The sequence below is a fragment of the Durio zibethinus genome, chromosome 1, assembly GCF_047325235.1.
Source record: "Durio zibethinus cultivar Kanyao isolate XHJ-2024 chromosome 1, ASM4732523v1, whole genome shotgun sequence".
Lineage (NCBI taxonomy): Eukaryota > Viridiplantae > Streptophyta > Magnoliopsida > Malvales > Malvaceae > Durio > Durio zibethinus.
This window is the reverse complement of record NC_143162.1, coordinates 3272952-3408971: the sequence shown is the minus strand read 5'-3', so window position 1 is coordinate 3408971 and position 136020 is coordinate 3272952. Positions and strand designations below refer to the sequence as shown.

At 32.5% G+C, this 136020-nt stretch overlaps 20 protein-coding genes and 4 pseudogenes across 34 annotated transcripts; 12 read left to right on the top strand and 12 right to left on the bottom strand.

The window, feature by feature from the left end:
* The first annotated feature begins 8262 nt into the window (after positions 1 to 8262).
* Positions 8263 to 9668, top strand: LOC111311690 (NAC domain-containing protein 90-like). The gene is made up of 3 exons (XM_022911297.2): positions 8263 to 8617; positions 8742 to 9031; positions 9176 to 9668. Exons 1-3 carry the CDS (start codon positions 8452 to 8454, stop codon positions 9503 to 9505), a joined length of 786 nt encoding a protein of 261 aa, XP_022767032.2. The 5' UTR covers positions 8263 to 8451; the 3' UTR covers positions 9506 to 9668.
* Positions 9669 to 13253: 3585 nt separating this feature from the next.
* Positions 13254 to 16488, bottom strand: LOC111311691 (vacuolar protein sorting-associated protein 55 homolog). 3 transcript variants are annotated; one of them, XM_022911303.2, is made up of 5 exons: positions 16201 to 16488; positions 16055 to 16106; positions 14151 to 14190; positions 13977 to 14061; positions 13254 to 13689 (listed from the first exon to the last, which is right to left on the bottom strand). In XM_022911303.2, exons 2-5 carry the CDS (start codon positions 16085 to 16087, stop codon positions 13506 to 13508), a joined length of 342 nt encoding a protein of 113 aa, XP_022767038.1. In that variant the 5' UTR covers positions 16088 to 16106; positions 16201 to 16488; the 3' UTR covers positions 13254 to 13505. The 3 variants fall into 3 exon arrangements, with proteins under 3 accessions (XP_022767038.1, XP_022767037.1, XP_022767036.1); XM_022911302.2 differs by lacking the exons at positions 16055 to 16106; positions 16201 to 16488 and adding an exon at positions 15459 to 16018; XM_022911301.2 differs by lacking the exons at positions 16055 to 16106; positions 16201 to 16488 and adding an exon at positions 14501 to 14571.
* Positions 16489 to 17602: 1114 nt separating this feature from the next.
* Positions 17603 to 19079, bottom strand: LOC111310968 (WD repeat-containing protein LWD1 pseudogene; annotated as a pseudogene). 2 transcript variants are annotated; one of them, XR_016341336.1, is made up of 2 exons: positions 18883 to 19079; positions 17603 to 18806 (listed from the first exon to the last, which is right to left on the bottom strand). The product of XR_016341336.1 is annotated as a WD repeat-containing protein LWD1 pseudogene, transcript variant X2 (transcript). The 2 variants fall into 2 exon arrangements; XR_016341335.1 differs by having other exon boundaries at positions 17603 to 18766; positions 18883 to 19074.
* Positions 19080 to 31728: 12649 nt separating this feature from the next.
* On the top strand, positions 31729 to 41778 carry LOC111311687 (putative UDP-N-acetylglucosamine--peptide N-acetylglucosaminyltransferase SPINDLY). 2 transcript variants are annotated; one of them, XM_022911286.2, is made up of 18 exons: positions 31729 to 32066; positions 32861 to 33294; positions 33398 to 33559; positions 33726 to 33901; positions 34020 to 34095; positions 35095 to 35223; positions 35392 to 35511; positions 35597 to 35665; positions 35748 to 35829; positions 36012 to 36106; positions 36479 to 36543; positions 37400 to 37598; positions 37893 to 38087; positions 38322 to 38416; positions 38526 to 38661; positions 38754 to 38971; positions 40408 to 40535; positions 40788 to 41778. In XM_022911286.2, the coding sequence occupies exons 2-18, from the start codon at positions 32887 to 32889 to the stop codon at positions 41213 to 41215; spliced, it is 2781 nt and encodes a 926-aa protein (XP_022767021.1). In that variant the 5' UTR covers positions 31729 to 32066; positions 32861 to 32886; the 3' UTR covers positions 41216 to 41778. The 2 variants fall into 2 exon arrangements, with proteins under 2 accessions (XP_022767021.1, XP_022767024.1); XM_022911289.2 differs by lacking the exons at positions 33726 to 33901; positions 34020 to 34095.
* LOC111311688 (mitochondrial fission protein ELM1-like) lies at positions 38850 to 49040 on the top strand. 2 transcript variants are annotated; one of them, XR_002692659.2, is made up of 12 exons: positions 38850 to 38971; positions 45213 to 45488; positions 45678 to 45840; positions 45988 to 46054; positions 46209 to 46305; positions 46737 to 46886; positions 47001 to 47127; positions 47778 to 47890; positions 47993 to 48056; positions 48149 to 48210; positions 48341 to 48449; positions 48651 to 48888. XR_002692659.2 is itself a non-coding variant. In XM_022911293.2 (12 exons), the coding sequence occupies exons 2-12, from the start codon at positions 45306 to 45308 to the stop codon at positions 48750 to 48752; spliced, it is 1269 nt and encodes a 422-aa protein (XP_022767028.2). In that variant the 5' UTR covers positions 38850 to 38971; positions 45213 to 45305; the 3' UTR covers positions 48753 to 49040. The 2 variants fall into 2 exon arrangements, 1 of the variants encoding a protein (XP_022767028.2); XM_022911293.2 differs by having other exon boundaries at positions 48149 to 48242; positions 48651 to 49040.
* Positions 42306 to 45214, bottom strand: LOC111311689 (Cyclophilin-like peptidyl-prolyl cis-trans isomerase family protein). Its single transcript, XM_022911296.2, has 6 exons — positions 44913 to 45214; positions 44704 to 44799; positions 44551 to 44612; positions 44093 to 44226; positions 43044 to 43128; positions 42306 to 42519 (listed from the first exon to the last, which is right to left on the bottom strand). Exons 1-6 carry the CDS (start codon positions 44982 to 44984, stop codon positions 42474 to 42476), a joined length of 495 nt encoding a protein of 164 aa, XP_022767031.1. The 5' UTR covers positions 44985 to 45214; the 3' UTR covers positions 42306 to 42473.
* Positions 49041 to 50172: 1132 nt separating the features above from the next.
* LOC111310967 (casparian strip membrane protein 1-like) lies at positions 50173 to 51339 on the top strand. The gene is made up of 3 exons (XM_022910347.2): positions 50173 to 50537; positions 50658 to 50781; positions 50919 to 51339. Exons 1-3 carry the CDS (start codon positions 50275 to 50277, stop codon positions 51132 to 51134), a joined length of 603 nt encoding a protein of 200 aa, XP_022766082.1. The 5' UTR covers positions 50173 to 50274; the 3' UTR covers positions 51135 to 51339.
* Positions 51340 to 51983: 644 nt separating this feature from the next.
* Positions 51984 to 56546, top strand: LOC111311686 (mRNA-decapping enzyme-like protein). Its single transcript, XM_022911284.2, has 8 exons — positions 51984 to 52296; positions 52464 to 52504; positions 52627 to 52676; positions 52757 to 52901; positions 53490 to 53546; positions 54316 to 54439; positions 54535 to 54996; positions 55371 to 56546. The coding sequence occupies exons 1-8, from the start codon at positions 52138 to 52140 to the stop codon at positions 55425 to 55427; spliced, it is 1095 nt and encodes a 364-aa protein (XP_022767019.1). The 5' UTR covers positions 51984 to 52137; the 3' UTR covers positions 55428 to 56546.
* A 498-nt stretch (positions 56547 to 57044) lies between these two features.
* On the top strand, positions 57045 to 58471 carry LOC111310966 (RNA binding (RRM/RBD/RNP motifs) family protein). 2 transcript variants are annotated; one of them, XM_022910345.2, is made up of 5 exons: positions 57045 to 57299; positions 57572 to 57640; positions 57715 to 57821; positions 57899 to 58057; positions 58140 to 58471. In XM_022910345.2, the coding sequence occupies exons 1-4, from the start codon at positions 57191 to 57193 to the stop codon at positions 58004 to 58006; spliced, it is 393 nt and encodes a 130-aa protein (XP_022766080.1). In that variant the 5' UTR covers positions 57045 to 57190; the 3' UTR covers positions 58007 to 58057; positions 58140 to 58471. The 2 variants fall into 2 exon arrangements, with proteins under 2 accessions (XP_022766080.1, XP_022766081.1); XM_022910346.2 differs by having other exon boundaries at positions 57054 to 57299; positions 58131 to 58471.
* Positions 58472 to 59309: 838 nt separating this feature from the next.
* On the bottom strand, positions 59310 to 60623 carry LOC111310584 (putative F-box protein At2g36090). Its single transcript, XM_022910062.2, has one exon. The coding sequence runs from the start codon at positions 60483 to 60485 to the stop codon at positions 59430 to 59432; it is 1056 nt and encodes a 351-aa protein (XP_022765797.2). The 5' UTR covers positions 60486 to 60623; the 3' UTR covers positions 59310 to 59429.
* A 4372-nt stretch (positions 60624 to 64995) lies between these two features.
* LOC111311683 (uncharacterized) lies at positions 64996 to 75406 on the top strand. Of its 2 annotated transcripts, none has more exons than XM_022911282.2 (18): positions 64996 to 65218; positions 66027 to 66501; positions 66840 to 66931; positions 67524 to 67688; positions 67791 to 68184; positions 68502 to 68620; positions 68713 to 68785; positions 68874 to 69094; positions 69189 to 69233; positions 70471 to 70546; positions 71302 to 71493; positions 72050 to 72153; positions 72277 to 72364; positions 72938 to 73087; positions 73252 to 73347; positions 74086 to 74256; positions 74794 to 74853; positions 74929 to 75406. In XM_022911282.2, the coding sequence occupies exons 1-18, from the start codon at positions 65178 to 65180 to the stop codon at positions 75040 to 75042; spliced, it is 2676 nt and encodes an 891-aa protein (XP_022767017.2). In that variant the 5' UTR covers positions 64996 to 65177; the 3' UTR covers positions 75043 to 75406. The 2 variants fall into 2 exon arrangements, with proteins under 2 accessions (XP_022767017.2, XP_022767016.2); XM_022911281.2 differs by having other exon boundaries at positions 66024 to 66501.
* On the bottom strand, positions 74599 to 77117 carry TBL9 (TRICHOME BIREFRINGENCE-LIKE 9). Its single transcript, XM_022911283.2, has 4 exons — positions 76626 to 77117; positions 76036 to 76425; positions 75758 to 75916; positions 74599 to 75481 (listed from the first exon to the last, which is right to left on the bottom strand). The coding sequence occupies exons 1-4, from the start codon at positions 77003 to 77005 to the stop codon at positions 75154 to 75156; spliced, it is 1257 nt and encodes a 418-aa protein (XP_022767018.2). The 5' UTR covers positions 77006 to 77117; the 3' UTR covers positions 74599 to 75153.
* Positions 77118 to 79393: 2276 nt separating this feature from the next.
* On the top strand, positions 79394 to 82656 carry EMB2735 (embryo defective 2735). The gene is made up of 3 exons (XM_022911280.2): positions 79394 to 79746; positions 80534 to 80696; positions 82042 to 82656. The coding sequence occupies exons 1-3, from the start codon at positions 79609 to 79611 to the stop codon at positions 82233 to 82235; spliced, it is 495 nt and encodes a 164-aa protein (XP_022767015.1). The 5' UTR covers positions 79394 to 79608; the 3' UTR covers positions 82236 to 82656.
* A 2426-nt stretch (positions 82657 to 85082) lies between these two features.
* On the bottom strand, positions 85083 to 89538 carry LOC111311680 (B3 domain-containing protein At2g36080-like). 3 transcript variants are annotated; one of them, XM_089758906.1, is made up of 3 exons: positions 88301 to 89535; positions 87577 to 87764; positions 85083 to 85425 (listed from the first exon to the last, which is right to left on the bottom strand). In XM_089758906.1, the coding sequence occupies exons 1-3, from the start codon at positions 89097 to 89099 to the stop codon at positions 85366 to 85368; spliced, it is 1047 nt and encodes a 348-aa protein (XP_089615032.1). In that variant the 5' UTR covers positions 89100 to 89535; the 3' UTR covers positions 85083 to 85365. The 3 variants fall into 3 exon arrangements, with proteins under 3 accessions (XP_089615032.1, XP_089615039.1, XP_089615036.1); XM_089758913.1 differs by lacking the exon at positions 85083 to 85425 and adding an exon at positions 85454 to 86012 and having other exon boundaries at positions 88301 to 89537; XM_089758910.1 differs by lacking the exon at positions 85083 to 85425 and adding an exon at positions 86035 to 86223 and having other exon boundaries at positions 88301 to 89538.
* Positions 89539 to 95649: 6111 nt separating this feature from the next.
* LOC111310583 (uncharacterized) lies at positions 95650 to 99686 on the bottom strand (annotated as a pseudogene).
* Positions 99687 to 103883: 4197 nt separating this feature from the next.
* Positions 103884 to 108695, top strand: LOC111311677 (uncharacterized protein At5g41620). Of its 2 annotated transcripts, none has more exons than XM_022911275.2 (4): positions 103884 to 104127; positions 104493 to 105054; positions 106403 to 106525; positions 106899 to 108695. In XM_022911275.2, exons 2-4 carry the CDS (start codon positions 104569 to 104571, stop codon positions 108294 to 108296), a joined length of 2007 nt encoding a protein of 668 aa, XP_022767010.2. In that variant the 5' UTR covers positions 103884 to 104127; positions 104493 to 104568; the 3' UTR covers positions 108297 to 108695. The 2 variants fall into 2 exon arrangements, with proteins under 2 accessions (XP_022767010.2, XP_089615011.1); XM_089758885.1 differs by lacking the exon at positions 103884 to 104127 and adding an exon at positions 105338 to 105462 and having other exon boundaries at positions 104940 to 105054.
* A 43-nt stretch (positions 108696 to 108738) lies between these two features.
* LOC111311678 (Pentatricopeptide repeat (PPR-like) superfamily protein) lies at positions 108739 to 111012 on the top strand. The gene has a single exon (XM_022911276.2). It carries the CDS (start codon positions 108895 to 108897, stop codon positions 110530 to 110532), a length of 1638 nt encoding a protein of 545 aa, XP_022767011.2. The 5' UTR covers positions 108739 to 108894; the 3' UTR covers positions 110533 to 111012.
* A 345-nt stretch (positions 111013 to 111357) lies between these two features.
* On the bottom strand, positions 111358 to 114269 carry LOC111311679 (bifunctional nitrilase/nitrile hydratase NIT4B-like). Of its 2 annotated transcripts, XM_022911278.2 has the most exons (6): positions 113522 to 114269; positions 113130 to 113312; positions 112748 to 112780; positions 112487 to 112606; positions 111863 to 112144; positions 111358 to 111726 (listed from the first exon to the last, which is right to left on the bottom strand). In XM_022911278.2, the coding sequence occupies exons 1-6, from the start codon at positions 113937 to 113939 to the stop codon at positions 111563 to 111565; spliced, it is 1200 nt and encodes a 399-aa protein (XP_022767013.2). In that variant the 5' UTR covers positions 113940 to 114269; the 3' UTR covers positions 111358 to 111562. The 2 variants fall into 2 exon arrangements, with proteins under 2 accessions (XP_022767013.2, XP_022767012.2); XM_022911277.2 differs by having other exon boundaries at positions 112487 to 112780; positions 113522 to 114267.
* A 205-nt stretch (positions 114270 to 114474) lies between these two features.
* On the bottom strand, positions 114475 to 115930 carry LOC111310965 (bric-a-brac protein). The gene is made up of 2 exons (XM_022910344.2): positions 115541 to 115930; positions 114475 to 115055 (listed from the first exon to the last, which is right to left on the bottom strand). The coding sequence occupies exon 1, from the start codon at positions 115758 to 115760 to the stop codon at positions 115572 to 115574; it is 189 nt and encodes a 62-aa protein (XP_022766079.1). The 5' UTR covers positions 115761 to 115930; the 3' UTR covers positions 114475 to 115055; positions 115541 to 115571.
* Positions 115931 to 115982: 52 nt separating this feature from the next.
* On the bottom strand, positions 115983 to 118368 carry LOC111310964 (IAA-amino acid hydrolase ILR1-like). The gene is made up of 5 exons (XM_022910342.2): positions 117909 to 118368; positions 117538 to 117663; positions 117128 to 117442; positions 116622 to 116750; positions 115983 to 116517 (listed from the first exon to the last, which is right to left on the bottom strand). The coding sequence occupies exons 1-5, from the start codon at positions 118260 to 118262 to the stop codon at positions 116143 to 116145; spliced, it is 1299 nt and encodes a 432-aa protein (XP_022766077.2). The 5' UTR covers positions 118263 to 118368; the 3' UTR covers positions 115983 to 116142.
* Positions 118369 to 118973: 605 nt separating this feature from the next.
* Positions 118974 to 121434, bottom strand: LOC111311676 (IAA-amino acid hydrolase ILR1-like). Its single transcript, XM_022911273.2, has 5 exons — positions 120889 to 121434; positions 120523 to 120648; positions 120101 to 120415; positions 119616 to 119744; positions 118974 to 119502 (listed from the first exon to the last, which is right to left on the bottom strand). Exons 1-5 carry the CDS (start codon positions 121231 to 121233, stop codon positions 119128 to 119130), a joined length of 1290 nt encoding a protein of 429 aa, XP_022767008.1. The 5' UTR covers positions 121234 to 121434; the 3' UTR covers positions 118974 to 119127.
* Positions 121435 to 123934: 2500 nt separating this feature from the next.
* On the top strand, positions 123935 to 125395 carry LOC111310963 (secoisolariciresinol dehydrogenase pseudogene; annotated as a pseudogene). 2 transcript variants are annotated; one of them, XR_016341308.1, is made up of 2 exons: positions 123935 to 124085; positions 124444 to 125395. The product of XR_016341308.1 is annotated as a secoisolariciresinol dehydrogenase pseudogene, transcript variant X1 (transcript). The 2 variants fall into 2 exon arrangements; XR_016341310.1 differs by having other exon boundaries at positions 123950 to 124085; positions 124171 to 125395.
* Positions 125396 to 129651: 4256 nt separating this feature from the next.
* Positions 129652 to 130503, top strand: LOC111310582 (secoisolariciresinol dehydrogenase pseudogene; annotated as a pseudogene).
* A 554-nt stretch (positions 130504 to 131057) lies between these two features.
* On the bottom strand, positions 131058 to 132647 carry LOC111310962 ((21S)-21-acetoxyl-apo-melianone synthase SDR-like). The gene is made up of 2 exons (XM_022910337.2): positions 132503 to 132647; positions 131058 to 132045 (listed from the first exon to the last, which is right to left on the bottom strand). The coding sequence occupies exons 1-2, from the start codon at positions 132640 to 132642 to the stop codon at positions 131262 to 131264; spliced, it is 924 nt and encodes a 307-aa protein (XP_022766072.2). The 5' UTR covers positions 132643 to 132647; the 3' UTR covers positions 131058 to 131261.
* Positions 132648 to 136020: the final 3373 nt, after the last annotated feature.

The window sequence follows — 136020 nt, the reverse complement described above, 5'->3', positions numbered from 1 at the left end:
GAAATATTTGTTAATTATCTAAGGATGAGAATCTTAGAAATTTCAAATGGTAAATTTCCTAAGAAATCTCTAAGTGATAAATTTCTTTGAATTTGTCCTAATTGGTAAAAATATTTTAATGAAACTTCAAAGAAAGAAAAAAATTTGTCATATTATTTTCTTTCCAAAGATAAAAAAAAAAAAAAACAGAAGAATTTCTAAATAAACCCAAATGGTGAAAAATTTAGAAATCAAATAGAAATTTTCTAAATTGGCCCAAATAATGAAAAATTTAGAAAGAAAAATAAAAATAAAAATAAATTCCAATGATGAAATTCTTAGTAATCACAAATGGTTAATTATCTAAGAAATTTTTAGGTGAGAAGATATTTTTAATTTTGGCCCAAATGGTGGATGAATTAGAAATATTTTCAATAAAAAAATAATTAAATATTTTTTTGATGACGAAGCCTCCTTAAAAAAATAGATAAGATTCTTGAATACTCTTAAAGTGAGAAAGTATTTTTAAAAATTTTACCAGATTGATGAAGAATCTTAAGAATTATTTTCAATATTTAAACATTAAAATTTAAGACCATTAGAATCAAGACTTTAGAATAATTTAAAATTAAATTGTACCATATTAGGATTGAAGTTATGGGGGGTGCTATAATCTTCCCCACACATAATCAAACTCTCAAACCTTGTTCTGTTCAAAAGGTCAGAATCTACTCTTTAGGGACCCTTAGTCAAGCTTAAGAGCTTCTCAAAAGAATAAATTCATTAAATGACTAATCACACCTCGTTAAAAAAGATTGGTGGTGACTCTATTTGTTAAGTCTAATAATAGATTTTTGGATCTATATGTTATGACAACTGTTATCTTGATGTAGCTTAAGGTTTTCAAGAATATCACCATGATATACAATGCTAAAGCAAACACAATCATGCCTTGATCATCATCTAAATGCTCTTGAATAAAATTTTAGAGAAAGGCCTAGCGAATACCGAGATGTTTACCTTTAGGCTTTGCGAAAAAATCTATGGTTTCTACTTTAACCCCCATAACCTTGGCTAACTTTTTACGATAACCTAATTTTGACTTTTTGGTAAACACTTTATCTAGACACTGTAGTTCTATCTCAAGCAAAACTGAGTACTTCTTAATGGTTGACACCAAATTTTTTTTATTAAAAGTGAAGCATTTGTAGGAGGAATCCCAAAACTGTATAGTTGCCTTAATTGACTGTTCCTCGATCACTAGCAGAATGAAGGATACAATCTATCCATACTTCTTGCAAAAGCTTTCTTTTTTTTCTTCACTTAACTAACCTCATATGATGGCTAAATCTTCTAAATTATTTTGTGTGAGATCCAAATATACCTTTTCGAGTAACTCAGACACATAAGCAGTGGCCAAACAATCTCCATTATGTTATTGGGCTTCATTTGACCAGACATATACTTCATTGTATGATTCGCGTGGGAAATTGATAGAGGATGAGCAAATCTGTAGTTATACGAGATCCATGAAGAACTTTTTAGGAGAAAGATGTCATAGAACAAATACCTTAATGCAAAACTATATGATATGATTTATGTAAAAGAAAAAAAAAAGAAAATAAATTTAAGTTAGTGTAAGGGTGTGGTTTGAGATTGAAAAAATGTTTTCTTTTGTTTTTTTTTTCTTTTGGTGAAATTTTTCATTTTTGTTTTGTTGTTTCATTTTTTTTTATTATACACAACTTTCATTCATGCACGTTTTGGTAAGGTATTTTTTACAATCATGTAGGCAAAGCTCTACCAAAGGTTAGCTTCCTACGGCTTATTACATACTTGGTTTGGATTACTACTCATTTAGAGGTTTCCAAATTGTTTCTCACTGTCATCCATGCTAGACTAGTAAGAAATGCCGATCCTTACCCATTACAAGTTACGAACAAAAAAGATTTAATTTAAGTGAAAGTATTTCGCTTGCCATTGTAGAGATTATCACTTCATGAAAGCATAAATACTTACTTCCTCCTAGAAGGGATAGATCGAGTATAGAGCTCATGTATAAAGTGCAATGTATCATCATATATGCAAATGTATCATCATATGTGTAAATGTTTCCTAATTTATTGAAAATAATATATACAGATAAATAAAAGGCATAATAAATCCATGTTAATTTTTTATTTTCAATTTATTTTTTATTTTTATTTTTGATTGGTTTTTGTTTCTTCATTGAAAGGAATCAAAATCTAATAACTTAAAATTAAATATCAATTAAGACTATTTAAAACAAAATTAAAGATAACACTTAGTTAATTTTGGTCTGAATCTAAAAAAAAAAAATGACATCCTCAATGGTGTCACCAAACTGTCATATTGATTTTGGGTTACCCAACGAATTTGGAAATGAAAAAAAAAAAAGAAAAACAAAGTCACCACCAATCTTTTTTTAGATATATGCAATTGACCTCCTATTAAAATTTATTGTTTTAATAAAATCTTAAATTTTATTAAAAATATGATTTTTGGGTCTGTGAAATAGTTTGGTTTGAGAACCAATTATGCGTGAAGAAGGATTAGTACCTTCATAGTGCCCATTTAAAACAATACTAATTAATTATGTGTTATTCATTAATTCTGACAAAAACAGTCTTAGTTTTGGCATTTAAAAAGTAATTTTCTTCATTTTTTTATTTATTGAAATTTGATTTTTTTTCTTTTTTATCTTTATTGTTCCATTTTATTCAAGAAAAATAAATTGAAACCTTTTTATTGAAATGATTCTTAAAATATTTCAATACATTGGTAACATTAGAATAACTCTTTCTTAACTAGAGATTTTTTAGGCATTACTTCTTGAATACCTTAGAATCTTATCCTCGAGGGTTTATATTTACTTTTAATAAAAAAAATCACATGCATGCAATGCAAATGATAACATGTTGATGTATACATTTTGTTTTACTTTTAAAACTTTTATTGGTTTTTTTATTAGAATTTTTGAAAAAAAAAATTTTTTTCATATTGAAGATTTTCTATAAATACTCCAATACGTTAGTAATATTTTAAAAAAAAATTTCTTACATAGGGATTTCATAAAATATCATTTCTTGAAATATTTTTATAATTCTGTCATTGGTTAAAATTTCTTTTTCTCCCACTTTTTGTCATTTTATTTTAACAAATTAGTTCATTTTTATTTTATTTAACAACAAAAAGGAAAATTTTTATTGTATAGAAAACCTTTTATAAATACTCCAATATGATGACAGTATTTAAAAAAAAATCTTCTCACTTATAATTTAGTATGTATCATTATTCAGAGTACCTTTGAATCTCTTTATTGGATAAAAATTTTCTTTTCTTATATTTTTACTAATTTTTTATTATTTTTATTAATAATTTTTTCTATTTTTTATTTTTAATTTTAAAATTTTATCAAAAGTTAGAAACCATTTTTTTTATTTGTATCATAGTTATTAATTATTAATTACTATTTTTTATCATTATTTTATAAGGTTTATTTCAAATGTTAACAAAATTATCAAAATTTGTAAGTATTTATATTATTGTTTATTTATTTTTGTTTTCATTTTTTACTAATTATTATCATAAAACCAATAAAAATTTATTCTTGCAAACCTAAATATTTTAACATTCACAAATATTAATGATAAAAATTCAAAATAACAAAAATAATATTCAAAAAATTCAAAAAAAAATTCAAAAAAAAATTTTACCTAAACTTGACCAATAAACGGTTCGATCAAAGCCAACCTGAGTTGGTCTGGATTAGTTAAAAGTTAGAAGGGAGTCAGGTTTTGGGTCAATTGCACAGACACCAGTTTTAGTCATCGGGTCACGCGCAAATCTTAGATCCAGTAACGGCATCGTTTTATTTTTTTTTAACTATAAAAGCTAAAAAAAAATTTGTTTCATTTTCTTTCTTCCCATTCACTTTCTACCTTTCTCTCTCTTCTAAACTCCCTCTTTGTAGCCCTAATCAATCACCTTATTCCCAGAATCTTGCATCAATGTACTATGCCATCCACCAATTGTTGTCACCATCATCATCCGTTGACCAACAGTTGCTAAAAAACCCAAAAACTTTAAAAAAAAAATTTTCCTCAACCCTTTAAACATGGATCAGAGCTTAGTTTTAAAAAATAAGGCTTCAAATGACGTAAATCTAACCTAGAAGATTCGGCCAAAATGATTTTTTTGTCTTTTTAAACTTTATGGCTTTTGATTGGCGCTGTTGGTTCTCGTTCCAGAGATTGTGATTTTTTTTTTGTGTTTTTTTTTTTGTTTTCTAGTATGCTAGAAAAACCTTTTTTTTTCAAAGTTTTTCTTTTTCTAGGTATGTTGGATTCTTTTTGTAAACACTTATTTTTTTTCTTTTTTTGAACCAAGTTTTTCGGTGAATTGATAAAGGCAAAGTTTCAATCTTATTAGAACTTTAGGATAAAGGAATTTCAATTTTGAAATTAAGAAAAAGAATTTTTTAAAAAGGGATATCAGATGAAAAGATAAGAGGATTCTGATTTGAACCCTCAAAGAGCCCTATAAGAGCCAACAATCACATAGCGAAGACATAAAGGGGGAGAAAATGAGAATAATTAGAATCAAGTTTTTTTCAGTAAAAGGTTCTCGAGAAATTGATGGTTTTTGGTGATTTTTTCTAAGTTTTTTGGAAATTTTTTAAAAATTTCTAAAATTCAGTGAATTTTTCGGTGACCTTCCAATGAAAAACTCAGTTTTCGATGATAAAACTCAAAAATCGATGATTTTTTTTGTTACATTCAATGATAAATGGCAATTGAAAATTGCCTAGAAAGAGGGACAGAAGAGAAGATAGAGAGAATGAGAGAGACATCTGAAGAAAAGAGAGAATTCTTATCTTTTATACTTACATGAAATGATGCCATTTTGAAAAGTTAAAAAAACAGGTGGGATCTACATGTCGCTCGAAATCTGACCCAACCTATATTACATAGACCCGTCAACCCATCTTCTTTAGCCGCTACTAAATCGTTGAGCCGAGTCGCATACCAAGCCGTTCCAGCCAATTTTGTCTCTAGAGCAGCACTCTGTCTAAGCTCAGCCGAGCCACGCCAAAGATTTTTTTTTCCTTTCTTTTTCCATTTAGATTTATTATTTATCTATTGATTATTATTTTTTCCTTATATATTTATTGACTAAATTAAATTAAGTTATTTATTTAATTAAACATCCTTAAATTTTCAATGATTTTTTTAAAAAAAATAAAAATTTTAAAAATATATTTTTTGAGAAAAAGTTGATAGTATTAATTTTTCTTAAAAATAAAAACTTCAAAAATATTTTTTGATAAAAAATTGAAAGTATCAATTTTCTTTGAAAATAAAATTTTCAAAAAAAAGTATTTTTGGGAAAAAATTGAAAGTATCAATTTTTCTTGAAAAAATGATGAATTTAAAAAAACCAAAAAATAAGAAAACCGATTTTCTAAATAAGTTGAAGTATTTTTTCCTTTTTTTTAAAATTATTTTTAATATTAAATAATTCGACGACAGAGTCTTTGCTAGAGAAATAGTAGTTCTTTGTATGCTCTTGAGGTGAAAATTTTTTTTTAATTTTTTACCAAAAATATTGAAGTCAATTAAGAATAATTTTTAATAATTAATTACTTAATAAAATTTTTAAGGCTTAATGGATAACACGAAATCAAGTCGGTACCATCTTTCAAAAGGTAATGTGAGGATGCTATAACATTTTTCACACGTAATTATACTCCCAAATCTAATTTTAATTTCGCAAACATTGAATTCACTCTTTAAAGATACCTAAGTTAAACTTATGGTGCACTTTAAAAAGGGACAAATTCGATTAGATGGCTAATCGTACCTAAATAAAAAAATATTTATAGCGATTCCTCAAGTCGATGTCTAGCGATAGGTTTTCGGATCTAAAAGTTATGACATTTTTTTTATTTTTTTACAATTTTTTTTGATGGAATCTAGTTTTTTTTTTTTTTTTGGTTTTTCCTTTCTATTTCTATCTTTCGTGGCTTTATTTATAGAGCCAAAATAAATATCAAAATTAAAAAAAAATAAAAATTTTGTTGAACTTTGGTCGCCTAAGATTAGGGCTGCCTTCAAAGCGATGGTCAATGGCTATCAGAGTTGTGGCAGTTGGTACAAAAAATGCCCGAAAAGAAAGAAAGAAAAAATAAAGGAAAAGAAAAGAACAAAATAAAAAAATAAAAAGATAATAATAATAATAATAATAATAATAATAAAATGGTGTTTACATATTTTGTAATTTTATATAAAATAACATTTAATTAATTTATAAATTATTGATTCAATAAGGATGAAATATTTTATTTTTATGAAGATTATTTTAAATATTTTATATTATATGATTTTTTATATAATATCAAATACAATAATTTAAAATTACTAATTATTTATAATATTGTATCAAATATAATAATTTAAAATCACTAATAATTAAATTAATTTAATAATTTTATTATTATAATAATTAAATTACTACAATAATCTTAAAAATATTTCTAACGTTACCTATACGAACTATCATTTAATGGGTGAACAATCAAAATCTAAAGAAAGCAAAGTTTTTAGCCTTAAAAACATACAAGTGCATGCAAGTTGCAATAAGCGCGTCTTTGACAGTCTCGGCCCTTTCCCTCGAATTAAAAAATACGTTTTGAAACGACATATTCCAATTTCAAAATTGAAAAAGACAGGAGTTTTATTCTCTTATACCAAGTCACATAGACATTTTACTTCGCCACTACGCAACTTAACCATCCTATTTGGTTTTAATCTTGAGTTGAGTTAAAATTTAATATATTTTTCGCGTAAAATTTTAATCATATAAATAAGATTAAAAAAGTGATATATATTTTATTTTTAAAATATATTTTAAAATATATATATTATTTTTTAAATTTTATCTGTATAATTAAAATTATATACCGATAATATATTAAATATTAATTTTTTAATTTTTAAGATTCATTTGGGGGTTATTAATTTGAAAATTTTTTTTTTATTGAATAAAATATGTTAGATTTTTTTTAGTAAGAAATACATATCGTTGGAAAAAAAATGTTTATGTGCTTGATTATTTCAAATTTGATTTTAAATTCTCAATAAAATTTCTATAAATACCTTTATATATTTGGTTTGAGAGGAATTTTTAAATGGATTGATATAATACCAAATGATAATAGTTTATCTTTTATGCCCTTTTACTTGATTTTGAGATTATTGCCATGTATAAAAAATTTTAATGCCCATGAATCCAATAGTTTTTTACTACTATTGATTTTTACTAATCGTCACATAACTTTTTCATTTTTTAGTAATCATCACCCACTTTTTGTATTATTATTATTATTATTATTATTATTATTATTATTATTATTATTATTATTATTGCACACTCTCATAAAAATGCATAAATGGATGAAGGAAAATTAAGAAAATATTAGGAAAAACAGAAAGATGGAGAAAGTTGAAGATGAAAAAAAAAGATGGGGATTATGTTTATATACAAAATTACTAATATAATCCCAAATTTTTTTATATAATTAATTTTTTTCAATATTATAGTTATAAATATCAAAAGTGAAAATCAATTCATGTATGTTAACTGAATTTATTATATTTATAATTGATTGTATTTTTACTTGAAAAAAGAGACGTCAAAATTAATCTTTTAATATATGATTAATTGTGAGATAAAATTGAATTTTTTATAGAATAATATTATTTGAATTTGTTAATAATTACTTGGATTATTGATAAAATATTAAAATTTTAATTTTAATGATTAAAACTTAAATTTTTACAACCGCAAATAAGAAAAAAAAAACTATTATTTTGTTTCATTTATGGGTTTCGACTGTCTGAGAATTAAATAATTATACTCATTTATGTGATAATGAATAACAATCATTATAACGATCTATTGACTGTGAATTGCTGATCGAATAATTGATCTATAAATACTTTTATTAGCATTTTTTAATTTTCTTTAACGACTTCATTGATGAGATCGAGCATGGCAAAACCTAGGCAGACTGGGCTTTAAGAAAAGCAAGCTCAGAAGCGTAGGCTTTGTACGAAAACCTTGACCAATTTATGTTCCAACTCTTTCCCACTTTCACCACAGGCGTGTGGAAATTTCCAGGCAAAGCCCCATTTGCCCCTCGCTTTCTCATTCCACTCGTTTCTCTCACCATTGCCTCTCTCTTCTTGCCTATTGACTTCCATGATCAATCCTCAAGAACCTCTCCCTTCCCTACCCTCTCTCTCTTCTCATATTTATAAATAGAGACAAATCCCATGTGTTAAAAGCGTTGCCACCGTTACTTTGAGCAACTCATTTCTTTAAGGTAGGTATATTTGATATAGAATATTTAGACAGGATCAGAGATTAAAGAAACAGAAAGAGTGAAAAATGAAGGATATGCCACCTGGTTTTCGGTTCTATCCAACAGAAGAAGAGTTGGTTTCATTTTATCTTCATCACAAGCTGGAAAGGAAGAGGGAGGATTTGAACCGACTTATGGATCGGGTTATACCAATTGTCGACATTTATGACTTCAATCCTTGGGATCTTCCACGTAATTTATAACAATCTAGATACCATTAATTTAAAGCTCAAATAGCTATTACTGATCCTATAGCTACTATATATTTCTTTTAATTGTGTATTTTTCCCTCATTTGATGAGTTTTCTTGATGCAGAATTTTCACTGCAACTATGCCATAAGGACCCTGAACAATGGTTCTTTTTCATTCCAAGACAAGAGAATGAAGTTCGGGGAGGAAGACCAAGGCGGCTAACATCAACTGGGTACTGGAAAGCTACTGGTTCTCCTGGTTGTGTTTATTCTTCCGGAAATCGCCCTATCGGCATAAAAAGAACCATGGTTTTTTATAATGGGAGAGCTCCTAATGGAAGAAAAACTGAGTGGAAGATGAATGAATACAAAGCCATTGAAGAAGCAGATTCATCTAATGGTGCAACTCCATCTGTAAGAAAACATATTTTATCGTACTTTTTTTTCTTTAATCAAATTAATGATGAATATGGTGTATTTGACTTGACAAACTTGGAAAGCCAAAACTCATCAACAAATACTAAATTACATGTATTTTCTCCATTTTTTTATTTACAGTTAAGGCATGAATTCAGCTTGTGCCGGGTGTACAAGAAATCGAAATGTTTGCGGTCATTTGACAGGCGACCACCAGCAGTAGGAGCGCAGATATGTGAGCCAACTGCAGTTCATCAAAGTCAAGCTACGGTTGGAGCAGCAGCATCTCAACATCAGAGCCCTCGATTAAAGGCGCCTGAGAGAACCATAAGCTCACCAGAGAGTTCATCCTCAGGAGATCATCGGAATCCATCACAAACTGGAGAAAGCAGCAACTCATCAGCCATGGTAGTTGACTATGATGAATTTTTCTGGAACCTTGATGGCTTCTGGGAATCTGGGATTCCATGAAGTACAAAGAGAGAGGATTTAATTTCGAGCTCAAGCTGACTTTGGATGGAATCTTCCAGGCTAGGAATTCAATTAACCTTTAAATCAAAAATAAGCTTCTGATGTTATTGGTTAAAAATCCAAATTAACTTCGAAAGCATATATAGTGCTTTTCTTTCTTTCATATTTTTAGTTTGTCTTCATCCTTTTCCTCCCATCGATCAAAGAGAAAAAGAAAAAAAATTTGAACTTTCAGAAATAGTTTAAACTATTGAATTCATGCAGGCGAAAGTAGCAGAGATACATAGGTGAAGAAAACTGTAATTCAAGTATGAATGCTATAAATAATGTGAATGCTTCATACATATATAATTTGTTTAAATTAAACTTTTCGAGACATCATAAAAAATTTGGATTGAAACTTTTGGGACCGAATTAAGAGACAAAATAAATTTAATGTTTGAATTATTTTCTAAACCTGCTTTCTTAATTAGCATAAAGTCGAGAATTCATGGTGTTGCATTAAGATTTCATTTGATAGATTTTTTTTTTTTTGTAAAAAAACAAATATATAACAAAAAATAAAAACATTTATCAAATAGAACTTAAGAAAATCAAATCCGTGTATTAATAATTATATATATAACTTTCACAATCACTATTAATTCCAATTAATTAAGTTTAAGTAAATTTCATTGCTACTTTTTAATAAGGTCGTACATAAACTCTCAAGTAAAACTTAAAGTCGCTGCTTGATTTCAAAAGGGTATATCCATTAATTCTTCAAACCTCATTTGCATGGCATATTTGTGGATACCACATTTATGCCAATAGCTATCTTGGATAATTGATTGGATTAATCAGACTAATTTAATGCCAAATTCAAAAGGGAAAAGTAATGACAATGTGTCACAATCATTTCGTTTTCTAACCCTTTTTCTTTTTCTTTTTTTCTCTTTAATTTTAATAGCTAATTTGAAAAGGATTCTGGAAAATTAAATTTTACTATATTATATGTGTGAGAGTTTATTATTTTGTTGCCAAGCCCGCTTGAGATCAAGCTAACTTTACAAAACTCATGCTTGAATGTGTTTGAAATAAAAATGATATTCAAATAAATCTTTGAATTTTATTAAAAAATATAAGTTTTAAATTTTTATTACATAAAATTAAGATTATAAATTTTTATTTCATTGTAATTATATTTATTAAATCTTATGGATAAATAAAATCCAATTGTAAGAATTTTTAAAGTAATATTTTCTCAAATATTTGTTACCCAACTTATTCAAACAAATGCAAGTAAAAACTTCCAACCAATAAAATTTTAGCAAAAAATTGATTAGTTTATAAAATCAAATATTTAATTATAATAAAATGAAAATTTATAGTCTTAATTTATACAATAAAAATTGATAATTTCTTTGTATTTTTAGTAAATTTCGATAAGTTTTTTGAATATTATCCTGTTTGAAATATTTAAAGTTTTTATTATATCATAATTATCCTTGATTAACTAAACATACCTTAACTTCATCTCTTTTTTTTATTATTATTTTTTTATGAGAAACAAATTTAAGCTGAATTTGAGCCAAAAGTTTAGGGGTTTCATCCATTTGAAATACCATACACATTAATCCCTTTGGCACGTCGAAATAAGTAATTCACATATTTAAACACAAAGCATTGACCAAAAGCTCAAAATCATCTTTACAAAATACAAATAGAGTATTACTATAAGCTAGTAATTAGTTTCCGTATTGACCAAATTGCAAGTTTAAGTTTTATTTGGTTGGATGGATGTGAAAAAGTGAAGATAAAAAATTTATTAATTTAATGATTAATATTCATAACATTTTTATTTTATAACTTAATTATTAAATTAACAAAATTTTCATTCTCATCTCTTTCTATTTTTCCAACCAAGCAAAGCTTTGATGTTGGTGAAAAAAAAGAATGCATCTATCCTTCAAACACATGCAGTGATGAATTCATGATATTTTTGGGTCTTCACTTTATGCGGTGGGTATCTGTTGGGTATTGGTCGGCTGTCAGCAGTGATTAGGTACTGTACAGTCGTAGTGAGTGAAGTATTAAGGAAATTAAAATATATATATATATATGTTCAAAGAAAATTTTTGGGATATTTAGAAAATAATATTTAAAAGTAAGAAAATTTTTTCTTTTTTTAATTTTAAGATGTTCATGACACCTTACTATAGCATTTACATTCGCCATTGAACACATGTAGAAGAAAATTGCCAATAAAGACGAAGAGAATCTCTTGGCTCACGTCCCCACCACCCTTCAATTTCTCTCAATCGATCATGGATGGAAAATATTCAAAGAAAGTGGTCCATTCTCAGTTCTTTCGAGAACGTTTTTTCTTCTAAAGATGATAACCGAATTTTTAAGGATCAATATGTATTTGATTTTCTATGCGCACATGTCAAATCTTTTAAATATTAACTTATATTTCCCTCATAACAAAGACTAAAATTTAAAAATTAATTTCTAAGACGTCAATATATGTATATTACGATACCTATGTTTAAGCTTGTGCATGCATTTTTCCGGGTTTGATTGAAGTCTTCTAAGTAATTTGTGGTTTTCTGGGAATATTTCCGCTGGCCCTCTCCCATTAAACAGTGGATTTTTTTTTTTTTTAAATGAAGAAAGACTTAATTTTTGGAATTTGACAATACACCCAATTTTCATGACAATGGTGTTTCTGAATTCTAAAGTCAGTGCACGTTTAGGTACATATACAACCAAAAACAGGCAAGAAAATAAAAAGCATGGAGCCCCATGTTTTCCAGTCCCAATACAAATTTAGGAAACATCTTCATTTGGAAATTGACAATGCCCCCATTTTCATGACAATGGTGTTTCTGAATTCTAAAGTCAGGGAATGTTTAGGTACATATACTACCAAAAACAGGCAAGAAAATAAAAGCATAGAGTCCCATGTTTTCCAGTCCCACTACAAATTGAAGAAACGTCTTAAAGTATTTGGTCAAAAGCTATGAACATCATGAAATGGCCGTTAACTGTCTTCCCTTCTGCCATTATTCCCGGTTTTCCACCACATTTTTTTACTTTGTATCCTTTTCTCTCTCTTTTCTTTTTTTGGTTTCTTTTCTTCTCTCCCAAGATTTTTCCTTGTATATTCATATCCCCAAGCAAAACATGAAACTATAATGCTGAAGAAAAGAAAAAGAAAAACCTGCCGCAGTTAATCAGAAAGTTCTTAAAAGTACAGGAAATTTTCCATTGCTTTTCCGCAATGAATATTCATCAATCATATATGATAATATTGTTAAAGAGTTCCATTGATTTTAATAATAATACTATTTATATCAGATAAACAGATAAATAAAAAAATGACAATTTTCAACGGATGCTTATGATTATTTGTAAGATACTATAGATTAACACTGTTTATAAGTAGATATAATAAAATTTGAGGCAATAAACACTTTTTCTTTCTCTGGAGGGGATGACACCCATTTAACGATAGTGTCTGAATCCAGTTACGGGGCAAAAGCTTCAGCAACTCAATCGCTTGTCTTTGTAACATAGACCACAATGGCTGCCAAAGACTGGTGACCCCTCCCCAGTCCCTGCACCTTCCATCTATTCTCTCTGCTTTCCCTCCCACATCAAAAATCCATTGACCTGGACAGGATAGTTTGGGTATCTAATCATATTTTAACAATGTTTCCTCTGAGTGAAGTTTGCTGAAAGTAATAATCATTTGTTTCGCAAAATAAGTAAATAAGTGAGCTTCAATTGTTCAGTTGTTCAAATGAAAAAGGTATAATATGATACAAGTATTCCTACGTACATCAAACACTTGAAGCAAACAAAGTCAGCAGAAGGTATACAATAAGATTTACAAATTGAAAATTTTCTGTTTCTTTTCCCTAGCAAATGGATCATACATTTCACAACTAATCAGACATCATAGATCCCCGGGAACAACATGTTAAGTTACATGAAAACTTGCAGCCAGCATTTATTACCAGTCATCTTCAAGGCTAGCACGGTGAAAACACAAGACAGTGCAGACAAATATGATGAATGATGTAAATTCAATGAACATGGCACCAGTCGAAATCATATGAGCATGCCTAAGAATAATGGGAATTGCAAAGCTTCCCACAGCAGATGCCCCTGTAAGAAATTTGGCAGCATCTATCCAACTGCAACAAATCAACAAAAATTAAAATATTGACACAAGAACCAAAGTAAGAGATATACATAGGGATTTCACACACACACACAGACAACTTCCTGCTAATTTCTGCAAGAAAGCTCAACAGAAAAGGTGATCAAGAAAACAAGGTGACAAATTCAGGAATATCAAGAGTCCATACATCACATTCCCAACGCAACCAGTGACTTCTATCAAGAAATTCTTATGCTAATCAAACACATCAGGCAAAATATAAGAAAGAGTTTTTAAAAGCTTAGATCTGTAAGTGCTCACCCCCCACCATCTCGGCTAGTTAAAAACTGAGTCGACCCACCTCCGAAGAATAAACAAGGCATTGGGACTAGGACATACATGAGAGCTGTGAATAGAAGTAGATTTACATTATCAATCATTTAAATGCAAATCAATGTATAAATAGCATGACCAACTTGTAATCGCCCGTCTCACCTGAAAGCATTGGCCACCAGTTGTTGTATAGTGCACAAGCCTAACACAAGAATTAACAAAAAATTACTATGATATCAGTCAATATATTATTGGGAACTGATGTATTTCTTTCTTTTTTCTTTTTTTTTTAATAGGAGCTGCCGTATTCAAAATTTGAGTGAATTTGCTAGTTTGCATTGAGAAACAAGCCTAAGAAGAAACCAAAAGTACTTAAGCTCTTAAAACAGTTGCATCAGTCAATGGATGGATGAATACAACCAACAATTTCTGGATCCTAGATTCATTTTATGCAGAAAATCAGAATTTCAGATTAATATAACAGATTCTTCAAACAGGGAAGAAAAACCTGCCTCCCCCAACTAAATCCCCTCCATGAAAATATTTGTTTTCCATTTTTCCAGCCTAAGGCCCAATTCGTAGAGGTGCTAGAAAGCAAATCGACCCTATAACAGCAATTAAGAGGAGGATCGGAGTGTCACTTAAATAAAGTATTAGTCACTTCAATGCAGTCAAAGGCATCAAGTCCAAGGAACAAAATCACCTTAAATATAAACAAGCTCATCCTGAAGAACTTAGGCTTTTAGCAAGCATATTAACAACTTATATTGTTACACTAACCAAACACAAAGTAGAGATATACTCCAAGTCCTTCCAAAATAAGGTAAAACAGAAAAATATACTGTATGTTTTACAGAAAAATGCCAAACATTATGTCAATGGTTAAAAGACTTCCTTTTGCAATTGTAAACCCGATATCTACCCCAATATGTCAGCTGGATTTTTTTCTTTTAAAAGCAGGGATACATTCAATAAGAAAAATAAGAACGGGCAGCTAGAATTAAAAAAACATGAATCTTGTAATCATCCCAAAAGCATATTAGCCATTATGACTCTAACGTCCTAGGTGAACATGCCATCTCTTTTCGGTCAATGTACTTTTAACTATTAGAAAGTTCAGTTATAGTCTAAGCATGTGCAGTAGTATTTTGATATATATCAGACAGTTCTGGGGATTAAATTGCTACATGCAGGCTAAAGATAGTAGCATGGTTTCAACAGTAAACCCCATTCTTCATCAGGTGAAAACAAGCAATTTCTATTGGATGTACACCAAAAGGTCCATAAAATCCATCTAGGCACAAAAGAAGACATCATGACATTACATGTCTACAAAAAAATCTGGAGTTTGGTTTCACCTAAATAGTCCATAGCATCACTAAAGACAATCAGAATCAAATCACCTAAGCCTTCCCTTCAAGACAGGATGGTGTAAGTAAATACGTTTACTAGATAACGAAATGATCATACCAAAGCAAGTGTAAGACCATCAAACTTCAATTTTCTTGACAATTACAAGAGGATCCAACAAAGTTGCATTCTTTTCCCCACATTTTCTGCTGATTCACTCTGTTTCAAACTAAAAAAATTTTATTTTCAAAAAAAAAAAAAACCAGTGCTCCTTTCAAGAACAAGAGATTGCCACTCCTAAATACTAGCATATGAAGTCTCTTGGAATAGATGACAATTCACATTCCCTCTTCCCAAGATACCATGCACAGTAGCAAGCTAACAGGATATACGTGAACATCATCTTAGATAAATCTGAATGACATAACACCATGACTTGAAGCAATTTTAAGTTGTTTGAATCAGAACTGCTTAGACTTAAAGACCATGACCAACAAAAGTACAAAAGCATATGACCAACTACATATCTGAACACCAGCACTGTTTCTATCACAAGGAAAAAGTAAAACAAGAACCCAATAGATTATTAATGCCAATGCATTATAAATACCAAACGGTAAAATACACATAAAAATCATTATCTGGATAATATTTACAAGAATACAGTGCCACTGCCGACTATAGGCTTACAGCTGAATCAGATTAGAAAAACATACCAGAATTTGTAACAGTATACTAGCTGAAAACATAAAAGCAAGCCCAGCAAGCCTGCATATTACCAAAAAATAAATAAATAAATAAATTTCCACTTTGCTTATAACTTCATAAAATCCAATAATTACTGACAAAGATTACAACTTACACTGCAGTTAACAAGATTCATCGAACAAACCCCAAAACAGCAAATGCACCAGAAAACAAGAGAAAAAAATCAAATTAGTCTCAAAATAATGTCAAATAAAAAAATTAAATTCGCAAACAATTGATCACAAAAAACCCAAGACCCCTCCTTAATTAGAAGATCATAGTGAAAGAAATTAAGTTCATTTCATAACCCCTTTTAATTAGAAAATCATACTCAAACTTAAAGCATCCTTCGTTTGAAAATTGTTCCAATATTTAACATTAACTTTACAGTTAGTTGAAAAGAATTAGAAGGGCAAGCGACGAAGATGAATCGAAGGGAAAAAACAAAGAAAGAAATAAGAGATTATAATTACCTTCAATAGTCATCGCCATTTTCTTCAGAAGGGAAAGTTGGCGTCGCTGTCGATCGAAATTTCGCTCAGAGAAATTGAGAAAGTTTGATTAAAGAGAAATATTAAAAAGGGTTCGGTTTTATTAGGGGATTTTACCGCCATAGTAAACCCCGTGAATCTGAATGCCACCGTGGCGATGTCGCTTTTTTTTTTTTCATTTTTGCCCTTCATATAAATGCATTCTGAAAAATAAGTCCTCCGTCAAGTAGTCGATTATCCTGTTGAAAAGCACATTCATCCTCATAATTCCAGTCTTGTATTTTACCTGGACTCGCTCACATTTGTAAATAATACATCCCAAACCCTTTAAGATAGCTTTTAAAAAAAAATGTTATTTTTACAATTTAATTTTTTGTTTTTTTTTTTTGTTTTAAAACATAATAACTTAGCATGTTTTTAAATATTTACACTAATATTTTTTATTTTTTATTTATATAATATAAATTAATTCACAAATATATAAATAATATATTATATAATTGACAAAACGACAAAGACAAAATCAAACGTGTTATTTAAATGATTTTTTTTTTTTGGTGAAGTCCATTTAATAAGCTTAAGATTTTTGTTTAAATCTTTTTAAATATTGAATTGATTTTTAGAATTGAAAATAAAAATAAAAAAAAAGAAAAAAACCTGATCTTTAAGTAAGTCGACACAACAAATCTACCCGTCACCAAATTGTTTTCAAATCCTCTCAATTATCAAATTAATTATTGAACTTGAATAGATAATCGGATGTTTCAACAAGTCAACCCAACATATCTACCCTTCACACCCCAAATTTCCCTTTTTGTTCCCACAAATATAAGATTGAGTATGAAGTTCAACAAATTGAATTTTCTTTCTTTAATAAGAGAATCTCAACTCCATGGATCTACTAGATTTCATTGGCTTTTTTCGTTTTTTTTCCCTTTTGTTTGCCTTTCTTGTGGTAGAAAAATCATGATTAATAAAAACTTAGTAGCTGGGACTAGGAAGCTTAAGTTAAACAAAAAGGGGAAATTCGAAAATAGCATCCTTTAGTTCCTTATCTAACAGATACTAATCCAATCTCCGATTTTTTCATAATAATTCAAGTTACATATATATGACTCCTAATCACCTGACTAGCTACTTTCCTTAATATATGCTAAGTAAGAAATTTCCCTAAACCTTCAAGAGCTGCAATTTATTCAGGAAAGTAATAGCAATCCAGTCTAATTCAACAGGAGACCACCGAGCATGATTGATCTCAGCTGCTGCTCCATACCACATCTCTGGTTCCATGTCTCCTCCATTTTCAGATCGAAAGTTTGAGCCCACCACCTCCCATATTAGAGCCTTTGAATCGTCCCCAGCAGAACACAGCTGCTTTCCAATGAATGGAGCCCATGAAATGGCATTCACACTCCCCTTATGCTTACATAATTCCGTCAAAGGTGTAGTTGGAAACCGAATGTCAACTATTACAATTTTACTGCTGTCCATTCCTACAGTGGCCATGAACCTGGGGTCAGCCTTGTTCCATTCTAGCCTCAACAAGGGAGTTTCCGGAACAGGATTTTCATAAATTATTGTTGATCTCTCTTTGTCCCTTAAGTCAAAAACTCTTATGGAACCATCTCCGGACACTGAAGCAAACACATTGAATCCACCCCAAGAAATATCAAACACTTCCTTATCGTGCGCGACTAGTTGGGTGTCTACAGCTTCCCTCTCTATATCCCAAATGGTACAAGTAGTGTCCACACTAGAGGTAGCCACGCGACGAGTGTCAAAATCAGCCCAATCGAAAGAAGTTATGGCAGAATTGAATTCACTAGTCTTGTTGCCATTAAACAAGGCCTTAAGCTTGATGTGGTCATCATGGATTTCCCAAAGACGAAGGTAATCCCCGGACGTGGCAATCATGTCAGGATATGAGGTATCCTCGGAAGGGAAGAACATTAGATTTGTGGGAGCGTAAGGGTGGTCAAAAATCAGGCGACTGTCCGTGGTGAAATCGGATGTGTCAAGGTTGAACTGAACGAGTTCGACCTTGTTGCTATAGTCTTCAAGAAAACTGCCAATGGCAAGGCGTGATCTTTTGTCATTGCGAACAGACCAAGCTACGGAGTAAATTTGCCATTGACCTATGTAAGTGTAGACGCCGGCTTTCTTCTCTGAGGGGCTTTGCATGGTTTGTTACTGAATAATAAAAATTAATAAGAAATTAGTCTTTGAATCACTGCAAAACAGCAACAAAATATTCACAAGTTAAATTGTATTGATAGCTCTTTGATTTAATTTCTAAACATACTTACATTGCTAAAATAAAGGCGGGAATAGGGATATGATCTTCCTTGATTTAATCTCTTCCTCTTCAATAGTACTAGAAAAAATGCGAATGCAGAGACAAAAAGAGAGCGGAATGTAAAGTTAAAACTTCAGAGATGAAGAGATTCTTTTTCAGGTGTAGCTAAATGGGAGCGAAATTCAAATGAAAGAATGGAAGGTAAAGCTAATGGTCAACCTTTCACGAGCGAACCACTTGGATAATGGTGGGTTTCCCGTTTGAGTCAAGAAGGTTGCACGTGTTTATTCAGCCATCCTAAGGGTTTCCAATTCATTTACTTTTTATTTGGTAGAAATATAACTGCCCATTGACTCTGGATGAAGAAATAAAATTCCAAGGCCTTACCATTAATGGGTTGTGTTCTACCTAGTTTTTCAATTGATGAATTCACACGGCAAATAATGGGGGGCTTCTCTTCTTTATTTCATTGTCCATAAATAACCAAACTAGGTGGATACATCAACACTTTGGTTTCCTCTGATAGGAATTAGGTTCAATGAATGTGGTTAGGGTTGAGGTCAAATTCTAAAGTAGTCTTGTTTGAATTAATTGTTTATATCTGAACTATGTAAGAGTCATGCTACTTGTCCCAAAATTTTCAAAATATTTAAAGCCAATTATATATATATCTATATATATATATATATATATATATATACATACAAACACATATATATGAGTTCAATTAATCTTTTTAGAGGGTTCTTTGAGTACAGAGGATATGTTGCAAACTAGTAAAATGGAATGATATGGGAGATAACAAAAGGGAAAATTGGAGCAAACCTTGAAAAACGAGTGAATTGACATATGACGGAAATAAGGTGAAGATTATGACAAAGAAAAAATTAAAAGAGAGAATTTGTCACCTTGCCCAAAGGTTCCAAATGAATTGTAGGAATATTTATTTATAAATCTCAAAAATATGGATTACATATTATGGGTATTTAATAATATAATTTAAACGTATGACTTGATATAATTTTTTTTTAGTCTTTAGTATAATCTATCCCAAAATTATGAAATAAAAAATTTAATTTGTTATTATTGTTATACCATGAATATTTAATAAGAATAATAATAGAAATTGTCAGATACTAAAGTATTAACGTTTTCTCTTAAAAGTTTATATTATTAATAATAGTAAATAGTGGACACAAGAATGTACCATATGTATTGAGAGAAAAGGAAAAACACACGTACACTTATCTACACAAACCAAGCTGTTCAAAACATCTAAATAGTGGAGTAAACCCAAGTACCTTGTCAACCATTCCGAGGTTAGCTTCACTGCTCTTCATGTAGTGACACATCTTACCTAAGAGCGTTGTTATTAGGAAGCGCTATAAGGAGCGCTATCGTCGGGGAGCATTGTTGCCAAGTTCGAGCACTGTCGCGAAAGAATAACATTGACACCAAGAAGCATTGTCGTCGGAGAGCAATGTCGCTAGAGAGCACTGCTCCCAGGCAAACTACTCCAGAACGTGCTATTCCGGAGCAGGTTATTCGGTGGCGGATCCAAGATTTCAAGTCAAGGGACTAAACTAAATAATAATTGTAATTTAAAAAATTTTCACTTGGTATATAACATGTTATTATTTTATCAAAAATCATAAAAAAAATTTAAGTAATATATGATATTCCATAATTTAACCATAAATAATATATAAAAAAATTAAATATTGAAATAAAAAATATAACAATTTAAAATGATAGAAACTCAAATAATTTCATTTAAAATTATGCATTATGATCTTTCATAAAAAAAATTATTAGATTGAAAATTTTTAACAAATTTTCTCTTAATGTAGATAATAAGATTAAGTTTTTCTCTTAATAAATATTTATAACTTTCTAAGAGTTAAAATTAAAAATAACTTATAATTTACTACTAATGATTTCAAAATTAGAGATAAAAGATATAGTGATTTTATCATTGAAAAGGTTATAATCGCACTTTATACTGTTATTATGTAGACATCGATTTTATTCAGATCTATTATCTTTAGTTTTAGTTTAATATTAATAGTAATAACATTAATAATGATATTAATAATAATATCAATTTAATTAAAAATTAAAAATCAAAATCTTTAAAATAATCATTAAAAAATAAGAAGATAGAAAACAAAGGGTCAGTATGAAGTCGCTGCCACCCCTGTCCAACCCTCTGCTTGACTTTATCTGATCCAGCCACTTAATCTAGTCCTATCAGACCATTGACCAGACAGTCACCTCTACGATCGTTCCTACAACCACCCCTTACAGTCCTTAAGACACCCATATCGACACAGATCAGACTCTATAAAGAACCCAACTTCAACCCCTTCTACTCTTTCTCGAACACCCCCCAAAATTTTCAAAAACACGAAAACTCCCACACCCAAAAAAAACAAACACTGCTCCTTGCCACCCCCAAAAACCCCAAACTATTCCACAACCAAAATAATAACAAAAAAAAAAAAACAACAAACAAAAGATAAAAAGAAAACAAAGCTTTCTTGCAACAAAGAAAAATAGTGTCAGTTTGAGTCTTCAACAAAAAAAAAGAAAAAAACACAAGAAACTTCGAATCCAGATCTACGATGATCAGAGCTACTTCTCGGGAAAAATGCCACGAATCTGAGCTCATGAGGTCGAAAGAAACCTCTTGGTGAATTTTGAGATTTTTCAGTCATTGGTGATCATCGACGACCATCGCCGGCGATGACTCACACGATGGCTAGCGCAGCGACACGGTGCTAAATTTTGGTGGAAACTAGAGAGAATCCTTAAAGCTCTAAAATTTTTTTCTGAGAAAAGGGTGAAATGAACTGAAAAAAAAAAAATTGACTTTTATAGGAAACATATGAGCAAAACAACGTTTTGAGCATAGGACCAAAACGACGTCATTTCAAGCATAAGAGGATTCGTGCGTGGAACGAACCCGACTAGAGATCCGTACAAATCGACCCGCCAACCCGCCTCTACCACCCTCCAGCCAGTTCGGACGAACCGCAGTAAACCAATCCAACTAAATCGGACAAATCGCTCCTCAGCCGACTTAACTGAACCGCACGCCAAACCCAACCCTTTTCGGTCCAATTGAACTATCGTTGATAGGACCATTAACCGGTCCGGTTCAAGTAAAAAAAAAATTTTTTGAAATTTTGAATTTTTTTATATATTATTATTTTTGTTATTTTGAGTTTTTTTATATATTCATGCATGATAAATTTTTAAATTTATTAGAATAATTATTTTATTGTTTTTAGTAATAATAAAATGAAATAAAATAGGATAATGACTAAAAAAAACTAAAAATGCTAAAAATAATAATAAAAATTTTAAAAAATAATAAAAATTGAATAATTTTTTTTTAATTTAATTTTCTCTGCCTAGATGTTGGAGAGAATAAAAACATAATTTTAAAAAAATAATTTCGCCTAGATGTTGAAAAATTATTACATACAAATTAATTTTTTAAAAATGGCATAAAAAGAATACAAATTAATAAAAAACGGATATTAATAATAATAATAATACTAATAATAAAATTAATGTTATTGTTAAAAATAAATTTTCATAAAAAGGAAAATATATGAAGATTTTTAATAAATTCTCAAAAATTATAAAAATCGAACTTGCTTCGAAAATTCGCCTAGATATTAAGGATTTTTAGAGATATTCGCGTTTTCTTTAAATCTTAAATTAAACCCTGAATCCTTTAAATCTTAAAACCAAAACTTCAAACCTCAAACCCTAAAACTAAAATCCTAAAATCCTAAATCCTAAATCCTAAAATTCAAAACTTTAAAATTCAAAATTCTGAAAACCTCAAATTTTGTACGAAATCCCGGATCATTATCCGAAACTCACCAAATCTTAAAACCTCGACCTAAACCTATACTCAAAACTTTTTTGAAAATTTGAAGATACATGCGAAGATCTTAAGTGAAGTAATTTATTCTCAAATATCGCCTAGATGATAGGATATTTAAAGAAATCTTATTCCATTAAGTTTTTCTCATGAGTGTTTAATTATCTTTAATAATGGGATTAATAATTGTTTAATAATAAAAAGGGAATAATAATAAAATAGTTGCAGCAAAGCTTCGCCTAGATAATGAGGAGTCAAGGTGGTCTCATTATATTTAAAAATCTCATTTCAAATTTGTACTTCATTATCATACATAGCATTTATTGGCTTACGACACCTATATCGACACAAATCAAACTCTATAAAGAACCCAGCTTCATCCCCTTCTACTCTCTCTCGAACACCCCTTAAAATTTCTAAAAACGTGAAAACTATCACACCTAAAAAAAACAAACATTGCTCCCTGCCAACCCCAGAAAATCTCAAACTATTCCATAACCAAAATAATAACAAAAAAAAAACAACAAACAAAAGACAAAAAGAAACAAATAGTCCTCTCCGTAGGGAGGAACTTCAATGCCAAAGCTTTCATGCAACAAAGAAAAATAGTGTCAATTTGAATCTTCAACAAAAAAAAAGAGAAAAAAACACAGGAAACTTTCAATCCAGATTTACGACGATTAGAGCTACTTTTCACTGAAAAGGCCACGAATCTAAGCTCAAGAGGTCGAAAGGAACTTCTTGGTGAATTTTGAGACTTTTCAGTCATCGGTGATCAACGACGACCACCGCCGGCGATGACCCACATGACGGCCAGTGTAGCGATACGACGTCAGATTCCGACGAAAGCCAGAAAGAATCCCTAAAGCTCTAATTTTTTTTTTTTTTTTGAGAAAAGGGTGAAATGAACTAAAAAAAATTTGACTTTTATAGGAAACATAAGAGCAAAACGACGTCGTTTTGAGCATAGGACCAAAACGACGTCGTTTCAAGCATAAGAGGATCTACGCGTGAATTGAACCCGACCAAAAATTCGCACAAACCGACCCTTCAACCCGTCTCTGCCACCCTCCAGCTAGTTCGAATGAACCGCAGTGAACCAGTCTAACTAAACCGGATCGAATCACTCCTCAGCAGGCTCAACCGAACTGCACGCCAAACCCAACCCTTTTTTATCCAACCGAACTGCCATTGATAGGACCATTGACCGGTCTGGTTCAGCTAAAGAATTTTTTTTTGAAATTTTTTAATTTTTTATATATTATTATTTTTTATTTTGAGTATTTTTTTATATTTATGCATGATAATTTTTTAAATTTATTAGAATAATTATTTGATTGTTTTTAGTAATAATAAAATGAAATAAAATAGGATAATGACTAAAAAAATAATAATAAAAATTGAATAATTTTTTTTAATTTAATTTTTCCTGCCTAGATGTTGGAGAGAATAAAAACATACTTTTAAAAAAATAATTTTGCCTAGATGTCGAGAAATTATTACATGTAAATTAATTTTAAAAAAAGGTATAAAAAGAATACAAATTAATAAAAAAAGATATTAATAATAATAATACTAATAATAAAATTAATGTTATTGTTAAAAATAAGTTTTCATAAAAAAGGAAAATATGAAGATTTTTAATAAATTTTTAAAAATCATAAAAATCGAACTTGCTTTGAAAATTCGCCTAAATGTTAGGAACTTTTAGAGATGTTCGCGTTTTCTTTAAATCTTAAATTAAACCCTAAATCCTTTAAATCCTAAAACTAAAACTTCAAACCTCAAACCCTAAAACTGAAACCCTTAAATCCTAAATCCTAAATCTTAAAATTCAAAATTTTGAAAACCCTAATTTTGGTACGAAATCCCGGATCATTGCCCGAAACTCACCAAATCTTAAAACCTCAACCTAAACCTATACTCAAAATCTTTTTGAAAATTTGAGGATACATGCAAAGCTCTTAAGTGAAGTAATTTATTCTCAAATGCCGCCTAGATGATAGAATATTTAAGGAAATCTTATTCCTTAATTCTCTTTAACAATGGGGTTAATAATTGTTTAATAATAAAAAGGGAATAATAATAAATAGTTGCACTAAAGCTCTGCCTAAATAATGAGGAGTCAAGATGGCCTCATTATATTTAAGAATCCCATTTCAAATTTGTACTTCGTTATCATACATAGCATTTATTGGCTTACGACACCCATACCGACACAGATCAAACTCTATAAAGAACTCAGCTTCATCCCCTTCTACTCTTTCTCGGATACCCCCTAAATTTTTTAAAAACGCGAAAACTCTTACACCCAAAAAAAACAAACACTACGCCTTGCCACCACCTCTAGAAACCCCAAACTATTCCACAACCAAAATAATAGCAAAAAAAACAACAAACAAAAGATAAAAAGAAACAAATAATCCTCCCCGTAGGGAGGAACCTCAGCGCCAAAGCTTTCATGCAACAAAGAAAAATAGTGTCAATTTGAATCTTCAACAAAAAAAAAAAAAAACACAGGAAACTTCGAACCCATATCTACAACGATCAGAGCTATTTCTAGCGAAAAAGGCCACGAATCTGAGCTCAGAAGGTCGAAAAAAACCTCTTGGTGAATTTTAAGATTTTTCAGTCATCGATGATCATCGACGACCACCGTCGGTGACAACCCACATGGCGGCCAGCACAACGACAAGGCGTCAAATTCAAACGAAAGCCAAAGAGAATCCCTAAAGCTCTAAAATTTTTTTTTGAGAATATGGTGAAATAAACTGAAAAAAAAAAACTGACTTTTATAAGAAACATAAAAGCAAAACAACGTCGTTTTGAGCATAGGACCAAAATGACATCGTTTCAACCATAAAAGGATCCGCGTGTGGATCGAACCTGACCAGAGATCCACACAAACTGACCCGTCAACCCGCCTCTGCCACCTTCTAGCCAGTTCGGACGAACCGCAGTGAACTAGTCCAACTAAACAGGATCGAACAGCTCAATCGAATCGCACGCCAAACCCAACCATTTTCGGTCCAACTGTCATTGACTGGATCGTTGATCGGTTCGGTTCAGGTAAACAAAATTTTTTTTGAAATTTTTTAATTTTTTTATATATTATTATTTTTTTTATTTTGAATTTTTTTTATATTCATGCATGATAAATTTTTAAATTTATTAGAATAATTATTTGATTGTTTTTAGTAATAATAAAATAAAATAAAATAGGATAATGACTAAAAAAATAATAATAAAAATTGAATAATTTTTTTTAATTTAATTTTTCCTGCCTAAATGTTGGAGAGAATAAAAACATACTTTTAAAAAAATAATTTCGCCTAGATGTTGAGAAATTATTACATACAAATTAATTTTTAAAAAAAGGTATAAAAAGAATACAAATTAATAAAAAAAGGATATTAATAATAATAATGCTAATAATAAAATTATTGTCATTGTTAAAAATAAGTTTTCATAAAAAGGGAAATATATGAAGATTTTTAATAAATTTTTAAAAATCATAAAAATCGAACTTGTTTTAAAAATTCACTTAGATATTAGGAATTTTTAGAGATGTTCGCGTTTTCTTTAAATCCTAAATTAAATCCTAAATCCTTTAAATCCTAAAACCAAAACTTCAAACCTTAAACCCTAAAACTGAAACCCTAAAATCCTAAATTCTAAACCCTAAAATACAAAACTTTAAAATTCAAAATTTTGAAAACCTTAAATTTGGTACGAAATCCCGGATCATTGCTCGAAACTCACCAAATCTTAAAATCTCGACCTAAACCTATACTCAAAATCTTTTTGAAAATTTGAGGATACATGCAAAGCTCTTAAGTGAAGTAATTTATTCTCAAATGTCGCGTAGATGATAGGATATTTAAAGAAATCTTATTCCATTAAGTTTTTCTCATAAGTCCTTAATTCTCTTTAACAATGGGGTTAATAATTGTTTAATAATAAAAAGGGAATAATAATAAATAGTTGCACTAAAGCTCCGCCTAGATGATGGGGAGTCAAGATGATCTCATTATATTTAAGAATCTCATTTCAAATTTGCACTTCATTATCATACACAGCATTTATTGGCTTACATATATTTATTTGTTACTGTTTGCACTTGTTTGCATTTCTTTTTCTTTAGTTGTTACTTGCTATTTGATAATACTATCATTTACTTTTTTGCATAAAAATAATTTTTTTAATTTACTTACTTTTAAAATTATGATATTATAAAATAAAACAAAAATAACATTATAAAGAAAATAATTTTCGGTACTCTACCTAGATATTAGAGAGTTACCAACAATTATTTCTTGCAATGAGTGTTATTTTCATTTTAAGGGATATTATATTACATCTTAAGTGAAAAGAGTTGTTTTAAATTTTGTGTAGATATTGAAAAATTTTAAGATAAGTCTTTAACTTAAAGATTTTTTCAATATTTTTAAATAAAAAATTTTAGCAAAAATATTTTTTAAACAAAGAGAATTAGTATTAAATTTCAAGTCAATATCATTTTATTCAACACCGAAAATAATGCATTATTAAATGGTACCAATTTATAGGCATTGTGGGGATGCTAATTCATCCTCACACGTAACCGACTCCTGAACTCAATTTAGTTTTTGTAGACTGAAATTTATTTTTTTGATAAACTTTAAACTCGCTTTTATAGTTTTATTAAAACGATAAACTTTTGAATGGTTAATCATACCCTAAAAAAGATTGATGATGACTCTCATTTTATTTTTTTCGATTGTAAAATACTTTACATCTGATGATCCCAAAATCGTTACGACACATTATAATTGGCTCTCTAAGAATACAAGAATGCCCTTTCTTTTGTAATAACTATAGCAACTTGATGTTGAGTTCAAGTTTTAAGAAATAAGACTTAGTGTTGGATTCAAACTTTTAAATGATAAGATTTGTGTCTCTTTCTATTCTATTAATCTCACATTTTTTTATTAAATTTTTAAAAATAGTTTTGACTTTTTAATGTGATCATATTTAATAAATACACTTATTTTTTAATTTTTTATGAGAACTAACCTATAAATATTAATACTTTTTATAAATTAATTAAAATTTGAGAATTGAATTTATTTTTGTCTTAGAAGTTTTTTTTTTTCAAATTACAAGTACAAATTATAATTATAATTAAGTATTACATAATTGAATAATCAAACAAATAAACTAATCAACAAATTAAAATATAATTAGATAAATCCAACATAAAATTGAAAAAATTCACATATAATAAAGTTTAAACCTAAAATCTCAAATTTCTAAACATTTATAATCACTAAAAACAACTTTTTATTTTTTGGGATACCATTTTTAGTTTTAAAAAAAAAACTCTTATGAATTATATACATTATATCGATACATAGTAAAGAGTTTTAAAAATCTTTGGAGGGCGACGGTCCCCTCTAGTTTAAACGTGACTCCGCCCTGACACTACTTCATCAAGCTTAGTTTATATGATGAGCATAGTACGTTATTAGCCAAAAATAAGTATTAAAATATAAAAGATAAAATAGTACAAATAATAATAATTAAAGATATTATCATGAATAAATTTTAAATTATAATAAAATATTTAATATGATTTTAAAATTTTAAAATTTTATAATATGATATTTAAATTATAAATTAATTAATTAATATAATATTTATAATTTATTTATTTATCAGATATTATTATTTAAAATTAATTATAGTGAAAATAAATATTATATTAATTAATAAATTTTTAAATATTAAATTAAAAAAATTTTAAATTCAAATATTATATTAAATATTTAATTATAGTTTAAGTTATTTACAATATTAACTTATAATTATTGAATTACAAACATTGGAATAATAATTCTTATTTGCTCTAATTTAAAAGTGATTGCACATGAAAGAAAATAAAGTCAAAACACGGTTTGCGGGTTTTAATTTCATTTTCCTCAACCCAATAACAAAGTTGCAGCTAATATCCCGGTTTGCTGTCATCGTTTGACCAAACATGCGACCTTCACTTTCTCCTTCTATTTGATTCTGTAGATTGTTCTTTGGAATAAGTGAATTTTTGCTTCCATTTCTCGGCAAGATAGTCATTAATCATTTTCATGTGCCTTGAAACCTCTCCAAGGACCTACCTTTTTATATTTTATATTTTTCTTCTAAATTATTTAGTATTAATCTTGCAGAAGGGCTGCCATTTGGCAGATAAGCTGGCCTTCCAGCTATGTAAAAACCTGTAATCATAATGATAGATACAGATCTTCTATCAATGCAGAGCTACTAGTTTTTAACCATTCATCTGTCCAACCATATGACTCAATCTTATAGATGATGATATAATAATTAGGGGTAAACAATTAATAGATTTAATGGATTTGATTTGAAAAAAAAAAAAAGATTTTTATTCAATAAATAATTAAATTGATTAAAAATTTTTAAATAATTAATCTTAATCGAAAAGATCAAATTGATTTTTTTAATCGATTCGGTTAAATAATTATTTTTTTATTAATTTTTTATATTATAAATAATTATTTAATTATAAATTTTATTTAATAAAATTTAAATTAAAATACTAAAAAATTTAATAATTTTAATAATATTTTATAAAAAAATAAAAATATTTATCTTAATTTTTTTTATTTATTAAAATTTTGATTAAATTTTATTATTTCAATTATTAATTTTAAAAATAAAAACTCAATCAAGTTAATTAATTTAACTAATTTAAAAAATATATTATAATCAAAATAAATTAAATTAAATCAAATCAATTAAATTCTCTTGATTTTGATCAATTTAATCTGTTCAAATCAATTTTTATTCATTTTTAAACTCATAAAAGTGTTACCTGTTGAGATTACTGTCGAAATGGTTACTGTTGTGACCGTTAAAGCATAAAAAATATGATCTGGGACGCTTAAGTGGTAACCCAAGCTCTAGAAAACGTCCAGAGTTAAGCATCGAATTTGTTTGTTTTTTTTTTTCTTTTCTTTTCTTTTCTGAAGTTCATAAGAAAAATAGATATACGTAGCTGCCGACATGGTTGGTTACTTAGTTTCGTAATCTTAGAGGCCCCCCACTTGAAGGGCCGGTGGACTGTTCTGGTCGTTGAATTAAAGGTTTTGCCAGGTCATGATTTAATGACTATCGGATTCCTCTTCAACTCCAATATTTATTGTTCCTCCTTCCCTCCTGGTGGCAAGTACCGGTCTTCCACTTTTCCATTTTCTATGCTACTATTTTGCAAGTATGGACCGAGCCTGTTCTTAGTTGCTTAAAGGGCCAGAACCCAATTTTAAAATCCACCTTAATTTCCACGATTTCTTATCCAATTTGAAGCTGATTTGCTGTGGGCTGCGCCTGAATTTCCTCTGAACTATATACCCCAGCCCCAAGCGGTTGATTTGATCAAAAACCTTTTCAGTCATTAACATAATTTATAATTAAAATTAAAATTGATTTGAATAAGGATGAGAGCTCAATTTTGTTAAATTGAAGTCCACGAATGTGATATCATCCTCTTGTGCTTTTCGATATCACCTTTCGGATTTGAAACGATGATTTATTCAAAAAAAAAAAAATTTATCTCTCAAACTGAAGTTATAAAATTTAATAAATCAATCTCATATATATATATATGTATTAAGATAAGAGTATAAACATTCTTTAATAAATTAGTCAAAATTAATTTATCCCATTATAATAAGTGTAAATACAAAATTATATTATAATTACATTTAACAAAAATTATTTTGCATGTTTGGATGTATCACAATATGATAATTACTCGTAATTTAACAATAATTCATTTGAATATGAATTAATTAGCTGTTTTATTTTACAGAACGAGATAATTACATCAATTTATAAATTTGTTAATTGAATCACTCTTTTATTAATCTAAAAAGAGAATATATATTTTTTAACTATTATCTTGTTAATATCGGCTTTAATTCAATGCTAAGAAATCAAATCAGTTACTAAATTGATTACAAATCACATATTATGAAAAGTGATGGATCTTCACAAAGTAATGCAAAGCATGTTAAAAAGTTGGATATTACTACGTATAGAGTAGCCTTCCTTTGCCAAAAGCTTAAAAGCATTAGGAGGCTTGGCATTACACCAAAAAACTAGACAGCTTGAAATTGAATCTCTTGCCATGCAATTAAAGACTCAAAGTAGATAATAAAACAGTGAAAATGAGCTCTCCCTACTTCTAATCATGTGATATAGTTAATAAATATAAAAAAAAAATTCTAACTTTTTTTTTATCCTTATCTAAGAGAAGATAAATGAAAAAAAAATATTTTCACGTATTTTGTGTCTTTTTTTTCCCTTTTTTTGGCTTTTATTCTTAATTTTTTTTAACAAAAATGCTATTTTTATGAAAAATTATTATCAAGTATAGATATTAGTTCTATAAATTTATATTTAAAAGAGAGTGAAAGTTTTGGATCTTTTAATTAAAGAAAAAAAAAGATAAATCACCTAAAAAAGAAAAAGAGAATTATAAGAAGAAAGAAAATTTTAAAATAGATATTATTTTTGCAAATATTTATGATTTAGAATAATTATTTTTAAAATTAGTCAAATATAAATATTTATTTAAAAATATATATATATTGGTACTTCCCCAGTTATATAGTTAAAAAGGTGACAAGCTTATAATTATGCCGTGTTTACGTTTTACATTAATCCTTGTTGTTTTTTGTCCTTAAAAAAAAAAAAAGGAAAAACCAAAATACAACAAAGAAATTTTCTTGACATCCCAAACCGACATTGATGCATAAAACTTGGAAAGCCCCAGACTGAATCGAGCTGCAGCCATGAGCCATTGAAGAAGTATAGTGGTAAAAGATGCAAATATAAAGGAAAAGCAGGGCTAAGAAACAAAGTCCTCTGTCCTTATTATGCCCCAAAAATGTTGTAATTAACGAGCAGAGACAGCAGCATGGGCTCTTCTCTCTCTCTCTCTCTCTCTCTCTCTCTCAGTTTGGGAGACATCGAACCCCAACGCCACCTCCCCACTTGTCTGTTTGAGAAACGAGAGGGTGCCCTCCTTCAAAGCTACCATTTTTCTTATTTTCTTGGTTCTTAATCTACAACTGACCCTTTTTTTCTTTGTTTCTTAAACTTGGACTAACTCAGTCTTATTCTTAAATCACACACACTTTTTTTCTTATCCTACACCCATCTTTACCTATTTCTTTTTGGGTGGTTTTTGAAATTAGCTATGCTTGGATGGTTTGGGGCAAAATTTGGTTGCTTCAGAAGTAAGTATTAAATCCTTATTCTTTTTGTTTCGTTTGGTTTTTATTTTGGTTTTGCTTGTTGGGTCTGTGAAGTTGCATTTTTTTAATCAGAAAAACCCTAAATATTTTATTTTTGGTTGATTTAAGTTTCAAGCTTTTCTGGGTTTTAAAGTGGAATTATTAGTTTGTTTATTTATTAGGGTTTTAAGGTTTTTGGGGCTATGATCAGTTTGCTAAAAATGGAGTGGCTACTTGGATCATTTTGGTTTACCTAGGTTTCAATTTGTTTTTTTTGAAGTGATTAAAATGATGCAAAGCCATTTTTTCTTTAATGGTATTATTTTGTTGAGTTGCAGGAGCCCTTGGTTGAGATTTAGTTTGGTTAGGGTCCTTGATAAGTAAATTTCACCTTACTTTCATTTCCCATTTTTGTCAATTATTATAATTTCTGGTTGAACCGGAAAAAGGATTAGATTTTCAGTGAAATCGGTCAAATTACTTGTCTTGCTGGTGTATGGATCACATGCAATCAATTGCTGGATTAAAATCTTAAAACTTTATTTGTGGTTCATTACTGAATTAACTTTTAAGATATCAATATATCATGTGGTGAGAAAAGCATTCAAATTGTGTTCGAAACCATAAAAATAGATTTTGGGTTAAAATAATCAATTTAGGAGACTCTCACTTATCACTTGTAATTTTCGGAAATTTATATTATAATTAATTTTTTAATCATGTTTGAAATTATATTATAAAAGAAGTCACCTTTTCAAGATTAATAATTTTTGCTATCTTTGATTATATTTGTAAAGAAACGTGAGATTATAGTACTACCTAGATGGCCTGGAACGAGAGAGATGTAAATGGGAGAGAGAGGGGCCTGATTGCAGAAAATGGTTTCTTAAAAGAACCATGGTCTTCTCCCGGTCCAAATATTTCAACAGCTGGTGTTACTTCAACGCAAAAGGCATTTGAAGGGAAAGGTGCTCTTTCTTATGCTAACATTCTTCGGTCCAGGAACAAGTTTGTCGACGCCCTTGCCATATATGATAGTGTATTGGAGAAAAATAGTGGGTGTGTTGAAGCCCACATTGGAAAAGGGATATGCCTGCAGATGCAGAACATGGGAAGGCCTGCTTTTGAGAGCTTTGCAGAAGCCATCAGGTTGGAACCTCAGAATGTTTGTGCTCTCACTCACTGTGGTATACTATACAAAGATGAAGGTCGTCTGGTAGATGCTGCTGAGGTATGCACTTGAGATTTTTAACCGTTAATTGTGTTTGGCTTATTGATTAGTGGTTCATTTGTGGGTTTCTGCAATTTGAGTCTACACCTTTTTACTTGTGCAGTCTTATCAAAAAGCTCTGAGAGCAGACCCTTCATATAAACCCGCTGCAGAATGCCTAGCCATTGTTCTAACTGATTTGGGAACCAGCTTAAAGCTTGCTGGCAATACACAGGAGGGAATTCAGAAGTATTATGAAGCTCTTAAAATAGATCCGCACTATGCTGTAATCTCATTCTCTCTCATTCATCCATTAGGAATCGTAGTTGTAGTTAAAATTTTGTACATGCAGTCATGGTCTTTCCAATTTCTATTTTCTCAATTTGTGCTGTTATATTGTCTTCCTTTTTACATTGAGTATATATTTAAATCCTTATACCTAATTTATACAGCCTGCATACTATAACCTTGGCGTTGTCTATTCTGAGATGATGCAATATGACATGGCCCTTAGTTGCTATGAGAAGGCTGCAATGGAGAGACCTATATATGCTGAAGCATATTGCAACATGGGTGTCATTTATAAAAACCGCAGTGACTTGGAATCTGCCATTGCCTGTTATGAGAGGTTGTATGCAGTTAGTTGCTTAACCTTGTTGTCTGCTGGGCCTCACATGTAGTTGGCTTATTTGAGTGGTGTCTCCATCTTTACTGATGCTCTCTTTGCTTGACTATTTTATTACCAGGTGTCTAGCTGTGTCCCCTAACTTTGAAATTGCAAAAAATAATATGGCAATTGCCTTGACAGATTTGGGAACAAAGGTGCTTTCTCCCCCTCGTTATATTAAATAGCATCATCGATTGATCATTTCCTAGTTTTATTTTTGAATTTTTTCATGACCTTTAGCCTAAAGCTTACAGGACGCTTATTTTTCTGAAAATTGGCCGGTTAAACACTTGAGGACTATATGGCTCTGTCAACCTGTGTCCTACTCTTGTACAGACATCTCTACAAAGAATTTGGCTCTTTTCTCCGAAAAGACTAAATAAATTCTGGAGGAGGCTATTGCATTTCTGAAAGAAAGTTATACTCCTATAATATTATTATCTTTGCTCATTTATCATCATCTATGGTTTGGACTATAACAAATTGGGCATTTGTTGGTTGCAGAATATTTGTGTTTGACGTTATGAGATATAGTTTGACAACATATTGTCTCTGTAGTCTAGATTTTTGTAGGTTTCTGTCTTCAAGATGTGGTATAAGTGCCTAGCCAGAAGCTTGTAAAACCATGTTTTTAGGTTTCCGACCGGCAAAGCATCAAATACATGTATATGTCAATCAAACTGCTTAGAGCTTAGAATTCAGATTACATGTTTGCATTTCTGTTGTTTCAAACAAATTAGATTATCTTCAGTCGCTTCTATCCTGTTTGACATCCTGAGAACCAGAAGCATTTAAACTGTGATCGATGTAGACAACTTATAACAGAAAAATATAGGGGCTGTAGGTCAGATATTTGAATAGTGCCCTTCTAATCATGGTATCTGGAACTATGATCGACAAACACAAGTATCTTAAGATACTATTTGCTCTCCACACAATAGATTTGGTTTTGGCACCTGTAATTGTTTGCGGAATCTTTTATCATATTCTGTTCATTCTTTAACTAACATTCACATTAGATCAAAATGCTTTCTGGCATCATTGGCAACTCTTATTGACTTGTTTGTGGAAGTCAGTCACTTTGTGCTTTATTTATGATAAGTAACTTCTCAGTTTTTCTTTCCCTGATTTTGCATTCAGTGATGTCTGTTCAGGTTAAGTTGGAGGGAGACATTAACCAAGGTGTGGCATTTTACAAGAAGGCTTTGTATTATAATTGGCACTATGCAGATGCTATGTATAATCTTGGGGTTGCTTATGGTGAAATGCTGAAGTTTGATATGGTAAGTAATTACTTAAGATTTATTTTCTTGGAAGTGCACAATTCTCTTTGGGGAACTGGATTTCTATTTGTCATTAATGGTAAAAGTTTTTTGTATACACTCTTAGTAATTAGTTCCTGCAATGTTTGCATCAGATAATAATCTAACTTCCAATTTTTGTTTGAGCAGGCAATTGTGTTCTATGAACTTGCTTTCTACTTCAACCCCCATTGTGCAGAGGCATGCAACAATTTAGGAGTAATATACAAAGATAGAGACAACCTTGATAAAGCTGTAGAGTGTTATCAGGCAATGTTTGACACTCTGTAACATTTTAAGCTTTCGTTCTCTACTGCCTTCCATGATCTTCATCATTAATCGTATCTTCTTGCAGTTGGCTTTGTCAATCAAACCAAACTTCTCTCAGTCGTTGAACAACCTTGGTGTTGTCTACACAGTTCAGGTTTGAAGTGGAATTTTAGATCTAACTGTTATACATGACTATGTCTCAAACAGTGATTGACTACGTGCTTACTAATTGGCAGGGTAAAATGGATGCTGCTGCTAGCATGATCGAGAAAGCTATCATTGCCAATCCCACATACGCAGAAGCATATAATAATTTAGGTTTTGCTTTTGCTTCTTAGTTCTTATGATGTTTCGAAATCTATGATTGTTTCTGGGACACCTTGTACATGCCATCGCTCTTTACCTTCACAGATACATAATCTTGCGTCAAATGTTTTGGGAAATAATTTCTTTTTTTTTTATATATTTTTTAATTTATTCTCCATGTCTTATTTGTTCAGGGGTTCTTTACAGAGATGCTGGCAATATATCCATGGCTATTACAGCTTATGAGCAATGCCTTAAGATAGATCCAGATTCTCGTAATGCAGGACAGGTACCATTCCATGAATCTTATATAGTTTAAATAGTAATTGCTTGCTAAGAGACAATTCATGCAATCAAAAACAAAAAGAACAAGAGAAAAAATTAAGTGCAGGATAAGTTCTGTCACTTGAAATGTCTATTCACCTTAAATTCCCTTTTTCCACCCCATAATGTTATTTGATATGACACTTTGGAGTTTTAGTTACCTTGGAGCTTCTTTGGTTCTTTCATGACTAATTGACTATATTTATGTCCCCTATAAAATAAATAGACAAAAAACTGGAAAAAGAAAGTTCTAGTATGCATGCTTTGAAAATGCTTCAGCTCTTCCTATTTTTTGATTGATCCCTTTTGTTTGTATCATATTTCACATTGTTTGCAGAACCGGCTCTTGGCAATGAACTACATAAATGAAGGAGATGATGATAAACTTTTTGAGGCTCACAGGTTTAATTGAACTCCTATCACCATAACTTGTATTTAATGTCAATTTCTTGTTAATATCATTCTAATATTTAGTTGTCATTACTAATAATTTGTGGCCTTCCTGGGAGCATTCAAGAAAATCATATGAACTAATTGCATGTCTTTCTATTAGCTGCATCACTACAAATATTCTTCTCGCTATTTTTGGGTTATGATCTTTAGTTAGTTTATTTCTTATCTACTTGTTCATTTTGTATAGGTATGAGCTAATTCATAGTGAAAAACTGTTAAATATTGAACCATATTCTATTTGCCGTGCCAGAATCCTGCTTTGAGCAATGGCTTCTTTGTCATAATTGTTTGCTTTAGAAATGCACTTTTGCTTACTGTTTAAGCCTTTTATCTGATGCAGTTCTTTCCCATGCAACATGTAAATGCATACTTTTAGGCCATAATGCCAACTTTCTTTCTAATTCCCTTGTTGTATTTTTGTCGTGAAAAGTAGAATGTATCTTGAAAGGCCTAAACAGATCCATAAATTGAAACTTTGGGGGATCCAGAGTTTTAGAAAGAAATGGATAATGAAGGCAGTAGCTTCATATTAAGTGTAGTTATGATATCTCCAGTATCCTGCTATGTATGACCTAAACAGATGCCAAAAGAAAGATTTGAATTACCTTTTTTACTTTCCCTCTTAGACCTTTTTTTTGATTTTATGACCTGTTTGATCATTTATTCATTTGTTGGCTTCATGTTTGACAATTTATATATACATACAAGTTACCTTCTTCCTAAAACTGGTTGAAATTTATATTATCTTTGACAATCTTAAACTTGGCTTTCTTGGGGCTTTCTAAATTGGATTTCTCAAAAACAGGGACTGGGGAAGGCGATTTTTGAGGTTATATCCACTATACAATTCATGGGACAACCCAAAAGATCCAGAACGACCTCTTGTGATTGGATATATTTCTCCAGATTATTTTACTCATTCTGTGTCTTATTTCATTGAAGCCCCTCTTATTTATCATGACTATGGGAATTACCAGGTGGTTGTGTATTCAGCGGTAGTGAAGGTACTAATGCTTCGGATATATTTATCACAATTTCTTAATGCTTTTTTCAGCAACCATCATCTATAATCCTACAGATATTAGAGTATTTCTTTGCATGTTTAGTTGATATCTTCCCTTTTCAAGACCAAAGACAAATTTCAATACCATTATAGATGTGTATAAGTTACTAAAAATTCTGGAACTATGACTTTGGATATTGTATTATTACAAACAATTTAATAAATGTGGTATCTTCTTTGTTTCTATGATGGACTATGTCTTTCTTTCTGAACTCACATTCTTATAATTTTGCAGGCGGATGCAAAAACTAATAGATTTAGGGAAAAAGTCATGAAAAAGGGTGGGGTATGGAGAGATATATATGGTATTGATGAAAAGAAGGTTGCAAGCATGGTTAGAGATGATAAAATTGACATCTTGGTAGAGCTTACTGGTCATACAGCCAACAATAAATTGGGAACCATGGCATGTCGACCGGCACCTGTTCAGGTATGCTTAAGGTACCATTTTTTCGTTTTCTTTTAACTATTTCCTGTTTATGTTATTCTGTCATCAATGGAACTAAAAGAATTCTCATAACAGAAGAAATCTTTTAGAGTGTAATTTGAGTTGATTTTTGGGTGTTTGGTTTATGCATGGTGATTTTGCTTTTGTGGTAAGCTTGATATGGTAGACTAGGCGTTTTCTAGATCTCTCTGATTTCTGTCATAATTTTTACTGTAGGTGACTTGGATTGGCTACCCCAATACTACTGGTTTGCCAACTATTGATTACCGAATAACTGATTCACTTGCAGATCCTCCTGGTACAAAACAGAAGTAGGTCCTGTTTTTACTTTATCCGACCTCATTTTTCAGTTAGAATTATTGTGTTAGAGATGATATGCAAATTTATTTCTACTTAGAAAATAATCCTACCCAATGGCAGGCATGTTGAGGAGTTAGTTCGACTACCAGAATGCTTCCTTTGTTATACTCCTTCCCCGGAGGCTGGACCTGTTTCACCAACTCCTGCTCTTTCCAATGGCTTCATTACGTTTGGTAGCTTCAATAATCTGGCAAAGGTACTGTTTGGTAACTGTAACCTAAAGTTAAACCATATATTTCTAATTTTTTATAGCATTCATCATTAACCTCTTATTTGAACCTTTATCAGATAACACCCAAGGTATTGCAAGTTTGGGCAAGGATATTATGTGCTGTCCCAAACTCCCGTCTTGTGGTAAAATGCAAGCCATTTTGTTGTGACAGTGTTAGGCTGAAATTTCTTACAACACTAGAGCAGCTGGGTTTAGAATCTCTCCGTGTTGATCTTCTCCCTCTAATTCTTCTTAATCATGGCCACATGCAAGCTTATTCTCTTATGGACATCAGGTAAAATTTAATTGCATTCGTTGTGTTATTGGCAACTAAGTTTTCTTTTTCCTTTTTTTCTCCTTATCTATCTTCCCATTTTTTCTGCATCATTGTTCCTGGTGTTATCTCTTATTTTCTCTACTTTTTTATTCGGCTGTTCTCTTTAGATTTTACTCATCTCCATCTCATCTTGATTTGTCGCTTCCCTAGTTTAAAACCATGAAAGCCACTTGTTGTAAAGCTTTTTGCTTCATTATTAGACTTTAGAAAGGTGAATAACAGAGATAATTGGTAGGCTGGGCTTTTTGCTATAGCCAGTTAGGATTTTCCTAATTTGTTGGGAAACATGATTGTTAGCACACCTGAAATAGCCCTGTGCAATCAATATTGGGTGATGCTTATCAGCACATGGGGCATAAGGGAACTCAAGGTACCAGGTTTGTTGAAATCTGAAATTTGCGGTTCAGTACAATCAGTACTGTTAAGATATTAACAAGCATTGATCCTGAGGAAAAATGGTTTAAATCTTGGCCTTTGAGTGATAGAAAGACTTGGATACTTCTTGCTATTTTCTTAAAAGTTTGAGTTTTCTATGGACTCTGGTGTGTGACCCATCAATTGTTATGTCAATAGCCAGTGTTTGTGTGACCCATCAATTGTTATGTCAATAGCCAGTGTTTACCAAGTGTTATGTGTGATCTGTCCTTTTGTTTGAGTTTACCTAGTGTATATGTTACGGGTCAAGACTTAAGCTCCGAACCCACGCGGCTCCGAGACCCGAGCATCCACTCATCCGACGTCCCAGATCAGCCTGACCATCACGGTTCACACCCTTGTGAGGTATTGTCCGCTTTGGCCTCTTGTCCTCACGGTTTTGTCGTACAAAAGGCGCCTCACAAGGCGGAGGTAGTGTAAACCCTTTTATACTCCTGGGACCCTCCTATTATGTTCAATGTGGGATTCAGGACTTTTCCTTAGGTCTTTGACATTCTCTCCTACCCAACCTCGTGACGCCCTCGTCACGGAGGCTGGCCACTCTGCAGACCTCCCTCGAGGCGCTTGGCGTGGATCGAATGGTTTAGGCCTGGCTCTGATACCACTTGTCATGGGTCGAGATTTAAGCTCCGAACCCGTGCAGTTCCGAGACCCGGGCATCCACTCATCCGGCGTCCCAGATCAGTCTGACCGTCACGGTTTACACCCTTGTGAGGTATTGTCCGCTTTGGTCTCCTGGCCTCACGGTTTTGTCCTACAAAAAGCGCCTCACAAGGAGGAGGTAGTTTAAATCCTTTTATATCCCAATAACCTTCCTATCATGTTTTATGTGGGATTCAAGACTCTTCTTTAGGTCCGTGACATATATATTAGGCAGTAATTCATTTTTCTGTTGGTCAAAGTGGTTTCTAATTACATCCTTTTTAGACGTCCTAAATTCTGTTACATATCTTATGTAGTTTGGACACTTTTCCATATGCTGGAACAACGACTACGTGTGAATCACTATACATGGGAGTGCCATGTGTTACCATGGCTGGTTCAGTACATGCTCACAATGTTGGTGTCAGTCTTCTCAGCAAAGTTGGTAATGAGCTTCACCTTTTCACGTTAATATCTATTAAGTATCTTTTTTTGTCTGGCTTCTGATTATATGTCCTTTGGCCTTTTTATTATTTTTCCTTCGGGTTTTTCACTCCGACATACCTATCATTCAAATTATTTAAACATTTCAGTCAGGACTTCTCTTAATGTTGGTTGAGGATGTTTTTATTTTAATCTTTTGTGATTTACATGCCACTGGATAAATGATGTTGCACTCTTGGTACTTACAATGTAGGGTTAGGACATCTGATAGCCAAAAATGAAGATGAATATGTCCAGTTGGCACTACAACTGGCCTCAGACGTCACTGCTCTCCATAACCTGAGAATGAGTCTTCGGGACCTTATGTCTAAGTCTCCTGTATGTGATGGACAGAACTTTATCAGTGGTTTGGAGGCAAAATATCGTACCATGTGGCACAGTTACTGCAAGGGTGATGTCCCATCTTTACAGTCTATGGAAATGTTACAAAGACAGGGTGTTCCTGAAGATCTAACTATCAAAACAGTGGAACCAGAAAGGGTCACAACCTCAAAAGATACCTCCCCTGGGTCAGTCAAGTCTAATGGATTTAATCAGGTTCCATTGCCAATGCTGAATCTCACTAGTGAAGAGAACGGGAGTCAGTTGAACCAGACTACAAATTTAGGCAAGCAGAGCTGACATCATAATTTTTGGTGCATATGTAGCATTTTGGTGGTTCCTTAAACTTTGAAACGAAGTCATTACCTTCGTGGGGACAATCCTCCTGTAAGGTACAACTATTATGACAATATCCACATGAATTGAGGCTGGTGGATAACTATGGTCGCAACTCCATATTACCTTCAATAATATTCCATTTTTTTTTGGGAGAAAGAAAGGCGGCGGAAATGAGTAAAAATATGATTTTGCTGTGTTCCTTTGAGAAGAATAGCGGATTGGGAAGAGATTATGAGCTACTGATATAGATACCTGAATTGCTGTCGCATTTTTCTCCCCTGTACTAGAATTGTAGAAATTTAGCCCTGGTTAGTATATTTCGAGGACAGTTTTTGTGTTTGCTTTAGCGCGGCTCGTGTTTTAGTGGTTTTGATAGTGGCATTGCTGGTTGGCTTGCTGGAAGGAGGTGTTATAATATAATTTCATGTTTTAATGTCATCCCATAAACTCAAATTTTGATGGAACAGAACAGCCTAATCATCAGGCCTTTTTATTATTCAACAGCCTCAACTTGTACCTTTCAATTCCCTTGTGGCTAAAGTCAGAAATCGGTTTGTTTGTTTGCTTGGAATGTTTAATGAGCACTGCAAATTCTAGCTGACAACCTGAAAATGGGGTAGCCATCAATGCAAATTTCCCTTTGTAGTTAATGCTGACGTTTTTGGGTCTTGGGAGTTGATTATGCTGCGAGCCATAAAATTTCTCTTGCCTTGTTACGAGAAAGGTATAGCCATGAACGTAGAGTTACCTCAAATAAGGTGAACTGATCGAGACATTATGCAATGCAAATGGGGAGTTGCAGTTAGCATGATAAAGCTAATGATAATCGAATTCTTTTCATTTAGGTGAGCCTCGTAACGACCTCAAGTATATATATCTAGCATTTATAATACAAATGGGAGACAGGAATGCATGGAGAATAGCCAAGCTTGGTAATCCCTGCATCCACAGACAACCCTGCTGCAAGAGATGACAATAGGCTGCTGGGCAAAAGTCCAAAGTCAGAAATGCCATTCAAATACAAAGAAAGCAGATAAGACGAACGTAATGATAAACTCCAAAGAAATGCCGGTAGTTATTTCTTCATTGTTTTACTCCTTTCAGTTAAAAACAACTCTAATTCAATGTACAACACATTTATGAATGATCTGGTTCCAAAACAGTCATGGAAAACAAGGCATTTCTTAGCACTAAAATTTGCATTTTGCCAGCTCCGGTGCTAATCTTTGACAGAAGTCCGTAATATCTTCACATCATGAATGGGTCTGCATTAACAGGGAAAAACAGCAAAACATGAATTCATCTAAATGTTGAAGTCCTTAGGAGCAACTTCCAATAGAATAAAGTTTAGTAGTTAGTTGAGTGTTTGAACCGTAGAGCATTAGAAAATCAAATGAGATTGGGGGCATGCCTTGGCTAGGGGTCGCAATCCCTGTTGCAATATACGTGCAATAACTAATAAGATTTAGGTCAACCTAAGATGACCGTTTAGTTAATCCTCTTGAATCGCTCAACCCAAAGACAACTTGTTTATTAAATAGGTAACCTAGTAACAAATTTTTAAGTAAGTCATTTAAGGTTGACTTGAAATGGATCTGATTCTTTTAACTCATGAATTTACAAAATCATGCTTTCAAGTGGTTGACAAAACCAAGTTATAAATTCCCTTTTCCAATAATTTGGAAAGAAAATTCCAATTAAGTTCAAAAAGTAACACATTCCATTTGTTCTAAATTGAGGCAAAAATAAAGTTAAAAAATTTTAAAAAGCATAAGAGTAAAGAACTTACCGGTCATTGCTGTCAGTTTGGACACTGCCAAGCCTCTTGATAATTTCCATTCCCCTACATACTCTTCCAAATATTGTGTGTTTACCTGTAGACAAAATCGTCAGTCAAAGCATTACACATGAGGAAACTCCATGAGATCATTAGCTAAAGAACGGCAACTACATGGTATTAAATTGTGCAAATACAAGAAACACAGCATAAGGGAGAGAATGAGCTCAAAGTTCTCATACCAAAACTCAATGATTTATGTTTCTTACATGAAACAACCTAAAAATTACCACAAGGAAGAAGGATGCATAAAGGAAATACCATTCAGCAGAAGAAAATTGTTTTCATCGTCTCAATTTATGTATTTGGTTTGGCCCTCAAGGTCAAAGGTATAGTTAAACAACTTATTGATCCAAAGCAAATCAAAGAAAATGGAAAACCCCTAAAAACATCAACTAACCTCAACTGCCTTTGCCTTTTTTTCCGCAAGCTCTAAAAATTTTACTGTTATCAATGATAAGCAGTACAATAGCCTCAGAATTAGTTCAGGATGAGAGTCTACCCCAAATAGGTTGGACTAATTGGCCTCGACACCAGTCCAACCCAGTTCATGGACAATTTTTCACAGAAGTCTAACAACCTCAATAATTTCTAAAATGGTTTGAGGCTCTGCTCCCAATAAGTTGGGCAGCCAATTGACCTTGTTACAATTCCAATTTGATTCACAGATAAATTATCTAATAATAGTGACCATCATCTTAGAACTTTAATAGCTTTTAGCTTTCAAATTAATAAAACTTATATTTTCAAACAATATGTGATTTCTAAAACAAAGGTATCATGGAATCTACAAGTACAAGCATAAAATTACAGTTGGCAATGACATTTCACATAAGAAATCATAACATTATGCAGCTAATAACAGAAAAAAAATCTTGATATTAAAAAAGAAAGATTAATATTGCCACTAGCTAGGTTTTGTGAAATCCACAGATTTCAACAATTCCTTCCAGAGATTGACCAAATAATTCTTATTGTAACTATGAAGAAAACATCATTACCATCTAAAGACGGTGCTGGTGACAAAGTAATGAAAAACTGACTTCCATTTGTATTCGGACCAGCATTAGCCATAGATAAAATACCAGCTCCAGTATGCTTTAATTCAGACCTTATCTCATCATCAAATACAGGACTAAAAGAAAAAACAAAAACAAAAATCAGTAATTAAAATCTAAAGTAGAAATTTCACTTCTCTATATAATAAAACACCACCAAAACTGCCATCGATTGAAGCAAAAAAATGCCAAAACAATATTAAAACATGTTAATAAAACTTTTACAATGTAACTTCCAGGGTTGAAATCCATAAGAAAAGCATCAGATTTTATCACATTAAATAAATAAGAAAAAGAATCATGGGTAGTCTCCAATATCAATTATGAAAAGTCCACAAACCAAAAAAAAAAAAAAAAGATTCAGCTCTCAGTAACTAATGTTAAAAGAAAAAAAAACATACCCATAAATAGATTCTCCACCTTTTCCAGTCCCAGTTGGATCCCCACCCTGAACTATAAAATCCTACATCATAACAACCAAAGACAGGTTATAAAAACTAGTTACACAAAAAACCAATGAGAAAAATTAAAAAGAACAAAGAAAAAAAAGAAACCTTGATAATTCTATGGAATTTGACATTGTCATAATAACCTCTCCTGGAAAGTTCAATAAAGTTCCTACAGGTTCTTGGTGCATGCTTGTAATATAGCTGAAAAACCCAGTAACAAACACAAGAAATAATAAAAAAACAGGTTGAGCTAATGATTATAAACCCAATATATACTGAAGCATACTCAGTTAAAAAAAAAAGCTGCGTTTTACCTCAACAGTGAAAGACCCCATGGAGGTTTCTAGAGTAACCTCTGGTGGACCTCCCTCTGAACTTGCCCACATCTTTCAAATAGAAAAAGAAGGGTTTTGTACAGACAACGATTTCAGTTTCAGAGGACAGGAACTTCGAAAGAAGCAGAAAGTAATTTTAAAGGAGAATACATAAGATTACTTGGGCTGGGTCCTGATAGTTTTAAAATGGGCTTTCATTCTACAACTCGGGCCGTAAAGCTTCCAACTTTTCATTTATCTTTCATGTTCCAAACAAAAAAATAAATGTTTTTCTTTCAGGTGCCAAAATACTAGACTTCTTTTGGCTGTTTCTTGAAAAGAACAAAGATTTTGTTCAAGTACGAAGTAACTGGATTATTTCAGAGGCGGCTCATGAGACCCATCAGGCTTCCTAAACCGCCCATAGGACGGAGGAGCACGGCTGAGGTGTTCGAAGGTGGGATTTATGAGTCAATAAAACGGGTTGTTGTGATTGGAAATGGCTTCTCGGGAGCTGAGAATCAATGCATCGGTTTGGTTCGGGCTTTAGGCCTCTCGGGTCGTCATTCTTTATATGTAAGCTTCTCTTTGCATCTCTTCTTTTACTAGTTCATTTCAAAGTTCATTTTTTTTTTCTTTTTTGGTTTCTTGAACGTGTCCCAAGATTCAAATTTATGTAAAAGTACAGCTAAACAAAGCTATATGTGAGAAATGGGAAATTTGGATTATAATTATTTGTAGTATTTGTTTAATACTGTTATGCAGCGTGTTACAAGGCCAAGGGGAGGGATTAATGAATGGCTTCATTGGCTTCCAGTTTCTCTTCATAAAAAAGTGGATTATATTATAAGGCAAGTTTGCAGCTATTCGCGATTTCAAACGGAAGCTAGAGGGAATAAAGTGGTTCCTTTTTTAGTTCAAAATACTGGTAACCATGCTTTGAGCTCTCAATTAGTATATTTTTTTCATGTTATGGCACCAGAGATGGCACCCTTTTATGCTGAAAGGTTTTTGATTTGGCTAATTTGTTTTAGCCCCAAAAAATAAAGTTCATATGAGAATGGCTGTACTGCAGGCTTGTCCGATGTTCTAGAAGCTGATGCAAAACAAATTGCAATGATGGCCCGTGATACATTTGAGAAGTATATTCTTGTAACTTGAATTTCTTTGTTACTACTACTTTTTGTTGCACAAGGTGACAGTTGAAGTTGAAGCTATATGGTTTTGCATTCTAGTGGCAGTTCTTCCTCTTCTGATTAAATTATGTTATGTTTTTATTTTATTTTAACCTTTCAGGGATGGTCCTCTGTTGGTGGTTGCATCTGGTCGGGATACAATTTCTGTTGCAAGCTCCATTAAACGGTTAGCTACAGAAAATGTTTTTGTTGTTCAGGTTAAACTTTCTTTTCTCTGTTTTTTTAATCATATATTTGACTGTGATATTTCATTGGAGTTTCCATTATGTTGATACAAGGCAGTTGTATGTTTCCTGTGAAGTTATTCAACTGTTTATACTTTATTGACCTAGGTGATTTCATAGTTGGTTAAAACTTAAAAGGTGGTCAGAAGATTCGACCTTGTTATGCTCCTTTTCTGGATACATATTGACTTTCTTTTTTCTCATTAGAAAAATTCCAAGAAAAATGGCTTAAAATTACCAGCTATTGTTTATTCATTATGGTGGTAACAGTATGGTTTGTTTACATATTCCAGCTTTTCTCTATTTGTCCACATCTGTTATATTATCCTTGTGTTAGTTTTTTGCTTTTCAGATGCAAATACTGCAATATATGTTTCTAATTTTTTTTTTATTACATTTTTCAGATACAGCATCCACGGTCAAGGCTGAATAGATTTGATTTAGTGATCACTCCTCAGCATGATTATTATCCACTGACTCCTCAAGCGCAGAAACAAGTCCCTTGGTTTCTCCGGAGGTGGATAACTCCCTGTGAACCTCCTGATAGACGTGTGGTATGTATTTCAGTTGTAAAATACTCACCCAGAAGGGATCTGAGCATAGGAAAACCTTTTGGTGGCTATTAAATTTTAGCTGCCCTTGTTGTTGATTGTGGGTTGGAATATCAGGTTCTCACTGTAGGAGCTCTTCATCTGGCTGATTCTGCTACACTCAAAAGTGCTGCTTCTGTCTGGCATGATGAACTGGCACTGCTTGCAAAGCCCTTACTTGTTGTCAACATTGGAGGACCAACAAGTAATGTTTAGTGCATCATTGAATTTGTTATCATTTTGATTTATCATCTTTCCAAGGAGCTAATTTTTGTTGGATTTTGCAGTCATTTTATGTTAATTGGTACTTAATGATTTTTATTTTGATTGTAGTTAATTATACTTATAGTTCAAAACATATTAACATACCTTTGGATATGTAGGAATGTTGTTAGTTTGTAACATACTACTAAAGTATCCAATGACAGTTATTAAATAGAAAAGGATTTAAGCTCAATCACGTATCTACTAGCATCATGTTCTATTGTCATTGTTGAACTGAGTTTAAATCCTTTTTTTATTTATTGTCATATTTTTTCAGTTTTGATAGTGATCTGGGCAGAAGAATCTGATCAGTGAACTTGGTCAAATGGTCCAGTTGTCAAAAGCTGAATTTCTTTTAGTTATAATTTGATAGTGTCATAGGGCTATTTTTATTAAGCAAGCAGCTTTTTAATTGCTATTAGTATTAAAAAAAAATGTCATAGGGCTGTTTTTAATACGCATGCAGCATTTTAATTGCTATTAGTATATAAAAAGAAATGAATGATATCTTGTGCAAAATATCTACCATTCCACCTTTTAAACCTTATCTAGTAGTCTTACTATCATATGCTAAATCAAGACTTCACGCAGGCAGCTGCCAATATGGTGTGGATCTTGCAAAGCAGCTAACAGCTATGCTGCCGAATGTTCTTTGGAGTTGTGGCAGCGTCAGAATATCTTTCTCAAGAAGGACTCCTGAGAAGGTAAAAACACTTGAAAGTTTCTATTGTCAAATTTCTCAATGAGAACTTGTGTTTTGGTTTTCTAATGAGTACTCCGATTCTTCTTGGGAACTGAACTAATAGGTATCAAAAATCTTATTTAAGGAGTTTAGTACCAGTCCAAAGGTTTACATTTGGGATGGTGAAGGTAAACAGTTTCCAGTATTTCGAGAGATTTCCTTTCCCAAGTTTTCATGTGAACTAAATTTATTCACGCACGGATTGATGCTTGTTTTTTAGGTCCTAATCCACATATGGGACATCTAGCTTGGGCTGATGCTTTTGTTATAACAGCTGATTCGGTAAGCATGTTGAGTGAGGCTTGCACTACTGGGTAGGTCTGGAGTAGCATAACCAACCTCTTTTGATTAATTGTTTAATATTGTCCTTTTGAATCTAAGCATCCCTTGTTATAAATCTGCTGTGCTTCAGAAAACCGGTCTATGTTATAGGTGCTGAGAGATGTACATGGAAGTTTGCTGACTTCCAAAAGTCTCTGAGGGAACGAGGAATGGTTCGCCCTTTCACTGGCAAAGAGGATGTAAGTTATCTGATGCCTATAATGTTTCTTCCTGCTGATTTATTAAAGAAAGCGACCATAAGTTTTCTCTTGCAAGTGTAATTATCCTTGCCTTCTTTGCAGAATACCTCTAGAATAAAAGTTTGAATGCAATGAGCGTTCTGTGTAATAACAATGAGAAACTTGTAATTTTGCACGCCTGTTGATGTGTTTGTTTTACAGATTTCCAAGAGCTGGAGCTATCCACCATTAAATGACAGCGCAGAGGCTGCTAGCCAGGTGATGAAGGCACTTGCTGAGCGTGGATGGATGATACATACATAATCCAGCTTGTAACATTCGATTATTATCCAATGTTTTGCAATTGCTTTCATCCAGTTTTTACTGACAGTGATCTTATTGTGCACACATGTCCAAGGGCATACACATCATAAAAGTTTTTCTTTTTGTTTTTTCACAATTGATTTTGTCACGCCTTGTTTGTTGTTCAACAACTACAACTTTGAGCACAAAAACCTGTTATGAAAGGTAAAAGCAGACATGAATTCTACTGTAATCACCATATTTCTATCTAAATTCTAATCAATAGAATGATCACATTTTTTTTTTTTCTCCATCTCTGTTGAAATATAAAAGTTTGAACTGTACCATAGATGCATCATTAATTAATATTGGCTTCCCCTCTCTCCCCTGAATACTGATGTCTGGGAATGAAACAAGATCCTCCTCATGAAACACTTCAGAATGCAATGCTCATCCACTAACAGGGTCATTCGGATTTGACAATAATTTTGGCTTTGGCGGAAATTCAAGTTAAATTTGCAACATTCGAACTACTGAAAAAAACCTCTCTATTTGAAGCAATTTGTACCACCAGCAAATATTTTGTTTGGCATGAATCAACGTATGCTTGAAAGCTTCAACCTTCAAGTAACAAAGTTTTGAACATAATTGATCTTAAAACCTCACATTTCTCCCTCTTGTTATTTATGAGTAAATTATCTCGCGCGAATTAACAAAATCAGAACTCGACAGAAATGCATAAACAAGATTGCAGACAACCTTAAAGAATGCATTAATGGTGTATTTTCTGTGACAAAAAACCATACCTAAAGTCGCCAATCTTTGTTTTAGGCAACGACCCATTTTAGTGTTGTTGGATAAGGGAGGTCAGGTGGGTTTTAGTTGACTGATTAAGAGTAGAACACGCTTTTGTGAGTCGGTATTTTGTCATAGTTTTGTTTGGCTCAATTACAAATTCCTACTCCATATTCGTTATGTCGTATCAAGTCAAAGATATAGCTGTGAATGACCAAAACTTTGGTCTTGGAGCCTCTCAAACATTGAAATTGACTTTCAATTTCGTCTAATTCTGACTGAATAACTTCAGACATACTGATCCAAATCTATTAATCGACTGAGATTTCTCTACCAACTTCGATGCTATATTATAAATATTTCTGATAATATGAAGAAAGCAGGCAAAGATTTCCCCAACTCCAATAACAAAAAGATGCACTTAAGGCTCTGTCAGCAATAATTTTTTTATACAAAGATGTTGTAGTTTAAAAATAGGGGAACGGATTATAAACGTTAAAATTTAAATTTCAATATCACATTTTAAAAATTGTTGTATGAACTATTGAATTAAATTTCCGATTATTAGTAAGCGATAATTTACAATACATGCTTTCCTAGCCAACTATTCTCAATCTTTTGAAAGGCCTCTATAAAAACTTCATCCATTAAGCCATTTTCTGTCATTACAAAGCGTCAAATTCTCTTCTATTCTTTCGTAGTTCAGCGAGCAAATCTCTCTACTCTTGATTAAAAAGAGAGGAGAACAATGAAGAGCGGTGATCACTCAACCATTGATGTTCCAGAGTCAGGCGCTGTTGCAAAAGGCAAAGCACCTCTGATTGCTACTCCCAGGGAGCAAAAGAGTGGATTGAAGAAAGGAATGGGCATTTTCGACTTCCTTCTGAGACTAGGAGCCATAATTGCAGCTCTAGCTGCTGCTGCTACCATGGGAACGAGTGATCAAACTCTTCCTTTCTTCACTCAATTCTTCCAGTTCCAAGCTAGTTATGATGATCTCCCCACATTTACGTATGTGATTATATTATTCAACGTAACAATTTTCCTTCTGTCTAGATTATTATAACCTGGAAATTAAGAGAACTATTGTTTAAGAAAGTACTGAGAAATGTATGCATATTTGTTTTGAAGGTTTTTTGTGATCGCAATGGCACTAACTGGAGGCTACCTCGTCCTTTCCCTCCCTTTCTCCATAGTTACCATCGTCCGTCCTCATGCAGTTGCACCAAGACTCCTCCTTTTCATTTTGGACATTGTAATTCCACTGCAACAATTAAACTTAATTACATTACGAACATTTTTTACATGGCATGCATGTCAGAAAATTCACATCAATCGAGACAATATTTATTAACGTTAAGTTTTGTGTATATATAATTATATATATGGCAGGTGGCATTGACTCTGACCACGGCTGCCGGTGCGGCGGCAGCAGCCATAGTCTACTTGGCTCACAACGGGAATCCTAACACAAACTGGCTAGCCATCTGCCAACAATTTGGAGATTTTTGCCAGAAAGTGAGCGGAGCTGTGGTGGCATCTTTCGTGACTGTTGTGGTCCTCATGTTGTTGATTCTACTTTCTGGTTTTGCTCTCAAAAAGCCCTGAAAAAAAGATTGCTGAAGATCAGAGCTTGACAATTATGCTTCTTAATTTCTTTTTTTTTTTTTAAGTTTGTTTATAATTGTTGAAAAATTATCTTTGTTTCGCTGTCTGATAGAACAAATATTTAAGATTACGTTGTAATTCTGTTGAACTTTGATGAGGAAATTACAATTAATGAAAAAATGTTTAACGTGTTTCATATGTTCAACAAATCCACCCCTTCTTCTCTTTTAATTTGTTGTTTATAAAACTTTATTTACTTAATATTATTTTTATATTTGGATATAATGCATTTAATTAATTAGAAACCTATACTGTAAGGAACCTTCAGTTTGGTGAATATAATCATCATCAACTAATTAATTAATTATTAAGCAAAAAGGACATAATTAAATGATAATGATCAATTAAAGCATATGAATTTGTCTAATTAGATAGGAAACATTCATACAATTTTACAAATATTATTTTCAACTCATGATAATTAATTTCTGCAATTAATTTTTAGATGACAATTATCTCATGGAAGATATCATGGTTTTTAAATTTTAACAATGAAATTAAAAAGTTATTAAATATTTTTTTAACATAATTAAGAATATTAATTTTTAATAAAATAATAAATTTATTTGTATAAATTTAATATAAGCGAGTAAGAAAAAAAAAACTAATAAAAATAGCAGTAGTTTCTTTTCAGTGTGAATTTTTCTGATTGAATTAAAAAATTTCTTTAACCTTTTTTTTCTTTTTTTGGATAATTCTTTAACCTTTTTTGTGTAACATTGTAGAGAATAGAAGGCTATTTTGGTAATTTAGTACTCATTAAAGTATACTTCCAACTGCCGAATATCTAGAGAATTGATAGACGAGTGTTCAGCTCTCAACATCGTTTACGTTGAAACAAAGAAAAAACCCCTTTTTGCTAAAAAAAAGAAAAAATTTCCCGGGAAAATCATCAAGAGAATCGAATTTAGGGTACAGTGTTTCGAATTAATCAAATCGGAAAATGTCTCAGACTGGAAAATTGATGCCGAATCTCGATCAGCAGAGCACGAAGATGCTTAATCTCACTGTTCTCCAACGAATTGATCCTTTCATAGAAGAGATTTTGATCACTGCTGCTCACGTCACCTTCTACGAATTCAACATCGATACTAATCAATGGGTTCGCTTTCTCACGCTTCTCTTTTTAAGACTTTGGAATCTTAAATTTTTATTTTTGATTTGGTTTAAAATTTGGATGTTTGAAATTTTCAAGTTTTTCACTTTCCAGTGTTAGATCCTTTCTCTTTTGTGTTTTTAGCAATTTTTGTTTTTTTTTTTTTTATTTAGAGTCGAAAAGATGTTGAAGGATCTCTCTTTGTTGTTAAGAGGTAAAATATGTTAATGTTTTTGAGCTTTTTTTAGCATTGACTTTGTTATAAGCAAGTAATTAACTTGGGAAAGTTGATTGAGCTTATTGTAATGATTTCTGATTGTGTCCTTGGTTTTTAAGGAATACGCAACCTCGGTTCCAGTTCATTGTAATGAATCGGCGTAACACAGGTGGAGTTCTTGTTCTTAATGAAAGAGCTTGGGCTTTTGCTTTAGCCTGATTTGATATTATAGCTGCTTTTAACAAACAGATAATTTAGTGGAGAATCTACTGGGAGATTTTGAGTACGAAGTTCAAGTTCCGTATTTGTTGTATAGAAATGCTGCACAAGAAGTTAATGGCATTTGGTTCTATAGTCCACGTGAATGTGAGGATGTCGCAAACCTCTTTAGTAGGTATAGCATCTTTCTTGTTTTTATGTCAAGTTAGCTGACTTTTAATAATTGATGTTGAGCATGGTTATCCCAAGTGAATTAAAACGTGGAGGTTTAGTTTTTTTTATTTCGTATATCCTTTGTGTTATACATTACTTATGATTATTTTTTCCCAAAAAGAAGGGTTTAGTAGTTGAAGGCATTCCTTTGATAAGTGGTTTTGATTTGGCAACACTCTTTTGGTTGATTGAATTTTTCAGTATTTACAAATTTGGTGACAAGATTCTAGATAAGTGGGGTCAGTGCGCTCTAATATGTCGAACTTATAATGCATGTGTTTTTTACTTCAAAACTATCAAGTGGGAGACTTGTTAATGATATGCATTATGATATGTTGCATATAATTTTTAAATTGGTCACAATATCTAAAACAATTCCCTTCCATCACAGCAATCTTTAAACTTTCGTGATTTAAGAAAATACCATGAAAGCACTCAGATAAAATTATATCAGTGCGTTTTGTGAGATATGATTTCAATAAGAGAAGTTCTATGGCTGTTTCTTTGGGTGGTTTGAATTCTAAAATTGTATTTGTTGTCTTCTTCGCAGAATACTTAATGCATATTCAAAAGTTCCTACAAAGCCAACAGTATCTTCAAGCAAAAGGTAATGACTTTCAGGAACCATCTATAAAGAATTTACTGCTTTTGTTACATATTTAACTGTTAAATTTGCCCCTGCAGCTTTCTGGATATCTATTTAAGTCTTACCTTTCATGCTTAGTGCTTTTGGTACCATATGCCATTTTGAACAAAACAATTTCTTGCCAATTGTCCGTGTTGCGTGTGTAGAGTATCCTTTGGGTATGAGGTGAGGTAGCATTGTGAACAAGTGAAGGATTGAGGTAAAGGTAGTAGAGAGTTGGTCTAGAGTGGAGTCTAGGGTACCAAATGTTGTGACAGGATAAGAAAATTGAAGGTAGGGAGTGGAGGGAATATGAAGTAGGAACTGGAGAATAGAGAACATGTGGGACATGGAGTTAAGAATTGGAATTGGTAGTATATGTTGGAAGTAGGTGAGTGAGATGAGCTTTATGTGAAAAGCTTATTGTTATGACTTATGACAATGAGCCTAAACTGCCATATAGGTTATATAAGTCGCTCCCATAATGTAATTTAATAGATAATACCTGCAAGACATGCTAAGTCACATGGGTAATTTGTAATGTTACGATCAGCCAAAAAAAAGCATCTACTTGGTATGATATAAATGATTATCACAGAATTTAATGATTTTGTTGTTAATCCTTGGAAGGCAACAATACTTGTAGTATATTATCTTGCTCCTGGTGGTGTATGCCAGTAGTCACATCCTTAATTTCTTTGTCTTCCTATGGTGTCGTAGTTTTCTAACCTTATGTGTTATAATAAGGCAGTGAATTTGAGGAACTAGAAGCTGTTCCTAGCATGTCTGTAATAGAAGGCCCCTTGGAACCACCACCAACTGCCTCTCGTGCTACCAATACTCCTGAAGATTCATCATTTGTCAACTTCTTTAGTGTATGTCCACAGCTGTAACTCACCTTTTGGCTTTTCAAGACCTAATATTTATCAAATGTCTCTGATCTCAAACTTATTTGGTTCACTAATTTCAGGCTGCAATGAATCTTGGAACTAATGCTCCAAATGGCACAAAATCCGTACAGCCTTACCATTCTATCTCAACCAACCCTCTGTCTTCTCATGCACCACCTGCAGTCTCCACTCCTGCACCTGCTCCACCGGTGTCATCCCTTCCTCCTTCTGCTTCACCTTCGCTTGATTCAGTAAGTAGCAGCAACCGAGTAACCAATCTTGTTAAGCCGTCTTCATTTTTCACACCCCCTTCCTCATCATCATCCTCATTGATGATGCCACCTCTCTCTTCGTCAACTCCAACTGCTTCTGCTTTTCATCCAGCCCTCAATCTGCAACGTCCTTATGGCACTCCAATGCTTCAACCCTTTCCACCACCTAGTCCACCTGCATCTCTCGCTCCTGGTGCACCACCTTCTTTGCACGATGGACCTCTTATTAGCAGGGATAAGGTTCGCGATGCACTACTAATGCTTGTTCAGGTATTTATATTATTTGCTCTCTCTTGGTTCATGTTTTTTACTTGTAATGTTAATTAATAGCAGCTTATATGGCTTGAGCATGATGACTAAATAGCATTTAGCCAATATATATATATATATATATATATATAAATTATTATTCTTCACACTATAAGTAGAAAATGCAAATACCCCTGAAATATGAGACATTCAATAAGTGGTATTGTCCAGATGTGAATATCCTTGCACATGTGGAATAGTATTGATGAGAATTCTTAGGATTTTGATGTCTGAACTAGGTGTGGTATGTTTGGGAGGCCACTAATAAATTTGAAGCATCCTCATCGTGAAAGCTCTAGTTATTGACTGACTCTTTTCCTTTGTTCTTATCCCAGGACGATCAATTCATTGATATGTTCTACCAAGCATTGCAAAAGGTGCATTGTTCCTAAGCACTCTAAAGTTGATCCTCAAAGCCTCATTTCAATGTCCCATGTGCCTGTTATACTTTTAGTTCCTACAGTCAGGTATCTCAACTTTGACACTTGATTTGATCTACGCTAATCGTTAATGGAGGACAAGTTGTGAAAACATACTCTGTTGGCATTCAAGCTTGTATAGCTGGAGTTGATGCATAAAATTAAAATGTGACTCAAGTTTGATGAAGTGTCAAAAAGGCTGTAGCCTATATAAAAATAAACAAACTTCAGCATGCAACAACAAAACTGAATTCTTGGGGCTGAGAGAAGAGAGAGAAAATAAAAATCACCTTTATTTGCTCCACCAAACAAGGCCACCTTTGTTCCATCCATGTCAACCGTTATCCTTGCTTTCTCCACATACACCATTTTCTCTCTACAACCTCGATCTCGCTTTCAGGGGAGAGATATCCCTTGTTGTTGATATTCTGGTGAGTGTTTCTTTCTGAACCGTCTGAGATGTGCATATTATGTGGGTGGTGGGCTGCGGCAGCTTTGTGAGTGGAGGATGAGGTGAATAATTACAACATCAGTTTCGGTTTGGGAATTTCTGGCAACCTTATGGCATGTGTTTTCTTGGACTCCAATCTGCTATGATATTTAGTTGATCTAATCAGTTAGAGAAGATGGAATGCCTAATTCAGCAAAGTAAAAGTTTGAGGTGTGCAACGGACATTGAAACAGAGTTTGAGGGTTAATTTAGTGTCTAGTCTTAAAGCAGTAATAGATTTCCCCTTGCCAGATTTCTTTGATTGATCAATGATTGTAAGATTGATTCTGTTTATAGTATGACCTTTCTGTCCTGTCAACTTATGTGCGAAGCTGATGCTGTCAGCTCTTTCTGTCTCTTGGAAGCATTGGAAGTTTGGTTGAACATCTTTGTAACTTTCTTTGGTGGAATGCAATAGTAGGAACAGAACTTTTCTTTTCTTTTCCTTTTCAAATGTTTAATATGTAAGATGTAAGCTCGTTGATTGTTTAGGATTCTGCTAGCATTTGTCGAAAACTCTGTTAATGTGACTTTACTGCCAAAAAAAAAAGTTACTGTTTAGCCACTTGAGAAATATAGCAAAAGCACCATTTTTGTCTAAATTATGTCCTTGTAATATTTTCGCGGGGAAAGTGACCGAACCGGACACACCATGTGGGGGAGAAATTTTAAGTGTCATGTCATGGCAATTGGTGAGGCTTGCTAATACATTGATCTGAAACTATAAATATGTCATTTTGATCGGAGGCGTTAATGGGGTTTATTTTGGAAATTGTTTAACTTTATATCATTGACTTTGTTCATGTGTTGTTGCATGTGGAATCCAGCAAAAATCAAAATATATAAAATTATAAATTAATCATTTATGAACATTTTGGAAATTGAAAAGGAAATAAGGAATTTGAAACTTGGAATAACAGTTAATTATACGGTTTATTTAAAAGATGATATTAACAAATTTAAGGTTCAAATTTTAGCACTAAAATTGTTTTATCTTCGTACCGTGAATTTGTTTATAAAAAAAAAAAATCCATACCCTGAAGTAGAACCTTATTGCAACAACGGACTTTAAAATGGCATTTTTGCAATGGACTTTGAGTAGGCTCATGTAGGCAGCAGCTTCATTTAGGTTGAGCCCGCCCAATCACATAGTATTGTCAGTAGGTGTAGCAAAAAACAGGGGAGCTGTCACTAAGCTTGTTCCTTGCTTGCTTCGCCGTCGTCTCTTTCTGTCTTTGCAGTGGGCATGGCGGCACTCAGGAGACTTATTACCGGAAACCCAAAACACTCTTCCCTTATTCCTCCCACCCTTCTTATTTGCCGCAGAGGTATCGCCTCTAAGCTCTTTGTTGGAGGTACCCTTTTTCTCTCACTTCCACTTTTATTTTCCCTGAATATATACTATTCATTCTTTTCATATACTGATTTCAATCTTTTATTAGTATCTGTGACCTTAATATTTTCTTTAGGAGAATCCTCAGTTTATCCTGTAAATTGATATACTTTATCAATATGACCTATTTCTTTGAAAAAAATTCCCTCCTGCTCCAGCTCATTTCATTCATAAGTTAGAATTCAAGAAACCCAAATGCAAAATTATTTGAATATTTTCGTTTTTAAAAAACAGGTCTATCATTTTACACCACGGAGAAAGGATTATTAGAAGCATTTTCTCAGTATGGTCAAGTTATGGAAGGTCGGTAGGTGATCGAATCTTTTTAAGTCGTGATGTTGTGAGCAACATTATACTAACGTTGTTGCTTGTGCCAGCCAAAATTATAACGGATAGAGTTTCGGATAAATCAAAAGGCTTCGGATTTGTTACTTATGCATCTCAAGATGAAGCTGAGAAAGCAATAGCTGAGATGAATGGAAAGGTACAGCATTCGTATCCTTTGTCTTTTATATTGGGATCTTATGGTAGTTTCAGAAATAACAAAGAGATTATTGACAGGAGTTGAGTGGACGTGTTATTTTTGTGGACTATGCTAAACCCAAACATAATGTGGGTGGTGGAATGCCTATAGCGAGGGGACCTCCTGATCCCATAGACAAAAACTGATTGCTTTTACAAAGAAACATACATTTCAAAGACACTGGCAGTGACAATTAGGTACAATCTTATGTTACATACAAAACATCTAAACTTAGTAATTCATTTGCACAATGATAAAAGTGGCTTTTAGTCATTTCAGATCCATCTAGCAGCCCAGAGGACCGGTAGTCACTAGAAGCAAGAGCTGATAGAAGTTTGCATACAAGTCTCAAGGCCAAAGAATCCAGTGAAGAACATTGGCTATTAAAGTTCATAGGCTGTTTTAGCCTTGTAGTATTTGTTATAGTTACATGGATAGTTGGATACGATGCAGGTGGACAGTCTTGGGCATCATTTATAAGTGTGGATTTTATATAGAACTTTGATCGATCCCAAACAATTTTGAATTGTGATTGATTAATTGCAACGTAATGATTGTAGGTGATATGCTTTTGATTGATATAACTTGATGAAATCTTCTTCTTTTTGGAAGATTAGTTCAGATTTCTGAATGGATGATCAAACTGGTGATAGTGAAATAGGTAGAGTGGGAGGATATCTCGCTTTGATTGGTGCTGCCGCTGAATTATACTAGTTTCTAAGAGATTGGTTAAGCTGCATTTTGTCATAATGATAATCTTATGCTGATAAGAAGCTTAGGAAGTATTCTATTTAACCTCGAATGCAGTCGGGAACTAAGGCATCAGCAATAGCCATGGCTTTCTATAGGCCTAGCACATGATGCCATTAGAAAATGACCGTATGTAAAAAGCAACTCCTAACTTGGGAGGGTTGAACCTGTGGGATCAGGTGAGATTAGATCAATCATATGTAAACGTGAGTTTCATATAAAACTAACTTTGATAGATATAATATAATTTTGAATTATGATTGAATAATTATAAGAGATATATTTTCTAAGTCAGACTCAAATCCTGACTCATGTTCTAACTTGGAGGGTGTCCTATATTACCATAGAACAAAAATTATGCCATTCATCACCCAAAAAACAAAAATCATTCAAAATTAAACAAAAAAAAAAAATCTTAGAATCAGGAAGCTTGATGATTGGTAATTGTACCGTCTTAAATAAATATAAGAAAAATGTGAAATTTATATTTACATTATTACATAATCCTGCTTTTATATTTCCTTTACAAATAAATTTTATGAGTAAGAATTTTGTTAACAAGTATTCAAATGACACTTTTTAAGAGTACAATGTTAAATAATATTTTATTTTAATGAATACATATATAATATTGTAATTCGAATACAAGACAATTAAAAATTGAAACCCGGTCATGATTATAGATCAATTGCCGTTGGCAAGAAACTCCATTCTTTAGCTAATCTTTTGTTTTTGTTTTTGTTTTTTTTTTTTTTTTTTTTTTTTGTCTCTATTGGCTAATTTTAATTAATTAAATTTTTGGAAAATATTTTTATATTCTTATCTTAAGAAAAGAAATAATCCGGAGGAAGCAACCGCCAAAACGCCAAACGCAACGCAAAGCATTTCTAGAGCCCCTTCCCTTCTCATTTTCCTTTCTTTTCTATCTCTTTTCCTCTCCAAAAACTCCGCAACTTCATTCTTCCTTCTCTCCTCCCTTAGTTTTCCTTTTCCTCTTTTACCCTCCAATCCCCTCTTCAAAATTACCAAGCTATCCCTACCATTCATGAACATCCCATCCATGTCTTCCACCTGCAAACTCACCTCCCTCACGTGCATTTCCCCTCTCACCGACTCCCCGCACGTGACCACCACCCCGCACTGCACCAACTCCGTCGCAGCCCCACTCTTCCCGCCGGCCACTACCAATGCGAACTTCACCTGCACCTCCCCGCTCAGCCAGTGCCGATGTACGTTTACCGGTCTTTGACTCGAGAGATTCATCGCCCGTTTTCCTATAGGGTCGATCACGATCCAGCTCAGCTCCATGTCCTCCTCCAGATCCCTACATGTGTCCGCCGTGTCAGGGTGTGCTATCCGGGTCGAAACCGCTTCTTTCGGATCCAATAAATCCACCCGAAAAGGTGAGCATTTGAACCAAGCGCTTAGCGTTTCCGTTTCGATGACTTTGCTGAAAATGAGCTCCTTTTTGTAATAAATATCAACGGCTGAGATTAATTCCGATGGAAGGTCAGGATTTTCTGACGAGTTCTCAAAGCTTGCGGGATCCGTGGTTAATGCGAATGCGTCAGAGAAGAACGAGCGGGAACCGTTGCTGGAGTTAGAGATGACGTGTTGAACACGTGGAGAGCTGGTGGAAGGCCATGTCGAGTGACAAATGTTAGTCCACAGGTTTTCCTGTGACGCGAGTGCACGAAAGTGAGTAGAGGCGCAGGAGGCGGATGCGAGAGTTGGGCCATCAAGTCGGGTCAATATATGGGTCTCTATGATGTCTGGATGGACGGTAGAGATTGCTGCTGCGATGTTCTGATCAACGTTGGTGATGTCGGGAGTGCAGAGTGCAGGTTGCAGTGGTGAAGTGGAGGAACCGGCCATGATATTAGCGTTTATGTGTTTTGAAAACAGCGGGTTTTTTCGGTGCTTGGGGCGGATGATTTTGTAGTTTGAGGTTTATATAGGAGTGCAGGAAATTGGTAAGTTTCCTTTAACTTTCAATTAATTTTTTATTTCTATTTGTACCAAAAAAATTTTATATTTTTATATTTTGGGTTTTGAGAACTGCTACGGTGAAGGTCAAGATGATTGCCATCAAGAGGCGGTCCAGAAAGCCGATGAAAATGAAATTACGTACTCCATAGGGACATGCTGTCTCTAACTTTAAAATTTTTTTTTTAGATTTTTTTTTTTTAATATTGAAATGATAATACACTGAGTTTGAATGTTTTGATAGGATCTTTGTCATCATATGTCAATTTTTTAATTTAATTTTCAAATAAATTGTTTTAATAACTAGTAGTATATAGTTTCCCATTGATGTAACATTATTAGTATAAAATAAAATATATTTTTAATAATGGCAGAAGTAAAATCACATCATTGTGCATACTTTTTAATTAAAAATCTATAATTCAAACAATATACAAAATTATAAATATTAAAATTAAATTAATTAAATTTTTATTTTTATTTTATTTTATATTTTTACAATTGTTTTTCTCTTTGAACCCATTCTAGCATCTATTTCCATTAGTCAAATAAATTAATTATACATTATTGGATTAAATAAAGCAAAATAAAATAAAAAAAGATGAGTCATAAACAAAGAATAAATTAAGAAAAACATCATTTTCATTTGTCTTCTAAATTGAATCCTTCTGTTTGAAGTTATTATCTTTATCTTTTTTTTATCTTATTTTGGTTTGCCAGCTGACGTATTAGGATGATAATTATCTTTCTTTAGTGAATTATAAATTATAGGGTATCTTAACGAGCAATTGTTTAAGTCAGGAGTCAAGAGAAGATTATAAATAACAAGAATTAACTTTGAAAGAACAGATATACTACAAGCCAAGTTGCCAAGTCACAAAAGTTTAGAGGTAAATTATATATGAGGAAATAATTTCTTTAATAAATTAATGAAGAACCCTCATTATTTTTAGTTAATTATTGAATTTTAATTGGGGATTGACAAAAAAAAATAAGTTTGCATTTAACTATTTCTAGATCTTTAATTTAATCTGCAGAGTTTTGATATTGCTGGTTTTAATAAGTAGGAAGAAGAGGAAACCAGTCTCTTGAAGCGGCCGTTTAACGGCTCTAGATGCATCATCACAATGAAAATATATATGACTGAATGGACAGAGATGAAAAAACAGGAATGGGAATAGAAATTAAGGGTGTGAACCGGATTTGGTGATTAAAGAAATGAGTAAGGCCAATGGAGATACTTAGAACATACTCTCATCCGCTAATAATTAACTAATTTGTGGCGACGGTCGTCAACTCTAGTGGCGTTTTAGAGATTGGATTAGGTATTTGAATCCAATATCTCTCCACGGTCCGAATTGTATCACACTGTCCGTTCTTGTGACGTCCAATAATTAGCCTTTTTGCTTTAACAGTTGAAAGTGACAATTATTTTCATTACTTTGTTAGATGGATTAGGAGATTGATGCCGACATCCCCCGTTTTATAGAATTGAAAAAAAAAAATTGATATTGGAATTCAATCGGCCAAATGAAATTTGCTTGATGGGTAGCTACATTTTATAGTTTAGTTGAATTTAGGGTTAATAACAAATTAAATCAAATTGAATTTGATTTGATTTTTTAAAATAATATATAATATTATAAATTTTTAAAATTTGATTTGAATTTAAATTTTATTTTTTAAAATCGGTTTTAATATAATTAAAATTTTTAAAAATTTTAATTTATTTTTATATATTATTTTAATATAATTTTTAATATATTTAAATAAATTTATATATATAATAATAATTTTTATAAATTTTAAAATTTAAAAATATATAAAAATTAATAAATATATATAATTTGATTTAATTCAATCTTTTATTTTTTTTATTTTGATATAAAATTTGATCTAAATTTAATATATTCATTTAATTTTTAATTTTGATCCAAATAAATTTAAAAATAAATTTGAATAAAATAATATAATATAATTTTAAATTAATTTTTATTTTCTCAAAAATTTTCTTCTACGCCTAGTTGAAATTTGCATGAGCAGTAGCGAACCAAGTTGGGAATGGCGATGATCTGATCAACGAGTGAAGAGAAGCAAGCTGTTCAACTTGCGTTGATGGCGTCATAACAATTTAAAATATCGGTTTAATATAGTAACTAGCTAGAATCAGCTGTGGTTGTTGACATTTAACTCTTAAATTTAAGGAAATAATAATAAACTAATATATCTAAATCCTCAACTTTATGATTTTATGATTTTGATAATAACACTTAGATTTGTCATTGTATTCAGTATTCAAGTCAAATTTGCAGTCTAGATGGTTTGCATGAAAATTTTTATTTTAAAAAAATGAAATAAAAGTCAAATTTGTCACTGGATTCATATTGAATTTTGTTATCATATTTCAATTTCTTTAAATTTACTATTCACATTAATAAATATCTCGGTAAATATTTTGATTTCATTAATTTTGTTATTAAAAAATTAACGAAATTAAAAAATTACGTTCAATAAAATTAAAAATATAATGATAAAATTTTATGAAATTGAAATTTATCAAATATTTTCAAATATTCATTAATAGTACAATAGTAAAATTCATTTTCATCCCAAAAAATTTTGTTATGAAATTATAAATTTTTTTATTGTATGTGCAATTACTATTAATTAATTTTCTCAAATCGCTGGCTAGGGAGTGGTCGGCCTTCAAAAAGTATTAATTAATATTTGAAATTTAAAGTTTAAACCATTATTAAAACCAACATGACATGATATCATATATATATATATATATATACATATATATTTTTTACCTTAAAGCTTAAATGATGTTTGATCACTTAACAAAATAATTTTTAAACCCAAAAAGGCATGCATGATGTAATAAGACATGAAAAGGGGTGAAATTAAGTCACATGACGCAAGTACGGCAAACGAAAATGCTTTTTTTTTTTTTTTTCAAATTTTCATCGCTAACATTATACCAGCCTTTTTACGTTTGATTAATTTATATATGGTTATCATATTTTTAAGAATTTTATTTAGGTGGGTATTAAAGATACTTTTAAAGGTTATATATATATATATATGTATATGTGTGTGTTATTGGGTATTATTTAAGATTTCATTTATAATAAATATTACATGCTTTAAATATAGTAATTAATAGTTAATGTGATAATTATTTTAATTTGAATGAGGAAATTATTATTTAATAAAGAAACCTTAAAGTATTCTTAATAAAATTTTAATTTTGGATTAAAAAATGTTAATAGGTGCCAAATGATATCGATTAAGTTGGTATTTAAAAAAAACAATTCATAGTTAATATATATATTTTTTTTTATGAAAATAACAGAAGTATATCGCATATAATAATTGTAATACAATTAATTAATTACAATTTATAATTGTGTAAGGACTATCAAAATTTTATTTAAAATTTACACTTATAAATGATGTCTCATTATATAAAATTTTTTATTATGATTGGATAATTGTAATATTATGATAAAAAATTTATAAATAAAATTATCCATAAAATAACTATTAAATGTAAAAATATTTTTTAAAATAATATTTTAATTATCTTTATTCATGTCCATAGACACTTGCTTTTTTTTTTTTTTTTAACATATGTTCATAGACACTTATTAATTAGTAATCATTAAGTGATTATTTCTATTTTCTTTAAAAATTAAGGTATTTTTTCATAAAATATCTATAAGTAATTTAAATTGTTATCCATTATAATTATGGAACTTTTAATGTTTAGCCCTTAATTTAAATAGTAGGTTAATATATATAGGAATATGCTAATTAGTGTCTAGTGGCACCATGATATCTAAAGAAAGAAAAACGGGATTAATACATTATTCTTTTCAAATTTGATAAAAATAGTATAATAAAAGCTAAAAATTTATTAAAATAATAATTAAATAATCATTAATAGATGCTTATATACATTCGTTTATTGGGCCCACATATATATATCTTTTGGATCAAAAGTTAAATTCGAATACTTTAGGAATAATTGTATAATTTGTCGATAAAATGATGGACTCGTAATTGTAATAATTAAGATTTAAATCTAACAATTTTAAATATTAAAAAAATTAAATAAAAGCCTATGTATTTCGGAGGGTAAATCAAAAGAGTTTGTTTCTCAAAACACTTAACGAAGAAAAAAAGCCCAAAAGTGATAATGGGTTTGGTGGGTTGTTAAAAATAGGAGAAGCCCAAACCAAATCGAATGCTCAAAAATGAACCACAAGTTTGTCCTAAGGTTTGATATCGTTACACGTAGCACCATAGAAACATCCAATTTCCAAGCCTCGCCCAAATCATATCCTTTCTGGATTTTTCAGTTTTTAAAAGGACGGGTGACGATCTGTTTTGAGATTATACATTTATCCACGTCTACGGATAAAAACAGTCCTCCCTCTCTGCCACGTCAGCCTTCTTTTGATTCCATTGCACTTTAACATTCCCTTTGGCCTTTTTTCCCACCATTTTCCTCGCTATTTTTCCTGCGATCCAAACGATAAAAGTTTTACCGATTGATTACGTTGCAATTTTTACATGTCGATTAAATTTCATCATCACAACTTCGTATCTTCAAGGTACTTAATGTTCTTCCCTTTTCCCATAAATTTCTTGCTTTCACTTGAGGATTGTTTAATTCTGGTTTTGGCCGAGTAATTTAGGTTTTTATTTATGAAAATTCCGTATAAAATTATTCAAAGAAGCTTTTTAAGTTATTTTTCTCTTGAAAATTTGGACGCTGAAAAAAGATTAGGGAAAGAATAATTGAAACAGTTTTTGTCTTTTAGACAATTTCTGGTTACTTAATTGATTAACCGATTTTTCTAGTTCTCATGTCTGGTGAATTGTTTCGTTTTCTTTGCAAGCTAAACAGCTTGATAAGCTTTTTATTTTATATTATTTTATTTCTTTTAAGAAAGAAGAAAAACCGGTCAAAGCTCATGGCGGTTTTTGAAAGCAATTTTTGTTACTTAAATTGTGTTTGTTCAGTGTTCATGGATAAGTTTAAAATTAAGTGAATTACTTCTGAATTTTAGTGGCTCGCGTAAATTAAGGAGTTGTTTTATGAGATTTTAAGTTTAAACCTTTTAAACAGATAATGTGGTATTTAGGATTGCTACCAAGTTGAAGTTCAAAACATAAGTTGCTAATGATCTTATATTTGCTAATTCAGTTGAATAAAAGAAAGAACCAGGAGCAGCCTGGCTAGTTGTCTATAGATTAAACTAGAAACCCTCTAGAAGGAGGATGAAAAGAAATAACTAAATGCCTGTTATAATATCAGGAGTTGACATCCCTAAGAAATAAGTTATCTGCTGCACATAGAATTCTTTTATCAATTCTCTGTGGAAACGCTTGTGACTTGCTGGTTCTGGGTTTTAGCAGGTATTCAAATCCATGTCTTTCACGTAATTCGTTTGGAACCCATGTTTCTTGCAAAAGAATGGCTAACTTGGATTATCTGTTGACAAATTGGGGTAATTTGAGGAAGAAATGTCTTATAAAGCGGACATTGTCAGATAATCACTGGCTGGTGGGTTATAGGAAACATTTTTCAGCCTTTCGTAAATCAAGAAGGATGGAATACCATTTTCCTCTGGCATCAGCTGAAGATGGTGTCACTGTCAACGGGAGTCCGCAAACCAGTACAAGTACAGATGTAGATGAGATAAGGGTCAAATTGAATCAATCACTGCAGGGTGAAGATTATAGTAATGGACTCGTTCAATCTTTACACGATGCAGCTAGGGTTTTTGAGCTAGCAATCAAAGAACAAGGCTCATTATTGAAATTGTCTTGGTTTTCAACGGCCTGGCTTGGTGTAGATAGGAATGCATGGGTGAAAACACTCTCTTATCAGGTTTGTCTTGATTTGTTCTTTGAGCTTTTATTAATATGTTTAATTTGATGCATGTTTTTGTACTACCAGCTTTCAAGGTGTGGTTCTTATAAGACTAATTTGTCAATTTATCTACAACGCTTTTTGTTTATTTTGAACAAACACTGTCCCTTTTCCCGACTAAGAGATGTTATTAATTATTTTGAGCATCTTTCTTTTTCCTTATTTGTTTATATCTAAACTTGTTATATTTTACCAGCACAGTTTTAATAACATTTTTTTCTTGTACACTAATACACAGTGTATGTTTCCATCTCAAGTATCATTTAAGCTACCTAAATTCTCATGCATTTTCTCAGGCTTCTGTGTATTCACTACTGCAAGCTGCAGGTGAGATTTCATCCCAAGGTGATAGCAGAGACAGAGATACGAATATTTTTGTGCAAAGGAGGTAGTGCATTGCATATATTTTGTATTTCATGTAGCTCATTGGTCTTTGCTTTTTGCAGATCCTATTTAAACATAAACTTGCTTATGTGTATTTATTTGTTGATCACTAGCACCATATATATTTGCGTAACACTTTTCAGCTTATTATGCAGTAAGAAAAACTGAATATTTTTTCACCTTGAATATGGTTATATTACAATTGGCTTACAAGTTACAAATTTGACAATGGGGTCTTAATGATTTTTAATATTAAGTTGCTACCCTCTGGTTGTTATATAGTAATTGGTTATTTTTGCTGAACAAAATGGCAAAAGGCAATCATGTTGTGTTGTGAAATATGAAGTGGAGATTGCTTGGTAGTTAAGGGCCATTATATTTTGCTTTAATTATGGAGGCAGACTATGTTATAGTTGTCCTCTGAAGTTTCATTCTATGAAGTTTTGCTGAAGGAGGCTTGCAGGCTTTCTCTGCCATTTCTCTATATTCATCAAAGATCTCTGTTTTCATGATACTCATTTATGTTTTTCTAATCAACTCTAATCTGCTAGTTCATATAGAATTTTCAGCATCTTCTAACAATCATATTGGTGCAGTTTGTTGTGTCAATCTGCTCCCTTGGAGAGCTTAATCAGGGAAAAACTATCAGCCAAGCAACCTGAAGCATATGAATGGTTTTGGACTGAGCAAGTTCCAGCTGTGGTTCTCTCTTTTGTAAATTATTTTGAAGGAGACCTTCGATTTACTGCTGCCACAGATGTGTAAGTAATTGCCTCCTTGCTTCTTCATGTGAGGCTCTCTATGAAGCTCTTGATACTTGTGATGCTTGTGATGATATACTGACTCCTTTAATCTGCTCCCAGGAGTGGGAAAGGCAAGTCCTTGGGTGCAGGAAGTGCAAGTGACAAATCTCTTCTCATGCTTGCACTAACCTGTGTTGCTGCAATCACTAAACTTGGTCCTGCTAAAATTTCCTGTTCCCATTTCTTTTCCATGATCCCAGACATAACTGGTAGACTTATGGACATGCTCGTTGATTACGTTCCCATACACCAAGCTTATCATTCTATAAAGGACATTGGTCTACGCAGAGAATTTCTTGTCCATTTTGGTCCTCGAGCTGCGGCATGCAGAGTGGAAAGTGATCAAGATTCAGAGGAGGTTATTTTCTGGGTCGATCTTGTACAGATGCATCTGCAGCGAGCTATAGATAGAGAGAAAATATGGTCAAGGCTAACAACATCTGAAAGCATTGAGGTTTGGACTGAGTTTATGATTTGTCTACATTTTGAGACATCCTGTTCCCTTTTCATCCCCTAAAATAGCATCCTGACCGGAGGTTCTAAAATAATCTAATAAGTCCATACCTGTCAAGGCTGAATCTGTTATTACAAGATGTTTAAGGCTTTAAACCCAACATCCTTTTAGAATATGATGGATAACATGTGAAAACACGAGGGTTGAAGGAGGAAGCAAAGTAATTTCACGTATGCTGGAGGACTGCTACATATTGCATACGTACAGTTTTTGTTTTGGTAGAGGTTGTCATTGAAAGTTAGACTAATTTCTTGCAGGTCTTGGAAAGGGATTTGACCATTTTTGGGTTCTTTATCGCCTTAGGCAGAAATACACAGGCTTTTTTATCTGCAAATGGATTTGATGTTGTAGATGATCCTATTGAAAGCTTCATTAGGTATCTTTGAATACATTAGCCTTTTCACCTATTATGATTGGATTGGTTTCAATGGTTTAGTTGTGCATTTAATTCAATGCCTTTTGTCTCAGGTACCTTATAGGTGGCAGTGTGTTGTACTATCCTCAACTTTCATCAATAAGTTCTTATCAACTTTATGTAGAGGTCAGCATGCATGGTTTTTGGTAATTACCTTTCAACAAATGTGTTTCATGATGGACTGTGATTTCTCTCCTGCTTTTAAATCCATTAGGTTGTGTGTGAAGAGCTAGATTGGCTTCCTTTTTATCCTGGCATTGTTAGCACATCAAAACTGTCTCATGGACATAAAAGCATACAAGAAGGTCCTCCTAATATTAAAGCTATTCCCCAAGTGTTGGATGTTTGTTCTCATTGGATGCAGAGCTTTATTAAATATAGTAGATGGCTGGAAAATCCGTCTAACGTTAAGGCTGCAAAGTTCCTGTCTAGAGGGTAAAGGAGTTTGTGGTTCTTTAGTTAAAAAACCAAGTTATATCAGATCTCTTTTAAATAATTTGAACAAAGTGTTGCTATCTTTATTGTTTAGGCACAACAAGTTGATGGTGTGCATTGAAGAACTCGGGATACCATCGTAAGTTGTGGATGCTTAACCTTAGTCTTCCTTCCTTCCCTCACTCTCTTCCTAGCACCCCCTTCTCTCTCACACACAACCCACCCACCCCCCACAGGAGCACGCTGCCTGCTATAATTTTTTGTAACTTATTAGTAGGTCCCTTTTTAAAATGTCTATCAGTCAATTAAAAAAAGGATATATGTGAATCAAATACATCATGGATACCTAACTAAGGATCTGAGAAAGACATGAAAGATCTGAAATCTCGATACGCATGCTAGAAAATTTCTACCATTTATGATATGTATGTTCATTTGTCCACAAAATTGCAACTACATGTATATTATGAAATAAAAAAAAAAGTGAGTAACATAGTTAGTTATCCAAAATTAAGAACAACAGAGAGGAAAAAAGGCCAAAGCTTGCTGTGTTTGAAAGAGCTATCTGCTGATAAATACAAATGAATTTACAAAATGTTTGCAAAGGATTTTAGAGGGAAAACATTTTCTAGGACATTTTTGAGTTTCAACATGGAAAAATCTCATAGTTGTGTTCTGTTGCTCCTTTCTTTGTATTCGCTGAAGCAATAAACCAGTGCTAGTCATGGGGGCATCCATGGGCATTATTATGTTGTTTGATATGGTCTTACATGGATTTGATCCGATAAGATATTTGTTTGATGTTGTTGATAGATGAATGGTTGCTTCACTAAGATGTTTAATCATCCTTAGTCATGATAGTTAATGGTAAGAGCAAAATGAAGAAATTACCACAGAGTCACAGACTTATTGATTATTTGGCAGTGTGATTTAATTAGAGGGCAACCTGTTGTTGTGTTACTGGTCATGTGCCTGCATTGCTGCTCTCTATTGTCAATAGCTGTGACATTACTTTATCTTTACTGTATCCATAAATTTTTAATTTCTTATGTGTTTTTTCTTCTTCACTTTCTTCCTGCATCAAACATTGTCTGATCCGATTGATGCTAGACCAACCCACTAATTTTATTTTATTTGATTTATTACTGCTAGCATGTACTTTACATTTTGTTCGTACTTTTTTAAGGGGATCATATGCTTTTTATTTATTTTTGTTTTATGCAAAAAAGATGTGGTTAGCACCTGGTTAGTTGCTGCATATCATGTTTACTACCTTCATCTCATTGTCATGCAAGTGTCGCATTCATTGGACAATGGTACTTTATATATAATGATTGCTAATTGCTATTATACTTGCTGAAACAAATGTGATGCAGAAGGGAAATGGTGGAGACTAATTCTGTTGGTAGGACTGGTTTAGTTCCTGAGAACGAGTCAGATTCATTTGATAAGGTTCCCCCTTTTCCCTTTGAAATTAAATTTGTTTAAAAGCAAATTATATGTAGTTTGGAACTCGCTACTGTGCCTATGCTGGTGCTAATGGTAAATTTTTAAGTAACAGTGGGGCCTATTTTTCTGTTTATATACTTTAGCCAGATCTGTTAATGCTTCCGCCTTTTTCTTATGAAATCTAAGATGTCAAAGCTTTTGCTTGCAAAATACTTGGCTGAGGTTACCATCCCATCCTTTTTCTTGGTTCTGGCTTCTGTGTGCACTAGATTTTCTGATGTTCAACTGCATTGGTGGATAAGCTGATTATTTGGTTTGATTTCCATTAATATACATGATCTCTGAGGCAGTGAACAAATGATAAAATGTTTGATGCAAAGCAAAAAGAAAAATAAGAGTCCTTGAAAATTTTGATTGTAGGTTTTTCTTTGAACACCAGAGTACCACTGAGAACAAAAGATGAGCTAAAATGTGTCCAAAATACACACACAAGAGGCATAAAGATGGAAAATTGCAATCTAATAGATTAGTAGTTGTTACAAAGTTCACTTTACCAGTCTATAAATCAACTGTAACGTCCAATGTTATCTTATGTAACCATTGGTCTTGATTATACTTCTTTCTAGATTTATACTGGATAGAATTTAGCGTATGTTCAATAAATGACATCGTTGCTTTCTTCTTTCTCATCTTTCTTCTGCTCTTCTGTTATTGCTTGGAATGGTTTTCATTATGCATTGACATCATGTTGGTTTCAGACATTAGAAAGTGTTGAAGAAGCTCTGAAAAGACTGGAAAACTTGCTTCAAGAGTTGCATGTTTCAAGTTCTCACTCCGGGAAAGAGCAATTACAAGCAGCTTGTTCTGACCTTGAGAAAATAAGGAAGTTAAAGAAAGAGGCTGAATTTTTGGAGGTATCTTTCAGAGCAAAAGAAGCTTTCCTTCGACAGGTTTCTTCACATCCCCTCCTCCTCCTTTTAAGTTATTCTAATTTTTGTTGAATATGATTTATTCTAGTAGTGCCTGCCCTTCACTATGAAATTAATGCCATATGGCAAGATGGCTAGGCTTTTCAGTCCCTCAAGTAGAAGATAAATGCTTGCTTTTTGCCTCAATAAAATTGCACTTGGGGGTATGGCCAGGAATATTGACAGCAAAGAAAATTTTGTACTAGGTTTGTTTGCAAATTAGCATAATTAATTTCACGGCGTTAGTTGTGGGGTAACCCTACATTAACCATGGACTATAGGATTGGCTTTTCCTCTATTTTGGTAAATTTCAGGGCTAGCTTTGCAATAATCTAAAATAGTTTAGTTAAAATTGAAATTAAGGTCAAATTTTGGTTTTTTCTCTTTCCATATAATTGGGTGTTTTGCTTTGTTTACATGGCACTTCATGCCTTAATCTTTTGCACACGCTATAGGACATATTGTGAGCTTAGTTTTTGTTTTTTTTTTTTGGCCAATGAGCTTCGTTGGAATTCATGTAAATCATTATTCTCTCCAGGAAGGTGGTGATGGTGGTTCCGAATCCTTTGTTAGTGAGCAGCAACGTTATCCAAAGACAAAAACAAGAAAGAGTGCTACTGTAACAAATGATAGAAGCAACAGGTAGCAACTTCAGCAGTAGACTATAGCTTTTGCCTGCTTTCTTGGAAGTTATTTTTAATGCTAATTCAATCATTGTTCTGCTATTCATGTCTCTCTATTTTATTTATGTCTTTTTTCCTCTAGAGTTGTCAATAAATCTCGTGGATTATGGAGCTTCTTACACCCTTCAGCCAGGAAGCCTGACATGGAGTCATCAGCTATAGAGAAATTGGTATGACCTGTCTCCAAAAGTAGCATTTGACACTTGCTGATCATGCATGATCCTTTTAGTATAAGACTTACATTTTATGTAATCTCCTGTCAATCTATTTCACCCCCAGTGAGCTGGCCTTGAACTCTTATTTCAAAGCACTTGCGGACTGTACCTTTTAATTCTTGAAATTATATCTTTGGGCTGTCTGAGTAACTCCTAAGTGATTCCTGGTTTCACATGTGTTTTGTTAATGAAATTATTATAAAGCTGGGACATGTTGATCAAGTTTAAGTTGTTTGTGTATTTGGATGGACGGTTGGACATAAGCATTGATTTAAGGTTTGAGGATCTCTACTCCTCCAAGAAGTTTAGGTGTGTTTTTTTAGTGAAGGACCTGAGAAGAAATTTGTCATCCAAATTATGTTTGGAAACTGCTTGTTCTTGGATACACAGTCAAACATATGCTATGATAGAAAATTCTTAGCTTTTGAGTATAATTATGATAACCAAAATATAAGGAACTAAAGCATTTATGTGATGTTGGGAATCTGTTTATTTAAATGAAAGCTATGTCCAATTTTGTGCATGCAGGGAAATGATTTTATTGAGCAGAATACTTCAAATATTGGTATTGCTGATTCAGAACCAAATGAAATCCGCCGCTTTGAACAATTAAGGAATGAACTAATCGAGCTTGAGAAACGTGTTAAAAGGAGTGCTGATCAGCCAGCATATGAAGAGGTACGCTCAAGCTGTTAACAGTTGTGTAATTTCACTACAAAAGATGCTGTCATTGTGAGAACAAGAAACATGTTGATGCATGATAAGTTAACCCTGAACCTTCAGAAAGGCTTGATTCTTCATGCATGTTTCTAATTTGCATTTCCTTGTCCAAATTTGTTCAGGATATTAATGATGCTGGACATGCTCAATTGGTTGAGGTTCAGAAGAAAGAAAGTATTATTGAAAAATCGTTGGACAAGATAAAAGAAACAAGCACGGTATGAGTATCTTGAGGATTTCCATAAACCAAATCATTATTACTGTATAATTAGCATTCTATGACTACTCTAGCTTTGATTTATATGCATTCTTCCACCTTCTGGATGAAACTAGTTCCTGCTTATTTAATCACTTACTTATCTCTCATGTTAGAATTTATTTTGACTAATTGAAACCATTCTTTCTTAGCCATTCTAAAACTTTTCTAAATGGCCCATGATAGGGCTTATTAGATTGGTTTAAGGCCAGAGGCACTCTCTGCATTTTAAAAGTCTAACATATGGTTTATTTTCCATCTAATGATAACTCATAAACTTTATATTGTATCCTAATGGCTGTAAACATGCTTTAGCTCTTATTTTATCAAAAAGTTTGGTGATACCATATCTGTTCTAGATCTGGTTTCCTTTTCATGATTCTGCATGCTGAAACAGTCACTTTATTTAACAGTAGTGAGGGTGCTTAATTCTTTCTGTATCCCTTCTTTGTACCATATCACGTTTATATGGGTAACTGGGTATATGAAACATATTGAAGTGGGTTACGCATGTACTGCTTCTACATAAAATAACTTTTTGGCTTGCTAATGTAATTTTTTTCCCTCTTTTTGAGGAACTTTGAGAATTATGAGTCTAGATTTTTCTGATCCCCTGCCTAATGATTACTGTTTCAAGTTGAGAAGTCATCTATCATTTTTCTCATGAATGCTGTCATCTGAGTCATTTACCAATGACCAGGATATCTTGCAAGGAACTCAGCTTCTAGCCATTGATGTTGCTGCTGCAATGGAGTTGCTTAGAAGGGCCCTGATAGGGGATGAATTAGCAGAGAAAGAAAAGAAAGCCCTTCGGAGAACTCTAACTGACTTAGCATCAGTTGTTCCAATTGGCATTTTGATGCTTCTTCCTGTAAGTTAAAATACATCATTATGTCAACATTGTCTTCCAATGCATTGTTGATCAATCACTTTTATCTTTCTTATCCACATAACAAATCCATCAAGGAAACTCTGCTTAAATCATCATCTTGGGTCAATAAAAGAGCAAAACTTTTGCTAATAATTTGACTGCATGAGTCGGGATTGAAAATTGAGTTCAGAGAGAATACTCTTCTTATAATTTTATCTGGACTGGAAGTCTTTGTTCACATAACTTATCTTTAACACCTACAAGTTTCTCTAAAGTAAGTTTTTCCTTTTTTTCTTTTCTAACTATCCAAAATAATGAAGCATAGCATAAACATCTAGCATGTAGAGTACATCAGGTAAGTGCTGTTGACGAGCCCTGAATTAAAAGAGAATTACGAAGGAATAGTATCTCAATCACCTATACATGACTGGAGAAAAGTAACAGATTTTGCTACATATCCAGGCATCTTTTATTTACAATTCAATTTGTCATCAATCAAATTGTGTTTAATCTGATGGATAAAATTATGTACTGCAGGTTACTGCTGTTGGGCATGCAGCCATTTTGGCTGCCATTCAAAGATATGTACCAGCTCTGGTGTGTCATCCTTCTTGTTTATGTCTTGCTTCAAGTGCTGAATTTCTCAATGGCTAACAATCTGTTTCATGGCAGATACCATCAACATATGGACCTGAAAGGTTAGATCTCTTGAGGCAGCTTGAGAAAGTGAAGGAAATGGAAACCAGCGAAGTGGACAATGAAGAAAATGTGGAGGAAGTAGCCTGAATTCCAGTGGAGATCTTGTACAACCTTTAAAACCTAAACAATTCTTCCCATATAGGGTAACAGACAGTTTCCATTTTTTTTTTTTTTTTTGGTCTTTTCCCAGTTTGGGGATCACTTGGTTCTAAATTCCATTGACAGTAGGTGAGCGTAGAGAAGTTCATTCCATGTGTCTGGTATCCCAGGTAGGCACCAATGGCTGCAGTCTTGTGGAGCATTAGGTAGAGTACCTGGCTCACGGTGCCTTGACGGGTGACCATCTTTCCTGAACGCTGTCAGATATGTAATGTTTAAAAACTGGACCTTCCAGTTGCCATACGTAATTTTTTTGGTTACATCAGCAATGTATTGATTATTCCATGCCTCAGCTTTAAGCTTTTTGTAGTTTTTTTCTGGTTCTATTTCTACATCACACACGCCCCCATCATCCCATGTGCCATTCCTGCAATTTTCACAAGTAAAACACTCGGAAATGATTGCTGCAACCAAAAACTGTTGTTTTCCAAGGAAGACTGATCAATACACTCATTGTTACTTTGGGAAAGTAATCCCTGAACACATTGATTCTATTCTACATATTTGTCCAGAACCTTAGAAGCCCATCCTAACACTTTTGTATTGAGAAGGTTACTCAGATTTCCTATATTATTTGCAAAAGATAAATACCAAACTGTGGATTCAGGTTCTGAATGTTTCCGAGGACCTAGAGTTTACTTACGTGTAATGAACTGGTGAATAACTGCGAAAAAAAACACGGCTCCTTTCCGGGTTCAAATTCTTGGTTGTCCATGACTTCAATGTTTGCAGAGACCTACGAAACCCCTCCATCACATCCATTGTCATGTTCACTTTCCCTCCTTCCTGAAAATAGCAGCCCCTGAAAACGCAAAAATGTCTTGTCACTTTTTATTATGCCAGATTTAAGAAGCAACTGCTTCCAAGAAATGGGGGCCAGGAAGAGAGAATTAAAGAAAGCTCGCATGCAAGAATCCATACATCTTAACGGTTTTCTCCTTATTCCACCAGTGCCCTGTATTGAAGACTAGAACATTTGCTCCCGTCCAGCGTGCGGAATACCAATGCAACTCGTCTACCCTAACGGTTACTTTGACTTGAGCTGGTGAATCTATTGGTGGGCGATTGATGGTAACGAGGAAAGGTGCTCTGTAGTATTCAACGGTGAGGTTGTACTCCTGGAACTTCATGGAAAGAAATCCTTTGTGTTTCGTTATGGGGCTTCCTTTATCTTCGAAAATTGTAGACTTGTTGGAAACTGCCTGAGCCAGCATGCATATCAGGGACTCCCATTGGTTTCTTCCGATTGAATCACCTGCAAACACGATCCGTCCGTTTCGACTCCTTTCCAAAAGGTCGCTAGCATTGAATCTGATGTTGAAAGAAATTAAAGAACGCAAACAATTGAAGAGATTTCGGAAAAGGGAGCCAAGAAGTGGTATGAGAGATTATATATAATCTCATGAAAGAATCTACCCAAACCATCATGCACGAAAGAAAGAAATGAAAAGGAAACAATAGAATTGTGCATGAACAAGCATCTTCTAAACGTTCACGATAAAACTTCATACCTGAGAAGATCACAGCCATCCGGTTGCCATCTCCATTTCAGAAACTCTACGTCTTTTCTTCCATTCTGACGACACCGAAAACCAGGATCAAGAAACGGGCAGTTTTCATCGTACATCTGAATTGGATAATTTTCATCCCGAACCCATCTGCCATAGGAATAATCACAAGCTCCTGATGGTGGTCTGCGTTGGTTTGGCGCTAGTTTCCAAGGGAAGAAATTACCAACAAAAGCAAGTGGGTCTGGAAAGTCTCCAAGGTTAAAAACAATGATAGAAGAGATTAAGATGACGAAAAAAGAGAGAGCATAGCAAAGTCCTCTCTTGATTATTACAGGAGTAAAGGGAAGTTTGTGTCTTGTTTGGGTCGTCAGTTGATCCATAAGTAGAGGAAGATGAAAAGGAAGAGAAGGAAATGAGTTTTACGTCTTTGTAGAGGAAATGTAAAAGAGTGTCGGGGTTTGTGGATTGGCTTTGCTAATTATAGGAGATTTTGCTGCTATTAATATATATATATATATATATATATATATATATATTTGTTGCGAAAACGTGGCCAGTAACGCACCTGCATGCTTAATCAAACGCCCTTTGATGTTAAGACATATACACGAAATTTGTCGGAGAGAATCGATTCAATCTGTAGATTTTCGGGGGTAAACCAGGGTTTCATCGTGACAATTTTAAGTAAAAAAAATTTTAGATATCTTTCTATTTCGCTTTCTCCTGTAATCTTGATTGTCTTCTTTCTGCCAAAGTCTACACATTAATTAGATGTCCATTCATCAAAAGTTTGTTGTTTTTTTTTCTCTCTTACTCGACTTCCAAGAAATTACATATTGACATTATCACTTTATTATTTCAACATTTTTATCAAATCCATCACTGCCGACCCTAAATCTATCCCCCATATATATATATATACTTTTTGGGGACCTAGCTACTTTATTTAAGATATAGATATAGGCATTTCTTTTTATCCAGATGCTTGTCTGTATATTTTCTGTGCTTAATGACACCGACTTCTCTATATCATGCAATCATCATTTAAATTTAGATATAAATTTTACAGTGATTAAGTTTATTATATTATTAGTTAAATTTAAATATTTATTTTAATAAAATTTATTCATTATAAATTCTTTTAAATTTTTTTAATCAATAGTTACAATAATTTTTTTATCATAATTATAATAATTATTACTATTATTTTTATCTCACTAGAGACAATTTAATCAAACTTAATATAATCATGAAATAAGGGTGAGAGTTGGCCTAAAGATGCTATTCTTTTATCCAATATTGTTTATTTATTCCTTAAAAAATGCGTTGTTATTAAACAATTTATTTCCTAATAGGAAATCCTAAACTCTTATTTCTTAGTTTGTTTATAGAAATATCCGTACCATGCACAACTGTCCTAAGGCTCTTTAGATTACTATCATCGTCGGTAATTATTGAAAGCATCGGATCAGAACCAACATTCCCATAAAAAATAAATAAATAAAACCCACAAATATATAAAATTTGATGGATACACAGTTATCTGAACTTCGATTTTATAGGATTATGAAAATTTCTTACCATTTGTAAATGTAATTATAAGTATATTTATAGCTACATGACATGGTTCAACCTATCATAGTCATGTAGTATAATTTACAGTGCCAAATGTTGACATCCAAAATAATCCATAAAATGGTGCAAAAGATGTAGTCCATAAAATAGCAAAAAAAAATTCCAATTTAATCAAAAGAGTAAGTGAGATTATCAATTGATTAATTAGTAATTACCCAATTTGGAAGATTACTGGCAATGGAAAGGAAATTAATTCTTTTTTTTTTTCATTGTGAAAAACGTAAAGGCAAGGAAAAAAATATTGTGGCTAGAAAATAGTTAAAACTTTTATTTATCTTTTTTAGTTTTGTTAGTATAAATAGGAGTTAGAATGATGTAAAAAGGTTTCAGATCAAAATCACAAATATAACGCAAATTCAATTATCTTACAGCTTTACATTTCTATGAAATTAGCTTTAACTCCTGGTATTTTATTTTTTTTATTAAAAAGTTTAAGGGAAAATTTTTTCATTTCAAGATTAGGACAAATCGTTAGTCTAATAAAGAATTTATATTAAATTTATAAATCATTTATTAAAAAAAAAATTTACAAGTGAAGTGTTTTAATTTTAGCAATTCAATCAATCTCATTGGCCTTAATATTTTATATTTACATTTCATACCTCTTAACAATTTACTTTTACTTTTTATGCATTTAAACATAGTTTTACATTAGAAAATTATCAAATATATATATATTTTTGTGTTCTCTATTTTCAATATTTTTGAAGGCATCAAAAGTGAGAATCATATATTGAATAATCAAATCGTTATATTTTAAATCGAATTATGTTAAGGCAAAAGAAGAACTAAAAATTTATGAATGTTAAAGGATTGAATTTTAATTTTATTAAAATTCACTTCTTTAAAAAAAGGGGTAAATCATTTAGGTTAAGTCTAACATTTGTTTAATTTTCTTTTTTTTTTTTCATAATCATAACCCTAAAATAATAAAATGCATAAAAAATTATGAATTAAAAGAAAATATATATTGGACCGTGCTAGGCCTGTTCTATTCATATAAGGAGTCGGGCTGGTGTGACACGATCCTTAATGATCTTGGGCCCCCGGCTCTGATGAACGATCCAATCAAAGAATTTCAGTCGTGGCGACACGATTACCCATTTTAGAACACCCGACCTCGTGTCCAAAAATGTTGCCTGCCGGATTGCGCAGCCCGCTCATTTTGCCATTCCCATTTACCTTGTATCCAAAGAAAAACTCATCGTAGACTTTCTTCAGTACGGTCGAACCCAGTTAACACTTAACAGCATCTTCCCTTTAATTTTCGGAGAGTGAAAGAAAAAATATGAGTTATTCAGTTGCTTAATCAAATTGGGTCTCTCCTATTCCTATATGTCAACCTAAAATGAAGGTGAAAGTAGTGTGCAGGAAAGTCTATGACTACATCCGATACGATCTCAAAGAAATAGCTTTCCCTTCTTCATTGCCTGATCCTCCCCACATCAAAAAGCGCCGCAAATTGACTTGGCACGAGCGTTTTTTGGTAACCCTTTTTTCCATTTCTCTTCCGCTTTTGGAATTTGGGTTAGTGATTGGTTTCTGGGTTTTTTTTTCCCTTTCTTTCTTTTCCTGTTTTCATATAGTTTTTTGTTGTTTATTTAGTGAAGAAACTATTTTAGTATTGGGTTTTGGTTTAGGTATTGCTGCCCAGTTTAAAGAGCATGGTTCTATCATTTCTCCATTATAGTAAAAATAGTGAATTTGGTTTGCAAATCAGCCTCTTTTTCATTGTTGCTATTGCTATTTTCTTTTTGTTTCAAAAAAAGACATTAAAAAGGGTTTTTGTTGTAAAGGTTTGAATATAAAATTTTTTATTTTTTTAATGAAAAACAAAATGCATGGTTTTTATTTTTATATCATGTACATATGTTTGAAAGTTCTTTACATACGAGCTATTTGCTAATTTTTTTTCTCAGATATGATGATTTTGCCCTTAAAAAAAAAAAAAAAAACTTTTGCTTTTATTCCTTTTAACAAATTTTAAAGAAGCAAAAGGGAAATAGCAAAAACTATGTATTAAGGACTGATGATTGTGTTGCTGGCCTCAATTTATTGTAGAAAACTCACTAATGCAATAGCTGGTGTTCAGGGTGGAAATTGGATCATGAAGATATTGAAGTTATTAGATTACTTTTAACTATTATTCTGCCTGCCTGCCTGACTTACTTGAATGTCAAATGATGCTCATGAACCTATTATCTGCACATGCTCTCTGGAATTGTTGGCTTTTTTCAAGGAGATAGTAGTAAATACCTGTATTTGCTCTTTAGGTCTTAAAGGAGGCCTCTAGGCTTTATGCTGCGAGCTGGGTAAGGGATATTGGTCCTGACCTTAGACCAAATGATTATAAGAAGGATGAAGAGAGTGAAGGTAAACCTAGTGGTGATAAGAGCAGGACTAAAGAGGCAGAACCTTCTACATTGGAAGATATTGGTATGAAACTCTACTTTGTGGTTTCATTCGTGAAATGTATTTGATGAAAAGTTGTATGTAAAGAATCAAGAAGTATTTTGTAATAACTTATGTTATATTTGACATAGTCATTATATGCAATAAACCATTAATTCCTTAAAATACTTAAATATCTGGTTGCAGTTTTTAGTTGAATAGACCATTTCTCTTCTGATGCATCCTTTAGACTTGTGCTTGTGACATCTTATGAGGTCAAGGAACATTGTGCCAAAATGCTTGAGCTCTGAAGAAATGTACTATATTGAATGTGCAAGTCTTTTTTTTAATGATTGGTGCTACTAAGGGACAATAGTTACATCTGTCTAGAAGTACCAAAAAGTTGGGTTAAATCATAATTATGATATGTAGTTGTTTGAAAAATTCCCTAATACTTTTTTTCGGGTCAAACTCTCTCTTTCGTCTGTATTCACCAAAATTTCATTGTCTTCCAACTATCAGACTCTTTAAACATTCCCTTTAACTCCTAATGTAAGTAGATACTTTTTCTCCTCAAAATCTTGATCTGGAAGTACATGCCTTTAGTTGATAGAAGGCAACTAGAGTTAGGTTTTCATTTCAATTTCCCTATTTAGTAGAACTCATCTAGAGGTAACATTAAATTGATTCTTTATTTATTTTTTTCTTTGGTGCTTTTCTCTTAGTTTAGGCTTTGAAAGATATCCAAATTGCCAAAGTTGATATACCTTCTATAGGGATCATTTCCTCACCACATTTTGTTTGATTATACTGTTGGTACCTGTGCTCAAATCCCTAGATTTTACTGCTGCCGTAACATATTTTTTATAAACAATTACTCTTTCATTAACAGACAAAGATAAAAGAAAGAGTGACAAAGATATTGAAGAATTCTTCTTTCACCAGGCCTAGCCTCAGTTGTTAAAGAAGAAAGATATTAAATTAATGTTTTCTCCTAGGCAGTTTTAGTTTTCTGGGTTTCGATTCCTACAGCCATCACTATAACAATCATGCCCAATATCTTATGTTACCTAGATGCTTATTTTTGTAAATAAAATTACTCACTCTGAAGAATAATTGCACGATGTATCATCCATCAAAATTTTCTTTCCTTGTTATCTTAATATATATTTCTTATATTGATTTCTTTAAAAAAGAGAAAAACTTTAACCGTTGATAATTTTCTACTTGTCATCATTGAACTTGTGGGTACAGCCTCTCTTTTTTGACAAACATATTTTGAGGCCAAATTTCTATCCTTCCTCCCTTCTTTTTTATTTTCCTGGCATTATAATATTTCATCTTAAACTTTTACACTGTTTTGATGTTGTTTATGGAAATGATTTAATAGCGGTTGCTGCAAGAGGAGGGATGGAGACTTTGAAGCCTGTTTTACAGAGGTTATACATGACTAGGGCTTCTGCATATAGAGATGCTCTCAAGAGTTTTATAGAAGGATATCAAGAAGGTATCCAGCAGGTCATGGAGAAAAAGGAAGATTCTAAAGCCCAACAAGAAGGCAAGACACAGAAAACTTCAACTTGACTACTGATGAGTGCATAAAAGGCAATTCATGTGAGCACTTCTCCAGCATACCCATTGTTGATACAGGTTTAGAGGTTTGACGGACCTGGTTGTCATGAAATCACAAGCATGATCCATATCCCAAGGATTTTCCTGTATTTTGAAAGTAAACTTTAAAAACTATGAATATGATAGGAATCTCCGATCGTAGTGCTGAAGCTTTTTTTTTTCTTCTGATTGAGGCTAAACAAATTTGAAGGCAGGATTTTTGGTATTTCGTGCATGTAAGTTTTTGGCTTAGTTCAGTTCTCTACAGTCTTGTGCTTGCAGAAATGTAAAGGAACCATTATGCCTTATCTCTTTGTTAAGTGCAACCCAAGAATTCCTGGATAGCTGCTGCCAACTGCTTAAAAGAGGCAGTTTGCATACAATACTTGATTTAGGCTTTTTGGCTTTTGCATTAACGAACCAATTTTGAATGAGGTGCTCTCACACTCACACTAAAGAAACCAGATGTGTCTTGATTGTGAAAGAAGAAGTGTTGATCTAGTCTTATTGCAAGCCATATTAATTAGCCAAGGCTCTTTTCTATTGATGTTTTTACTATTTAGTTTTAGTATTTTTTTTGGCCTCTTGCTTTTTATTTATTGCAAAAGTAGCCCAAAAAAAAAGCAAAAGCATTAATCAAAAGAAGCCTAAGAACGGCCTTAGAATAAAAGTTTGTATTTTACTATTATGAGCTTATTTGTCTTTTTGTTGGAATGAGAGTGGGACATTGTTTCTTCATGTGAATTGATAGCTGGGTTGCGGTTTTGCTCCTTTCACCTGGGGATCTTTTATGGCCCCTCCAAGGGATTCTTAGGAATCTGCTGGGCTGAAATATTCAGTGTACAATATGTTTAATATTCAGTGTACAATATGTTTAATATTCAAGTAGATACTGTCGGACTCTGCCTTTAGCTTTTCAGGAAAGGCTTGTATGTGGAGAGGGAAGAGAGGTTTGAAAATGACTTGCACAATATAAATGGCTGAATGGAAATGGGGGCTCCAGAATTAGAGGTTGGTGCAGAGTTGAAATTCCAGTTAAGCTTGCACTAATAATAGGGTGGAACATTACTGTGAGATACCAGTTGTTCTTAATACCTGTGCAAGAAATCTGTTACTCTGTCAAATGATACCGTTGGTGGGGCTATTGTACACAAGTCATCCCCGAGTGAATTGTCTTGCTTTGAACCTTCCAAGCACATGGGTTTTGCTTTTAAGTGTTCAGCAGCAAGATTTTATGAGATTCATCTGGAAAGTTATCTGTTTCCTCCGCAATTCAGGGATGGTACTTCATTGGCTTCAAGATTAATTTTGCTTGCAGGTCGTGGACATTCTGGTGCTTGAAAACTTTTCTTTTAAAGATACGCTTCTGATGGTTCTAATATTTTTAAGATATGTAATTTCCAACATACAATTATTTTTTCATTGAAATTCTTAAAATTCGAAACTTACAATTACTACAAAATCTAGTCACCTCTTGATATTTTAATGCTGTCTGTTGCTTGCAATACAATTTATTTGGTTTTGTTGCTCAGGGGCTTTAAGTAAGAAAAAATTAGCTCATTTTTCCGTGGCAGGTGTTAAGAGTTTTGAAGCTGAGGGTAACCTAGCTTCCAAAAGCATAAGGTCTGATAAAGAGGAAAAGCTAAGTGGGACAAAGAAATATTCTCATGTTCTTACTATATTTATACTGTATTTAGCCATGCATGATTGAATTATTCTTGTTGGACAAACCCATTATACAGGAGGAGTCCCTTCAATCATTTGATTGACCACCACCCTGAGGCCAATGATAACAATATCTAATGATCCTTCAACTTGCAGAGCCACTAAAACTTTGGAGGCCATTTTCAATGGAGGCAATGGGTAACTCTCTTGTCTGAATCCTTATGGGGCCTGATCATCAATTGACACTTTATCTTATTAGAAACATAACGAATGTAAAGATAACTGTGTATCTTGTCACCAAATCCATTCGCCGGCATTAGTATCTCTTAGTTAACCTGGAAGGTCTTTCAAACATGTGCGTGCAAGCTAGAACCCTGTAGCCATTATTCCATACGCATTGATGTGTGGTCAAAGCTTCATTTAAGTACTTAGGTCAAAAGCTTTGTCTAATTACTGCGTTGTATGCTTAATCAAAACCATTCATTCAAGGGTCACACATCAATTTTTGTCACTGGAATGCCTACTGTTGTGCTTAATGGTTTTAATCATAACTGAAAACTATACTTATCCATCAGCTTGCTTTGAGCTGTTTGTATGATTTCATGATTAAGAACATTCATTAAATTGAATGTTTTTGATCCAACGGTAAAAGTATGAGTGGCCTAAAGCTTAGGTGCTAGGCTTACGAGATTTACTGATTAGCTAAGATACCGTTGGTAATTGTAAGAACTTTATCTTTTATCCAGCTAGTGGATTCAGGTGGCATCAAAACCTTGAGATCGACCAGTGACTAAATTTTGGTGCTGTCAGTCTGAGCTCTGTTGCAGTTTATGGGGGCGCAAGCTGTTCGTTTTAGAAATTAATGGTTGAACAGAACTTCGTAATGTGAATGCCTGGGGGTCAAAGCCAAGCAAGTGTGATACCAGTCTGACCGGTTATTTGATTGCTTGCTACTTGCTACAGTTATGAGAATCTAGTTAATTGTGGTTTTTTTTTTTTTAACAGAAATCACACACCAACTGGCATTTTCTTGGTATGTCCTATATTTCATTAGATCTTTGGTGGCTGAAACATAGCAAACATTTTTTAAAATAGCAGGAAAAATCCGCCATGATAGTTATGCTCAGTCCGTTAATTTAATTCCATCGTGTTTTCATTTAAGGAAGTTAATTCCTTAGGGCCAGATCATTTATATAACCCATTTAATCATGCATTTCTTAGCTGCACTTTTTCATAAACTTTTATATTATTCTTTATAGAGGTTGAGCTTGGCACAATGTCAAGGTTTTTCCTTGACCTTGGAGATAGCATTCAAAATTATTAGTATTCCATGCTTTTTTATAAAAAAAAAAAATTGAGATAGCTTCTTATCAGGATTCAGGTGTTCATCCCTTTTCTGGTTTCTGTCTAGCCTTTCCATTTATGATAAGTTTCTTATTTATTGCTGATCATGCTTCCCGTATCTGTTGGTCAGCTTGGCCCTTCTGTCACCAGACACCTGAGTAATTAACACACGTCAGAGGGATGTTTTTTTCAAGTTGAGTAAGATATTTTAACTCTAAATTTGTAGCTAGGCCTTAAACCCAAGGTTTTTCAAGTCTTTCAGATGCTGATGCTAAGCTGAGCTTGGCTCTTAGCAATCTATATTCCTCCTTTTAAGTTTAACAAGAATGATCAAGTGACAGGCAGGGGGTACAGATAGAAAAATGATGGTAATAGAAAAAAGATGATTAGGATGGAGCATCTTGTCATATATTCTACTATTAAACGCGAAAAATGTAACTCTTCTGGTAGGTTTATTACATTATATGGAATAATTTTGGCTTTATGAAATAGTAAATGATGCTAAAAGAGGTTCCCTGATGTCTCTTGCTGGACATAGCAGGCAAACAAGGTTGCAAAATTCATAGTTGTAAGTAAGCTCGAGACACACCTCAATATCAGTATCAGTTCTAAGTTTAGAGAAGCTACTGGGTTAACATTGGACTTGATCATTACAACACAAGGCTAAATGGCTATTACTTATTAGAAGTTGGAACCATTTCTTGAATCATTCTCTCCATCATCCATTCAGATTGAGGCAAACTGAGAAAAGAAAAAAAAATACTGATAAGAGTGGAACCCCATGCTTTCAATATTCTCTCCAAGTTGCAATCTTTGCGTTATCTATTCAGGGAACCACTTTGTTTTTATCTTCTATATTTGCATTTTAGAAATAAAATTTTAGGTTTTTCCTTTGACTACATGACTATCAAAGATCCTCATCATCATCAGCATCAGGATCAACTCTTCTGGGCTGCATCAAAAATTACAGAGAATGGAGTCCCAAAGAGAGAGAGAGAGAGAGAGAGAGAGAGAGAGAGAGTATGAAAATGCTATCTATTTCTAAAGCCATCTGATTCTGATTTCTGCAACTTACAGTAGTAGAGCATAAAAAAACAGCTTTGGCTACATGGAAATTTGATAGATACTATTAAAGATAAGAGAGAGTAGCGGGCTGCTGGTTTTACAGGGCTATCAATGTTATCCATCTTTTTAAGACCTCCACCCACCCACCAGCGCCACTTCCATTATTATGATTATTAGTCTATAAAAAATCTTTAGGTAGAATCTCGACATTCCCTCAAGGCCCAAATAGTTTCCAAAACGACCCAGTTTTCCCCATTTAGCACTTGCTTACATCACCACCATTGCCTGGACTCCCTAACTCCCTCTCAATTCCAACTCTCAATTCCAGCCTCTAATTTGCCTCCCCTCTCTCACTTTTCCAGCCCAAGAATTTTTTTCTATTTCCTCTTTGAAGAAAAATAAAATTTAAAAGAAGAAACCAAAAAGAAATATTTTCTTTTGAACTTCCAAGTGGGGTTCAATTAAGTCAAATTCTGTTCACCATTTAAGTATTTCTCTGTTTTGTAAGGCTTAATCTCTCCATCTCACCAAAAAAAAAAGCAAATACTACTCCTACTTGGTATATATTATTCAATTTCTTGCTTTCCAATCAAAACCTTTCAAACCATACCGACCACTATTCAGCTAGGTCGGTTTGCCCCTAGGCTTTAACCTAGCTACAAAGGATAATCCATCGTGCTATTTTCAATGAAGAAATCATAGAAAACAAAGTAATTATTATTTCATATATATCATCATCGATATAATTTTTTAAACTCTACGCATTGCAATATTATGATGTATTTTTTTATTACAATGGATGATCATGAAAATGGTTCACTAGATTTGAAGTTATGAACTGACCAATTAGGGCCCATTTTATCTTTTTGTTTAAAGATAATCATCCTGAAATCCCACTGTACTCGACAGCTTCGATGGGGCATGTTTAATTCATCAATTATTGTCTGATTTTATTGAAAAAAAAATGGTTGGCATTAAAGGAAACCACGTCGCAACTTTATCATACTTTAGTAATTAGACTCATGCAGTTAGGCCACGAGCCAAGTGGTCAACCTTCCTCAACTTCTGACTTATCAATCGTTTTGTTCATTTGTCTCATTACAAGTAGCAAGCAAAACAAACAGCCAAAACCTCAATATATATTTTAATAATTAATAATTATCTCTTGTAGCCAAAAAAATTATTATTATTATCTTTAATATGACGATGGAATGGGAGGATATATGCATACATTGCTTACCATGTAGTTTGACGTGTAGGATTGAGAGTAAAACTGGTGGGTGGTTGGACTTGGACCCTGACTCGACAGCGACGAGCTATCAGGCGTGGATGGCTCTGAGTGATCGAGCTGGCACTCTAGGTTCACCCCAAATAGCCGCAGCAGCTTCTTTGGGTTCCCAGCTGGGGCTTGATTTTGAACCATGGTTCCTGCAAATGTAACACAAAAACACATGCTCCCATGTGATCAATATTCAATAATCCCACCCTCTTATTCAAGTCTTATCTCATCTACCTTTAAATAATAATTAAAAAAAAAGTGCTACCACAACTATTTCCTCATCACTTAATTTGACATTTTTCATTTTTTTGGATAAATAATTTGACATTTTTCTTTCTTTTCTTTTTTTTATTCCAATCCCAATGAGAAATCATTTTTTCTAATGACAAGAATAGGAATGCTTTTCATTGCTTGAAATGATTGTAAGAAAAGGTTTCTTAATGCTTTCCAATTAAAATGAAAAGGTGAAGCTATGAAAATCATTTGGAAAATATAATAGTAAATCTTTTTATATATATGAAAGTTCATTACTCAACTAACAAATCACATGAGAGATGACAAAATATACTAGTAAATTACTAAAACAAAACGTATTACATGAAGGTTTTTTAAAAAAATAAACATTTTTTAAAGAAAAAAAAAACATAAATACTAGATAGAGTTTACAATGTGACAAAAAATATACCAGCATGAAGACAGTTAGGTTGGTATGGCACATTAGCCCCCTGGACTTGAATTTGCCCAAGATAAGGATGTCCATGATACAATCCTCTACTACTCCACCCTTCATTGCCACGGCCAACAACACCCCTATTATTTCCCATTACGGCGTTCCCGCCATCCACTGCAGCTGCTGCAACCGCCACCGCTGCACCACGCCTCCTCCACCCTATAAACAACCTATCACCATCTGTACGGTGTCGTTCGAATAAAATAATGTCACCAGCATCAAGTTGCTTCTCTTTGACGTATCTGCTCCACCCTTTTGTTAATACGTAGCTTTGGCTGCTGTTCCAATACGAGTAACGGAAACTCCAACACTTGCCTGACTCGTCTTCAAAACTCAGCAGCAAACTTTTATCAACCGAGTCACCGCCGAGCGGGAAGTATTTCTCTGCATGTTGTTTTGGAATAACAAGCCTGTTCAGCTTGCCAACGTCACTCGGGGTTAAGGGCTTTTCAAACATAGGTTCCCTTTCATGGTCTAGGTGGCTTTTATGAGTATTTCGGTTAGGGTTTTCGGTGTTGTCAGTGGAGGTTTGATCACTCAATTCGTCGTCTTCGTCGACTTCGTTAAGGTTAAAGTTGTGGGAATGGTGGTTTGAAGACAAGAACATGGAGGGATGGTGAGGATGGTTTTGGGGATTGTTGTAAGAGTTTAGCCAAGATTGGTGAGGGTAGAAATGAGAGGTGCAGGGGGCGTTTTCAAAGGTAATTGGAGGCTTGTGAAGCTTTGAGGAAGGGGAGCTTTGGATTGGTTCCATGAAGGACTTTTCTTTTGTTTCTTGATGTTGTTATCGTTTGATTGTTTCTACTCAAAGTGGTTTATGGGCATTTGAGAGACAAACAGCGACGGGTGGTTTAGTACAGCAAAGAAACTGTAGAGAAAAGGGAGTAATGGATGGATGAGTGGGCTGAAAGATGCGTGATGATTATGGGTTTGATGTGGAAACGGTGGAGGGTATTTGATGTAGCAAAGAATGATATGACACTGAGAAAGAGAAAACAAGAGAACGAGATTGAGATAGAGAGAGGAAACAGGGGGAGGGGGTTAAGGGGAAATTGCAAAGTAGGAGAGTATTTTAAGGTTTTGCGTGATGATTTATTTTTCAATAATTATATTCAGTGTAATTTGATGATGAATATGTTTTTTTTTTTTTTTTAATTCTACTCTTATTAGTTACTACCAATTTATAGTCACGAAATTATATAATTTATAATAATTATATTATATTAATTAATTAAAATTTAAAACTATATAAAATTTTTTAAAATATTATTTAGAATTCATATTTGATAAATTTTTATATCATTTTTATTATAATAGAATAATAATAATTATAGAATTATAATAAAAAATTAAAATAGAATGATATGTTCGCATATTGAAAATGAACAAAGCAAACATGTGTCAGATTTCACTTCCTCATCTGACTTTTTTCTCTCTTTCATTTCTATCCATCATTCAATGAATTGAGTTTGGAGATAAGCGAGTAAATAAATAATCATTTTCTGGAATATACTAGGAGAGTAAAGATAAACTACACATAGGATAATGTTAAATCATAAACATAAACAATGTTGCGATTGGAGCAGTTACACTTGATTTCATTTCATGCACTTTGCCTAAAAAAAAAAACTACTAGTTTCAGAAATTCACATTTTCCAATCCTCTGACTCTGAAATATGCATTATGTACTATTAAGAATTTGCTGAATTCGGTAGAACATGTATCTGTCTGAATCTTGAGAAAGATCAAGAGATTCTATCTAGGGTGAATAAAATTTATGCAATTTACACGACACCCCATGTTACTACATTGGCAAGCAAATAAAAAGGGGTGGGGCAAAACCTGACGCAACATGGGTAATCAGGTTAGCATCCAACGGTAGCCCAAGCAGCAGGTGGAGCAGATCTCTGGTAATCAGGGGCACGTGTTTGATCATTTTCCCTTGCCCGTAAAAGAGGATTTTGCATCTTGTCAAACAGTGAAAAATCTCATACTACATTGTAAACCTGACAGAGAAAAAGAACATGCTTGTTAGGTATATTTCAGTGGGAAAAAGAGCATAGTAAAGATCAGTGAAAGAAAGTTTTGTTTTTGTTAAAAAAGTACTGAAACTATTAGGGAGAGATCTTGATCCTGAGCCAGGAGTGGTCCATCCTCACTTTGTTGTGGAAATATTAGGTGATAATTTTCTTTTGAATGTGAAGAGATTGAGAGAATAGTATTTTTATCACGTGCATGACAACATTATTAATGTTTGGCCATTCCTAGTTTTAAAAAGGTGCTAGGAAACGATTGGGCAGTACTCTGAAAAAAATCCCACAGATCCCTACCCTTTCCAATGAACAGATAGATGATGAGATAAGATTTGTCCAATTGGAACAACCCTTTCTCTCCCTTTTGGGTCTGTCGTGTTTCAATCCTCTCCTTTCCTTTCCTCCCCATCATTAAAATCCCTCTCATCCGGCTGTCTTTCACTCAATTCTTTTATTTGATTATCACTTTTTTATTCATTTTATTATTTATTTATGCAGTTGCCTATGTCTTCTTTTCTGAGTTTGAGACAAAACCCAACTTGCAGTTAGATATTTCGGACACCCTTTTCTTCCCTAGAAAAGGGGGGGACTGGCTGTTAACTTATGTTGGGAACACATGTTGTTCTGTTGTGTTATGCTGATTATATACTGTATGTTTTGAGTAATACATCCAGCATGTTTATGTCATCTTATTCACATTCTACTTACTGCAATCATCAAACAGGTTTATAATATGTCAGCCCAAGAAAATTTGTCTTAAATCTGGATCATAGGTTGATTATACACTCTCAATTTTCAATGAAGTTTGTCCAAAATTCTGTTCAATATTGTAACCCAAAGCCTCAAATTTTGTACCAAAAAGTTGCTCAAAGATATATGTTGTTTGGCCAAGAACAGGATTGCTTGATTTTAAAGAAATTAAAACCAGGTTTTTGGAAGGAATCTGCCATGTAATTCGTTAAGCTTCACGTGCTATTGGAACATTTAACAATGACTGGTGGGAGAACTAGTCACTGTGATAAATATAAAAATAAATATTTCCTTGTCTGGGAGTTTCCTCAATTCCCAAGCGAATCCCCCTGGATTTGCAAGACCAATCCCTAAGATTTTCCTCGCAAAACCCGTTACTCTGTTTCTGTCTGTGATGTCTATGGGTAAACATGAGCTGTCAATTGATAGGATATAAGATAGAAAGATTATTATTATTATTATTTTTAGATTTTTAGATTTTATTTATTTTATTATTTATATTTAATAAATATTTTAATTTTATCTTTATTTTTATATCTTGAATATTTAATAAATATGAATAATCTTATATTCTTATTTTTTAAATAAAAATAAAATTTTTTAGTTTTTTATTTTTATTTCACATATTTATAAAATTTTTTATAAATATATATTAATATATTTTTTAAATAAAATATATTAATTTTAATAATTTTAAAATAAAATTTTACAATATTTAATAAAAATTTATTTACTAAATTATATAAATATATATATAGTGCATGAATACAAGAAAAATGTTACATTATTCGATTTTATTTTTGTTTCTATATTTGAAAAAATTTTTAAAATTATATTTATTTTATCTCAAAAGTTTAATACTCGTTTTCATCCTTATTAGAATAAAAAATAAGTTTCATTTCATTGAATATAAATAAAATTGATATTTTTATTTATTATAAAAGGCTAACAATTTTTGTGGTGTTTTGAGAAATGATGTGATTGGTTTAACTAAAACAGTACACATTAATTGTTGCAAAAATATCAGATTAATTTATAGCAGTGGATGTTTCGATTGTATTCTGGTACTGCAATAAAATTACAATTGAACCCCTGTTATGTGTCCAAACGAACACCGCCAAAACTTTATAATTGCTTACCTAATAATATATAATAAATTTAAGTACTTTATGCAAAGACATTGATTATTTATCTTAAAATATATATATATATTAAAAATAATAAAAATTTTAAATTTATCAAATACTTTTTAAAAAATAATTATATAATTAACTTAAATTAAATTTTAAATTAATTGATTATTGATAACGAATGTTTAATCCCAAATTTTTATTAAAAAAAAACTGCACGTGATAAAATAAAAGCTAGTCGATTTGTAGGGGGACCAACAGTTTGGTTTGGATTACATGATACTGTTTCCTTTCCAATTGACCCATGCGAAACACATTTGAAGCCGAAATTTGCACACCTCAGTCACCGATAGAGAATAGCCGAAATTTCTTAATGTTATAAATAAGATTAAGAGGATGGTACATATTTTATATATTTAAAACTTTTAATTTAAAAAAATATATATTATTATTTTAATTTTATTTATAAAATTAAAAATATTTAATATTAATATATGAAATAATTTTTTAAAATAAATTAAAATTCATACATATATATAACCGAAAATAAAAAGCTCGATAATACAAGTAATCATTGTATCATATGCGTTGCACGTGATGTTATATGTTAATTATCTTAATATTTGTTAAATAAATTATGTTCACAAATTTATGGAGCCGAAAACTTGGACTTGAGGTTCAGATAGGGCTGAATTTTTACAGCAAACTTTTGTTTTGTTTGGACTTTAATCATCAGTTTGTATCCGCACGTTGAGTCCCTAGGCCGTGAGGCTTGTATTTAATTAGACAATGGTTTGCGGATAAAACAAATTGGTTTCAGAGAAACATGTTGGCGACCCTATTGGCTAGACGGTTTTATTTGGCAGGGCTTGCTGTTGAAATCTTGACCATATGCTTTAAGCAGTCAGTGTTTCACCAACAATTATAAATGGCCTCTCCATAAATAAAAAAATTTCAGAATTTAAATATTTTCTGTTGGCCACAGCCATTATTGAAACTTGAAAGGGACATAGTTCATGAAATAATTACAAATTAAAACCTGCAAGTAATAAATTCATGAAGTTCAGTTAGCTTTGAACATGGGAATTCTTTGTCCAAAGATTAAATACTGACAAAATATGAGTAACCAACCACAAAAATTTCAACTCATCACTTCTCTAACGACTGGCTGGCTTATTACTCTATGCAGCATTTAAAAAACCAATAGCTGGCAACCGATCACTCACCCTGCAAATGGAATGCAGGCAAACTGGACAATGAAATAAAAAAAGTGTAAATTAATCATTTAATCTATTGAATTGATTTGCTCAAAAACCAACAAAATATGTAACAATTTCCATAAGCAATGCCAAATTGCCGATTTCTAATTGTCTATAATATGATTCGGAAGGAAACATCTCATTAACAGCCAAAACAAAAACGAAGAGAGAAGGAAAAAAACTATATATAGAAGAGGCCGTGTCTCCTTTTACTGTTTGGGTGCGTGGCCTGCCTGGAAATGGGTCATGAAATCAATTTCCCATTCATCAGAAGGCGTGCGTGGGCTTTAATCAGATGGGTCCCATCACATCAAAAACTACTACTTCAAAAATATTTGGTATTTTACTGTTTTTACTTCTTGGCAATGGACCGTACCAGATCATTTCCGTTTCAGCCGAAACCTTTACTTTTGCAGCAGCTGCTGCTGCCTGCTGCCTGATGGCATGCATTCTTTTTTGACCTTTTGTGTGGAAAATAAATTGCAAGGAAAAAAAAAAAAGTGGGTTAGGGAACAAAATGGGAGGTTATGATGGGATGATGAAGTTGGGTTTATGACCCGTGGATGGGTGCTGTAGCATAATTGAAGTAGAGCTTTGAGTGTGAGGATGGTTTTGAGGAGAAGGCTCTAATGGCATGGTCGTCCTAGGGACCCATCCCCCATTTTGTCAACAAATTAGTGGACAAAGCTTGCCCTGGTTTCCAAAAGGATTCCATTGACTTGCCTCTTCTGGGATTTTGCACATTTGCACTGTGAGAGCATGCTCTTGAGGAACTTGTGAACACCTTGTCACGTTCCTTGCAGCTTTTAACCAAACCGAATTGCTGATCCTTCCCAAAGAATGCTTCGGATTTGTGTAAGAAAACTTGAGTCAAGATTTGGTGAAAAAGTTCCTGAACAAGACATTCCTCCTTATGTTACAACAATTTGGGTTTTTTTTTTTTTTCTTTCTTCTTTTCCTTTTAGTCCGTCAAGGCTTCAATTGTTGGGTAGCTAATAAACTTCTGGACTAAGAAGAATTCATTGAAACAAGCAGTTTGGAAATGACAGACTAGACTCAATTATCTGAGTCTGTCATCAAGGTTGCTTTGGCTGGGCTCACAATCCTTGCTAACTGATACGCTGCACTGAGGCCCATCGCTTCTGCTAATAGAGGATTTAATCCATTATTTATCATAGTAACACACCTACATATATTACCATCATTAATTCATTATCAAAAAGAACCGTTGCACCAGCAATTCGTTGGCCATTCTTGTCCACAGCACCATCAGTCATCATCTTCCACTCACTTTCCTCAGCTACACCTTTGTCATGAACTGAGGATTCATTCAGTAACTCCCTCATGTTGTCCCCTGAATCAAGAGAATGCAGATTATTACATCCAATATATTTTTCCCACAACAAAACATCAATGCTCCAGGCAACAGCTTCTAAATTTGGGGACATATATGCCTGAAATCAGTATTATTCCTTTCAAGCCATATTGCCCACAAATCAATACATTTGAAAACAAAGTCATTATGTTTTGCAATTTAGTAGCCAAATCAATATTCAACCTTGCAAATCATATTCTAATTGCAGAAGGACAAAACAAGAATAAATGCTCAATAGTTTCATCATGCTCAAAACACATTGGGCAACCAATATCCATCCCCATCCTGCAAGCAATCAGAGCTGGCTTAGTAGGAAGAGAATAAGACACGTTTTGAAACAAAAAATTTTATCTTTGGAAGAATTTTACGGTGCCATAACCATTAACCACTCCCATAAAACCCTTGGAGCTGTAATTGTATTTTGTCCATGGATGAAGATATTCCCCTATTCACCTCCTCACAATCTCTCACTAAATGATATCCTGACTTAACCATATAGTCCTCAAATCTATCAAACTTCCACACCACTTTGTCAGGATCAGCAAACCTACTGGAATTTCCTTAAAAGCTTCAACCATTTGTTCTAAATCCCAAGCTTTGATCGAACAATTTTCCATTGCAAATTTTTCTAGTATGTTTCAATTCACCACCACCATTCTTTAATCATTAATTGCATATGTAATGCCAAACTAAGTCTTGCATTTTAATGATGCTTAATTGCTTATACACTGTAAAACGAAGAAAAAAAAAGTCCTAATTAAGAATCATGTGCCAGGTCATGATAATATTGAGAGATTCAGTTGGAAATGATTCTGACTTCCTTTAGCCGCACATCTTGAAGTCATTTGAGATATTCACTGGTTACAAACCTCAGAACTACATGGTGAGCCCCTATTGGAAATAAAGAAAAAAAATTTGGAACATTGCTATCATTTAAAATACAAAAATTGGCACATATTTAAAGTATCTAATGATTCAATACATTTTTTTTATCCACAAATACTTTCTAAATATGTTTTTCATAAACCTTCTTCAGCAACGATTGCAACTTTGGTTTTGGATATATTCTTCAATATCCTGACCAAGATCATCAAATTAGAGCACAAATATTAGCAGATATTCTCCCTGAGTCCCTGTCTCCCTGACAGGTGGCAAGTGACAACTCAAAAATATTTGTAAACTTAGAAAGATAGATGTTACCCTCCACCACTCCTGGGGTCTCTTAAGCCATTAAAGAAGATAATAGTGCTCCCAAACCTCTTCAACACATTGCGGTTTTGTAAACGAGAGAGTGCTCAAGAACTTTACTTGTTATAGCGTGTGAAACATGTATGTATGCGTAAAAAGGATTTTACGGTAGAAGGTGCAAAACTGGATACCCACATGGCCACCAAACTCGATACTAATCCAGTTGGGTCTGGGTTCGACACCGTAGAAACCTTTGTAGCTAGCTGCTCTCCGAGAATAGTTCCATTGAGACTCACAATATATGCTCTCCTTATTGTTTATTTCTGTACATGCCTGCTTGCACAAAGTTTCCAACCTCAGAATTCAGAATTACTACAACTAAATTTGCAATAGCAGCTTCAATTATCTTGTGTTTCGTTGAATTTTCATCCCTGGGTGATAATTCAGAAGAATTGCTTCTACCACTTCCCAAAATTTGAGAAGAATTGCAGATCTCATTCGTCGAAGGTTATATGGTCTAAAAGTTGTTTCAAAGGACTCCATTAACACCGGTCTTTCTCAGAGATTGATTTTAGTTCTGGAATTTTCCATTAAGATTGGATTTTACTCTTCGTTTACATTTTCTTCTATCAAAATTGTATTTTTTATAGCAAGCTGTTGTTTGGGATTTGCCCCAGCCTTGCTCAATGAACAAGTTCTTAATAGATTTATAATTTTAAACACGATAAAATAATATAATATAAAAATAATAAAAAATATATATAAAAATGACATGATTTAAAATTATAGTAAAAATTATAAATAAATTTTTTTTTAAAATATATTTTATATTTGATGTATTTATATAATAAATTTTATATTTTACATATATTTAATAAGAAACAAATATATTATAAATATAAAAATTACAAAATTTAATCTATAGTGTTCAATTAACCTCATCTTCATATTTTTTTTTAAAAGGTAGCCTGCCACATAATCAACTTTATTTTAAAAGTTAACCTCATCTTCTAATTTTCTTACTCCTTTAGTTGGAAGGGAGGGTAACGAGTTGGGTTGGAGTGAATTTTTATTTATTTTAATTTAATTTTATATTTATAATATCAAATTTTGATTTAATTTGATAATTTTTTTAATTTTTTTAAATTTAAATCGATCTGATTTAATATTATATAAAATTATATTTGATTCGATTCAAAATTAATAAATTATTATTTTTTAATATAAATATATAATTAAAAAATAATTATATATATATTAGATTTAATCGAATTTATGTAAAATTTGATCTTAATTTTATTGTACAATTATCCGATCCAATTTACTCTAAAATCTAATTTTAAAAAATAAAACTTAAAAATTTAGATTAAATTAAAATCCATTGAACACAAATTAAACTGCCGTTTCTAGTCATTCACGAAGAAATTTGCTTACCCCCAAGTACAACAATAAAATTTCCAAGTACCTCAGCACCTTCCTTGAATGCAATGATTATTCAACGAATTGCTATCCAAGTCAAATTCACTTGTAAAATCATTTAATTTTCCAGAGTAATAGAAAGGAACTTTTCCACACATTTCTATGAATTATGATTAAAGGGTTTCTCCCGAAGTTTCAAAATTTTGAAATGGGATCTTTACTAAAGAGAAACATTACTGAAAACAATGACATAATTATAGTATTTTTTTTTTAATGAGGGGTAAATCATAATTGACAAATATTTCACCTAGGTTTGAATCAGACTTGGATAATCTGATTGATCTAGGCACCATGGATGCCATTGATTGAGATCATGCATGGATATGGCTGCATGATGTTTTGAAATATGTGAGGAAAATTAAAATATTCTCCAATAGGCTCCGAAGAGATCGCTTGTAATTATAATAATTGACCATCATCTTGAACCTTCAACTTTTATAGCATGCGAGGGCACAACGAATTTCTTGGATTCTCTCACATGCGCTCTTGTATTGTAAAGATTTATTGATTTTGCTCCTTTTTTTTTTCCCTAAGTGGTGAAATTATGATGACTTTTTTTTCATTAGAAACGTCATGATAATATATTTATGTGAACTAAATTAAAAAGAAAAGAAAAATAGGTGGGGGAATATTCTGGTATCTGCAGCTCCACATGTCGAGGCCGTGAGGATCTGGGGAATGGCCAGATTGAAACACGTGGCATTCCAATGTAGTCATAGCAGACGATCAGCTGCCCGTGCAACTTTGCAAATCTATCTCTCCTGTCGTTTTTGAAGAGGTCAATATAAGTTTTTCGTAAAAATTTAATAATTATTTAGAGTTTTGATATTTTATTGTAAAATTAAGGGTTGAATTTTTTTTTGAATAATTAATATTTTTTAAGTATTTTTATTAAATTTAATAGTTCATGTTATCGTATTATATAAATATTATATTCATATCATATTTTATATAAAAATTATATATCATAATTTATGTCGATATAAAAATATAAAATATAATTTTTTAATTTTATTAAATTTAAATTATATTATTTTTATATTTTTTATTCGTATCGTATTACTGTATTATATTTTAAATTATCATATTTATTTTTTATTTAATTGAATCATTAAATATATATTTCAGTTTATACTTTGAATATTGAATTTCCATTAAAATATTTTAGTTTATGCTTGAGACGTTATTTTTTTTAGTGTTTTGTTACGAAAACAACTATCCTTTTTCTTTTATCAAAACCACATTTCCTTTTTATTTCACTGAGAAATAAAATAAATAAAAATATATATGTTTTAAATGTAGATTATAAAACATGCACCAATCAAAATATTATAACAATTTCTTTAAATATAATTTAATAGACTTTTTTTAATGTTTTTATACAATTAAAAAATATAAGATAATTTTTCACCAATAAAATGAGTTAATTTAATTACCTGTTTCACTGGATAAGTTGGCAAGGGATTTAAAAAAGTTAGTAAAAGTTGGGTAATCTGTCATGGACTCATGGCTGTGTAAGCAAATGCTGTTTCAAGCCAATTCTTCAGAGCGTCTGCATCAATAAAATTTCTGCAACAAATTAAGTAAATAAATAATTAATTAAGATAAAATTTAAAGAAAGATTGATTTCAAAGATTTGTGTTAACTTTGTGACCTTAATTAATTAATTAATTACTCGCATATTCAGAATGATTTTCGAAGGAGGTCAAGTCCCCGCCGATTGCTCTCCAATGTCTTCAAAATTTTCTTTTCCATGATCCCTTTATCACTTGTAACAAATTGACTTTCACCTTGGTTTTGCACATTGAAATTTATGTATTTGTTATTTTTATCATATTTAAAATTATTTTTATGAGTCTTTACTTTAATTTATTTATAATAATTCAATTCAAATTAAATTAAATTTAAATTTAAATTTAAATTTTTATAATATTATATATTATCTAAAAAATTAAATCAAATTCAATTTGATTTAAACCGTTGTCATTTCTAGCAATGATGTTGTTGAAGGGAGAAGTTATACTTCCTCCATAGGAACCTCCATAAACCACCACAAGGGGAGTCAACCACCGTCAGGTTCTTCTTCAGGTCAATTATCAAAGTGGCATAATCCGCCAAGGCCTGCATGTGTCGAGGTTTAGATATCCACGTGTACTAGCATTGTGGTGAATGGATTTTCCATATAACCGATGCCGCTGCAGCCTGCAATTCACATTATAAATCCCAATCATGCCAAAATCAGGGGACCTTTCCAATGTCAATTGTCATCCACCCCTTTTAGTTATTTACTGATAAGGGTGAGCATGCAATTAACATTATTGGGATTTTGATGCCAACATTCTGTATAAGAGAAAAGATTGAATGAAATAGTTATATTATGTTTGTTTTTTAATTTAAATCATGTCATATAATTATATTAATAAAAAAATATTATTTATTATACATTACATATGATAATTAAATGATGAATATTAATTTGAATAAATTCATGCCTATGATTTATAATACATAATTAATTTTTTTCATTAATACGATTATATGACATAATTTAAATGGAGAGAGTATACGCTAACATGAAATAACCGTTTCATACAATCCTCTCTCTTTGTGTAATTCATTTATTTATAAATTAACTATATCTTCTTGTAAATTTCAATATGACTCAAAAGCCAAAATTAAAATTGGTATTGTTGCTGTTGTGGTTGATTTTTTTTTTATTTAACTAGAATTAAAAGTTTCATATTTGATCGACAGATTATATAATTATTGATTAATTTTTCTTTTATCTATCAAATCTTTTTTTTTTAAATGATGATGTTGAATATATTATAAATTTACAATCAATATTAGTATTTTTTATACACAAAAGTGTACATTAAACAGTAAATTACATTTGTTAATTTAAGAAGAATTGATTAATTCTCAGTCTCTTTTTTTATTATTATTATTGTTGCATATGGCTCCATGTAAAGTGTATACATCTACTTAGAGTCACCTGTTCTGTCCTTTATTCCTTTCATTCTCATCTCTATATTCATTATCAAGTTCTCCAAAAAGATTAGGATTGGTGGGATCATTATGCCAGAAGAATTAGCTAACAATGCCAACATATAAATAACATCACCTCTTCATCCAATCACTTTCAAACATTTTTATATTCTGAATGAATCATTATGCCAGCAGAATTAGCTAACAATGCCAACATATAAATACTATCACCTCTTCATCCAATCACTTTCAAACATTTTTATATTCTAAATGAACAAAAAGACACAGCATAACAAGATGTTATATATGGAACAAACTGGTTTTATTTTAACATATTGTCGAGGGGTGTTTTATAACAATACACTTCTTTTGGGATTAAAGAATTTTGTTTAAGAATATATATCGAGATTCACACTCAAATTATGAAATATTATTTATTTTAATTCGAATGTTTTACAATTTTATCTCATAAAAAGTATCTCACAAATTTTAAATTTAAATATTTACTTATATATTATAACATAATTTTTAGAATATCTTGATGTACGATTTTTAGAATATCCCAATATGAAATTGAGATGTCATAAATTTTTTTTTATTAAAATTTTATGTTCTCGTCAAATCCAACACAAAATAGAAACAAAACATAAAATTGTACAGAACGTTAAAATTTTAGTGGTAGCTCACACCGCTCTGATATCATTTATGAAAATCGCACTTAATTTATGATATATTATTTATTTTGATATGAATATATCACGATTTTATCTCATAAAAAAATATCTTTTAAATTTTGAATTTAAACCTCTACTTATATATCATAATAAATCTTAGAATATCTTAATATGATATTAAGGTATCACAATACATATAACAAATCAAAACATGTTTATTTTTATTTTTTGAAGTTAAATATGTTAGATTGGTGATGTGTGATCAATTAACCAATAATGCAATTTCACATATTTTTCCCAATTATGCGACACCAACCATTCAAAATGAGATAAGAAAGGAGAGATTCAAAGATATTTGGAGTTAAAATGATCCAATTGAGCACAATGTCATGTAGCCAATGAGACCAAATACAATCCATCGATACATGCAAAATATCATCCATATTTGCATCAAATCGTGGGCATCAGGAATCACATAATATGCCCAAGCCATCCATCATACTTTAGCCATTACAAATCAACCAAGAACAAGCCTCCTTTTACCACCTAACACGAATAAAATAAAAGATGTGCCCTTCAAATATTTAGCTCGAATAACACGAGCCCAAAGATCCGAATTTTCATCTTTTAATTTCCAACCAATCTTAGACGTCAAGGCATGTCCCTTTAACTAAGTTACTCATTTTTTATTGTATAAGAACCTCTCGTATACTTCTACGGTTTAACAAACATATTCCGTAATATTTTTTTCGTCTCAATTTGTTTATCTTATATTTATTTTTATGGAATTTAAGAAAAAAAATTTGAATTTAATATGTTTAATATTAAAATTAAAATTGTTTTTATAAAATTAAAATTTTGTGATTTTTAATATTAAAAAGTAAAAAAATCATAAAAATAATTTTAAAATATAAAAAATAAGAATTTTAGATGCCAAAAAAAATACGATATAATTTTGAAACATCCCAAAATAAAAAAATAGACAAAGAAAATAGGTTAAAGAGAGTAATTATAGATAAATTTTATGGATAAATTTTCTTTCTCACCTAAAATAGGAATTTTATTTTATTTTTCTTTAAGATTAAAGAATAAAAAAAAAATGATCTCCACACTCAAACCTCTTGACCCAAGTTGCCCTCCACTATGAATGAATGATGAAAAGCACATGGCCCTTTTTGTTCATGGTATTTGAAAATTATAAACGACCAATCCTCTCATTATTATTATTTTTTTTTTGGTTTTTTGCCTTTTCCTTTTGAAACAATTTGTCTTTATATATATATATATATATATATTTCTTTTCTAGTTGGAGAATTGGATTAAAGTTTAGGCATTATCTTCTTTATTATTTCCTATTTTCTGAATTAAAGCTTTAGAATTTTACTTGTCCTTAGAATTATGTTATGTATTCTATCAAATATATTGAATTTAGTTAGAGATATTAACGGATAAGATTCAGATAGGCTTGACTCTGATCCGATCTTTTAATATTTATATTTGATTTTAACTCAATTTTATATAAAAAAATTGTTTTTAAAATTCGATTGGAAACTAATTTAATAAATTTAATTTAATATAATATTTATAAAATATTATTTTTAATAAAAATTACATTTTAATTATAAATAAATATAATATTTTTAATAAGTTAATATCTTAAATTAAAATATTATATAATAATTTCATTAATATAATATGTATAAATATCAAATTTAATAAATAATAATTTTTTATATATATATTTGGGTAATCCAATTTTAATTTTTAAAAAATTAAACTCATTTTCGACTTGCCCTAATTTTTAAAATAAATTCAATCATATTAGATTGGAACATATCGATATCGTTAGAGTATAAATTATTTTATCAATTTTAAATTTAACAATAACATTTTTTGTTAAAATAGTAAAAAATCTTACTAATAATTAATTTAGTGAATATATACATCAATAATAATGCCATTAAATTTATTTTCTTGAAAGTTACATCATAAACTCATAAAAGGCCCCAACACACTGCTTTATATAGTTAGTCAATCGATTGTCACAAAAAACAGCATCGCATTGAATATATTTTAATTATTTTTTTTCTAATATTAATTATTTTTTATTAAGATGATATTTAAAGAAAAAGTTCTATAACTAATGCATGGTATATTTTTGAATTTGGTGATACCAATCTCTATCTCTATATAAAATTGGATTTTAAACAATAAATAAACTCATTAGATGTATTAAATATTAAATTTATTTATTAAAAAACAATGTATTTCCTATTTAATATTTTATTTATTAATGAACTACAGCCTAAATTGGAAATAATATATGAAAAAAGATGATATTAATTTTAATATTTGCAAGTGTTGTTTTAAAAAATTACTATTAATAAAAAACATAAAATATGTTTTTTCCCAAAAATAATCCAAAATTTTCGGAAAATAATCCCGGGAATCTCCTTGTCCTACAGCGAAATCAAAGGGCCCCAAAAGCCAAAATCCATCAAAATTTCGCTAATATTTCCGCTTATTTCAAATTGCGGCTAATCTCTTACATCACCTTCCACTCCCATTACTTGTACTCCCGCCCACGACACCGCACGATTGACCAAAAGTCAAACATACACAATATTCAATTCCAATCAAAATTAATATGACCGTACAAGATAACTTTATCGTCTTCACTTTTTTCGCTTTACCCGTGTCTACCGTCTGTATTTCATCAGAAAATACTTACATTTTTCTTTGGAGTGCTTCGAAAGCCATAAAAAGAGGAGCTCTCTCTTTTTCTAGGGTTTGCTTCTGAATCTGAAATCTCAAACTTTGCTCTCTGTTTCTCTCTTTTTCCTTTTCGTTTTCTCAGCTTCCAAACAGTCCTAGGTACAACTCTAAAGCCAGCAATGAATGTAACGGTAAGTTTCAGGAAGAAAGAAATCTTCTTCCAGTCAACAAAAATTAACCTCTTTTTTCCCCCTTTTTTTCTCCCTCAATTTCCTATATTTTGAAAATTTTACGTTGTCTGAATAGCAAACAGACAACTTGTAACTGAAATCTGTCTTTTTCATAGGTTTAGTTTATTCTATCATTTTAATTTACTTTCTTTTTCCTCAAATTTCTCAGTCTCCAAACAGAGGCTTATTAGATCTAGGTCTAGCACCAATAAATTTATAATGCAAAGTCGTAGAAAATAATAAAAGAGCCAAATTTTGAAAAAAAAGTTTATTTCTTTCTTCTTTTTGATAATTAATGGTTGTAATCTCCATTGTTTTGTTGGCAGATTTGAAAGATCTAATAAGCAAAATTGAGCACTAAAGAAAGGAGGGCCGAGTTAACTTAGTGAGTAAAAAAAAGTGATGATGCCAAGGCAAAACCTGGGTAACATTGACATGGAAAGTTTACTCCCGGGCAAAATCAGGAAACGAGGGTGTTCATCTTCAGCTTCATCGTCGTCATCCGTTATCCAAAACTACAGATTCAAGAAAGCGATTCTAGTTGGTGGCAAAAGGGGTGGATCCAGTACGCCCGTGCCTAGGTGGAAGCTGATGATGAGATCGCCATCAACGGCATCAATGTTGAGAGCTACCGAGTCTCCTAAGTATGCGGGATCACAAAGTGGCAGTAAAGTTAAAGGGCAAGGGCAGCAGCAGCAGCCGGTTTCGGCGAGGAAGCTAGCGGCGACACTATGGGAAATGAATGAGATACCGTCGCCTAGAAGAAAGGAAGGGAACGACGACAGGAGGAGGAGGAAAGAAGGGAGAGAAAGAGGGGCTGCTAGGTCGGTTCATTCGGGTTCTTTGCCTCCTCACTTGTCTGATCCTTCTCATAGCCCTGTTTCTGAGGTGGGTTCTGTTTTTTTTTTTCTTTTTCTTTTTTTAACACGAATATATATTTTAAATTGTATTTTATGTTGGTTTTGTGCCACGGGAAGGACAATTTTAGGAAAAAAGGTCATTACCAGGGAAGTGGTCGCTCTCAGGGGATTTTTTTGGAATATTATTTTTTTAAATTTTTTTAAGGAATGAGCAGATAGTTGGGTAGTTTTGGTTTAGTAGGTGTTTGCTTTTGTTGTCCATTCTAGATTTAACCTGTTGATAACTAATCCATTGAATTTTGTCACTTTAGAGCGAAGCAATTTTTTGTGATCAAGAGTATTGGTTGCTGTTTTTACTTTTAGCTTTCCTATAGACTCCTGAAATTCTCTTCTTGGATCTTCTTCATGGAAAAGCGCTTAAGATTCTGCTTTTGGTGTAAGTACTTTTAAATCAGAAACTTGTACCACTAAAAGTGATTTATGATGTACCCAGATACTCATCAAAACACTCTGAATTTCTATGAACTATTGTAGGGTTAATGGCAATGCTGCATTAAACTGTGTTTAAGTATTATTTGTAAATGATGCATTTCTTAATGAGCAAATGGTGTTTGGAATCAGTAGTTGGTGATTTAGGATTTGATATAGCCAGAATTTCATCTCACTTATTAGGTTGTGCTTAATTTTAGTTCAACCTTTGGTATTTAGACTTATTGGTTTATTTCCTAGTTGATTTTTGTATGTGCTAGTTTTTAAGATGGAAAAGAAATTCTTCATCAAAAAAGTCTTTACTTGGTTAGTGGGTTTGGGGAGGATGAACTAGATGTGATCTTATGTTTTAGAATTTCAAGTTGAAGTTCTTGGGACAAAATTTTGGAATATTATGGTTGGGGTTTTCACAAAGGAGTCATAGCTGAAATAGAATTATTTTCATGGGTACTCTTGTCATCTATTTTGTGGCTTTGCTCAGTTGATAACGAATGTAGTATTTAGAGTGTTATTTTCATCTGATGAATTTTCTTAGAAACCAACAGTACCCAAATTCAGTAGCTTGATGATAATTAGTTTGTGATATTGGCCACTACTATGAATCTCAATTTTGTGTAACTTGGAAATGTTGGTTTTCTTGTGAATTTCTTTTCTTGGATAAGAGTCTAGAGAACATTATTTTAACTTATGCTATGATGAACCGATTATGAAGTGTTCAATGAATGCAATTGGTGTTTTGGGCTTCCAACTGCTAGCCTCAAATACATGCAGCCAAATTCTTCTATTGTTCCATTGTCAGTGGGTTATTGATAACCTAAACAATTGATTTTCCGCATTATACCTTTGTCCTGGATAAATGATTACCATGTTAATTTATTCTTCTTCAGAGAATGGATCGACCTGGAACTGGTAGTCGCCAGAGAAGAGCATCATCTGTTTCCCACAAGCTTAGGCTTACTGACCATAATGTTGGGGTATTGGATTCTATTAGCAATGCCAGTTTAATGGAGGTATTCCTTTTGGTTCTTGGAGAAAAATGATTTTTTCCTGCTTTTCTTGTATTTTGTAAGTATTGAATACAAGGTAGAGGAGAAATCTTATATTTTATTTTGAATATTTAATGAATGGTTTATGTATTTTAATCTTCTTGAGCTTGTCTTAGTTTCATGTCAGAATTTGTAACTTTTATTGAGCCTCTTTCTTGCTCATTTTTGTAAATAATTCGAAAATGTAACAGTTCCTTTTGTATCAAATCGTGAAGGCAAAATTTCAAATATCTGAAATATAAAAACTTTTGAGGACTTTTAGACTGTGCTAAGCTGCAGGGCACTTGATTATTTGGTTAGTGCAAAGGAGTTTAACAATCTTTCACTTGTGATGCAGATTGAAACTAGATCTCATATGCAAACCCCCAGGGGATCAACTGTTGGCATTAAGACTCGTTTGAAGGATGTTAGTAATGCCTTGACAACATCCAAAGAACTATTAAAAATTATCAACCGCATGTGGGGTCATGAAGATCGTCCTTCATCAAGTATGTCCCTTATTTCAGCCTTACATGCCGAGTTAGAGAGGGCTCGTCTGCAAGTCAATCAACTCATCCAAGGGCAGCGCTCTGACCAGCATGACATCAATTATCTGATGAAGTGCTTTGCTGAAGAAAAGGCAGCATGGATAAACAAGGAGCAGAAAGTTGTCGAGGCTGCTATTGAGTCCATTGCAGGTGAACTGGAGGTGGAGAGAAAGCTTAGGAGACGTTTTGAAAGCTTAAACAAGAAGCTTGGGAAAGAACTAGCTGAGACAAAGACATCTCTTCTGAAATCAGTGAAAGAACTTGAGAGTGAAAAAAGGGCAAGGGTGGTAATTGAGCAAGTATGTGATGAACTAGCGAGGGATATCAGTGAAGATAAAGCTGAAAAGGAAGAGCTGAAGAGAGAGTCTGCAAAAGTTCGCGAAGAGGTTGAAAAGGAAAGGGAGATGATGCAGTTAGCTGATGTGTTGCGTGAACAGAGAGTTCAAATGAAACTGTCAGAGGCCAAATATCATCTTGAGGAGAAAAATGCAGCTGTTGATACACTGAGGAACCAACTTGAAACATTTCTGGGTACAAAGAGAGTTAAAGAAAAAGGGCATAGTTCCCTAAATGAACCTAACAGTGAGGAGATTGCTGCCTATTTAAACAGAGCCCATTTCGGTTCCCATCCAAATGAGGAAAATGAAGAGGATGGAGAAGCTGAAGATGTCATAGAATGTGAGGAAGACTCAGCTGAAAGTGATCTTCATTCCATAGAATTAAATATGGACAACAACAACAAGAACTACAAGTGGGCTTACGCTCCTGGTGCTGCTCGTGATTCAAGAGATCCTCTAATAAATGAAGAAGACATCACAGGTAGAAAATCTACCTCCAGCAGATTACCAAGGAAGAGTACTTCTCTACAAAGGAGCATATCAGATGGAGTTGATTGGGGCATGCAAAATGAAAGGCTTCAAAATTCCAGTGATGATTTAGAGTGGGGTAGATTTGCTGAACTGGAGAAGCATGTAGAAGCAAAAGGTCATGGAGATGAAATGCATGCATATAAAGCAGTAAAGGGTCTTAGAGAACACCTTTTATCTGGTTCTAGGACAGTTAGAGTTTATGCTAGTCCAACACGCTCTTCTAGAGATCTTGGCAATATAGCTCAAGAGAGGCCACCTTTGGTGCCTGGTAGTGTTTTGAAGTCACGGCTGGCAGAATCTAGGGGTGAAGCCAATAATACTAGAAAGTCAAGATGGTGAGAAATACAATTTTGTTGATTATGCTTTGTTTCGCTATTCCATAGGTCCTGTCAACTCACAAAGTGAACTCTGAATGCGTGGAAGTAGTTTCGGATCAAAGCTTGTTAGACGCCTACCGCAAGAAGATTTGGACGGAAACGATTTTTCCATTTTTATTTTTTGTTGGCTAGTGCTTTGTGTGATGCTTCTAGAGGTGCTCAAATTGCAATGATCGCTGCTTGATTTGCACCAGTATCTGGACACCATAGGTAGGATCGAGTGTCTTTTGTAGGGCCTTTTTTTTTTCGTGTTCCTTTCATTTTAAGGAAGCTGTGCTAATTGAACCTGTTTTACCTTGTACATATCTTCTAGTATAACTGAAATGTATAATTTACTAGAAGTGTTCAAAATTTGCTGTCATGTGTGCGTCTTCTTCCGCTTCTGTTTAGTTAGACTTTATGTCATTAAAGATTTACGAATAATTTTTTCCTACCACGTCACAAAGAAACAAATTTAAGAGGCGAAGTAAAGCGCAAAGCCGCAGTCGCACCCTCGCTGAATACGATTCTGAGTAAAAGGAAAGAAAAGCCATGCGGGGCAGCAAACCTTGTTCCCTCCAATGCCAGTTTCCGTCCGTCATTTCCCCAACGCTCTCCCTTCTCTCCCAACCCTTCTTAGGTCCTGCAAAACCCAAAACCAGCTCTACCAAATCCATGCCCACATAATTAAGAAAGGCCTGCACCGAGACCAATTTCTCATCAGCCTTTTCATTTCCCTTTCCACTTCCCTCTCTTACTCCACTTCCATTTTCAATAACCTTTTCCAGCCCAGCTCTTTCCTTTGGAACTCTCTCCTCAAAGGGTACTCTAAAAAATCCTCTTTTCTTCAAACCTTCTCTCTTTTTATCCGTATGAAGAGCGAGGGTGGGCTTCCTGATAAGTACACTTACCCTTTAGTGATCAAAGCTTGCTCGAGTGAGTTTAAGGCATGGGAAGGGAAAATGCTTCATGGGTTGGCTTTAAAAAGTGGAAGCAAAGAAGATGTTTTTGTTGGGACAAGTTTGGTTGACTTTTATGTGAAAATTAAGGAAATTTTGAATGCCAGGAAATTGTTTGATGAAATGTTGGAGCGAAATGTTGTGTCTTGGACGGCTTTGGTTGTTGGGTATATTAACGTTGGTGATTTTGTGGAAGCGAAGAGAATGTTTGATTTGATGCCGGAGAGGAATGTGACTACGTGGAATGCTTTGATGGGTGGGTTGGTCAAAACAGGGGATTTGGGGAATGCTAGGAAAGTGTTTGATGAGATGCCTGAAAGGAATGTGATTTCTTATACGACGATGATTGATGGATATGCGAAGGCTGGGGATACGGCGTCGGCGATGTTTTTGTTTGAGCAGGCTCCGGAGCGAGATCTCGTTGCATGGTCTGCCATGATTTCGGGATATGAACAAAATGGTCGGCCTAATGAAGCTGTCAAGATTTTTATTAGAATGGGAGAAATGGATGTTAAACCCGATGAATTTGTTTTGGTTAGCTTGATGTCGGCTTGTTCTCAGGTCGGTAGTTTGGAATTGGCTAGGTGGGTTGATTGTTATTTAAGCCGGAGTGAAATTGATACTAGGCAAGCACACGTTTTGGCAGCTCTTATAGATATGAATGCGAAGTGTGGAAACATGGATAGAGCAGCTAAGTTGTTTGATGAGATGCCTAAACGGGACGTAGTGTCATATTGCTCTATGATACAAGGATTGGCTATTCATGGCCGAGAGGCTCAAGCTATTGAGCTTTTCAATAGGATGATAAGCGAAGGGCTGATTCCAGATGAAGTAGCCTTCACTATTATTCTGAATGCTTGTAGCCGTGCTGGGCTTGTTGAGGAAGGTTGGCATTATTTTGAAATGATGAAAAATGAGTACTCTATGGTGCCGATACCGGATCATTATGCTTGCATGGTTGATCTCTTAAGTCGGACAGGATGGCTAAAAGCAGCTTATGATCTTATAAAATCTATGCCCGTGGAGCCTCATGCTGGTGCTTGGGGCGCACTTCTTGGAGCCTGTAAGTTGCATTGTGATGTTGAGTTAGGGGAGTTGGTTGCTGCTAGGCTGTTTGACCTAGAGCCTCTAAATGCTGCTAATTATGTGCTGCTGTCCAACATTTATGCTGCGGCAGAGCAATGGGTGGATGTTTCTCTTGTGAGGAATAAAATGAAGGAGCGGGGTGTGAGAAAAATACCTGGTTGCAGTTGGATTTAGTTCATTACATGAGTTTGTTATTGTCCAGCATGACTGCAATATGAGGATTTAATTTTTCCAGTTCCATAGGCTATCAGATTTTTGAAGTATATGATAAGTATAGTATAATGACAAAATGATGATGTGCAATCCACTATGATGAAGGAAAGGTTGCTGGCATTGAAACACCTTTTTTTAGAGATGTTGAGTGCTGGGGTATGAAACCAAGAATGAAATTATGCTGTGGAATGCTTTCATTTTGAATCATGGTTTTCTTGAAGGAGAGGGTTTTCCTATTGAGGCCTTTTGGCATGCCTCTCGTTTGAATCACTTCATATTTTAATATTTTCCTTTCAACCTTTTAAGTTGTATTTTCCTCACTTTTTTATGCATAATAGTCCAGTAGATTTGTATGACTTTAGAGATTTCTTATAGAAAGCTGAGCTATTTCTTCTGTACAAAAATTTCTTATATAATTCAAACCCAAAATGCTTGCGTTCAACAGTTACAGAAGTCATTTAAGAATTTGCATCACATGATTATTGGTTTAGAGATCGATGGATTATTAACACTTTCTGGAGAGTTGTGCAAAAGGTAAAATATACATTTTGTTGGGAACATATTGAAAGCACCTGCAGAAGTCTCATTGGCATCTTGGTTGATCCATGATGGTTCAAAAACTCTTCCAACTTAGAACGTTCTTTTTTTTCATTTTCGGTACTAGAGAGATTGGATAACAGCACAAAATGAGGGAGGAAAACAGAAATGGCAACAAAAAGATTAAACGGATGTCCCATTTTAATGACTACAGCAGCATTTTATGACTGCCACTTAGAAACATTTCAGTTAGTAATGACTTCATCCCATTCATTCATCGACTGTGGATATACAGTATGTTGGCAACTTCACAAGTTTTGTAATAAGGAAGGGTAACAAAAAGAAACTGTGCTCTGTACATTTTCAAAAACATTAAAATATCGGCAGTCAGGAAAGTCTAAACTAGCTCTTAGCTGTGAGGAGCATAACAATGCAATTCTAGAGCTAAGTTTCCTTACAGACCAGGTGACCACAACAAATCATCAAGAGCTTCTGTTTTCACGGCTGTTGGAAATAGAACTGGATTGGGTCTGTTTGCAGCACAACCAAGAGAATCTGGTTCCAGACTATGTCCTAATTCACTGAATTCTAGTTTTGCTCGATTTATCTCTTCAAGATCTAGAAGCATGAGATAATATGTTAGACTTCAATGAACAGGGAAGGTAGATGCAGCAAGATTAAGGTATCTTCATATATGATCAATGTCAAAAAAAGTTATCCAGTTATGATTATAAATATTAATAGGAATCCATACCTAGATCAGCTGAGATAAGGGACTCTCCTTGGTAATTAGGTCCTGCCAAAATGGTCCCTGATGGAGAAACAATAACACTGCCCCCGCTGCACATTATTGTGTCCAATGATAAGTCACCATTTGAATCTCCATCTATGCATTTGAGTGGCAGAGGATAGTCCTTCCTCCGGCAGAATTGGTTGGCAGATAGAACAAAGCAACTGCCCTCTATTGCAATGTGAATCATGGATGCTCGCCATTCTTCCCTAGCATCCGCAGTTGGTGCACAGTATATTTCAATACCTGTGTATATGTTGGTAGAAAGTTTGAGAGAAAAAGAGATAAGAAATTTGTAATGGAAGAATGGCAAGCTCCAGTCATAGAAAAGAATTATTCTGTCAATCAAGACAAATTATGTGATACATAACAGCACTGCTAAGTCATCATTCTCTAGTCATAGAAAAGAATTATTCTGTCAATCAAGACAAATTATGTGATACATAACAGCATTGCTAAATCATCATTCATGGTACACAAACAAATGCCCTTGTCTACATTGTATTTGCATGGTGAATCTAGCAGAAAGCAATGAACAAAATAGACTTTACCAAGGATTCCTCAACAGGCAACAATGATAAGTTGTACCTTTAGCATACAATTCAGTTCTCAAAGATGGGATCCTATTGTCCCAATAGAGAAGGCCACCAACTTTCCCAATTGTTGTCCCATATAATGGCAATGATGATTTCTCTCCAGAACACCACACTACACATTCGGATGCAATTGGCATTAGCTTCCGATGTTTTCCAAGATACTGTCCCATGGAATCAAAAAACAGAATTGTACTAAAGAGATAGAATCCGGTTCTCTCCACTACTCCCACTACTAAATGAACTTTATATTTACCAGCAATTGTTGCAAGTCTATCGGCTTCAGGACCTGTACACACAAAAATAACCAATACAAAATTAGGGACGTGATGGATGGAAGGACATCTCAAGTTCAGCTTACAACATAATAAAAGTGCAATGAGTAATCTATCTTAAAACCAATAAATGATTGCATTTCGAAGTCTGCCTTATTTAGAATCTAAATGCAGCGTCAAGTTTTAGAATCTGCTAATCATTTCTCCCCTCTGCTACTCTCAAATGATTGCTGAAGTCAAAAAGTTCAATTCATTTCATTCTTAGTTAACAGTATATGCATTTAAACTCCATAACTGGTTTTAATTACTTAAATAGAAACATGTCAATTGTACAAATCGGTTTGAAATGAGAAGAGCTTGGACCTGGGACCTCAATAGCAGAGGCATGATACTTGAGAAAATCCTCATTATCTTCAGTTGAAGTAGCAGAAACTGGCAGAGACTCAAATGAAAGACCCCTTGGATATCCACCAACAAATGCTTCTGGGAAAACAACTAACTGTGAACCATATGCAGCTGCCCCGGCTATTAGCCTCTCTGCTTTATCTACTCATTGCAAAAATAAAAAAAATAAAAACAAGACTTTTAATTATAACAAAAAATGGAGAAAACTGTGGACCACACCATGAAATGGGTAGGGACATTTTATAATTAGCAACCCAAAGAAAAAAAAAATGGGGAAAGGGCCCAGCTAGATTTAAACAAATTTCCCACCAAAAACCCTAACAAGAAAAACTACTGAGTCAACTCGGTACCTAGTGTGGCTGGAGTGTCAAAGAACACAGTGGAAGCTTGAACCACTGTAGCCCTCACTCGACCCTTTGCCATGCAGCCAGGGGAAGAAGCGATTACGCGACTAGGGTGGCTCATGGGGTCGGGTAGGACTAAGTCGGGCCGGGATTGTTGAAGGAGCCATTGGATGGTTTGGCCGTTGGTTCGGTGACCCATTTCCCGCGTCAACCGGAAAAGGCCGGAACAGCAAGTTAAAGGTATCCTGATCCGCCTGTCACGACCTTCTACTTTGATGTGGCGGTCGGCGCCCTTGTTACGGCGTCGTTTCTTGATGGGTTGAATAGAAGCGGGCCCAGCTTCTTGTTCTCCATTTCCTGGGAGGAGGGATTGTTGTTCATATTCTAGTTGTTGTTGGTCCACTGTTCGAGTTTGCAAATCCATTTTGGATGATTTCCCTTTTTTTTTTTCCTTCAAGAGTTGGGTTTTGTGAGAATATTTGTCCTTTGCTTGCTAATGTTGTTTTTGGGAGAGGCAAGCAAAAGAGAGTTGTTGTAGTAAATAATGATGAATGATGTCTGAATTGGCAGTTGCCAGGTGGTGAAATCAGTCATTTGCGTGTGGTTTTAATGAGAGTACACTTTTTTTTTTTCATTTTTAATTATTCATACAAGTCCATGTAAAACTTCCTACATTGAACATTAAATCTTGCTAAGATATAACAATCAGAAAATTATATAACATTGGAGGTGTATTTTTTTTTTTTATACGATGAATAAGTTTTGCTAGAATGTTTCGTGAGCATTTGATAGGCTGAACCAGTGGTTGAAACCAGTACATTCGACGAACAGAAGTGAAATGGAACGCACGGTTTGCACCAGAAATGTTCTTACCATAGTGGTCACCCAATTGGTTTGCCTAGTCAAACCATGCCAAAACGCTTCTAAGGCAGGACAGAGACTGATCAAACAATGTACCATAGCCTTACAACGTCAGCAGTTATGTCATATATGGATGCAATACCGAACACAGCATTTCGAACTTAGCATCAAAGGGGAAAGTTTTAACATTTTGGAACCTAACTTGAAAAAAGCTCTACTTTCCTCTCATACAGGCTGCAAATTTTGACATGGATAGAACTTTTAAATGAACATGATATAAACATCAATAGTTCAGTAGCAGAGACAACTGCAGTTTGCTGAACAAAAAGCTAGCAGGGCAACTTAGGATCTAAAGCTTAACAGAACACTCAAGCAAATGAATCGTAAGCAGTGGAGAATGAAGATTATGGACAAACATCTTTGCTTATTTATTCACTAATGAACAATAAATTATCGTGTCTCTTTGGCACAAATGTTCTCATGGAAAATAATTTTTCCAATAGACATTCAATGCAACCAACAAAACACCAACATGACTTTCATAATCATAATCCCTCTTCTGAATGCAGGTAGGAAGGACCTTTTCATATTTTCAAGTAAATTTCCCAAAAAATTCTCCATTTAAAACGTTCTAGTGATTCTCATGTCTCGCATTGCTCAAAACTGAGTTTACCAAGTCCTGTGGAAATAAAAGAACAAGAATTTACAATAGTGAACATAGATAAAACATTAGCCATAAAAAGGTTTCCTACTCATGAACTTGAGATCATCCAAGACAACTTAAAGTGACCATGTCAATTTCATCCAAGTTCCAAGTTATAACTTTGGACATAAAAAAAATCCAGAAAAAAAAAAAACCCATTTCTATCTAATTTGTATCTATACCAATGTATCAATCACCCACAAACTTGAATAAATATTTTTCATATTCACCACCAAAATTACCAGCGTCTACAAACAAACAAGAAAATTGAAAACCAAATTAATATTGTCAAAAAAACCAATGAACTCAAATTACTGGAAAATACGAATTAATCACCATACTTTTCAAACAAGAGTAACCAGTAGAGAAAAAGCTCCAAAGCTTCATTTTCTTCAATGTCAAGCCAAAATTCAGAACCAAACCATGAATATAGAAGTCTAAAAGGGTTCCTTTTTCCTTACTCCCTTGGCTGTTTTCTCTTTTGGGTGGTGACTAATCGTCAAGCATTTTTCTAAGTCGGTCTTTGACGTATTGGCTGCGGGCTTTGGCGCGTTCCTGTTGAGGACCAACATTTACAAGGGAGAGGTAAGCTCCGGCGGCCATTAGTGAGGCTCCGGTGAGGCAAAAACCGATTGTTACTGCTAGTTGCTTCGCCGTTGGTGGATATGACCAAAGCACCATTTTTGGGTTTTTTGTCCGGTTTTTTATTTTCTGTTTGCTTTTTCACTTTCACTTGCGGCTTTGGTTTTGCTATGCTTTGTCCTTTCTCGGTTTGCCTCGGGTGTAGTTAAAATGGGCTTAACCCAGTAAAATTGGCAGAGCTTTGCTTGAAATTGGGCCTAGCTCTTTCCAAAATGCAAATGTATGAGATCCTTAAAAGTATATCCTTAGTTTTGTTAACCAATACTTAATTTGCTAGGACTTTGGAAAAAATTTTATTACATATACTGTATCTGTTAAAAAGATAAATAAACATCTTGCCAATTTCCTTCAATCTGGATTATAATGCTGCTGCTGATGATGCTTATTATGTCTAGCAACGTTTACATTGATGTCAAAGCTCTCAATTAGTTGCAACATGGGTATCCAAGTATGAAATTGCAACAGCAGCATTGAGAGCCGCTCCAATAGGAAGAGCCTCTTCATCGATAAAGAAGTAAGGTGAGTGCAATGGCTGATCTGATTTCATTGTCTCGTTCTTTATCCCAATCACATAAATTGCAGCTGCAGTCTTCTGAGCAAAGAGACTGAAGTCTTCTGCTCCCATAGTTATAGGGAGGAGATGGACGTTGGTTTCTCCAACAAGAGTTTTTCCCACCTTCTTTGCATGTTCGTACAATGCTTCATCATTGACCATTACTGGATACGGCAAATGTTTGTCTTCCATAAAGTCCACCGTTGCACTGCATTGATGTACTGCTGCTTGCATTTCTATGATCTGTAAGTGGAGCACAGTCATGTTTAGAAAATTTTTCACACTTAAATATGGGGTAGTGCTAAACAAATCTATGGTCAGAAAATGAGAAAGAGAGCATGCCTTACCTCTTTAATCCTTTTTTGGAGGTAGGAAAGACCTTCACTAGACAAGCTCCTAAATGTTCCAGTAAATCTCACAGATTCAGGGATTATATTGCCAGCTCGACCTCCCTCTATTGAACCAACTGTTACCAACTACATCATTCCAAAATGAAGTTTAGACTTTTGGCTCTTGATTGTTGCTAAAAGATTCATTATGATCAATTTCAATTTTCTACTGTTATGGCGATTCTCAAATTTTGGAAAAATCTCTTTACAGACGGCTGGAATTTGGCACTACAAAACATGCTAGCTTTCAGGCCTAGTCAATTCTATTTCCAATCCAATGATCCCAATACAATGGTCCATCAATAGCCTTTGTTCCATGTTTGGTATTCTAGGTGACATATAGGTTTCAATTGCTGCCTAATGATGTTGACTAAATCTATCTTAGCAAACTGATAGTTCCGTGATCAAGTCCTATGAGATTACCATCTTAAAAATATCTTCAGCAATGGAAGTCAGAAAATTACCATGGCCTCGAGCGGATCTGTCTCTCTAGATACAATCTGTTGGAGAGCAAGGACAGCAGAGCAAGCTGCAACAATTGGGTCCTTACTCAGATGAGGGCTTGATGCATGTGCTCCTTTTCCCTGAATCCTAGCAGAGAACAGCCCAACACCGGCGAGCATTGGACCGGACCTTGAAGCAATAGCACCCGTAGGTACTTGCGGCAAAACATGTATACTAAGGATTGCATTAATATCATCTAGGACGCCATCTTGTAGCATATAGTAAGCACCAGCATAACCCTCTTCACCAGGTTGAAAAACTAGCTTCACCGTTCCCTTAAAAAACAATGTTGAAGCAAAATTAGCCCACAAGAGAGAAAAAGGAACTAAGATTTACAGGCAATTGCAAAGAGCCTATGTAATATGTATGCCTTCAGTAAATCTCTTCTGCTCTGAAGTAACTTGGCTGCTCCAAGTAGCATTGCTACATGGGAATCATGACCACAAGCGTGCATCTTCCCATCAACTTTGCTCTTGTGCTTCCACTCCACTAATTCCTTCAAAATGTAAGGTCAATTACAAGGTATAAGACATTTGTCATCTACAGCAGATCAGTACAGAAAATAAAAATGATCCAGGGAATTATCCAATAGCCTGAAAAGAGATATTCTATTATGAATTGCATCAGGAAATTATAGACAGCAACAGCTTAAACTCCTATGGGTAGGGCTACTTTATGGTGCCACTAACCTTAGCAAAATGATCAATGAGACAAACCCTCAGAGAGAAAAAGAGAGATAACCTGCAAAGGAAGGGCATCCATGTCTGCTCTGAGACCGAAGACTGGTTTTGCACCAGTCCCAATATAACCTACCACGCCAGTCTTAGCAACAGGCCAGTTATAACTGATCCCAAGAGAGTCTAACTCATTCCTGATGAGTTCACTGGTCTTGTACTCTTCAAATCCTAGCTCTGGGTGCTCGTGAATTCTCCTCCTAAGCCCTCTCATCCACTCAAAAAACTCAGGCTGTCTTGCAGATTCCAACAACTCTTGACTAAGCAATTGAAGTTCTGATCCAGAACGAGTCTCCAAGGCCAGAGCTTGGCATATAATTGTTGAAACTACAAAGCAGAAAAAAAATTCCATTGAGATCATGATTTGCAAAGCCAAGGAACCGTGACATTATTCTCGGGAAATTTTAAAATGAGAAAGTTTGTTTGTGGGTCCTGTCCATAGTTCGGAGCTTTGTGTAATCCGACAATTTTAAGCGCAAACACACCAAATATATATATTAAATAAAAACACAAAAATGTTACCGTTTAAAATTTTTTAAAAAATTTTATGAGTTTATAAAAATAAAAATATATATTTTATATATATTTAATATGATACAAATTCGGCAAGAATATATTAATTCTCAAGATATATTTTTGCTTGCTATCCTGTGATAGCTGGTGCTAGCCCGACTAGCCTGCTTTGCTTCAAACCTTTAACCGAGTGCCATATACGCCATACAAATTTTTACTACTGTATTTAACTTCTATACCGCAGATCAGAACGAGAGCCCTAAAGGTTTGTTTAATTTGGCAAAAACTATCAACTTTGAGCTCAATAGGCATCTGCTACTCTGAAGTTTGAATGATACTTCATAGGATATCAACTATTATTCGAGCAAATCCAACAAACTTCCCTCACATTCTGCCATGTAGCAGTAAGTTGAATATGTAACCTTTTTTTAATTTTCTTTTTTCAAAACCAATTTAAGAATTTTCTCATATGCCAGCTTTTTTAAGCTTTAATTTATGTAAGGACATTCCTCAAGTTGCAAGGATTACAAACATCTAATCTAGAACATAACAAATAGCATTTCGGCCTAGGTTGATTTATAGGGCTATTCCTCCTTATTCTTTCACACTTAAAATTTGTCAAACAGTGCAAACAAGCATATTTTCCAGCAATTTGCTGTATAAAAGCAAATGCTACTTCTGTCTTTTCCAATATACATTTATGTCAAATCTTCCTATTGAGCTACAAAATGGCTATCCAAGTATGAAACGGCAACAGCAGCATGAAAAGCTGCTCCAATAGGTAAAGCCGATTCATCAAGAAAAAAATAAGGTGAGTGCAACACTTGGTTTGATTTCAAGGTTTCATTCCTTATCCCAAGCCCAAACATCACAGCCTTAGTCTTTAGTGAGAAGAAACTGAAGTCTTCTGCGCCAGTAATTTTTGGATGAAGCTGCACATTACCTGCTCCAACTAAGGTCTCACCAACCTTCTTTGCATGTTCATACAATGCTTCATCATTACTTAAAACGGGATAAGGCAATGCGACGTCCTCCAGAAAGTCTAATGTGGCAGTACATTGATGCACAGCTGCTTGCATTTCTATGACCTGTATATGGAACATATATAGACAATTATATAGTACACCTTCTATTTCCTCATTCATTGTTAACTCAGCAACTCGCAAAATTCTGAAGATTGAGGAATGACAGCATGCTTTACCTCTTTAATCCTTTTCTGGAGGAGGGGGAGTCCTTCATTAGTCAAGCTTCTGAAGGTTCCACCAAATCTCACTGAATCTGGGATCACATTTCCTACTTTACCTCCCTCCACGAACCCCACTGTCACTACCTGCAAGATTCAGTGCAAGCTGATTAAAATTATCTATCACTTTCACTATTGATGCTAGATGTTTATCCAAACTGTTTCTCTGCATTGTCCCTCAAACATTGTACCCTATGGTTCAAATTCAAAGTGCTCAATAGGATTGTAGCCAGATATTGAGTGCTATCTTTCAATTTGTCTAGGAAGAGAACCCCATCGACAAAGTAGTTTAACGAACAGAGGTGGCTACTTCATATTTTCAATACTAGTAATGGCTGGTACTATAACTGAGAGTGCCTATTACTATTAACTGAAATTGATGGTCGTATGAGAGCGCTATTAAGAGCACAACGTCAAAGATTTCAAGAAGGATAAAATATTACTCTAGCCTCAAAAGGATCTGTCTCCCGGGAGACAATCTGCTGGAGAGCAACAATGGCAAAAGAAGCTGCAAGAATTGGGTCCCTATTAAGATGGGGAAGTGCCGCATGTCCACCTTTTCCTTGAATTGTGGCTGAAAAGCGCCCAGCTCCAGAAGTCATTGCTCCAGGCCTTGAAGAAAGGACACCGGTAGGATATGCTGGCAAAACATGTAAAGCAAAGATGGCATCTATATCATCCAGAGCACCATCTTGTAACATATGGTAAGCACCAGCATAGCCCTCTTCCCCAGGCTGGAAAACTAGCTTTATTGTTCCCTTCAACACAGGTCAAAATATGTCAGCATCCACAGGCCACAAGACAGAAAAGCATAGTGTTTTTGCAGTTTCCATCATTGATGATATAGCAACAGTAAACAATCAACCTTTAATTCATCTCTTTTTGCCTGAAGTAGCTTTGCTGCTCCAAGTACCATTGCTACATGAGAATCATGACCACAAGCATGCATCTTACCATCAACCTTGCTTTTATGCTCCCACTCTACTAATTCCTTTTTAACAGTAAGAATATAAGATCAATAAAAGGTCAAGGTGTCAAACAAACAGTAAAGCAACATCATTAGGATAATCCAAAAGAAAACATTTGGTGTCAGCTGCAACATTTTATGAGCGAAAGATCACAAAGTGTCTTGTAACCTCATTTCCTTAAGACAATTTTGAGTATTGCATGAATTTGCTACAACCAGGTATAAAGTTAAAAGCAAAAAGAAAACATAGGGAATAGAAAGGACCCGAATAGGGAGGCCATCCATGTCAGCTCTGAGAGAGAAAACCGGTTTAACACCAGAACCAATTGTAGCAACCACCCCAGTTTTAGCAACCGGCCATTTGTGGGTAATCCCAAGTGAGTCCAACTCTGTCCTGATGAGTTCACTTGTCTTGTCTTCTTCAAATCCCACCTCTGGGTACTCATGAATTTTCCTCCTAACCCCTATCATCCATTCAAAGAACTCAGGTTTTCTTGCAGATTCCAACAACTCTCGAGTCAAAGGCTCCAGCTCTTTGCCAGACGGAGTCTCCAGGGCCTCAAATTGCCATAGGAAAGTTGAGAGTACTAAACAAAATATAAAACCCATGAACTTTAGCTGGGCTAAGTTTGGAGAGAAATTTGGAGAATTGGAACAGAAGCGTCTCTGACTCCCCTTGATCTCGGGTGTGAAAGGAACTTCTTGGGACCGCGTGTTGGAATCATCGGTAGAAGGACATCGATATCAGCTTGGGCTTTGATTTGGACACTGCATTTGGATCTTGAAAGTCGCATATTTTTCTTTGCCAACGGCCCTCTCTCTCTCAAAACTTTCTATTATAATTTTGTAAGTGTTTAATTATAATAAAAAATTATATAAAAATTTATTACTTATATTTTATCTAAAATTTTAATAAATCTCACATAATTTTAAATGTTTACTTATAAATAATATGCTACCAATAATCACTGCTTAGTAGTTTTCCTATTAATTTTTTTGATATACAAGCTGATAGTTATTAATTACAATTTTAATTTTCATCAAATAACTTAATAATATTAATAGAAACCTCAGCTGACGTCCGAATATTTAGTTCAATTAATTAATACAAAATCATTCAAATAAAAAAGTTTAAATTTCCCTTCCCAGATGGAAAAACCCAGTAATCCCAGCTTTTCCTGAAAAGAACTGTGTAGTCCATAAATTTGACTTTCTCATTTCAAATTTGGAGTATATATGGCATGTAGCTGGAAATGAATAGAAGCATAGAACTACAAAAGATTATTTTTTTTCTTGCCAATTGCTAACACTGATAATGATTTACTTGAATAAGTTTTCTTTTGCTTTTGGACTTCGTATTATGGCATGATGAATGTTGTAAATGGTAAAGAAAATAGACAGCTCTGTTTTGTTTGGGGTATCTACCTTGCATATAAGACCTGTGTGTTTAGAATGCTTTTGTCTTTCCATCATTTTCAGCAATAACAGATTCAGGATTGATCTTTAATGATGGCAAAATCTCACAATGAAATAAAAAAAAAAATTATCTATCATCTTTGTGATAATAAATACAATGAATAAAAATATAAATAAAAATACAAAAAATTTATAATGATTTACTTAAGTGAGAGTTAGGTTCCCTTATAATTGCGACAAAATTTTTATGATGAAAAAGAGATTATAAACGAATAAAATTACCCTAACATGAAGACTAGATCATGGACATGGACAGACCAAAAAATTTTTATAAGACTACATATTTGATATGTAGTATTGTTGTATAACTTCATTAAAATAAAAAAAATTAAAGAAAATTTCTAGCTTACGAGCATTCGTTTCTTTTTTTTTTTTCTCTCATTTTAATTGTGTAAAAAGATCATATATTTTGCGGAAAATATCCCCCAAAAAATAAAATATTTCAATAAGTTATGCTTGATTATTATAGTTAAAAAATAATTTTCTTATATTACTAAAAAAAAAAAACCAGATATACGAGTATACCTTATCTTTTAGACGTATATTATAGTATCCATAATTACTTTCTTTTTTTCAATCAAAGTGAGATAAAAGCAAAATTTAATAAATTTTAACATTATTTTTCAATAATAATAATAATACTTAATTTTTAAAATTTCAACTTAAATGTAGATCCATTCCCTACCCTATACCGAGCAGAAAGTTAGAAAAAAAAAAAAAAAAACTCAACAGAAAACAAAAGATGTTTTTAATTCATACGTAGTTGATTCCAAATTAAAAAGCTATAAAAATGTTTTTTTTTTTTTCTAAGCAAATTTTTTTGTGGAAAGAGTTACGTCAATACCAAACTAATTAGATTCTAAGGCCTGTTACTTTCATTTACCTACTAATGGGCCAACTTGGGCTTCCTAAACAAACATTGCTTTTCTTGCTAGAAAGAAAATAAGAGGAAACTGTTAAAAAAAAAAAGAAGATAAAGATAAATTACTTATCAAAATATATTAGTATAATAATACAAGCAAAGTAAAAATAAAATAAAATTATAGTAAATTTAATCAAAAAAATAAAATTATAGTAAATTTAATCAAAAAATAAAATTAGAAAGAAGAAAGTGATAATATGTGCATGTGTTTTATTTTTTTCTTCTTTTTATTCATTTTTTAATAAATTAGAGTAGTATTTATCACGCATTTCTTTCTTTTTTTTTTAATAGAACTCATTTCTTCTTAAATAACAGCATTTTGTCTTGCCATTAGTAAGGTGCTTAACCATCCAATCTAATGTATTGTAGAGGGTGATAGAAGCCTAACACGTAATAATCATATAATCCTAATAACAATAATTTTAAAAAATACTTAATTTAATCAAACATTTAATATCTAACATTAAATGAAAGTTAGTTCCATTACTTGCTGTAGCTAACTTTGCTTGATAAGGCACTAGCTGGCTTTTATTTTATTTATTTTATTTTATTTTTAGATTTTAGGCGTTTGGGCTTTAGGTATAATGAATTTTAGACATTTGAGTTCTTGGCAAGTCAAATTGATTTGTTGGATTAATATAAATTTAGGTTTTTTTTTTTTAATGTATAACAATAACTTTTAGTTTTTTTTTTTTATGGATTTCATGCATTTTTTTTTCTTTTTATCCTTTACTATTTTTCTTAACAAAAATGTTATTTTTTTTCTATGTAAAACAAAAATTGTTATCCAAATATACGTATTAGTTCTATAAATTTATAATTTTAAAATAGAGGGAAAAGTTGGGTCTTTTAATAAAAGAAAAAAAAAAGAGAGAAAATTTTAGAATAAATATTATCTTTGCAAATATATATATATATATATATATATATCTGTGCATCTTTCCTTGTTATCACAAGCCACTTGAAACAGAGACTTGCAAGAAGTCAGTTCTCTCTAATTTTCACTTGTCTAGAAAGTAGGAACTATGGCAGCTTCATCTTTTATCTCAGCAGCCACAAAAAGGTGAGTTTCTCTTCGTTTCAGTCGTTTGATTATCTAACTTTTCCAATCTTTCTGTTCTTAATTTGAATGTTGTGCTAATGATCAGATAAAATCTGGAATGATGTTCAAGTATCTTAAGCTACTGCTATAGTTGACTGGAAACTCATTTTAAACTGATGGTTAAGCTCATGTTATTTATGAAAGATCACCTGCAATCAAGTTTCTTGGGTCCATCTCCCTATCAAATGAAATTAGACCCTTGATTGGATCGCTTGGTTAACCCTTTTTTTTTTCGTGGGATATATGAATATGAAGCATATAAAAAATGAAACCCAAAAAATAAATGACTTCCATTATCGTATTCAACCATCATCTGCAGGCTGGCAGGGAAGGTAGCTCTAATTACTGGTGGCGCAAGTGGTATTGGGAAATGCACTGCTAAAGTTTTTGCACACCATGGAGCCAAAAATTGTGATTGCTGATATCCAAGATGAATTGGGCCATTTCGTTTGCGAGGACATAGGCCCTTCGAACTGTTCCTACGTGCACTGCAACGTTACAGATGAAGATCAAATAAAAAATGCTGTTGACAAAGCTGTTGCTACTCATGGCAAACTAGACATCATGTTCAACAACGCTGGCATAGTTGATCCTAACAAGGCTCGCATAATCGACAATGAGAAATCAGATTTTGAACGTGTTCTTAGCGTAAACGTTACTGGCGTTTTCCTAGGGATCAAGCACGCAGGTAGGGTGATGGTTCCTGCTCGAAGTGGTAGCATAATTTCAACTTCTAGCATAAGCTCGACACTTGGTGGTTCTGCCTCACATGCTTATTGTGCTTCAAAGCATGCTGTCCTGGGACTCACAAGGAATGCTGCTGTTGAGCTCGGGCAACTTGGGATCAGAGTTAATTGCTTGTCTCCCTACGCTATTGCAACGCCTTTAGCGACGGAATTCATCGGGGCTGATGATGAGGAGCTCGAGAAAGGGATGGGTTTGTTAGCTAACCTTAAGGGTCTGACTCTTAAGGCAGAAGATGTAGCAAATGCGGCTCTTTATCTAGCGAGTGAGGATGGTAGATATATTAGTGGGCACAATCTCTTTGTAGATGGGGGCTTTAGTGTTGTTAATCCGTCATTCCACTTGTTCCAATACCCGGAAGAGTAAAATATTTCAATTATTTCAGAAATTATTTAAAAACAAAATTCTGAAATCATCAATTTTTTTAAAAATTGTTTTATGATCATGAAATCAATTAAATTCGAACAAAATTTGTAACATCATTAATTATATTATAAATAAAATTTTGGATCGAGTTTTTTTTTAAATGTTTATTTAGTTTAGTTTCTCTTGTATTATACGATCAACATTTCATCACTTTGGTTAGTTACATTAATTAATTATTTGTTCATTTAAAAATATAATTATTTATGTAGTCCAAAATAGAAATTACAAAATAATTTTGAAAAAGACCTCAGCCCACATTCTTATCATCTTAGCTAAAGCCCACAAAAGAATCCCATGTCATTCTGGGTAATGGTGGATTCTCCTCCTAACCCTCTTTAACGTGTCAAAAAACTCAGGTTCCTTGGCAGCGTTCAACAGTTCAGGTGTGAGCTAACCCAGGTCCGATCCAGAATCATTCTCCGTACTCCCCTTCGAAGGACATGAAAATCTTGAAATTGCAATGATGATAGTTAACAAACAAAGCCACCCCATTGACTTGAAAGAGGGAGAACTGAAAACAGATAACATAAGATATTTTTAATTCATGCGTCGTTGATTCCAAATTAAAAAGCTATAAAAATGTTTATTTTTTTTATTTCTAAGCAAATTTCTTGTGGAAAGAGTTAGATCAACACCGCACTAATCAGATTTTTAGGCTGCCACATTCATTTACCCGATAATGGGCCAACTTGGGCTTCCTAAAGAAATATGGCTTTTGTTGATATTAGTCATTTAACTATTGAAAGAAATAAAAAACTTAACCATTAGGTTCTTGCCAAGTATTACAAAGTTTGAACTCAATTTATGTTGTTAATTGAGAAGATCAAGTTCGACTCGATAATAGCTAATTAAAGTTAAAGTATATTCATTCAACCAAGTATTAAAAAGTTTAATTTACTTCATTAATTGAGAAGATTAAGTTCAATTCGATAATAAATAATTGAATATCAGTAACTCATGTGTTAGTTGTTAACTAATGAGTAACTCGATTTGTTTACGTGATACCAAATTAAAGTAATTATATTATTTTTTGATTATTTACCTTAACAAAATAAGTGATTTGATTATAAATATGTGTAAGGATCAAATAAAATAGTATATTTATAATAAAAAGTAATTTGAAAACAAAAAAAAATTTGTAAAACTAATTATAGCTAATTAAAAATATATTGTAATTTATTAACAATAAGTGTAATAATAACCATACTTAGTAATATATATCATTTTGTGTTAGTTAGCATCAAATGGTAATTTGATAACAAATTAAATGTAAAGTGTAATCAGAAATGTGATAATATCATTTATAGTAACCTAAAGTGATAAAAAGTAGAAATAGGTGTGAACAATGATAAAAAGTAATATTATTATTTTGTGTTATGTAAATAAAAAATTAAGTAATTTGATAACTAATAGATTTAAATATAATAAAAATTTATATTTGATATATTATCATTATATAGATTTTATATACTATCAATGAATCAAATGATATTGCATCATCAACGACTAAACATAAAATTTTACAAGCTCTTAAAATAAAAACACAAAAAATTAAATTTTAAAAAATTATAATTGATGAGGAAGAATTATTTGCTTTATTGATAGTATATAAAATTTTTATATTGATAGTGTATTAAATATAAACTCATATAATAAAATATAAATCCAAAGCTTGATTCAGTTGGTTTATATAATAATCCTTAAGATGTGATATATAATAAGACTAAAATTTGAATATTAATATTTACAAGTTTACTTTTTTCTATTTTTTTCCTCAAAATTCAATCTTTTTTGTATAAAAAATATACACAATCTCAATTAAATTGTCATAATTAACTTTTTTTTTGTTAAATTTTTAACTTTGACAGTTATTATTTAAAATATTTTAATTAATTAAATTTTGCATAACATATATATAGAAACTAATACAATCAAAGTTTTTAAAATATATTTTCATATTTTTATCAATAATAAATATAAAAAAATAAGAGGTCAAAGTTTAAAATTTTGACTAAAAAAATCAAAATATGAAAATTTTATTGATAACAAATAAATAATTTGATATTACTTTTTTTTTTCACAAAAAAAGTAATAATAAACTGCATTAATGATATTACTTTAATTAAAAAGAGTAAGAAAATAAATAATTTGATAACAAATAAAAGCAAAAATAATTAAATATAGTATTACTGTTTTCTTTTATAACATATAATAACAAATTAATTATTACTACTTTCTATTACCGCATATACTAACAAATTAATTATTACTATTTTCTATTATATATATAATAATAGATTAAATAATTTGATAATATATGAATGTAAAAATAAAAATACAATATTATTACTTTTCATTAGATGAAATAATAAATTAAATAATTTAATAATATATAACTGTAAGTGTAACAAAAATAATAATCCTATCTTTCAATAACAAAAACTGTAAACTTAAGTAAAATTAATAGTTAAAAAATTTTGCTTTCTTTTCTCAATCATTCACTGCCGTGACAACGATAATCATGAGACATTAGAACCGTATGCTATGCGCTCCATAAAGGAAGAACAGATGGGGGTGGGAGAAGCTTCCCAAATTCTAAATGCAAAATTTGAAGTTTGAACCTCACTATCGAAGGCATTCCCTGCCACACGTTCTAGTTTTGCATTTTTAATGAAAGTTCAATCCTTTTACCGATAATCGCACCGTATAATAATGGAGGGTTGAAGTTTTCATTTTAATTATTAAAATTAAAATTTGATAATATTAAATATAAAAAATTAATTAGTACCTTTTGGAAAATATTTATTTTTTAATTTTTTCAAAAAGAAAAATAAATTATTAACTTGTCTATATAAATAATTATATTATTATACGAGCATCTTTCCTAATCATCCGAAAATATTGAAAGATCACTAGGCTCATGAAGCAGAGAGCCTTGGAATAAGAAGTCAGCTCTCTGATTTTCATTTTCTTGGATATAGGAACCATGGCAGCTTCACCTATTATCCCAGCAGTCACAAAATGGTGAGTAAAAAAAAAAAAATGCAGCTAAACTGATCAAGTTAATAAATTCTCGTACTTTCAGTCATCGGATTATCTATCTTTGCAATATTTTGTTCTTTGAATGTTGTTCTGATCAGATGAAGTCTGGAGTATTGATGTTCAAGTTAACACAAATCTTCCATTTTGGTCTCAAATTCTCATTTTTGTTTACCTTTGTTCCTAGAGTACTTAGATCTGAGGGGTTTGGATTGGATAAAAGCGATCCAAGCTCCATTTTTTAAAATAATTCCCAGCTGAAATATGAAATATATATGTGGGGTGCTGCCTGTTTAATTACCAGGGGGCTCCACTGTACAGGTTCAAACTCAAAAGCTCTATATAGTTAGCAATAGCATAACAATGTTAAAGGTATTCAAGAATCAAGGTGAAGTTGCTTTGATCTCATATACGAGCAACAGGAAGCTCAGTTTCCAGGCTTGATATGTTATGCAGAGATTGGGCCCAGCACTCCCATTTTCTACTTCTGGCTTGAAGGACCCTACAAATTGGGTCCAAAATTATTCTTCTGATGTACATTTTTCTCCATTCAATGAACTAGGCATAATAAAAAACAAAAAGGTCTTAAAAATCTGCACATACGTGACTGGTGGGAGAAAATTTGAGTAGAAATCTTAAGTTACAGCTATAGTACTCTTCTCTCAAGAGGAAAGCCAATTAGCATTCGATTATCCGGGTATAATTTTTTAGCAAAATCTATTTTATCATCTGTCATTCGACTATCTATTTTGAAAGCCTTCCAACTCCAACTGATTCTTTTATGTCTTGAAGTAATCTTCTTGATTATAGAATTTTCCGTAACATTTTAATCATTACGTTTTTATTCTATTGATTAAACATTATGTCTAATTAATTATCTTTCACTATATTTTTGACAATATTCAAACAGTAGTACTTTTCTTCCAAGAGGAGAAAATATGGCCAATTACCAGTTGTTTGGTTTGCTGGAAACACATTTTTAACTGTTAGTTTAAGCTCATGTTACCTAAGTTGAAAAAAATTCTGATATATCAAGGACTACGGCTTATAATAAATGGCTGTCTGTCTTCTATCAAAACTTCTTTTCAAAAGATAAAACGGTGAGGGAGATCATGTCAGGCTTTCAAAGCAGACACATTAATCCAATAATTCGAATGTCAACAATTTATGAACCTGCAATTAAATTTCTTGGATCCATCACCCTAGCAATAAAATCTGGTACCCTTGGTTGGACCGCTTGATAAACCAATCTTTTATTTTATTTTTTATGGGATAAATAAATATGAAGCATAATAAAAAAATGAAAAAAAATAACTACATGACTTATTCAACCATCATCTGCAGGCTGGAGGGGAAGGTAGCTCTAATTACTGGAGGAGCGAGTGGTATTGGGAAATGCACTGCTAAAGTCTTTGCACACCATGGAGCCAAAATTGTGATTGCTGATATCCAAGATGAATTGGGCCATTCCGTTTGCGACGACATAGGCCCTTCGAACTGTTCCTACGTGCACTGCAACGATACAGATGAAGACCAAATAAAAAATGCTGCTGACAAAGCTGTTGCTACTCATGACAAGCTAGACATCATGTTCAACAACGCCGGCATATGTGATCCCCACAAGGCTCGCATAATCGACAATGAGAAATCAGATTTTGAACGTGTTCTTAGCTTAAACGTTACTGGCGTTTTCCTAGGGATCAAGCACGCAGGTAGGGTGATGGTTCCTGTTCGAAGTGGTAGCATAATTTCAACTTCTGACATAAGCTCGGTACTTGGTGGTGCTGCCTCACATGCTTATTGTGCTTCAAAGCATGCTGTCCTGGGACTCACAAAGAGTGCTGCTGTTGAGCTCGGGCAAATTCGGATCAGAGTTAACTGCTTGTCTCCCTACGCTCTTGCAACGCCTTTAGCGACGAAATTCCGGGGGGTTAATGATGAGGAACTTGAGAAGAAGTGAGTTGGCTAGCTAACCTTAAGGGTGTGATTCTCAAGGCAGAAGATGTAGCAAATGCAGCTCTTTATCTAGCAAGTGAGGAGGGTAGATATATTAGTGGCACAATCTCTTTATCGATGGGGGTTTTAATCTTAATCCGTCATCCCACATGTTCCAATACCCCGAAGACTCTTGAGTTCAACATTTTGCTTTTAATTAGCTTGCAATTAAAATTGTATAAATTATTAAGGTTGTATAAAAATTTAATTAGGATGAAGTTTAAGATTCATTATTATGATACTTTAAGAATAAAATCTTGATTGTTAGATCAATGTATGAAAATGCGTACTTAAAGTTTTCAAGAAAGAGACACATCTTAATTAGAATTTTCCCTTAATCATTAAAATATTAAAACTCTATTAGTATATTTTAATTTTAAATAACTTTTGTTTGGTGATTTTGATTGTTGATAAATCACTTAAGAGTGCTACTTTGTTCTGATGCAACGAGTGGCTGGTTTTTCTTTTGTTTATTTTAATCTCTATCTTATTTTGTATATTTTTACTCTTCTGTACAATCTTTGAAAATGAAGAAAAAAATTATAAATACTAAAATAAAATCTTTTAAGAATAATTCATGATTGCATGAATCGGATTTATATAAATTTCAGATTCGGATTCTTTATATTTATCTTCTATTAATATAATCTTTTTTATCTTTGCAAAATTTTTAATTTACTTGTCATGTCATTTAACCTTGTCAAGAAAATAATAAAAAACCTTCCGGCAAAATGCACCTCGATTGGTAGAGGATTGCATATTTATTTCAATAAATAGGGTCCCAGACAATCTTAATTAGAATTCAAAGTCACCTCTGTTCATGCATACAACCCATCCATTGTTTAAAAAGCAAGGATCTCTAGCAAGACCGAACACACTCACAACCTTATTTTGTACTGTAAGAGACACTGATCAAATTGCAAATTTCCCAATTTATGGAACAAGGTTAAAAGCATTCATCATGGTAGGATTCACAATGCTGAATCCTCCATCCAAAATAAGGTTGACTCCACTCACATAATTTGCATCATCACTAGCCAAATATAGCGCAGCTTGTGCCACTCCCTCTGCTTTCAACACTTTCCCTTTGAGGTTCCCCACTGCACTCGAAATTGCTTCTACTTTTTGAACATCACCTTCGGTAGGCGCAGACATGGGAGTGGCAACAATAAAAGGTGAGACACAATTTACCCTTATACTATATTGGCCTAGCTCGGCTGCCAAGTTTTTAGCTAGTCCCACTATTCCATATTTTGATGCTGTGTAAGCATGGCTCGCCATCCCTGCAATTGCTGTGGTAGCGCTGGCAGTGAAAATTATACAACCTTTACGCTGAGGGATCATGACTCTAGCAGCATGCTTGGATCCTAGAAGAGCTCCGACCAAGTTTACTCCAACTACGAGATCTAAGTCTGATTTTGTAGTTTCCAAGATGCTGCCTAACGGACGATCGAAGACGCCTGCATTGTTGTACATTATATCAAGCTTTCCATGTTTGGAGATGGTGGTGTCAACCACGTTGCTGACATCGTCTTCATTTGAAACGTCACAGTGGATGTAGAAGGCATTTTCACCAAGCTTGTCGGCAATGGCTTGTCCTAGGCTATCTTGGATATCGGCAATTACGACCTTGGCACCATTTTCATGGAAAAGGCGAGCTGTGCTAGCTCCAATGCCACTCGCGCCACCAGTTATGATTGCTACTTTGCCTTCTAACCTTGAAAATTTTAAGAAAAAGGAGCCGAGAGTTAACAGAATATTGTATTCAACCCAAAATGATTAACTTGAGAGGTTATGAATTGCCTGTAAACCTCAAATTTGAATATGTAATAAGTTGAAGTAAGATCTGATAATTCCTATCTATATTATATCAAATACATATAAAATAAAAAAAAAATCGTATCAAATTCGTATTGATATATAAACATAAAAATATATATTTTTTATTTTTTTCAAACTCTGTAATTTTTATTAAATTTTAAATCATATAATTTTATATCTTATTTTTTATCATTTTCATATCGTCCCATTCCTAATTTGAGTGACAGAAACATTAATAATTTCTCAAATGCCAATTTTCTTTCTCAATGTAAGGGACTTTACAAATAAGCCTACTGGCCTAATTTTTCCGTTTCAAAGTAAGAAGTAGAGAGAGAGAGATCATTGACAATTACCTTCTACGAGGTGATGCCAAAGAGGAAATTCCAGGATTACTCATCTTTTGCTCAGAAAATGCAGTATTCAGCATAAAGGAGAATATGAAACAGCGTTTGAGGAGTTTATAGTGATTCCAAGCCAAGAATTTATAACCCATAAAAATTGGTTGCTCGGATGAAGTAAAATACATTATATTTAGGGTCTAACAAAACAATCCTACGAGCCGAAATGCATGCATTTGCCCAGTATACCGGAATTCTCTGAGTTCGAAAATTTGTTCAAGCATTATTTACTACTATTATTTAAGGCATTATAGACGGAGCCACCCTATAAAGGTCAATTCAACAACTTAACCTCAAATTTTTTTTAATAAGAAAAATTTGAGATCATTCTTCAAGATAAATCCCACTTCAAATTTAGCTAAGCCTCTCTTTATAATATAAATTCATAATACGTAAATATTATATAATATCTATATTATATGTTATATTGTTGCAGGAATACGATATTTCTTTGAAAATTAAATATACGGTTTTGTCGCCCATATGATATAATTTCTTTTGGATTATATCATCCTCTGTAAAATAATAATAATAATAATAATAATAATAATAATAAGTTTATTGCGTTTGATTATTTGGATCCATGGTTGATGTAATATATCTCTTTATTCAAAATTTGATTCCAATACCTTTTTCAAAAGAAAAAAAGAGTTTGATTTAGATTAGTTCTTTAGAAAGAGAATTATTATATCTTTTTTATTTAAATCATATCATATAATTATATTATTAAAAAGATTAATTATTTATTATAAAATAATTAATTAATTTATTAAAATAAATATTTTATATTTAATTATCATATATAATGTATAATAAATGTTTAACTTTTTTCAATAACATAGTTATTTTATATAATTTAAATAAAAAAATATATATGTCGATATAATTAACTGTTTCACACTTTTTTTATTTGTCAAATAAAAAATAGGTAAGATGTGTTCAACTTCTTGCTCAATCAAGGATGAGGCGCCGCCCCATATGTTTTGACTTTTCTTTTAAAACTAGATCAAAGACTTATCTATTATACGGTTGATATTATTTAATTCTACAGTTGTATTTATTTATTTATTTCATTCTATTAAAGCAGATCAAATTTTGAAATAATTAAAAGATAATATATATTTTTTTTGTCTAAGACTTTCTATGTCCGATAATTATTTTAGATTTTAATTAATCTAAAGTTAAGTTAAATCAAATTTTATAAGAGGGATAAATTTTTTAAAGTCTATTTTTTCATGTAACAAGATTTAAAATCAAGATCTTATTAAAAAAAAATCAAATTTTTTATCACTCAAATTAATAGATGTTAATATTAAAAGATAATATTTATTTTATATAAAAAAAAAACTTTCATACATAACATATATATTAAAAAGTAAATTTTAGATCAATATGACGGTGAGATCATATTGATTTGAAAAATTATGTGTATGACAAATACCATTATTTTATTAAATCTAACAATGATTTTGTTAAAATATTAATTGCACATAAAATTATAAACAAGTAAAATTAATTAATTTTACATCGATGTAACTCGATTTTTTTTTTCATGCAACCATGTCAATTCCCTGCTTACAATTTGTTTTATATTTTGTAATAAATTTTATGAAGGATTTATGTCTCTGCCTGTTAATTAATTCTGCCTAATTTCATTAATAAGTACAAGCACTGAATGGCTATAATTACAAACCAGAAATTACCAACGCTAAAAGCCTAATTTACCCTTTCATGAAGCAACATTTAATTTGAGTTTTTTTTTGCAATTTTATTATTTTCATAAGCAGTGAATTCACTGCATCCAATGAATTGTACAACAATTATAGGAACTTCAAAATTATATTATAAAATTATTTCTTTTTAGATCCCATCTCCCACAGAAAATTTTATTAACTTCATCAAATGCAATATTGTATAATTCCCACAATCGAAATCGGATCATATCCTTAATCTGTTTCACAATCGAAATATTTAATTTGAGTTTTGATCTCATTTGTAGAAACAAAATAAATTTGTTTTGCTTTAAATATTTCAATTGAATAAATCTGATCATTTCAGTTATGATTTTTAATATTATGTACAAATCACATCAAGATTTTTTTATAACTCATACAAAAAAAATAAAAAATTCATCAGATCAAAACTCCATTATTACCACTACGCACCTTCGATTACAACAAAAACGAATTGTTTAATTCGACTTTGCCATAGAGATGAACGGGTCCACTTTCTAAAGTCTTACACCCAACAATGCAAGTAAAAGTTTTGAATTTCGTTACTTACATTACATCATCAAGGGCCGTAAATTTGTTGCCAAAGCTGCTTAGCCTTAATTGGCCTTCGGAAATTAGGTGACCATGTTTGGTTTATGACAGTTAATTTGTTCATAAAATAATTACGCTTGTATATGGCAGACAGACCGATCAGGTAAATCAAGTTGGAATGTTGGATACAAGAAACTAAATTTCAAGCTTATACCTTCACGTAATATTTGATTAATACCTTCATATTCTATTGCGTCTACGTAATGTTGTTAATGGTAGCTAACAAGTCTAATTTACTTCCCTAAACAAAGATCCAACTTTCTATATTCTAAACCCAACAATTTCAGCAAGGTTGGTATTTCCATATGATCACTTGTATTTGTCGGTGCTATAAATTTTTTTTTTTTAGTAAGGTGATACTTGTTTTTCAATTAAAAAAATAAATTAGTAAAAATTTATGCACATATACATATATATAATAATAATAATTAACATCCCAAGTCTTACTACTCAAAAAAAAAAAAAACATTTCAATTCTTAATTTAAAATTTTAAATGCCATTAACAAAGCATTGCAAAATAAGGCAACAATGGTGTAAGAGCCCTGTTGACTGCAATAATCCCTCAATTTTAAATGTACAGTCAGACTCAGAACAGGATATATATTTTCTTAATCTATCCCTCCTCAAGAAAAAAAAAAAGAAGAAACTTATTTTGACATATATTAACAAAAAATTCCCACTATGAAACCATTTGCTATAATAATCAATTAGCTTCGGAGCAATTTGCTAAGTAGTATAATTAGAACTTGTTAGTAACCGCCCATTATACAAAGAGGCACAACCACCCATAATGGGTGGTAACCTCATGAAAAAAAAAGAAAAGAATAAACACAAACTGGCAGTTTCCAAAACCAAAATTTCGCCCATTTTTTGTTAATAAAAAAAAGCCATTCGGCCAAAAAAAAAAAATGAATAGAGAGAAAAGTCTCTCATGAGAAGAAAAAAACGGAAAATGAGAGAATCAGCCAAGCATTTGAATAACTTTTGGTGAGAAATTCTTGTATTTAGTATGAAGAATTTATATTGTAAAATTAAATAATTTTCGTATTGTGATATTATTCAACGACTAATAATTCAAGCCGAGTTCTCATTTTCGTTTTTGCTTAACAAATGAACATATATAATTATCTTATATATATAGATATATT

Excerpts from the sequence above, each read along its gene's own strand:
- LOC111311690 (XM_022911297.2), top strand. The coding sequence starts at position 8,452 with ATGAAGGATATGCCACCTGGTTTTCGGTTCTATCCAACAGAAGAAGAG. Across the intron at positions 8,618-8,741 it reads CAATCCTTGGGATCTTCCAC|AATTTTCACTGCAACTATGC; the intron begins GTAATTTATAAC and ends TTCTTGATGCAG. Across the intron at positions 9,032-9,175 it reads CTAATGGTGCAACTCCATCT|TTAAGGCATGAATTCAGCTT; the intron begins GTAAGAAAACAT and ends TTTTATTTACAG.
- LOC111311691 (XM_022911303.2), bottom strand. The coding sequence starts at position 16,087 with ATGTTTTCAGCTAGTATACTGTTACAAATTCTG. Across the intron at positions 14,062-14,150 it reads CTGGTGGCCAATGCTTTCAG|CTCTCATGTATGTCCTAGTC; the intron begins GTGAGACGGGCG and ends TTCTATTCACAG. Across the intron at positions 13,690-13,976 it reads ACTAGCCGAGATGGTGGGGG|TTGGATAGATGCTGCCAAAT; the intron begins GTGAGCACTTAC and ends GATTTGTTGCAG.
- LOC111311687 (XM_022911286.2), top strand. The coding sequence starts at position 32,887 with ATGGCCTGGAACGAGAGAGATGTAAATGGGAGAGAGAGGGGCCTGATT. Across the intron at positions 35,830-36,011 it reads AGAAGCATATAATAATTTAG|GGGTTCTTTACAGAGATGCT; the intron begins GTTTTGCTTTTG and ends TTATTTGTTCAG. Across the intron at positions 36,107-36,478 it reads ATTCTCGTAATGCAGGACAG|AACCGGCTCTTGGCAATGAA; the intron begins GTACCATTCCAT and ends CATTGTTTGCAG.
- LOC111311689 (XM_022911296.2), bottom strand. The coding sequence starts at position 44,984 with ATGTGGGCAAGTTCAGAGGGAGGTCCACCAGAGGTTACTCTAGAAACC. Across the intron at positions 44,800-44,912 it reads TGGGGTCTTTCACTGTTGAG|CTATATTACAAGCATGCACC; the intron begins GTAAAACGCAGC and ends TGGGTTTTTCAG. Across the intron at positions 44,613-44,703 it reads AATTCCATAGAATTATCAAG|GATTTTATAGTTCAGGGTGG; the intron begins GTTTCTTTTTTT and ends GTTATGATGTAG.
- LOC111311688 (XM_022911293.2), top strand. The coding sequence starts at position 45,306 with ATGAGACCCATCAGGCTTCCTAAACCGCCCATAGGACGGAGGAGCACG. Across the intron at positions 46,055-46,208 it reads GCCCGTGATACATTTGAGAA|GGATGGTCCTCTGTTGGTGG; the intron begins GTATATTCTTGT and ends TTAACCTTTCAG. Across the intron at positions 48,243-48,340 it reads AGTGAGGCTTGCACTACTGG|AAAACCGGTCTATGTTATAG; the intron begins GTAGGTCTGGAG and ends GCTGTGCTTCAG.
- LOC111310967 (XM_022910347.2), top strand. The coding sequence starts at position 50,275 with ATGAAGAGCGGTGATCACTCAACCATTGATGTTCCAGAGTCAGGCGCT. Across the intron at positions 50,538-50,657 it reads GATGATCTCCCCACATTTAC|GTTTTTTGTGATCGCAATGG; the intron begins GTATGTGATTAT and ends TTTGTTTTGAAG. Across the intron at positions 50,782-50,918 it reads TCCTTTTCATTTTGGACATT|GTGGCATTGACTCTGACCAC; the intron begins GTAATTCCACTG and ends TATATATGGCAG.
- LOC111311686 (XM_022911284.2), top strand. The coding sequence starts at position 52,138 with ATGTCTCAGACTGGAAAATTGATGCCGAATCTCGATCAGCAGAGCACG. Across the intron at positions 52,297-52,463 it reads ACATCGATACTAATCAATGG|AGTCGAAAAGATGTTGAAGG; the intron begins GTTCGCTTTCTC and ends TTTTTTATTTAG. Across the intron at positions 53,547-54,315 it reads ACAGTATCTTCAAGCAAAAG|TGAATTTGAGGAACTAGAAG; the intron begins GTAATGACTTTC and ends ATAATAAGGCAG.
- LOC111310966 (XM_022910345.2), top strand. The coding sequence starts at position 57,191 with ATGGCGGCACTCAGGAGACTTATTACCGGAAACCCAAAACACTCTTCC. Across the intron at positions 57,300-57,571 it reads CTCTAAGCTCTTTGTTGGAG|GTCTATCATTTTACACCACG; the intron begins GTACCCTTTTTC and ends TTTAAAAAACAG. Across the intron at positions 57,641-57,714 it reads GTATGGTCAAGTTATGGAAG|CCAAAATTATAACGGATAGA; the intron begins GTCGGTAGGTGA and ends TGCTTGTGCCAG.
- LOC111310584 (XM_022910062.2), bottom strand. The coding sequence starts at position 60,485 with ATGGCCGGTTCCTCCACTTCACCACTGCAACCTGCACTCTGCACTCCC.
- LOC111311683 (XM_022911281.2), top strand. The coding sequence starts at position 65,178 with ATGTCGATTAAATTTCATCATCACAACTTCGTATCTTCAAG. Across the intron at positions 71,494-72,049 it reads AAGAAGCTTTCCTTCGACAG|GAAGGTGGTGATGGTGGTTC; the intron begins GTTTCTTCACAT and ends TATTCTCTCCAG. Across the intron at positions 72,154-72,276 it reads ACAAATGATAGAAGCAACAG|AGTTGTCAATAAATCTCGTG; the intron begins GTAGCAACTTCA and ends TTTTTCCTCTAG.
- TBL9 (XM_022911283.2), bottom strand. The coding sequence starts at position 77,005 with ATGGATCAACTGACGACCCAAACAAGACACAAACTTCCCTTTACTCCT. Across the intron at positions 76,426-76,625 it reads GATGGCTGTGATCTTCTCAG|ATTCAATGCTAGCGACCTTT; the intron begins GTATGAAGTTTT and ends TTTCAACATCAG. Across the intron at positions 75,482-75,757 it reads TATTCACCAGTTCATTACAC|GAATGGCACATGGGATGATG; the intron begins GTAAGTAAACTC and ends TGAAAATTGCAG.
- EMB2735 (XM_022911280.2), top strand. The coding sequence starts at position 79,609 with ATGAAGGTGAAAGTAGTGTGCAGGAAAGTCTATGACTACATCCGATAC. Across the intron at positions 79,747-80,533 it reads CTTGGCACGAGCGTTTTTTG|GTCTTAAAGGAGGCCTCTAG; the intron begins GTAACCCTTTTT and ends TTTGCTCTTTAG. Across the intron at positions 80,697-82,041 it reads TTCTACATTGGAAGATATTG|CGGTTGCTGCAAGAGGAGGG; the intron begins GTATGAAACTCT and ends ATGATTTAATAG.
- LOC111311680 (XM_089758906.1), bottom strand. The coding sequence starts at position 89,099 with ATGGAACCAATCCAAAGCTCCCCTTCCTCAAAGCTTCACAAGCCTCCA. Across the intron at positions 87,765-88,300 it reads ACCTAACTGTCTTCATGCTG|GAACCATGGTTCAAAATCAA; the intron begins GTATATTTTTTG and ends TTACATTTGCAG. Across the intron at positions 85,426-87,576 it reads CCTACACGTCAAACTACATG|GTGTCTGGTGACAGAAGGGC; the intron begins GTAAGCAATGTA and ends TTAATTACTCAG.
- LOC111311677 (XM_022911275.2), top strand. The coding sequence starts at position 104,569 with ATGATGCCAAGGCAAAACCTGGGTAACATTGACATGGAAAGTTTACTC. Across the intron at positions 105,055-106,402 it reads CTCATAGCCCTGTTTCTGAG|AGAATGGATCGACCTGGAAC; the intron begins GTGGGTTCTGTT and ends ATTCTTCTTCAG. Across the intron at positions 106,526-106,898 it reads GCAATGCCAGTTTAATGGAG|ATTGAAACTAGATCTCATAT; the intron begins GTATTCCTTTTG and ends CTTGTGATGCAG.
- LOC111311678 (XM_022911276.2), top strand. The coding sequence starts at position 108,895 with ATGCCAGTTTCCGTCCGTCATTTCCCCAACGCTCTCCCTTCTCTCCCA.
- LOC111311679 (XM_022911277.2), bottom strand. The coding sequence starts at position 113,939 with ATGGATTTGCAAACTCGAACAGTGGACCAACAACAACTAGAATATGAA. Across the intron at positions 113,313-113,521 it reads TGACACTCCAGCCACACTAG|ATAAAGCAGAGAGGCTAATA; the intron begins GTACCGAGTTGA and ends TGCAATGAGTAG. Across the intron at positions 111,727-111,862 it reads CCTTATCTCAGCTGATCTAG|ATCTTGAAGAGATAAATCGA; the intron begins GTATGGATTCCT and ends TCATGCTTCTAG.
- LOC111310965 (XM_022910344.2), bottom strand. The coding sequence starts at position 115,760 with ATGGTGCTTTGGTCATATCCACCAACGGCGAAGCAACTAGCAGTAACA.
- LOC111310964 (XM_022910342.2), bottom strand. The coding sequence starts at position 118,262 with ATGATCTCAATGGAATTTTTTTTCTGCTTTGTAGTTTCAACAATTATA. Across the intron at positions 117,664-117,908 it reads TGGATGCCCTTCCTTTGCAG|GAATTAGTGGAGTGGAAGCA; the intron begins GTTATCTCTCTT and ends TACATTTTGAAG. Across the intron at positions 117,443-117,537 it reads GCAGAAGAGATTTACTGAAG|GGAACGGTGAAGCTAGTTTT; the intron begins GCATACATATTA and ends TTGTTTTTTAAG.
- LOC111311676 (XM_022911273.2), bottom strand. The coding sequence starts at position 121,233 with ATGGGTTTTATATTTTGTTTAGTACTCTCAACTTTCCTATGGCAATTT. Across the intron at positions 120,649-120,888 it reads TGGATGGCCTCCCTATTCGG|GAATTAGTAGAGTGGGAGCA; the intron begins GTCCTTTCTATT and ends ACTGTTAAAAAG. Across the intron at positions 120,416-120,522 it reads CAAAAAGAGATGAATTAAAG|GGAACAATAAAGCTAGTTTT; the intron begins GTTGATTGTTTA and ends CCTGTGTTGAAG.
- LOC111310962 (XM_022910337.2), bottom strand. The coding sequence starts at position 132,642 with ATGGGTTATAAATTCTTGGCTTGGAATCACTATAAACTCCTCAAACGC. Across the intron at positions 132,046-132,502 it reads TTGGCATCACCTCGTAGAAG|GTTAGAAGGCAAAGTAGCAA; the intron begins GTAATTGTCAAT and ends AAAATTTTCAAG.